At 43.8% G+C, this 144,179-nt stretch overlaps 3 protein-coding genes and 1 pseudogene across 3 annotated transcripts; all 4 read left to right on the top strand.

Annotated features, from left to right (window-relative positions):
• The first annotated feature begins 17,619 nt into the window (after positions 1-17,619).
• rtel1 (regulator of telomere elongation helicase 1) lies at positions 17,620-70,537 on the top strand. Its single transcript, XM_041846107.2, has 33 exons — positions 17,620-17,985; positions 18,393-18,591; positions 18,866-18,959; positions 19,060-19,141; positions 19,542-19,602; positions 19,919-19,994; positions 20,656-20,740; positions 21,509-21,574; positions 30,031-30,184; positions 30,449-30,487; positions 31,016-31,088; positions 33,394-33,491; positions 33,793-33,848; positions 34,243-34,326; positions 34,445-34,526; positions 39,317-39,449; positions 39,712-39,825; positions 41,434-41,474; positions 42,495-42,580; positions 43,169-43,246; positions 43,414-43,491; positions 51,418-51,564; positions 51,820-51,935; positions 53,147-53,270; positions 55,713-55,890; positions 56,338-56,501; positions 57,935-58,030; positions 63,330-63,543; positions 67,349-67,486; positions 68,577-68,735; positions 69,366-69,587; positions 69,769-69,888; positions 70,258-70,537. Exons 1-33 carry the CDS (start codon positions 17,884-17,886, stop codon positions 70,320-70,322), a joined length of 3,624 nt encoding a protein of 1,207 aa, XP_041702041.2. The 5' UTR covers positions 17,620-17,883; the 3' UTR covers positions 70,323-70,537.
• A 2,775-nt stretch (positions 70,538-73,312) lies between these two features.
• LOC121537249 (tumor necrosis factor receptor superfamily member 6B-like) lies at positions 73,313-75,403 on the top strand. The gene is made up of 4 exons (XM_041844930.2): positions 73,313-73,321; positions 73,543-73,942; positions 74,089-74,271; positions 74,431-75,403. The coding sequence occupies exons 1-4, from the start codon at positions 73,313-73,315 to the stop codon at positions 74,703-74,705; spliced, it is 867 nt and encodes a 288-aa protein (XP_041700864.2). The 3' UTR covers positions 74,706-75,403.
• Positions 75,404-79,932: 4,529 nt separating this feature from the next.
• Positions 79,933-85,422, top strand: LOC121538253. Its single transcript, XM_045207153.1, has 10 exons — positions 79,933-80,166; positions 80,272-80,393; positions 80,508-80,814; positions 80,902-80,981; positions 81,255-81,307; positions 82,382-82,418; positions 82,496-82,563; positions 82,684-82,773; positions 82,873-83,186; positions 85,335-85,422. Exons 1-10 carry the CDS (start codon positions 79,935-79,937, stop codon positions 85,337-85,339), a joined length of 1,308 nt encoding a protein of 435 aa, XP_045063088.1. The 5' UTR covers positions 79,933-79,934; the 3' UTR covers positions 85,340-85,422.
• Positions 85,423-141,332: 55,910 nt separating this feature from the next.
• The window catches only part of LOC121537467, a 5,180-nt pseudogene continuing 2,333 nt past the window's right edge, over positions 141,333-144,179 (top strand).

The following is a 144,179-nucleotide window of genomic DNA, read 5'->3' on the forward strand; positions in this document are numbered from 1 at the left end:
GGCCCTAGCCCGAACCATGAAAAACAGCCCCAGACCATTATTCCTCCTCCACCAAATTTTACAGTTGGCACCATGCATTCGGGCAGGTTGCGTTTTCCTTCCATCCGCCAAACCCAGATTCGTCTGTCGGAATGCCAGATGGTGAAGCGTGATTCATCACTCCAGAGAGCGTGTTTCCACTGCTCCAGAGTCCAATGGTGGTGAGCTTAACACTACTACAGCTGATGCTTGGCATTGCGCATGGTGATCTTAGGCTTGTGTGTGGCTGCTCGGCCATGGAAACCCATTTCATGAAGCTCCTGACGAACAGTTTGTGTGCTGACGTTGCTTCAAGAGGCAGTTTGGAACTCTGTAGTGAGTGTTGCAACCGAGGACAGACGATTTTTACGCACTACGTGTTTCAGCACTCAGGGGTCCCATTCTGTGAGCTTGTGTGGCCTACCACTTCGCGGCTGAGCCGTTGTTGCTCCTAGACTTTTTCACTTCACAATAACAGCACTTACAGTTGACCGGGCAGCTCTAGCAGGGCAGAAATTTGACGAACTGACTTGTTGGCAAGGTGGCATCCTATGACGGTGCCACGTTGAAAGTCACTGAGCTCTTCAGTATGGACCATTCCACTGCCAATGTTTGTCTATGGAGATTGCATGGCTTTGTGCTCGTTTTTATACACCTGTCAGCAACGGGTGTGGCTGAAATAGCCGAATCCACTAATTTGTCTATCTATCTATCTATCTATCTATCTATCTATCTATCTATCTATCTATCTATCTATCTATCTATCTATCTATCTATCTATCTATCTATCTATCTATCTATCTATCTATCTATCTATCTATCTATCTATCTATCTATCTATCTATCTATCTATCTATCTATCTATCTATCTATCTATCTATCTATCTATCTATCTATCTATCTATAAAAACAGTACCAATCAAAAGTTTAGACACACCTACTCATTCAAGGGTTTTTCTTTATTTTTACTAATTTTTACATTGTAGAATAATATTGAAGACATCAAAACTATGAAATAACACATATGGAATCATGTAGTAACCAAACAAGTATTAAACAAACAAAATATGTTTTATATTAGAGATTCTTCAAATAGCCACCATTTGCCTTGATGACAGCATTGCACACTCTTGGCATTCTCTCAACCAGCTTCACCTGGAATGCTTTTCCAACAGTCTTGAAGGGGTTCCTACATATGCTGAGCACTCTATGGCTGCTTTTCCTTCACTCTGCCATCTGACTCATCCCAAACCATCTCAGTTGGGTTGAGGTCGGGGGATTGTGGAGGCCAGGTCATCTGATGCAGCATTCCATCAATCTCCTTTTTGGTAAAATAGCGCTTACACAGCCTGGAGGTGTATTGGGTCATTGTCCTGTTGAAAAACAAATAATAGTCCCACTAAGCCCAAACCAGATGGAATGGCGTATCGCTGCAGAATGCTGTGGTAGACATGCTGGTTAAGTGTGCCTTGAGTTCTAAATAAATCACAGACAGTGTCACCAGCAAAGCACCCCCACACCATAACACCTCCTCCTCCACGCTTTATGGTGGGAACTACACATGCAGAGATCATCCGTTCACCCACACCTCATCTCACAAAGACACGGCGGTTGGAACCAAAAATCTCTAATTTGAACTCAAGACCAAAGGACACATTTCCACCGGTCTAATGTCCATTGCTCGTGTTTCTTGGCCCAAGCAGGTCTCTTCTTCTTATTGGTGTCCTTTAGTAGTGGTTTCTTTGCAGCAATTCGACCATGAAGGCCTGATTCACAAAGTCCCCTCTGAACAGTTGATGTTGAGATGTGTCTGTTACTTGAACTCTTTGAAGAAGAAAGATGGCGGTCTGCGCCCGTGCATTGATTATCGATCACTGAACAAGGAGACGATTAGATTTAGTTATCCTCTCCCCCCCTCATTCCTTCAGTGATTGAGTCAATGCATGGGGCACGCTTCTTCACTAAGCTAGATCTCAGGAGTGCATACAACCTGGTGCGTGTTCGGGGGGGGGATGAGTGGAAGACAGCGTTCAGCACAACCACGGGGCATTATGAATACCTGGTGATACCCTACGGTTTGATGAATGCTCCATCTGTCTTCCAGTCCTTTGTAAACGAGGTGTTTCGGGACATGCTTGGTCGCGGTGTGGTGGTCTACATCGATGACATCCTGGTGTATTCCGCTACTCGCGCCGAGCATGTGTCCCTGGTTCGCAAAGTGCTGGCCCGACTGTTGGAAAATGACCTTTATGCCAACGGAGCAGAACTACGACGTTGGTGATCGGGAGCTGTTGGCTGTTGTCCGAGTTTTGACCGTGTGGAGGCCGTTCAAAGTCCTGAGGAGAATCAACAAGGTCACGTATAGGTTATTACTTCCCCCTGATTACCATATTAACCCCTCGTTTCATGTGTCTCTCCTCAGGCCAGTGGTGGTTGGTCCGCCCCAGGAGTCTGAGGTGCGGTAGGTTCCTCCACCTCCTCTGGACATCGAGGGGGCCCCGGCGTACTCTGTCCGCTCCATCCTGGATTCGAGGTGTCGGGTGGGGGGCCTTCAGTACCTCATGGAGTGGGAGGGGTACGGTCCGGAAAAACGGTGCTGGGTCCCGGTGAGGGATATCCTCGATCCTTCCCTGTTGCGGGATTTCCACCGTCGCCATCCGGCTCGCCCTGCTCCGCGTCCTCCTGGCCGTCCCCGAGGCCTGGGTCGGCGCGCTGCTGGAGCTGCGCGTCAAGGGGGGAGGGGTACTGTCACGACTTCGGCCGAGGCTGCCTCCCCTCCTTGTTCGGGCAGGCTTCGGCGTTCGGCGTCACCGGCTTACTAACCACTGCCGCCCCAATCATCATCACATTTGTCTTGTCTTGTCAATCACACACACCTGGTCCTAATCCCCTCATTAGTCTGTGTATAAGTGTTCCCTCTGCCCCCTTGTCCTTGTGGGTGATTGTTATTTGTGAGAGTAGGGTAGCTCGGTGGAGCTACTCGTAACATTGTGTTGCCAGGGTAGATTTTCCCCTGTGCCTATGTATTATTGGATATTCGTTACAGTGTATTTGCCAGGGATGATAGTTTCCCCTGTGCCTGTTTTGTTGATCGCTATTTGAGCGCATTTGTGTGTCTACGAAGGAATAAACTCTGTATTCGGTGATTACCCTCCTGCGCCTGACTCCTTTCCATCACACTCATCACACTCATGAAGCTGGATGAGAGAATGCCAAGATTGTGCAAAGCTGTCTTCAAGGCAAAGGGTGGCTATTTGAAGAAACTCAAATTTAAAATATGTGTTGATTTGTTTAACACTTTTTTGGTTACTACATGATTCCATATGTGTTATTTCATAGTTTTGATGTCTTCACTATGAAAAATAAAGAAAGACCCTTGAATGAGTAGGTGTGTCCAAACTTTTGACTGGTAGTGTACATATATGGATACCCAATTTCCCAAAACCAATTACACTCCAAAATATTTTAATGCAATGGGGGAATATATATATATTTTGGAGGGTAATTGGTTTTGGGAAATGGGGTATCCAGTCATTTGAAATATCTGCTCTGAATTGTAGAGGTGCTCTCACATCTCCCAATGCAAAACTGCACATCCCTTCTATCTGAGTCAGGTGGAATTTCAGGCAGTCATTCTAATGCTTTATGAACACAGATACCTATATATTATGCATACTCTAGATTCAACATACAATTTAAAGCAGGTTGAGGGTCCACAAAGCATAATCATTTCTGCACTCTTCTCTCCTTATTTCTGCAGTTTATCCCCTAGAAAAGTGATAATAGCTTTCACCCTGGAGGGCACTAGAGCTAAAACACCCATTCTTCTACTGAGAAAATGTGTGATACACCATTTATCAAAATGCATAGATTGAATCAATTACAGAAATAGGCCTGTGTTCATCTATGAAAAATGGACGATTCCATGTTTTTATTCATTTTGTGCCTGGGGGGGATATAATAGTATTATGGGATTCCTCTGCATGGAAGCTGGATCAAGTCCTAAAGTCCACCAAAAAGGCCAGAAGAAAAGCATAGGCCTGTGCTTTGACACATCTTTTGCTGTCCTTTACAAAGACTACATGTCATGCCCTATAGCCTACAGTCCCTTGCATTACAGTGAGTTGTTCTATATCGTGGGTAGTTGCAATGGTATACAATGAAATGCTTGTTGTATGTCAAACCTATATGCTTTTTACATTTTAGTCATTTAGCAGACGCTCTTATCCAGAGCGACTTAAAGTTAGTGAGTGCATACATTTTCATACTGGCCCCCCGTGGGAAACGAACCCACAACCCTGGCGTTGCAAGCTCCATGCTCTACCAACTGAGCTACAGGGGACTTTGTTTGGGCTATTGACAATACATGACCATATGAGTGGGATTAATATGTGGCTCACAGACCATTAACTGGAAACCGAACTGTACAGTTTGTGTTTCATCTGCATTACTGCTCAGTATTCTTGGCCAGTAATGCAGATGAAACACATACTGTAAATTACTATTGATTCCTTGCCTCACATGTACCCCTGCATTTTTACATGGGTAATAACGCATGAAACATCAACTCAATATCTTGTAAATCCAACACACTTACTCTATGAAAGGAAAGGAAAGGGGGATACCTAGTCAGTTGTACAACTGAATGCATTCAACTGAAATGTGTCTTTCGCATTTAACCCAACCCCTCTGAATCAGAGAGGTGAAAGAGGTGCGGGGGGCTGCCTTAATCGACATCCACGTCATCGGTATCCGGGTAACAGTGGGTTAACTGCCTTGCTCAGGCGCAGAACGACAGATTCTTGAGCATTTCACCATTTTAATATGATGCAAGCAGCAATCACATTGGGATTATAATATAAGCAAAGGCATATTGGGTACATAAATGGGCATGTGTTGGCTCTCTGGCATTTGCAATATGATTGAGAAGCTGGGATTGGAGGATCCATGAGGGATAAGAGCAGCTCACTGTGGCCACTAACAGGGCACATCAATCATGTTCACTGGGGGAAATCCTCCCTCTAACATCAACACTGATGGATGGAACCAATGATATCAGACATATACTGTACACAAACAGTTTCACATGGTATACAGTACCAGTCAAAAGTTTGGACACACCTACTAATTCAAGGGTTTTTCTTTATTTTTTTACTATTTTCTACATTGTAGAATAATAGTGAAAACCAAAAAGTGTTAAACAAATATAAATATATTTTATGTTTGAGATTCTTCAAATAGCCACCCCTTGCCTTGATGACAGCTTTGCACACTCTTAGCATTCTCTCAACCAGCTTCATGAGGTAGTCACCTGGAATGCATTTCAATTAACAGGTGTGCCTTGTTAAAAGTTAATTTGTGGAATTTATTTCCTTTTTAATGTGTTTGAGCCAATCAGTTGTGTTTTGACAAGGTAGGGGGGGTATACAGAAGATAGCCCTATTTGGTAAAAGACCAAGTCTATTTTATGGCAAGAACAGCGCTAAGACATGAAGGTCAGTCAATACGGAACATTTCAAGAACTTTGAAAGTTTCTTCAAGTGCAGTCGCAAAAACCATCAAGCGCCATGATAAAACTGGCTCTCATGAGGACCGCAACCAGGAATGGAAGACCCAGAGTTACCTCTGCTGCAGAGGATAAGTTCATTAGAGTTACCAGCCTCAGAAATTGCAGCCCAAATAAATGCTTCAGAGTTCAAGTAACAGACACATCTCAACATCAACTGTTCAGAGGGGACTGTGTGAATCAGGCCTTCATGGTCGAATTGCTACAAAGAAACCACTACTAAAGGACACCAATAATAATAAGAGACCTGCTTGGGCCAAGAAACACGAGCAATGGACATTAGACCGGTGGAAAGGTGTCCTTTGTTTCCAACCGCTGTGTCTTTGTGAGACGCAGTGTGGGTAAACGGATGATCTCTGCATGTTTAGTTCCCACCATAAAGCCTGGAGGAGGAAGTGTTATGGTGTGGGGGTGCTTTGCTGGTGACACTGTCTGTGATTTATTTAGAATTCAAGGCACACTTAACCAGCATGGCTACCACAGCATTCTACAGCGATACGCCATCTGGTTTGGGTTTAGTGGGACTATCATTTGTTTTTCAACAGGACAATGACCCAACACACCTCCAGGCGGTGTAAGGGCTATTTTATCAAGAAGGAGAGTGATGGAGTGCTGCATCAGATGACCTGGCCTCCACAATCCTCTGACCTCAACCCAATTGAGATAGTTTGGGATGAGTCTGTAAGGTTCTGTATTTATGTTCTTAGTCAACCTTGTGTTCTTGAACATAGCCCTGTTTCTTTGTGTTCTTGAACGTAGCCCTGTCTTTCAGCAGATCATTTTATTGATCACCAGCTAGTACAAGAGCTTGACATTGATCTAACACCTGTCACCCCTCCCTTAAGGATTAACACCCTGGATGGGCAGCCATTGGGCTCGGGCTTCATTACGCACCTGACACAGAGCATCACCCTCCAGATTGGAGTCTTCTACACCGAAACCATTCAACTCATGGAACTCTTATCCCCCAAACAGCCACTCATCCTCGGACACCCCTGGCTTTGTCCTCACGACCCTGCCATCTCGTGGCGACAAGGTGAACTACTGTCCTGGTCGTCTACCAGTTGTCTCAGCCTACCCTGCAGAGCCACCACCACTGAGGACTCTGCCTCTGCAGTGCCACCCACCATACCATCTGAATACGCCCAGTACAGCAATGTCTTCAGCAAAATCAAGGCCTCCACTCTGCCACTCTGCCACCACATCGCCCAGGGGACTGTGCTATTGACTTACTCCCTGGAGTGTCCCCACCGAAGGGCCGTGTTTACCCCCTATCTATCCCGGAAAATGAGGCAATGGAGAACTACATTGATGAAGCACTCAAACGGTTTCATTCGTCCTTCTTCCCCGGCTGCGTCCAGCTTCTTCTTCGTTGGAAAAATGGACGGTGGTCTCAGTCCATGTGTTGATTACCGTTCCCTGAATGACGTCACGGTCAAGAACCGTTTCCCTCTTCCTCTGATCCCAGCGACCCTTGAACAAGTGGGCCGCGCCAACATCTATACAAAACTCGACCTGCGACGTGCACGAGGACACTACGAATACCTGGTCATGCCCTACGGCCTCACTAATGCCCCTGCCGTCTCCCAATCCTTTATGAACTAGGTTTTCCAGGATATGATCAACCGCTTTCTCATCGTCTACATTGATGACATCCTGATTTACTCCCACTCCCTGAAGGAACACATACAGCATGTACAAAAGGTTCTTCAGTGGTTCCTTGACCATAACCTTCATGTGAAGACTGAAAAGAGCACCTTCCATGTAACCTCTGTAAACTTCCTCGGTTTCGTACGGACACCTGGAGGGGTCAGCATGGATGAGAACAAAGTTACCGCCATCAGTAACTGGGCCAAACCCACCACCGTTAATGAACTCTAACGTTTCATTGGGTTCTCCAACTTCTATCACCGGTTCATTCGGAATTTCAGTTCTACTGCCGCTCCCCTCACTGCCCTTACCAGCCAAAAGACCCGGACCCTTCAATGGACTGATACCGCCCTTACTGCTTTCAACAACTTGAAACGCCTCTTCACCTCAGCTCCTGTCCTTCGCCAACCTGATCCGACCCTTCCTTTCACCCTAGAGGTGGATGCCTCCGAAGTAGGTGTAGGAGCCATACTCTCTCAGCGGGTGGGAACACCTCCAAAATCACATCCCTGTGCCTTCTTCTCCAGAAAGTTATCCTCCGCTGAGAGGAATTATGATGTGGGGAACAGAGAACTCCTCACCATCAAGCAGGCCCTCGAGGAGTGGCGCCACTGGTTGGAGGGCACACAACATCCATTTCTCGTCCTAACAGATCATCGTAATCTGGAATATATCAGAGGGGCCAAGAGGTTAACTCCAGACAAGCCATCTGGGCTCTCTTCTTCACATGCTTCCATTTTCATGTTACTTACATCCCTGGAAAGAAAAATGTAAAAGCTGATGCTCTCTCCCACCAGTTTGACCTTCCGACCAGTAACTCAGACCCTACACCCATTCTTCCTTCCTCTTGCGTTATGGGACCAGTACAGTGGGAGGTTCACTTTGCAATACAAGAAGCCCTAACCTCAGACCCGTCTCCTCCTAAGACACCAGCTGGGAAGAGTTACGTACCAGCAGCTGTTAGACCCCAACTGATGCAATGGTGTCACACGTCCTTGGGGTCAGGACATCCGGGCATTACACAAACCACCGAACTGCTAGCCCATAAATTCAGGTGGTCCTCACTGGCATCCGACATAAGGGATCACGTACTTTCCTGTCCAGTCTGTGCCCAAACCAAAAGCCCTCGTCATCTCCCTTTCGGTAAGCTTCAACCTTTGCCAATCCCTCACAGACCCTGGTCCCACATAGCTGTTGACTTCATCACAGACCTTCCTGATTACTCTGGTAACACATAGTAGACCGTTTTTCCAAAAAATGTGTCATCTGGTTCCTCTTCCTCATTTACCTAATGCCATGGAATTGGCTGAGTGTATGTTCCAGCAGGTGTTCTGTCTGTATGGGATTCCGGAGGACATTGTCTCTGACCGCGGGCCCGATTTTGTCTCCCGACTGGGGATCACCCTCAGCCTCTCCTCCGGGTACCATCCCCAGACCAACGGGCAGACGGCACGCCTGAACCAAGAAATAGGGAAGTACCTCCCAGCACTGCTGCTGACTGGGAAGGTTATGGGCCTGAAGACCGGTCCTGGGTCCCCGACAAGGACATCCTCGACCCAGAGATGATTCAGGCATTCCACCGTAACCGTCTGGATCGTCCCGCTCCCCGACCTCTGGGTCGACCCCTGAACAGACCCTCTGGACATTAGCCTCGATGCAGAACGTCGGGTCAGTCCACGACCTTGTCGAACCAGCCTGCCGGACCTTGCCCCCGAGGTAGGCGGCCACCTCTGCTCCCCCGCCCGCTCGCTCGCTCCACCCTCCGGTGCCGTTGGGTCGTCAGGAGCCTCCCTTGGGGGGGAGGGTGTACTGTAAGGTTCTGTATATATTTTCTGTTTCTTTGTGTTCTTGAACGTAGCCCTGTCTTCCATTTTTGTTAATTGATTTCACCTGTGTTAGTTACTCACCTGGTCTCATCAGCTCCTTATTTAGTTCAGGTCATTCTGTTTGTGCCTTGTGAGGTATTGTTCGTTTTGACTCTACTAAGCCTTTTCCTAGCTCGTTTGTGAGAACCGGTTAGTCTTCAGTGTCACGATCGTCGTAATGAACAGACCAAGGCGCAGCGTGATGAACAAACATGTTAGACTTTATTATCTTTAGTGATAATAGAACACAATCAACAAAACAAGAAACGACTCGTGAAGTCCACGGTAACAATGACCGAACACGGAACAAGAACCCACAAACACAAAGGGAAAATAGACAGTATAAATATGGCTCCCAATCAGAGACAACCAACGACAGCTGACACTCGTTGCCTCTGATTGGGAGTCACTCTAGCCAACATAGAAATAAACACAACAGAATTACCAACATAGAAATAAACACATAGAATGAACACACCCTGGCTCAACATATAGAGTCCCAGAGCCAGGGTGTGACATTCAGTCCTAGTTTTTATTCACCTGCCTGTTTGCCTACCTGTGTATGACCATTGCCTGCCTGTGACCACGATTCCTGCCTTCTGCGAAGGCAAAATAAACACCTGCTCTGTGCGTGAATCTACACCTTTTTCTCCCTGAGTATTCATTACAGAGTCGGACTGCAGAGTGAAGGAAAAGCAGCCAACAAGTGCTCAGCATATGTAGGAACTCCTTCAAGACTGTTGGGAAAGCATTCCAGGTGAAGCTGGTTGAGAGAATGCCAAGAGTGTGCAAAGCTGTCATCAAGGCAAACAGTGGCTATTTGAAGAATCTCAAATATAAAATATATTTTGATTTGTTTAACACTTTTGTTTACTACATGATTCCATATCTGTTATTTCATAGTTTTGATGTCTTCACTATTATTCTACAATGTAAAAAAAATTGTAAAAATAAAGAAAACCCTTCAATGAGTAGGTGTGTCCAAACTTTTGACTGGTAGTGTACATAGGCAAACTGTACATGTAGGGATTCCTTAGCAATACATTGTTTCAGTTTAGTGGGTCAGGTTTAGCTCTGGTCCAGGGCGTTTGTGCGTGTTCCTCCACTCGTAGTGGAGGAATGTGCTCCACTCGTAGTGGAGGAATGTGCTCCACTCGTAGTGGAGGAACGTGCACTAACGTGGAGGAACGTGCACAAACGACTGGAGCAGAGCTAGGTCAGGTTGTGCTCTTCTAGCTTGTTGCACCTTGGAGCTCGAAGATGTGCTCTGTCATTTTGGGATAAAAACACACACAACAGTGTTAAGCAAGAATGTCTGGAGCAAGAATTGTTGATATGAGTTTTGTTGTTGTGGTCGATTCAATCTTGAACTGGAATCTCCTTCTGGATACTGATTGCAGGGCATGGCAAAGCTTTCTGTCTGTGAAAGAAAATATCCATGAATTTCATGAAAATGTCTATTGTATTTATATGAAAAGTGTCGTTCCAAAAGCTATATCCACCAATTTTTCACATTTGTGTTTTTTCATCAGAAATGATTGCTTATGGGTACTTTCATGTGTGTGTAAAATATTACTGTTATAGATTTTTTATTAATAGATTTCAGATGTGTATTAAAATGGGTTTTGTTGCAAAAACGCTATTTATCCATTGTTTAGCTGGAATGGAATGTTCATGTCCTGTATATTTGACTGTGATATGTGGTTGATGAATTGACAAACTGTAGGTCGCTCTGGATAAGAGCATCTGATTAAAATGTGAAACGTTAATATTTTACATACAGATCTATAGTGCTGTATTGATAATTCATTTGTACAGTTCTTTATTAAAAATGTAGGCTAATTATTTTTCACAGTTCACTGTGTAAAACTTAGCAGTACTACTTATTTCTCTCAGTGAGGTGGATATATAGCGTTTTGCAACAAAACATGATTATTTGTCTCTCAGAAATGAAACCACCAAGTGATAGATTAAAAACAAATACATCTATGCCATTGAACAACCCAATAACTGTATACAGTTGAAGTCTGAAGTTTACATACATCTTAGCCAAATACATTTAAACTCAGTTTGTCACAATTCCTGACATTTAATCCTAGTAAAAAGTCCCTGTCTTAGGTCAGTTAGGATCACCACTTTATTTTAAGAATGTGAAATGGCAGAATAGTAGTAGAGAGAATTATTTATTTCAGCTTTTAATTTTTTCATCACATGCCCAGTGGGTCAGAAGTTTACATACACTAAATTAGTATTTGGTAGCATTGCCTTTAAATTGTTTAACTTGGGTCAAATGTTTTGGGTAGCCTTCCACAAGCTTCCCACAATAAGTTGGGTGAATTTTGGCCCATTCCTCCTGACAGAGCTGGTGTAACTGAGTCAGGTTTATAGGCCTCCTTGCTCGCACATGCTCTTTCAGATCTTTCCACAAATGTTCTATAGAATTGAGGTCAGGGCTTTGTGATGGCCACTCCAATACCTTTACTTTGTTGTCCTTAAGCCATTTTGCCACAACTTTGGAAGAATGCTTGGGGTCATTGTCCATTTGGAAGACCCATTTGCGACCAAGCTTTAACTTCCTGACTGATGTCTTGAGATGTTGCTTCAATATATCCACATGATTTTCCTTCCTCATGATGCCATCTATTTTGTGAAGTGCACCAGTCCTTCCTGCAGCAAAGCACCCCCACAGCATGATGCTGCCACCCCCGTGCTTCACGGTTGGGATGGTGTTCTTCGGCTTGCAAGTCTTCCCCTTTTTCCTCCAAACATAACAATGGTCATTATGGCCAAACAGTTCTATTTTTGTTTCATCAGACCAGAGGATATTTCTCCAAAAAGTACGATCTTTGTCCCCATGTGCAGTTGCAAACTGTAGTCTGGATTTTTTATGGCGGTTTTGGAGCAGTGGCTTCTTCCTTGCTGCGCGGCCTTTCAGGTTATGTTGATATAGGACTCGTTTTACTGTGGATAGAGATACTTTTGTACCTGTTTCCTCCAGCATCTTCACAAAGTCCTTTGCTGTTGTTCTGGGATTGATTTGCACCAAAGTACGTTAATCTCTAGGAGACAGAACGCGTCTCCTTCCTGAGCGGTATGACGGCTGCGTGGTCCCATGGTGTTTATACTTGCGTAATATTGTTTGTACAGATGAACATGGTACCTTCAGGCATTTGGAAATTGCTCACAATCCTTTTTCTGAGGTCTTGGCTGATTTCTTTTGATTTTCTCATGATGTTAAGCAAAGAGGCACTGAGTTTGAAGGTCGGCCTTGAAATACATCCACAGGTACACCTCCAATTGACTCAAATGATGTCAGTTAGCCTATCAGAAGCTTCTAAAGCCATGACATCATTTTCTGGAATTTTCCAAGCTGTTTAAAGGCACCGTCAACTTAGTGTATGTAAACTTCTGACCCACTGGAATTGTGAGACAGTGAATTATAAGTGAAATAATCTGTCTGTAAACAATTGTTGGAAAAATTACTTGTGTCATGCACAAAGTAGATGTCCTAACCGACTTGCCAAAACTATAGTTTGTTAACAAGGAATTTGTGGAGTTTTAATGACTCCAACCTGAGTGTATGTAAACTTCCGACTTCAACTGTATATGAACCCCATGCCTTATCTTGTATTGAGGTGAACATCCAAGTGTCTTGTTTTCATTAAATAAACATATTCTTTTTCTAATTACCTACTTCTGGCTGGCTTTTTTAGATCGACTTTTACAACGAATACATTATGTCTAATTAAGCAAAAAGGACTAGTGGTAGATGGCCAATATACCACGGCTTATGCATGACGCAACACATAATGTCTGGATGCAGCCATTAGCCGTGGTATATTGGCCATATACCACAAACCCCGGAGGTGCCTTATTGCTATTATAAACTGGTTACCAATGTAATTAGAACAATAAAAGTATTGTTTTGTCATACCCGTGGTATAACACAGCTTCAGTGGCGACCCGTCATTCAGGGCAGGTGGGGCAAAGTGTTTTTTTTGGGGGGGGGTGTTGCTTGTTTTGCATTTTATTTGAGCATTAATACATGTCACATATCAGCTTGCAAACAATGTAAAAAATAAATAAAATAAAAACATTCCTTGAGTTAATAAAGCCCCCATACAAACATGGTCTCTTTTTTGCTTTCTTGATTAAGGCAGCTCCAAAATTCTGGTGTTTCAGCCTAGCTCAGTGCTTTCTGTGGTGGTGGGGCAGCCAGCGGAAAATACGAAGGGTAGGAGTTGGTAATGTTCTCTAGTTGCGCCGTGATTGGCTCAGTGTTCTGTAACTTATGGGGACAGTACGTCACTGCCAAATCTAAGGGTAGAGCTCGAAAATTCAAGCCCCTTGGGTGCTGACATAGAGTTACATTAGAAGTGCCCATCCAAGAAGGCTCAAGGTCATTGGCCACAGATAAAATGACGTCAAATCACGTTATATCTACAGTAGCTTTGATTGGACTGATCATGTCAACATCATACTTTCAAAATCTTAGCTAGCAGTCATCATCATGAATCAAGTCGACAATCTACTAGCAAATCATTTTTAATCCTTGTCATATGAAGAGAAATAATGAAGATAAATTATAGATAAAACGTATCGGTTGTCACGATCGTCGTATACAGATGAGGACCAAGGCGCAGCGTTGCAGACGAACATACTCTTTATTTATGATACACGATCAAAAACAACAAAACGATAACGTGACAGTCAATGGTCAAACACACACCAACACAAACAAGATCCCACAACCACTGTGGGCAAACAGCCTGTTTAAATGTGGTTCCCAATCAGAGACAACCAGCCACAGCTGACACTCGTTGCCTCTGATTGAGAACCACACTGGCCAACATAGAAATGAAATACATAGATCTACACACCCTGGCTCAACATAACAGTGTCCCCAGAGCCAGGGGCGTGACAGTACCCCCTAAAGGCGCGGACTCCGACCGCGCCAACTAAATTCCACAGGGGAGGGACCGGGTGGGCACTCCGCCTTGGCGGCGGATCCGGCTCGGGCCTGATCCCCACTCCCTCTCCAACCCCCCAAAGTACCCCTGGTCCGGTCTGGCCCCGCTGGCCGGAGCTGGACAGCACACTGATGGAGCGGACTGCTCTAGCTCCGCGTACAGCGTCTGACCGGTGCGGACCAGGCACCAGTGGAACAGGCACGGGCCGTGCCGGACTGACGACGCACACCACTGGCTTGGTGTGAGGAGCAGGAGCGGGCCGAACCGGGCTGGCGACGCGCACCATTGGCTTGGTGCGGGAAGCAGGAGCGGGCCGGACCGGGCTGACGATGCGCACCCCTGGCTTAGTGCGTGGAGCAGCAACGGGCCGGACCGGGCTGACGATACGCACCCCTGGCTTGGTGCGTGGAGCAGGAACGGGCTGAACCGGGCTGACGACTTGCACCCCTGGCTTGGTGCGAATGGCAGGAACAGGCCGGACCGGGCTGGCGAAGCGCACCATAGGCTTGGTGCGGGGAGCAGGAACAGGCCGGGCCGGGCTGGCGAAGCGCACCATAGGCTTGGTGCGGGGAGCAGGAACAGGCCGGGCCGAGCTGGCGACGCGCACCGTAGGCTTGGTGCGAGTGGCAGGAACAGGCCGGGCTGGGCTGGCGACGCGCACCGTAGGCTTGGTGCGAGTGGCAGGAACAGGCCGGACCGTACTGGGGACACACACCACTGGCCCTACACCGGGATCTGGAACGGGCCGGACCGGACTCGTAACACACCCCAGTACCTCTCGCCGTGCCTCTACACCTTCCTTCCCCTCTTCGACCAGTGGCCCCCGTAACCTGGCGGCCTCCTCTGCCAACCCGCTGGGCTGCTCTGTCGCGGTCTCCTGCTGCCCCGTCGTCCACGGCGTTAGCACCCCCCTAAAAATGTTATGGGCTTCACTCCTACCCGTGGACCAGGTCTCCATACTTTTTGCCAGCCTTTCGCCCTTCTGCTTCCACGTCAAGCCCCTCTCCTCCTCACATGGCTTGACCCAGTCGAGGAGGCGAAGGAGATCCGCTAGAGATCTCTCAGGCGATGGCTCCTGGACTTGCTGCTTGGTCCAGTCTTGGTGGGATCTTCTGTCACGATCGTCGTATACAGATGAGGACCAAGGCGCAGCGTTGCAGACGAACATACTCTTTATTTATGATACACGATCAAAAACAACAAAACGATAACGTGACAGTCAATGGTCAAACACACACCAACACGAACAAGATCCCACAACCACTGTGGGCAAACAGCCTGTTTAAATGTGGTTCCCAATCAGAGACAACCAGCCACAGCTGACACTCGTTGCCTCTGATTGAGAACCACACTGGCCAACATAGAAATGAAATACATAGATCTACACACCCTGGCTCAACATAAAAGTGTCCCCAGAGCCAGGGCGTGACATCGGTGCTCATCGGCCATTGGACATAAACATTACACAACAAGTTGGAAATCGCAAATTCAACAATGAGTGGTTTGGAAGGAATCAGTGGCTATCTGCAAGCATTGCAAAGCAATCACTAGCCTGCTATTCAGTGGAGTGGGTGTGTGGTCCCAAATCTCGGTTTAAGGGTCTCTTTTCCAAGCTTAAAATTATTTATGCCGTGCTCAAAACAACTGTTAACTCAGAACTGGAAAATCTGACTTCAGTGAGTTCAAGACAACTGGGAACTCAGGAAAAAACGAGCTCCAACTGCGAAAATACGTTTTAAACCGTCATCCAACTCTGAATTGTAAGTCGGGAACTCGGGCCTCTTTCTAGAGCTATGACCTGAAGATCACTGACATCATCATAATTCGACCTTGTTTTTTCCCCCGAGTTCCCAGTTGTCTTGAAAGCACCATATATCCAGAGAATGCCAGACTTTGATGACAAAGTTTGATGACAACATTTGCCCAAGAAGGACCGCCGCGCCACCTTCCTGTTCAAGTGAGCACAGCACAACAAGGTGAGTCCAAAAATGTCTTGTATGCTGCTGCATAAATGATGTAATATGCCAGGGAGATATGTAAACTGTAGCTAAGAAAGTAATACTAAGTGTATGTAGTGTTGTAAGCTGTTGGTAGTCCATGTGCCTCACCCTAATAATTTGGTATATTTTCCGCTCTTAATTTCGCCTACTGTTCTGACTTGGTGGTGCACATGTAGCCTATAGCCTGCATTAGAGAAATGTAATCATCGAATATTGTAAGAGCTTACATTGTCTGCTTATATGCCCCCTTTATTTATCCTACGGTTCTGGCTTGGTGTACAGGGAGAACACTGTAAGAACGGCCCATGTTCTGAATTCTGTCGCTGTACTTTTCAAAAGTGCTGAACAAATAGTTATTTTGACTACTGTAGTGTCGAGTAAATGTTGCTAGTCATTGCTGCTAACAAAGGAGTCCGCTCATACTGAACCTTGATCATACGTTTTATTCATATCACAAGATTTCAGCATAAGTGTACAGGTGTCCAGATCACCCGGAGAGCAGTGGTTCCCAAATTGTAATGTCTGCTCTAACCTCTTCTTCGTTTAAACCCAGTATATATAATCTTCCCCAAAATATGGGTGGCTCCCTCTACTGTCCAATCCCCTGTCTACAACACACAGACTTCTCTGTCCCATCCGGGGTGTCACACTAAAACAATTCCCTCTGACACTAAATAAACATCCTCTCAGGTTCCACTGAAAAACATTAACAAAGTCATAATCTTAATACACTACACTACGCCCGTCCTAGCTCGCTCATTAATGTCTTAATCAAAATTACGGATTCCCTCTTAAATGACCTTGATGTCACCTTATGCCATAGTTTGTACATCTCAATTGTCAGTAGAAACCACATTTGTTTAAGCAAGTCAGCCATATCAACTATCTATTTTTTAAAGGCAGTAAATGAGGCTGAATGAACTGTTTAGCTGCCAGACAAGGCTCCGCTGATAGCCAGGTGTAGCAGTGGTAAGGTGTTGGGACTGCTGTTGGTACTCTGCTATTAGGACAGCTTCATGTAAGCCCTAACAGTTTGTGGGCACCGTTTGCCACCGTTATAGTGCAATTAATGTATTGTTTAGTGTTGTGTAGTGGTTTTGCTGGCATGTATCCCCATGTTTTTGCTTTTTTGCCCCACCAACATTTACATGCTAAAATCGCCACTGCACGGCTTTCAGATAATCAGCATTAAGGGTTCGAACCACCCGGTTTGTAAGGGGCTTTTTATCATTTCTGGGTGCTCTGCTAATTTACAAGAGAGAGCATACCTCCTAGTATGTCTGTCTGTCTCTGTGTGTGGTTGTGTAGTCTACACTTCTGTATGTGCGCGCACAATGCCTTTGATTTCATATTAATGACACTGCCGGACAATGTCACAGACATTCTGATGTGAATAAAGACTATAAGCATTGGCCTGTATACAATTTGACTTCAAGCAAACACATCAACAGTTTGGGTACATAATAATCTAATGTCCATCGAGTTAGTAGATGCTCGCAAAATAGAGGAGCCTATCAAGAGGCAGCAAAGAGCCATGCCTTTGCTTGGAATCTTTGCGCATGTGTGAAAGCAGAGAGCTCGCGCCAAGCATGAAAGTAGAACCGCACTAACTGTCTTTCATTCCCATGAATTGAATTCGGAGAGATACATCAGCCAAGGAGCTCCATACATGTTTAGTTATGTTTCAAGTGTTGACCAGTTCTTGACAGCCAGTACGTGTTAGGTTGCTTTAGCTAGAGAGCCAGCCAACTGTTGTAGTTGGCTAATCTGCTAACGTAGCCAGCTAGCAAACTGCGCGAGCCTGCTGAAAAACGATGCCTCCACTGACTTTGAAAGGGATAACTGTGGATTTCCCTTTCACCCCATACGAATGTCAGAAGGATTATATGAGCAAGGTGATTGAGTGTCTACAAAACGTAAGTGTGCTTTATGGGCCTTCAAACATGACTATCTTGCTATCAAAGTTAGCATGCTGTCTAGGAAGTTTCTTTTTTGTGAAATGTCATTGGCTGTCGGGTCAGATTGACAGATGAGGAGGTGGGTTTAAGATGGGGTCAGTACTTGTAAAAATACATCATCATTTTGGAGTCAACATGCTCAGACAAATACATTAGCTAGCTATCAACATCAATTAATACAAAATAAATAATAATACGATTATATATTTTTTGGGTCTAACGCAAACAACCTAGCGACAGTGGAAATATAAATTCTTAATCCCCATGTATGGACAGTGGCTACAAACCAACACAGATTCTCAGCAGTGCAAGGGGAACGCTATTGAAACTTTTTGATTGAACACATTTTAATAAATCTATTTCAGAAGGTAAATGGTGTTCTGGAGAGTCCGACAGGCACGGGTAAAACCCTATGCCTGCTGTGTGCCACCCTTGCCTGGAGGGACTACTTCAAAGACACCATCTCTGCCAGGAAGATAGCAGAGAAGATGGGAGGAGCAGAGCTTTTCCCCAACACACCATTGGCATCGTGGGGGACTGCTGCAACAGATGGAGACACAACAAGTATGGGCACCACACACCTGGCATCTTCTGTTCTGGAATGAAAATTGGCTAATCTATCATATAACTGCCATCGCGAAGTTGCTGATTGCAAAATATGCAGTCCAGTTCACATAGTTTGTATCAGTATTGATCTGATGTTGTTTTCTTAAAACACGTTTTATACATAATACATTTTGGGTTTTTTAGTAGATCACCATGCTTTTATATTTACACCTGTATGTTAATACTTTTTGAATACTTTTTATGATATTGTTGTCCCTTTTTTCCCTTGTAGCTTATTATACTGATATTCCAAAGATCATCTATGCATCCAGGACACATTCTCAGCTGACCCAGGTCATTAATGAGTTAAAGAACACTTCCTACAGGTAAGCTCATTCTTATTAATCATACAAGACTCACACCCATGTGTACATTGTAATTATCGTCAGTGTTAAAATGGTGGTGGTGTTGTTTTCTGACTTTCAGGCCCAAGGTGTGCGTGTTAGGATCCAGGGAGCAGCTTTGTATTAACCCGGAGGTGATGCGTCAGGAGAGCAACCACCTTAAGGTACAGAAGGGATTTAATAAAGTATGAGAGGTGAGCACAGCTTGTGATGAATCAACCGTATTAGGATGGACAGTAGAGGTGCAGTAAGCTTCTGTCAACGTGCAATTGGTAGATGTCAAGTCAGAATGTGTGAGAGGCATCAAATGAGTTTGTGTTCTGTCTTTACCAAATCAGTCTATACCCTGTTCTAATCACTTTCCTGAATCCATATGTTTTGCTTCTACAATACATGATTTACAGTTTTAAATCTTTATGGTATAAATAACACATTCTGTCCTTTACAACTTATTTTTATCCCATCTCTAAGCACCATAAATATACATGTTAGACATTATTTTTGTGATTTCACAGCCTCAGTTGATGTATCCTGAATCTGATTGACATGGTATTCTCTTCCCAGGTTCACATGTGTAGGCAAAAGATATCCACCAGGTCGTGCGTCTTCTACAACAATGTTGAAGGTATGTGTGTAAAGAGATTGAGCGAGGATGGCTCATACCACAGAATTAAATAGAACACTAATATAATATATTACACTAGTAATATCTGTATCTTTATGCCTGAAACTGTCTTTAAGCAGTGGCTTTTATTATCCTCTATGATTGAGGACATTGACAAAATCTAGTCAAAACAAAGTTCATAAGCCATTGTGTTCAGCTGCCTCATACTTTATTTTTTCTTCCCCAAGATAGTAATTGTCATTGACCAATAGTTTAATTATTTAAAATGCCTGCAATTAAATGTGAAATATAATCTTTGATTTTCTTCCATCTCCAGAGAAGAGCATGGATAAAGACCTGGTGAACTCCATTCTGGATGTTGAAGATCTGGTGAAAGCTGGCAACAAGCAAAGGTCTGAAATCTCCCATTCCACCCCTTCTTCCAAACCCCTAGCTTTACCAGCTTCGCTACAAACAGATACCATTAGTCTTGTTTGTGGAGGGCATATTGGAATATTAATGTCTCTGGAGCATTGGAGCTGCAAATGCTGTTTCAGGGGATGCCGGTTGCCAGATATGAAGGCTTTGAGTTATAGCTGGAGCCATCAGTTACAGTATGGCAGCCCACTGGATTCCCTCTGAAATGCCACCCACACTGGCAACTAATAGAAACCTGGGAAACAGGAGGATGCATAATGTTTTAAAATTAATTTGTCTTGCAATTCAGATAGGCAGGGGGTGTAAGGACTAGAGGCAACCTTTTGGATGTAGCCATATGGGAGATGTAATTATTCACTCAACTACAGTTGTTGCCGGGGAGGTTTAGTTTGAGACTATTGTGTTTTACAAGATCGTCAATTATTTTCATACTTATTAATGAAGATTGACTGTGCCTATCACCTTCTATCCAAACCACACTGAACTCATCTGTTTTTTCTCTCCGCCGTACTCTTTCATCACGCAACCATTTACTTATTTCTGGAGAGGTCTTTTAATATCCCTTTTGTGGAAATGTATTGGTTTACTGGAGCATCCCTTTTGTTTCTTTGTCTCACAGTTGCCTTGTTTCCCTAGGGTCTGCCCATACTACCTCTCACGCTCCTTGAAACAGCAGGCAGAAATCATATTCATGCCTTACAACTACCTCCTGGACCCAAAGGTGAGCCAAGGTTTCCTCTGTGATTCTGAGAATGCGGAGGCCACATATTTATTAGTGCACACCGTAGCAAAATGTTTTGCACCAAGCACAAAAACAAAGGTTTCTTATTGGATAAGTTAAGGTATTCTCTCCCTCAAGTCTGTTTGGTGCCAAGTGAATACGACCCTGATGCGTGAGGATGCACAATAATTTCTCCCCAAAAATGGTCTTGACCGTTCTTGAGCTTTATAGTACTAGCAAGTCATTTAGTGAATCAAACGAGAATTCACAGAGCATACAGTATATCCAATGCTACCAAGTAAGATTTGTTGACTAATCAGTTGACTGGTCCCTCATGGCTTTGTTGAATCAAATTTAACTGCTCATTATGATGTATTATTGTTGAATCACACTAAAGAGATGTGTGGCTCTTTTCTCTCTCTGCAAAGTTATGATGCAATATTTTAGATTTTAGTTTCACCCAGTTGCTTAATAGTACTACAAATGTAGGCTTTGGAGAAACTGCTGTGTCATGCCAGCCTTGAAAGGGTCTGTAAGTCCTGCTTTTACGTACTTGGTCCATCTTACTTACAGCACAATAGTTTTTCATGTGCTAGCCATTAAACCCCTGTCAGGCTTATTTTAGACTGCTATATCAGCATGTTTTAGTCACAACATAGATGCAAATAGAATACGTATTGGCTTTATAAATCTTGTAAAGGAGATTTTCACAATAAAATGTTGCTCTTATCACAATTAATTAGACATTTGTTCCTCATTGCTTGACAGAGTCGCAGGGCGCACAACATTGAGTTGAAAGGGGCAGTGGTCATTTTCGACGAAGCGCATAACGTGGTAAGTTGGACAACAGGTCTCCTTGGTTTATTCATGAGCAATCTTTTTATTGTATCTTTATTTAACTAGGCAAGTCAGTTAAGAACAAGTTCTTATTTACAATGACAGCCTACACCGGCCAACGCTGGGTCAATTGTGGGCCGCCCTATGGGACTCCCAACCATGGCCGGATTGTGATTCAGCCTGGAATCGAACCAGGGTCTGTAGTGATGCCTCTAGCACTGAGATGCAGTGCCTTAGACCGCTGCGCCACTCGGGAGCCCTGGAGGTCATTGATAATTGATGATCACCCTCCTTCACCCACCACCCTTTTGAAACATCTAATAAGTTCCACAACGATATAAAGCATTCAGCCTCTCCTAAAGGAAAAGTCGATTATCCAAAACACTTTTTTGGCTAAATGCCTTCATCGGGGCACAATAGGAAGATACATTTTGTATAAGAGGATGTTGATGGGGTACATTGCAAAGTGTGTACACAGTTCTGAAAAAATATAAGTAATACTGTTAGACACAAAAAATACCACCAACACATTTCATCAATATACACTCCTCTACGTATTTATTTGGAAAGTAAAGCTACATCTTTTAATTTGTCTCTATACTCCAGCATAATGGATTTGAGATCAAATGTTTCACATGAGGCGACAGTACAGAATGTCACCTTTTATCTGAGGGTATTTTAATACATATGTTTTACCCAAGTTTTACCCCTTCAGGGTCATGTTCAATAAAGCACACTGTAGCAAAACATGAAATTCAAAATAATTCTTACTGGACAATTTCAGGTAGTACCTTGTCATTTCACTACCTTTTCCACCCTACTGAACAACAGTGGCTTGCAAAAGTATTCACCCCCCTTGGCATTTTTCCTATTTTGTTGCCTTACAACCTGGAATTAAAAGGGATTTTTTTGGAGTTTTGTATAATTTTTTACACAACATGCCTGCCACTTTGAAGATGCAAAACATGTTTTATTGTGAAACAAACAAGAAATAAGATTTAAAAAACAGAACTAGAGCGAGCATAACTATTCACCCCCCCCAAGTCAATACTTTGTAGAGCCAACTTTTGCAGCAATTACAGCTGCAAGTCTCTTGGTGTGTCTCCATAAGCTTGGCACATCTAGCCACTGGGATTTTTTCCCATTCTTCAAGGCAAAACTGCTCCAGCTCCTTCAAGTTGGATGGGTTCCGCTGGTGTACAGCAATCTTTAAGTCATACCACAGATTCTCAATTGGATTGAGGTCTGGGCTTTGACTAGGCCATTCCAAGACATTAAATGTTTCCCCTTAAACCACTCGAGTGTTGCTTTAGTAGTGTGCTTAGGGTCATTGTCCTGCTGGAAGGTGAACCTCCGTCCCAGTCTCAAATCTCTGGAAGACTGAAACAGGTTTCCCTCAATAATTTCCCGGTATTTAGCGTCATCCATCATTTCTTCAATTCTGACCAGTTTCCCAGTCCCTGATGATGAAAAACATCCCCACAGCATGACGATGCCACCACCATGCTTCACTGTGGGGATGGTGTTCTCGGGGTGATGAGAGGTGTTGGGTTTGCGCCAGACATAGCATTTTCCTTGATGGCCAAAAAGCTCAATTCTAGTCTCATTTGACCATAGTACCTTCTTCCATATGTTTGGGGAGTCTCCCACATGCCTTTTGGCGAACACCAACCGTGTTTGCTTATTTTTTTTTCTTTAAGAAATTGCTTTTTTCTGGCCACTCTTCTGTAAAGCCCAGCTCTGTGGAGTGTACGGCTTGAAGTGGTCCTATGGACAGATACTCCAATCTCCGCTGTGGAGCTTTGCAGCTCCTTCATGGTTATCTTTGGTCTCTTTGTTGCCTCTCTGATTAATGCCCTCCTTGCCTGGTCTGTGCGTTTTGGTGGGCGGCCCTCTCTTGGCAGGTTTGTTGTAGTGCCATATTCTTTACATTTTTTAATAATGGATTTAATGGTGCTCTGTGGGATGTTCAAAGTTTCTGATAATTTTTTATAACCCAACCCTGATCTGTACTTCTCCACAACTTTGTCCCTGACCTGTTTGGAGAGCTCCTTGGTCTTCATGGTGCCACTTGCTTGGTGGTGCCCCTTGCTTAGTGGTGTTGCAGACACTGGGGCCTTTCAGAACAGGTGTGTGTATATATACTGAGATCATGTGACACTTAGATTGCACACAGGTGGACTTTATTTAACTAATTATGTAACTTCTGAAGGTAATTGGTTGCACCAGATCTTATTTAGGGGCTTCATAGCAAAGGGGATGAATACATATGCACGCACCACTTTTCCGTTATTTATTTTGTATACTTTTTTGAAACAAGTAATTTTTTTTATTTCACTTCACCAATTTGGACTATTTTGTGTGTGTCCATTACATGAAATCCAAATAAAAATCAATTTAAATTACAGGTTGTAATGCAACAAAATAGGAAAAACGCCAAGGGGGATGAATACTTTTGCAAGGCACTGTATCCTGGTATATCCTATTAAAGCCCCTCCAGCCAGATCCAGTGTGGCAGCCTTCCGTGAGAGAGCCTGAGAACAACCTGCTCTCCTCTGGGTGTTATGCAATCTGGCCACTGCCTGATCACACACACACCGCACTGCAGTCAGTGTTCCCTCCCTGCCTGCCTTTTTAGACGGCAACCAGATCGGAGTGGGGGACGGAATAGAACATGGGGAGGCGAGGTGCGAGTCACGCAAGGCTGCTGCCGCCCAGCCTCCTGGCACTAATACGAGCCCCTGACTTTGCAATAATAACCCAGGAGTCATATGCTCCAAAACCGACTCCTCATGGCTACCAAGAACAAACGTCGCACAGCACTATAACATTGTGGAACGTGGCAGAAAGAAATGTCATGAATAGAGTTCTTATGATTCCTTATTCTACATGTCAGTCAGAGAAGCATATTTGTTATGCATAGTACATTTGATTTGTTTTGATTTATTTTACCCTCTTTTTTTTTTTTTTTCTCACCAATTTCGATCTTGCCTCATCGCTGCAACTCCCCAACGGGCTCGGGAGGCGAAGGTCAAGTCATGCGTCCTCCGAAACATGACCCGCCAAACCGCGCTTCTTAACACCCGCCTGCTTAACCCGGAAGCCAGCCGCACCAATGTGTCGGAGGAAACACTGTTCACCTGACGACATAGGTCAGCCTGAATGCGCCCGACCCGCCACAAGGAGTCGCTAGAGCGCGATGAGCCAAGTAAAGCCCCCCGGCCAAACCCTCCCCTAACCCGGACGACGCTGGGCCAATTGTGCGCCGCCCTATGGGGCTCCCGATCACGACCGGTTGTGATACAGCCCGGGATCGAACCTGGGTCTGCGCTACTCGGGAGGCCCAACATAGTACATTTCTATCCACAATGTTTGCCTACTGAACGTGGCCCTGATTTGGCTTCTCCCCTGTGAGGAAAAACTTCCATTATCATCATTATGAGTCAGCAGTAGTTTCCTTCAGGGGATTGCAGTGAGGCGTAGCACTCTTCACACTGTTGGCTTTCCTTTACAACTATTGTTTATGACTGTGTGGAGAGAGTAGAGCTATATGTATTTCAGTAAGGCATCAGCGACAGTAGCTGTAGTCTGTTTTTGTGAAACTAAAGAGCAGCCATTAAATGATTGTCAGACAGAAACTGCACAGCACGAGCATGACTAAGCCAAATGATGGAGATCTGCATCTGCATCCATCGTGTGTCTACACTGCCAACCCTAATCCCCCCAAGCCCCAACTTCAATAAAAAATTTATAGGAAGGAAGAAAAAACAACAACCAACCAAGTTGATTTATTTCTTATATCTCCATTTTCATTTAAGGCACACATTGTTTGCTTTCAGTGGCAGCCTCCTGTCTCTCTCTGTATCCTCCTCCAACCCCACCGCCCCATCCAGGAGTTTGAAGTAATTACTACTTTGAGAACAATCTGGAAGGCTGCCAAGTGGCTGGCTGTTGTCTCTTCAGCTTCCCTCCAACTCTGATGGGCTACTGCAGTACTATACAGCGCATTCGGAAAGTATTCTGAATGGCCCCGTGTAGCTCAGTTGGTAGAGCATGGTGCTTGCAACGCCAGGGTTGTGGGTTCGTTTCCCACGGGGGGCCAGTATGAAAAATGTATGCACTCACTAACTGTAAGTCGCTCTGGATAAGAGCGTCTGCTAAATGACTAAAATGTAAATGTATTCGGACCCCTTTTTCCACATTTTGTTACGTTACAGCTTTATTCTAAAATGGATTAAATAAAACCATTTTCCTCATCAATCAACACACAATAACCCATAATGACAAAGCGAAACCAATTTGTAAATCTTTTTTTTGTTGCCAATTTATAAAAAAAAAAAACGGATACCTTATTTCGGTAAGTATTCAGACCCTTTGCTATGAGCCTCGAAATTGAGTTAAGGTGCATCCTGTTTCCATTGATCATCCTTGATGTTTCTACAACTTGATTGGAGTCCACCTGTGTTAAATTCAATTGATTGGACATGATTTCGAAAGGCACACACCTGTCTATATACGGTCCCACAGTTGACAGTGCATGTCAGAGCAAAAACCAAGCCATGACGTCAAAGGAATTGTCCGTAGAGCTTCGAGACAGGATTGTGTCGAGGCACAGATCTGGGGAAGGGTACCAAAAAATGTCTGTAGCATTGAAGGTCCCCAAGAACACAGTGGCCTCCATCAGTCCTAAAACTAGAGCTGGCCGCCCAGCCAAACTGAGCAATCTGGAGAGAATGGCCTTGGTCAGGGAGGTGACCAAGAGCCCGATGGTCACTCTGACAGAGCTCCAGAGTTCCTCTTTGGAGATGGGATAACCTTCCAGAAGGACAACCATCTCTGCAGCACTCCACCAATCAGGCCTTTATGGTAGAGTGGCCAGACGGAAGCCACTCCTCAGTAAAAGGCACATGACAGCCCGTTTGGAGTTTGCCAAAAGGCACCTAAAGAACTCTCAGACCATGAGAAACAAGATTCTCTGGTCTGATGAAACCAAGATTGAACTCTTTGGCTTGAATGCTAAGCGTCACGTCTGGAGGAGACTTGGCACCATCCCTACGGTGAAGCATGGTGGTGGCAGCATTATGCTGTGGGGATGTTTTTCAGTGGCAGGGACTGGGAGACTAGTCAGGATCAAGGGATAGACGAACAGAGCAAAGTACCGAGAGATCCTTGATGAAAACCTGCTCCAGAGCGCTCAGGATTTCAGACTGGGGCGAAGGTTCACCTTCCAACAGGACAACGACCCTAAGCACACAGCCAAGACAATGCAGGAGTGGCTTCGGGACCATTCTTTGAATGTCCTTGAGTGGCCCAGCCAGAGCCCGGACTTGAACCCGATCGAACATCTCTGGAGAGACCTGAAAATAGCTGTGCAGCGATGTTCCCCATCCAACCTGACGGAGCTTAAGAGGATTTGCAGAGAAGAATGGGAGAAACACTCAAAATACAGGTGTTCCAAGCTTGTAGCGTCATACCCAAGAAGACTCGAGGCTGTAATCGCTGCCAAAGGTGCTTCAACAAAGTACTGAGTAAAGGGTATGAAAACTTATGTAAATGTGAGATTTCAGTTTTTTATTTGTAATACATTTGCAAAAATTTCTAAAAACCTGTTTTTGCTTTGCCATTATGGGGTATTGTGTGTAGATTGATGAGGGGGAAAAAACAAGTTAATCCGTTTTAGAATAAGGCTGATACGTAACAAAATGTGAATAAAAGTCAAGGGGTCTGAATACTTTCCGATTGCACTGTATGCACTACATTACCAAAAGTATGTGGACACCTGCTCGTCGAACATCTCATTCCAAAATCATGGGCATTAATAAGGAGTTGGTCCCCCCTTTGCTGCTATAATAGCCTCCACTCTTCTGGCAAGGCTTTCCACTAGATGTTGGAACATTGCTGCGGGGACTTGCTTTCATTCAGCCACGGGCAATAATGAGGTCAGGCACTGATGTTTGGCGATTAGGCCTGGCTCACATTTGGCGTTCCAATTCATCCGAAAGGTGTTCGATGGGGTTGAGGTCAGGGCTCTGTGCAGGCCAGTCAAGTTCCTCCCCACCGATCTCTACAAATCATTTCTGTATGGACCTCGCTTTTTGCACAGGGGCATTTATCATGCTGAAATAGGAAAGGGCCTTCCCCAAACTGTTGCCATACGGTCCCGTTCTGTGACCTTGTGTGGCCTACTACTTCGAGGCTGTGCCGTTGTTGCTCCTAGACGGTTCCACTTCACAATAACAGCACTTACAGTTGACCAGGGCAGCTCTAGCAGGGCAGAAAGTTGACGAACTGACTTGTTGGAAAGGAGGCATCCCATGACTGTGGCACGTTGAAAGTCACTGAGCTTTTCAGTAAGGCCATTCTACTGCCAATGTTTGTCTATATAGATTGCATGGCTGTGTGCTCGATTTTATACACCTGTCAGCAACGGGTGTGGCTGAAATAGCTGGATCCACAAATTTGAAAGGGTGTCCACATACTTTTGTGTACCGTATTTTCCGCACTATAAGGCGCAGCAGCTAAATTGAATGATATTGAATGATGTGTACATATATAAGCCGCACTGGACTATAAGCCGCAGGTGTTTTAATGTTTAATTACCATATGTAAGGGTTCGTGCACAGAGGGGATTGTCGGGAAAGAGATGGCTGCTTGAGGAAGCTCCCATTTATTAACATTTCAACAAACAAGTTGCATATTTGCATAACGTATTCAAGTGTTACCATTTAGTGCAATAGTAGCTACAGAACATATACTGTGCTGTGTAAACTGTACTGTATCACACAGCGTTTCAGACACACAAACTTTTCAACTTTCAAACTTAAACGGTGCGCTCCCAGCGCACATACCGGCAGTGATCTACAGCAGTGGTTTTCAACCAGTGGTCCTTGAGGGAGTGCTAGGGGTTCCCCAGCAAAATTAGTTAATAGCGTCACAATCATTTAACCACTTAACTTTGGTTATTTTTGAAAAACCTTGAAAAAGTGTGCACATCTTTGAATATGTATCTACATTATAGCCTACAGTAGTACCATAACAAAAAACAAAGCTTACAGCGCTTGACGAGGCAATATCAATGGCTAAATTAAATGTGTTTTTTTGAAAGTGCAAAATAAAGTGCCTGTAACACGACAGTAAGCGCGTAAGCCTAAAGTTGCAGCAACACGGCTGCTTAAAATATACGGTAATCAGCCTACCAGAAAAGTCATTAATCCTCGTCTTCATCTTTTAGGCTAAGGTGCAGTACACGGCTGTAACCAGAAAAGTCAAGTCATTAATCCTCATCTCCGTCTTCTTCCTGCGTACTAAAACCACCAAAGTCCTCATCTTCAGTGTTGGAAACGAACAGGCTCAGGGTGGCTTCGTCAGCCACTCTCCTCTCTCCTTCATTGTCGCTCTCAAAACCAACGAACTCCTCTTCGTCACTGTCGGAATCGAACAGCCTCTGAAGGGCCTCAGCTGTGGCGGCGTTCTCCTCTTCATCACGCAGCAGTCCAGCCTTTCGGAACCCGTTAATGATCGTGGATGTTTTGACAGCCATATTGACTGCCTTTAACTTAAAAGCTGCATCATATGCATTTCTACGTTTGTTTTCCATAATGAGGGTTTGTGCATGAAAACTTCCTTTGCACAAACTGTCTCACTCTCGTAATGTCTGTCGGTCTTGCTCTCGTTCTGTCTCTCGTTCTGTCTCTCGTACCACTCTCGGTTCCACTTTTACTTTTGCGCGCTCTCACTCTTTTCCGGCCTCCAGCTTTTCCTGCTGGAGCCCGCCGCTTAAAGGTGGGGGGCGCGGATCGGTCATAGAGCCCATAGAGTTAAAGTTGGTGGACTGTAACCTGTAAAATCCATAGATTTAGGAGGTCTTCTAGTGGCCGTTAGCTGTAAAAATCCATAGATTAGCCGCACCGTTATATAAGCCGCAGGGTCGAAAAATGGGAAAAAAGGCGCGGCTTATAGTCCGAAAATTACGGTATATATAGTGTATCATACATGAGCATGGCATCATGACATGTACTGAAGAAGCACTTCCCTGGGAGGCTGGCTGGCAGTATACAACAAGGCAGTATACAAGCTTCTCTGTATAGGTAGAGGTTGCTGAGCAGTTTGTGGTCCACTGCAGAAAAGGCTCACCGACACCCTGATATATGCCTCCATAAGAAAGGTTTGAGTATGGCGGATTATGGTTCCTCCATTACCAGGTAGTACCAGACAATTTTTCGGGTCTTTAGCACTTTGTGCAAAACTCATGAACAGGAAAATATCCATTAGGCACTAAACGGAAGAAAACTGACAGAAACAGTGATGGACTACCTGGATGATTCGAATACAAAGTGCTCCTTTTCGTTTTCTGTTCGCAAAACATATGAAACTGTTTCCGTTGCGTACCCTTATGAACACGAACTACTGTAAATATTGCCTCTGAGTGCTCTGACCACTGAAAATGCCCACAGGAGAAGATGTGTGAGGAGTCCACATCCTTTGACCTCACACCCTACGACCTGGCATCAGCCATCGATGCTGTGGACAAGCTGCTAGCGGAGCAGGCCAGAGACGCCGGGAGAGGAGACGTCTCGGAGGACTTCAATATGGAATCCATAAACGGGGGTCAGAATAATAGTTCTACATTATTGTCCACACAATTTGGAAACTCATTGTAAGGACAAACATTCATGATTTCCAAGCCATTTCCCTCCCCCGTGTCGTATTCATATGCAGAAATGTTTGAAGTAGTGTCCTCCTGGTTCCATTGTTTGAGAGGCCTATGAATTGTTTTGTTATGACGAAATGTTGACTACATTGTTGAATTTGAAACGGAAACGGTTTTTTTCTTTATTTGAAAGTGCCACCTTTTAACGACTTTCATTCCAGGTTTGAAATTGGACATAACCACCATTGCTAAAATAAAACGTAAGTTATTTTATCTTAATGTTTGTCATGCAACCCTCATACACTCCTATCTTTAAAGGGGCAATCAGCAGTTGTTACATCCATTTTTGGACTTATAAATTAATGATATGCACCCATTGATTCATGAAGAATTTTACTTATAAATGCCTCATGAGCTTAGTTCAACTGTCGTACCCATCAGAACCCAAAATATAAGCTTGTTTTATGTCGATGTTTGTAATCGAAACATTTCAACAAACACTATATAGCTTCAACACATGGTTAAAATTATAACTTTGATATGGATGGTCAGTCCTTGCATCCATAGCTCTATGAATTTGAGAGTGCTTAAATTTCTCCAGCCCAATCCCTCAGCATTTTACCAAACCAGGGCAGGGAGCCTGCTTTGTTGTTGTTTCTACTGCTGATTGCCACGTTAAGAAGCATGGGATTTCACCAATGAATGCGTCTGATGGTTTAAATGTGTAATCTCTTAGAGATTGCACTGCACAACTCTTTAACTCCCTTCTTACATAAATGGTTTTGCAGAGATACTTCTGGATCTGGAGGCGGCCATTGATTCCTACGACGTGCCGGAGAAGGGGATCACCAAACCTGGGAGGTGTGTTCTTCTGGGTTTTACAGAGGGTATACTTGATATTAATATTGAGATGTTTTTGCTTATGGCTGTCATCACCACCCAAAAGAGAATTAAGGATAAAGTCAGTGCATTTATTTTGGAACTCCCCTCATAGCACCATGCAGGCATGCAAGCATTTCAAAAGCTCTTGACAGGCTATGCATTTGTTTACTGCTGTCATCCCCAAAGGTAATGAAGGATAAAGCACATTTACACTTCATGCACATTAGTGTATTTTTTGTAATGCCCTTCAAAGCACCATGCTTGCATTTACAGTGCCTTCAGAAAGTATTCACACCCCTTCACTTTTTCCACATTTTGTTGTGTTACAGCCTGAATTTAAAATTGATTAAATTGAGATGTTGTGTCACTGGCCTACACCCCATAATGTCAAAGTGGAATTATGTTTAAAAGTTAAAGCTGAAATGTCTTGAGTCAATAAGTATTCAACCCCTTTGTTATGGCAAGCCTAAATACAGTGCATTCGGAAAGTATTCCGACCCCTTGACTTTTTCCACATTTTGTTACGTTACAGCATTATTCTAAAATTGATGAGGAAATGTTTTATTTAATCCATCTACCCACAATACCCCATAATGACAAAGTGAAAACAGGTTTTTATAAATTTTTGCGAACGTATAAAAAACAGATACCTTATTTACATAAGTATTCAGACCCTTTGCTATGAGACTCGAAATTGAGCTCCGGTGCATCCTGTTTCCATTGATCATCCTTGAGATGTTTCTACAACTTCATTGGAGTCCACCTGTGGTAAATTCAAATGATTGGACATGATTTGGAAAGGCACACAGAGTAGAGGGTCTGAATACTTATGTAAATGTAATATTTCAGTTTTATTTTTTATATATGTGCTAAAATGTCTAAACCTGTTTTGGCTTTGTCATTATGAGGTATTGTGTGTAGATTGAGGGATAAAAACTATTTAATCCGTTTTAGAATAAGGCTGTAACGTAACAAAGTGGAAAAAGTCAAGTGGTCTGAATACTTTCCCAATGCACTGAACAATTATCTGTAAGTTCCCTCAGTCGAGCAGTGAATTTCAAACATAGATTCAACCACATGCCTCTCAAAGAAGGGCACCTATTGGTAGATGGGTAAAAAAAAAAGCAGACATTGAATATCCCTTTTGAGCATGGTGAAGTTATTAATTACACTTTGGATGTTGTATTAATACACCCAGTCACTACAAAGATACAGGCGTCCTTCATAACTAATTTGCCGGAATGAAGGAAACTACTCAGTGATTTCACCATGAGCCAATGGTGACTTTAAAACAGTTACTGATTTTAATGGCTGTGATAGGACAAAACTAAGGATGGATCAACAACATTGTAGATACTCCACAATACTAACCTAAATAACAGATTGAAAATAACTAAGCCTGTACAGAATGTTCTAAAACATGCATCCTGTTTACAATAAGGCACTAAAGTAAAACTGCAAATGTGGCAAAGAAATGAACTTCATGTCCTGAATACAAAGCGTAATGTTTGGGGCAAATCCAACACAACTCATAACTGAGTACCCCTCTTCATATTTCCAAGCATGGTGGTGGCTGCATCATGTTATAGGTATGCTTGTCATCGGCAATGACTAAGTCGGGTTTTTTAAAATAAACTAAATAGACTAAGCGCAGGCAAAATCCTAGAGGAAGACCTGGTTCAGTGTCCTTTCCAACAGACACTGGGAGATATTCACCTTTTCAGGAGCACTAAAACCTAAAACACAAGGCCAAATATACACTGGAGTTGCTTACCAAGACGACATTGAATGTTCCTGAGTGGCCTAGTTACAGTTTTGACTTAAATCTGCTTGAAAATCTATGGCAAGACTTGAAAATGGCTGTCTAGCAATTATCAACAACCAACTTGACAGAGCTTGATGAATATTTTAAAGAAATTGCAAATATTGTACAATCCAGTTGTGCAAAGCTCTTAGACTTACCCAGAAAGACTCCCAGCTGTAATCTCTGTCAAAGGTGATTCTGACATGTATTGACTCAAGTGTGTGAATACTTATGTAAATGGATATTTCTGTATTTCTTTTTCAATAGATTTGCAAACATTTCTTAAAACATGTTTTCACTTTGTCATTATGGGTTATTGGGTGTAGATGGGTGAGGGGATTTTTTTATTTTTTTTATCCATATAGAATTCAGGCTGTAACACAACAAAATGTGGAATAAGTCAAGGGGTATGAATACTTTCTGAAGGCACTGTATAAAGCACTCATCCACATTTTGTACACTTTAAAACATCCCTCTCAGCTTCATCTACGAGTTGTTCCAGAAGGCTCACCTCACATTCGACACAAAGACGCCCATCTTTGAAGCCCTGGAGCAGATCACTGGATATCTGGCTGGAAGTGAGTCTGTCTATTCATATGGCTCCCCCTTTATTCAGCCATTCTTGATGTGATATCAAATTCAAATCTACAATTTTGAAAGCTCATTCAATGAAAATTAAAATTTCTAAAACATTATTGAGCTACTGTATGTCCGCTTGTCTCAAGTCCTGAGTCATTGTCGTATTAGGATTCAAGTTACGCTTTCCATTATTTGCTTTTCACTGCCTTTTCTAGTACCTTACATTGTCATTCGAATGCTGACTGTCTGAACATAGTATCATCGCCATCACTAACTATCTGTGTTTATTTATTTTAACAGAACCAGGCATATTCATGAACACAACTGGATTACAGAAATTGGCAGATATAATTCAGGTTTGGTGCACTTTTAAAGCATTATTTTTCCCTTAAAAATACTTAATGTATGTATTTTTAATAACATTTGTATACTAAATGTGCAGATGTAACAACAATACATTGGAATTGAAAGATGTTGAGCACTTCTCAGACCTATTGATTTTCAGAGGGTTTCCTGTCCTACAGATGGGAAAGAGGGAAAAAAAGAAACATGATCAGGAGAAGAAAGAAAGAAGAAGGGGATGATAGAGAGGAATTAGATAAGGGAGATGTGATTGAAATTAAGCAAAATCACTGCATTAGATCAGGAACAATGTCCTTGTTTTAAAAATATATCAATTTATGTCCAATGTGCAATACTGTGTCATGTATTTTCTTATCTTTCTCTTCTTTTCATATTTTCTCTCACTAGCTGGTGTTCTGCGTTGATACACAAGAGGGCAACAAATGTGCAAACATGCCGCCCAACATGCAATCCACCACCACTAAATTTAAGGTGTGTAATAGGCACTGGAGTCACTACCACATCTGTATCTGGAAATACCAATGTCAATCAGAATTGTACATTTGAACCATGGTTTTAATACTGTTTTGGCACATGTCCACTGTCACAGGTCCATATCCATAAAGACACCAGCCATCATAAGAAAAAACAAAATACTGACGTGTGGTCTTCATCTTCCTCCAAAAAACAAGGTAACAGTCCGTGTCAGTCTTTCATTTGAGGACTCTGTTGTAACTGTAGTGACTTGTGTCAAAATCAAAACTTCTATAGCCATTTCAAACCGGGGACGGGTTACCACGTGATTTCCAAAGAAAGGTTACTCGCTTGACATTTTACATTTGTCATTTAGCAGACGCTGTTATCCAGAGCGAGTAGTAAGTGCATACATTTTCATACTTAGCGAATACAGCTAGCTAGTTTAGCCTACTCAAACACCTGGCTCAGAGAGGGATGCTATGTTAGCTAGCTGGCTATGGCTATGCAAAACTGGAACTCTTCCAAGTCAAGCGAAGTTTTTGGTTTTCTTAATTTATTGCCACTGGGGCCCGCCGGTATAAATGCTAAACTGTTTGCTGACTGTACACTGTACTGCATGATTGTAGCGGGTTTACTAATGCGTCAGTTCTATTAGCTATGTTGACTATGACGTTAGCTAGCTAATATGGTGACAACGATGTAGGCTGTGTGTAGCGGTTATGATATGAAGGTTTGGCTTGGAAAGGTTTTTTCGCCTGGTCACAGACAGCTGATGTGTTGTGCACTGAAGTCCACAAGCGAAGGGAAAAGGTTACAATGAGAAGGAATTACAACGAGCAAAGTGATCATGCTCTTTGCTATCAAAGTGAACTTGTCTTTGCGTGTGATCAGGGGTGTATTCATTCCACTGATTCTGTAGAAAAACTTTTCTTAAATGGAAGCAAACGGAACGAAACTGCAATAAACATAACTTAATTTTTCCAATAGAAACTCTAATGATTGGACTAATGATTACACCCTAGATCAGCTAGATGCAGGCAAGAGTGTGCAAGGCAGTATTGAATGTGTCAGTCTGTCAACTTGATTACTCACATTTCTCTGGACCTGTGCACCTACGTTGTAAACTTTCATTCATAGGCTAGGTTGTAGCAACCTCATGATGGGTATAGGGAAAATTCAAGTATCATGTAGTAGCCCAAACCTATCGACATTACATTGAGCTGGGTGAATGGAATATGAATGACAGTCATCCAATATGCTGTAATAGAAATAAGGCCATGCTCATAAAAAAACACAATTATCGTCATCCCTCATCTGAAACGGCACTGACCACCACAGGTAGATATTGTTTTTATAATAAAGGACATTTCTTCAAACATAAAGGTAAGTATTTTCATATACATATCCTTTTTTCTTCACAAAATAATAAACATAGGCTTTTTCATAAATGGATCCAACAGTAACTCTATGAACACAGATCTCAAGTTGCCTAGACAAATGGGTTAATACTCCCTAGGAGTACAGTATATACAGTACCTTCGGAAAGTATTCAGACCCCTTGACTTATTCCACATTTGGATACGTTAAAGCCTTATTCTAAAATTGATTAAATAAATAAAAATCCTCAGCAATCTACACACAATACCCCATAATGACAAAACGAAAACAGGTATTTAGAAATGTTTGCAAATAAATAAAAAACAGAAATACCTTATGTATTCAGACCCTTTGCTATGAGACTCGAAATTGAGCTGTCCCACTGGCTATCATAAGTTCAATGCACCCATTTGTAAGTCGCTCTGGATAAGAGCGTCTGCTAAATGATGTAAATGTTGTTCAATGAACCATAAACAATTAATGAACATGCACCTGTGGAACGGTCGTTGAGACACTAACAGCTTACAGACGGTAGGCAATTAAGGTCACAGTTATGAAAACTTAGGACACTAAAGAGGCCTTTCTACTGACTATGAAAAACACCAAAAGAAAGATACCCAGGGTCCCTGCTCATCTGCGTGAACGTGCCTTAGGCATGCTGCAAGGAGGCATGAGGACTGCAGATGTGGCCAGGGCAATAAATTGCAATGTCCGTACTGTGAGACGCCTAAGACAGCACTACAGGGAGACAGGACGGACAGCTGATCATCCTCGCAGTGTCAGACCATGTGTAACAACACCTGCACAGGATCGGTACATCCGAACATCACACCTATGGGACAGGTACAGGATGGCAACAACTACTGCCCGAGTTACACCAGGAACGCACAATCCCTCCATCAGTGCTCAGACTGTCCGCAATAGGCTGAGAGAGGCTGGACTGAGGGCTTGTAGGCCTGTTGTAAGGCAGATCCTCACCAGACATCACCGGCAACAACGTCGCCTATGGGCACAAACCCACCGTCGCTGGACCAGACAGGACTGGCAAAAAGTTCTCTTCACTGACGAGTCGCGGTTTTGTCTCACCAGGGGTGATGGTCGAATTCGCTCATCCTGACCTGACCCTCCAGCATGACAATGCCACCAGCCATACTGCTCGTTCTGTGGGTGATTTCCTGCAAGACAGGAATGTCAGTGTTCTGCCATGGCCAGCGAAGAGGCCGGATCTCAATCCCATTGAGCACGTCTGGGACCTGTTGGATCGGAGGGTGAGGGCTAGGGCCATTCCCCCCCAGAAATGTCCAGGAACTTGCAGGTGCCTTGGTGAAAGAGAGGGGTAACATCTCACAGCAAGAACTGGCAAATCTGGTGCAGTCCATGAGGAGGAGATGCACTGCAGTACTTAATGCAGCTGGTGGCCACACCAGATACTGACTGTTACTTTTGATTTTGACCCCCACTTTGTTCAGGGACACATTATTCAATTTCTGTTAGTCACATGTCTGTGGAACTTGTTCAGTTTATGTCTGTTGTTGAATCTTGTTATGTTCACACAAATATTTACACATGTTAAGTTTGCTGAAAATAAACGCAGTTGACAGTGAGAGGACGTTTCTTTTTTTGCTGAGTTTATTAACATAATGCAAGAGTAGGCCTTTAATCAATGTAGATTGTAGACGGAGCAGAGAGTGCCAAAATCTGCGCAAAATGTCAGATAACCTTTCTCTCGCTCACCTCTCCAATGTCGGATGATCATGGGCCTTTTGCAGCAGACAATCCTTTGTCTGGCTTGTTTTAAAGCTTAATTTCCCATTTTGTCCCAATCCTCACTTTATTTGAATGTGACTTGTTGGTCTAAGCATATCTTTCATGATCAACTTTCAAATGAATCTAGGAGGCCAGTAACAGAGTTCTTTCTCAGAACGTTATGTTTGTGAATAGCCTAAATAAAAACATGATATGGTAATAATGAGAGAGAGAACCAACAATTGCAAGATAGAAAAATCAAATGGGAAGTTTAAACAAACCTTATAAGTTTCTGGCCTCCACCTGACCAAAGCTTTAGGAAAAAAAAGTTGTGTGCCGCAGGAAAATCCTTGCTAACCAAACAGCCAATAATATAGGCCTACACTAAATACAAATTTAATTCAGTAACATTTGCAGTAAACGTTACTTGTACAAGTTAAACTTCTAAACAGATATGTATATGATTGTGGAAGTGTTTATTCAAATCCTTGAATTGCGCAACGGGCTTTACATAAGCTCCCACAGTAGTACTTTTGATAACGGGGAACAAAAAATTAATGTTGCCTATAAAAATAATATCCCACATTTGGATAGGCTACAAATTAAGCTAATTAGCTCTCCCAAGAAGACTGCCCAGTGATGTCTTCTATGGTGAACAAGCGCACTCAATCTCAGTTTAAATTGTCCGAAATCACCATTGAAAGGGTCTCGTATCACACAACGTTTGGTTCCAAATCACCATTCAGTTATCGGTACCACATATCACCATATGATTGGTTCATATTTATTTATTTGCACACAAGAAAATACAATATTGGTAAGATGATTTCCACATTATAGTCTGAATAGACTTTAATTGGTGTTTTGTGCATGACACAGGCTGCATTACAGTTTGTTTATAGCATTGCTAGGCAACGCAATGACCTGCTTTCCCCTGTCCCAGGTAAAAAAATAAATAGCTCATACAATCGTGTAGCAACGATGTTTAGACAGGGCAATGGGATGATGTGTCGTTCCAGACATTGCCCAACCCTAGAAGGCACTGTATCTAATGGAAACATGTTGTTTCATGAGTGTGTTTTAAGCATTGAGATCTCATTCTGTATTCACAAAGTGTGTCAGTGTAGGAGTGCTGATTTTAGTATCAGTTTGGCCTTTTAGATCATAATGAATAAGATGATATGGACAGGGGGACCTGGGGCTGTATGTACCAAGCGTCTCAGTGATCAGCACTCCTGCTCTGAGATGATTTGTGAATAAAGGCATTTGTCTTGCAGGTTGAGATTGAGATCCCGGTACATTATATAGCTTTATGCACTGAGTTTGAGCTACGTCAAATAGCAGTCCACTGCTCTCCTCGTTGAAGAAAATCTGAATAAATCGGTCACTTGCTTGGCCATTCTCCAACCAAAATAATCTGTTGTTTGCAGGCAACCAAGTTAGACAGATTTATGGACATCTGCGCTCATGTTTGCGAGTGGCGCAGTGGTCTAAGGCACTGCATTGCAGTGCTAGCTGTGCCACTAGAGATCCTGGTTCGAATCCAGGCTCTGTCGTAGCCGGCCGCGACCGGGAGACCCATGGGGCGGCGCACAATTGGCCCAGGGTAAGGGAGGGAATGGCCGGCAGGGATGTAACTCAGTTGGTTGAGCATGGCGTTTGCAACGCCAGGGTTGTGGGTTCGATTCCCACGGGGGGCCAGTATGATTTTTTTAAATAATGTATGCACTCACTAACTGTAAGTCGCTCTGGATAAGAGCGTCTGCTAAATGACTAAAATGTAAATGTTTGGACCGAGTTCCCAGGTTGAATGATGTACCATGGTGTTTTATGATTTTGGGTAACCATTGTTGATGTAATGTTTTCTGGTGGTGTATTCCAGGAAATGTTCTGAGTTACTGGTGCTTCTCGCCTGGATTCAGCATGCAGGAGCTGGTGAGACAGGGCGTGCGCAGCATCATCCTTACCAGCGGTACACTCGCCCCTCTGTCCTCGTTCACGTCCGAAATGCAAATGTGAGTGTGTGTCATCGTCTCCGACTGTGAGTCATCTGTCAACCACACACACACAGAGGGGAAAAAGCTACAACATGAAATTAGCCATAAACTTTGTTCATCACCTAAAGTGCTGGTGTAAAAGGTGTGATGTCATTCACATGTTGGTCATATAGCGGACTTGTCCAGACCATATAGAGACAGTTCTGTTTTTGGTGTTTTCTACTGACTGGGGTTTCCTTTTTTGGGTTTCACTTCTTCTCCTGACCTCTTGCCCCCACAGTCCCTTTCCAGTATGCCTGGAGAACCCCCATGTGATTCAGCATGATCAGATCTTTGTCAGCATAATCGACCGCGGTCCAGACAGCGTGCAGCTCAGTTCAGCGTTTGACCGCAGGTGGGCACCTCCACCGCTGTGACTACCCTCTCTGGGGTGATATACAGTGCCTTCGGAAAGTATTCAGACCCCTTGACTTTTTCCACATTTCATTACATTACAGCCTTATTCTAAAATTGATTAAATTGTTTTTTCCCCTCATCAATCTACACACAATACCCCATAATGACAAAGCAAAAACAGGTTTATTACATTTACATAAGTATTCAGACCCTTTACTCAGTACTTTGTTGAAGCCCCATTACAGCATCAAGTATTCTTGGGTATGACATTACAAGCTTGGCACACCTGTATTTGGGGAGCTTCTCTTATTCTTCTCTGCAGATCCACTCAAGCTCTTTCAGGTTGGATGGGGAGTGTCACTGCACAGCTATTTTCAGGTCTCTCCAGAGATGTTCGATCGGGTTCAAGTCCGGGCTCTGGCTGGGCCACTCAAGGACATTCAGAGACTTGTCCCGAAGCCACTCCTGCGTGGTCTTGGCTGTGTGCTTAGGGTTGTTGTCCTGTTGGAAGGCGAACCTTCATCCCAGTCGGAGGTCCTGAGCGCTCTGCAGCAGGTTTTCATCAAGGATCTCGCTGTACTTTGCTCCGTTCATCTTTGCCTCGATCCTGACTAGTCTCCCAGTCGCTGCCGCTGAAAAACATCCCCACGGCATGATGCTGCCACCACCATGCTTCACCGTAGGGATGGTTCCAGGTTTCCTCCAGACGTGACACTTGGCATTCAGGCCAAAGAGTTCAATCTTGGTTTCATCAGACCAGAGAATCTTGTTTCTCATGGTCTGAGAGTCCTTTAGGTGCCTTTTGGCAAACTCTAAGCGGGCTGTCATGTGCATTTTACTGAGGAGTGGCTTCCGTCTGGCCACTCTACCATAAAGGCCTGATTGGTGGAGTGCTGCAGAGATGGTTGTCCTTATGGAAGGTTCTCTCATCTCGACAGAGGAACTCTAGAGCTCTGTCAGAGTGACCATCGGGTTCTTGGTCACCTCCCTGACCAAGGCCCTTCTCCCCCGAATGCTCAGTTTGGCCGGGCGGCCAGCTCTAGGAAGAGTCGTGGTGGTTCCAAACTTCTTCCATTTAAGAATGATGGAGGCCACTGTGTTCTTGGGGACCTTCAATGCTGCAGAAATATTTTGGGACCCTTCCCCAGATCTGTGCCTCGACACAATCCTGTCTTGGAGCTCTACAGACAATCCCTTTGACCTCATCTGTGTTCCTTTCCAAATCATGTCCAATCAATTGAATTTACCACAGGTGTACTCCAATCAAGTTGTAGAAACATCTCAAGGATAATCAATGGAAACAGGATCCACCTGAGCTCAATTTCGAGTCTCATAGCAAAGGGTCTCAATACTTATGTAAATAAGGTATTTCCGGTTTTTAAATTTTAATACATTTGCAACAATTCTGAAAACCTGTATTCGCTTTGTCATTATGGGGTATTGTGTGTAGATTGCAGAGGATTTTTATTTATTTAATTCATTTTTTTTAATAAGGCTGTAATAAAATGTGGAAAATTTCAAGGGGTCTGAATACTTTCCGAAGGCACTGTATATATGATTATATAATTTTAGCTTAATTAACACAAATTCACTATTTGTTTCAAAGGTTTGTCCCTGAAAACATGGCATCTTTAGGGAACACTGTTGGTAAGACAAACATATCCTACAAATTAATGTGTCGTTCTTGAATTGCGGTGGCATTTGTGTCCCTTGCCTATGCAACCATGAAAAACACTGTTAAGTGACAAATAGTTACACATCATACATGTTTTTGTTTTGTTTATATTGCAATGTTTATCAATGATAAAACATAATGCAAGTCCTTTTTATACTGCAAAACGTTATATAACTCCTGAGTGGCGCAGTGGTCTAAGGCACTGCATCGCAGTGCTAGCTGTGCCACTAGAGATCCTGGTTCGAGTCCAGGCTCTGTCGCAGCCGGCTGCGACCGGGAGACCCATGGGCGGCGCACAATTGGTCCAGCGTCGTCCAAGGTAGGGGAGGGTTTGGCCGGCAGGGATGTGGGTTCGTTTCCCACAGGGGGCCAGTATAAAAAAATAAATAATAAAAACATGTATGCATTCACTAACTGTAAGTCGCTCTGGATAAGAGCGTCTGCTAAATGACTAAAATGTAAATGTAAAATGTAAATATATGCATTGTTTAAAGTACTTAGGGTAAGCAAATTGACTTGTCCCAGTATTGAGATGTTTTGGTGATTTAGAGATATCCATCTGTTATTTTCAATGGTCCAAAGTGAACAAAAGTATTTAATAGATTAATAAAAATTTTTTTTAGAACTTGTATAATGTGTGTCTCTAAGTTTCATGTCATTGGTGTAAATGCCTTGAAAATCACTCTACAGAGATATACAAAGACCTTGAGCATTACCTCCAGTGGCAAATTGTTATCGGGGAGGGGTATATTAAAGGGATACTTCGGAATTTTGGCAACGATGCCCTTTTATCTACTTCCCCAGAGTCAGATGAACTCGTGGATACCATTTGTATGTCTCTGTGTCCAGTATGAAGGAAGTTAAAGGTAGTTGCACTAGACTTCCAGCCATTGCTCTAATGCTAGATAGCATTGGCTCGAGAAACATACTGGACACAACCCATTCTACTAAATTACCTTAACTGTCATTATTTCACCTTTTTCTTTCTGCAGTGAATCTGGGCCGCGTGGTCCCTCACGGTTTGCTGGTGTTCTTCCCCTCTTACCCCGTGATGGACAAGACGCTGGAGTTCTGGAGGGTGAGTGCAGCTCAGGGATCCCCCAGGAAAGAGGCTGTCACCATTTGAACGCCCTCCATTCAGCAACTTATTAGAAATTCCACCCATACGTTGATAATTGCCCTTTTTTTTCTTCTATGAAAGTACTTTTCAGGTTAGGATTTGAATATCAATCCATTTCCTGCTGCGAATGAGTTTGTATTGAATTGACCCCAGGCCTGATGTAGAGGTAGCCTTGTATCCATACAGTATGTGCTGAAGCCGACTCTACACTTCTGTGGTTACCAGCACATGGCAACAGTTGTTTGCTTCAGCCCATACTGCGTGGATGCAAGGTGTCTGTAGGGCAAGGTCTTTTATATTACGAAGGTCTGGACAATGACATCACAGTAATGCAGAAATTCAATCCTGGAGCAGGCATGGGACCAGATCCAAAGCAGTGTATGTTGCCTAGACGGCGGAAGACAAGCGGTGTGATAAATCATAATTTAAAGACCTTATAGGTGTAGGGGATCCTCCTGCTTCATTACAGTAATGCTGAGCCTGTGATGAGTCCTCTGGTCTTACCTAATATAATAACATGCTCTTCTATGCCTGCTTTGTCCCCAGGCAAACGGGCATGCCGACCGCATTGAAAACATAAAGCCCATGTTTGTGGAGCCTAGGGGAAAGGGGACGTTCACGGAGGTCAGTGCTACAGACAGTCCCACGCTAAACGCTGCATGTACTCTGTCACTACCTGCAGTTGCGTGACAGAGTTGCAGTAAATGACAGTCATCATGGAAATGTTTCTCCTGTGCTATCTTTAGTACAGCAAAGCTAACTTAACCCACACCCATTTCCCTTTTGTCTAGATAATTGATGGTTATTATGACAAAGTCAATGACTCGAATTCTAAAGGGGGCAGCTTCTTTGCGGTCTGTCGTGGAAAGGTAAGACCTGCTTGTTTGTCATGGTCAGTCTGACTTCCCCATATCCCTGCCTAAGGTACTTCCTCTGCTCTGATGGCTTTATAGCACTTACTGGTTCAGATAGTCGCCCACTCACATACTATCCTCCAAAACATACTTTAAATCACTTCTACTAAAAGGTTACTGCTTACGCTCCATGACCTAACGTCGTCATGTTAGGGAAACATAGCATGCTACCTGATTTGTAATGTCAACACAGCATTTCCTGATTTGGTAAAGCAGAATGTCACCAGCCCTCATTGGAAAAACCAGCACACTTTATTATACGAGACCAAATTCACAAATTTGACAGTCGCCTTCTGGGAATGCTATAAAGTCAAAGTTATTGGCGGAGTTAGCAAGTTGGCTGTCTGAAGTATTACAATCTAAATTTGCTTTTTAATCTGTCTGTCTGCATATTTCAAGACATGCCATATAAGGGTGCAGCAGTGGTGTGCATTCATGGATGTCAAGGGAAGCCAGGCTTCCCCCAAAGAACTTCCAAGAAAAAGAAGCATAAATTATTTGATCTTTCATCTCTCTGTGTTTCATAACTTTCCTTCAATTCGCAAGAGGCTGAATGTATCTCACAGGAGAAAGCATCCGAGCGAGCGAAACAGTGCCCCTCTGTCTCAGTATGTGTAGCCCATCTATCTGATCCTGTCTGGTCAAAAAGAGTAGGATATTGTTGCTGCGATTGAATGCAAGGGAAGCCAGCGAGCATTTGGCCTCCCTTGATATTTAAAAAAATCCAATAATAGCCAATCAGCGTTAAGCTAAACTAACCGAGCTCAACTGTGAATGCTCCTGGCACACCCAAAAAAAAGTTTAAAGGGAAGCCAGTTTGGATTTGGCTTCACACCAATCACATCACAACAATAACCAAACGTCATTGACAGAAAAATAGTTGTCGTCAATTGTTGTATTGTTGACCTCTGGTGGTTAGCTAGCTATCTAAAATGGACTCTTTCCTAAATTAGTCCTGGATGGAGATAGGGATTTGGACTTTACTTAATTCTCCGTACTGGCCAATCAATGATTTATAACGGCGATTCTGATCCAACCATAAATTCATACATTGGGCCCTTGCCTGAGAGGACGGAAGTTCAATATGTAGCTTGATGTAGTAGGCTAATGTTAACTAGCTGGCTAATTGTTGCCCCTGAAAGGAAGTTAGGCTAGCGAGCAACAATTTAAGCTAGGTAGCCTAGGACAACAAAAACAAGAGTGTAGGCTACTGTATGACTGATTCATAGACCGTTTCGGTTCTGTTTTTTTTTTACTTGCAAGCACGCACACACACATAAATCAGTAGCATGGACAGCCACATCACACACTGAACAAAAATATAAACGCAACATGTAAAGTGTTGGTCTCATGTTTCATGAGCTGAAATAAAAGATCCCAGAAATGTTCCATATGCACAAAAAGCTTATTTCTAAAAAAATGTGTACACACGTTTGTTTACATTCCTGTTTGTGAGCATTTCTGCTTTGCCAAGATAATCCATCCACCTGACCGGTGTGGCATATCAAGAAGCTGATTAAACAGCTTGATCATTACACAGGTGCACCTTGTGGTGGGGACAATAAAAGACCACTCTAAAATATGCAGTTTTCTCACACAACACTATGCCACAGATATCTAAAGTTTTGAGGGAGCGTGCAATTGGCATGCTTACTGCAAGAATGTCCACCAGAGCTGTTGTCAGAGAATATAATGTTAATTTCTCTACCATAAGCTGCCTCCAACGTCATTCAACCGGCTTCACAACCGCAGACTACGTGTAATCACGCCAGCCCAGGGCCTCCACATCCGGCTTCTTCACCTGTGGGATCGTCTGAGACCAGCCACCAGGACAGCTGATGAAACTGTGGGTTTGCACAACCAAATAATTTCTGCACAAACTGTCAGAAACCATCTCAGGGAAGCTCATCTGCGCGCTTGTCATCCTCACCAGGTTCTTGACCCTACTACAGTTCGGCGTCGTAACCGACTTCAGTGGACAAATGCTCACCTTCGATGGCCACTGGCACGCTGGAGAAGTGTGCTCTTCACGGAAAAGCCCTGTTCCAACTGTACCGGGCAGATGGCAGACAGCGTGTATGGCGTCGTGTGGGCGAGTGGTTTGCTGATGTCAACGTTCTGAACAGTGCCCCATGTTGGCGGTGGGGTTATGTTTTTGGCAGGCATAAGCTACGGACAATGAACACAATTGCATTTTATCAATGGCAATTTTAATGCACAGCGATACCGTGACGAGATCCTGAGGCCTATTGTTGTGCCATTCATCCGCTGCCATCACCTCATGTTTCAGCATGATAATGCACGGCCCCATGTCGCAAGGATCTGTACACAATTCCTGGAAGCTTAAAATGTCCCAGTTCTTCCATGGCCTGCATACTCACCACCCATTGAGCATCTTTGGGATGCTCTGGATCTACGTCTACGACAGCGTGTTCCAGTTCCCGCCAATATCCAGCAACTTCGCACAGCCATTGAAGAGGAGTGGGACAATATTCCACAGGCCACAATCAACTGTCTGATCAACTCAATGAGAAGGAGATGTGTCGCACCGTGTGAGGCAAATGGTGGTCACACCAGATACTGACTGGTTTTCTGTTCCACGCCCCTTCCTTATTTTTAAGGTATCTGTGACCAACAGATGCATATCTGTATTCCCAGTCATGTAAAATCCATAGATTAGGGTCTAATGAATTTATTTCAATTGACTGATTTCCTTATATGAACTGTAACACTCAGTAAAATCTTTAAAATTGTTGCGTGCTGTGTTTATATTTTTGTTAGGTATTGGACTAAATAGTTTTTTGATATCTTTTAGTCGTGGTCAAAAGTTTTGAGAATGACACAAATACTAATTTTCACAAAGTCTGCTGCCTCAGTTTTGATGATGGAAATGTGCATATACTCCAGAATGTCATGCAATTAATTGCAAAGTCCCTCTGTGCCATGAAAATGAACTTAATCCCCAAAAAACATTTCCACTGCATTTCAGCCCTGCCACAAAAGGACCAGCTGCCATCATGTCAGTGATTCTCTCGTTAACACAGGTGAGAGTGATGACGAGGACAAGGCTGGAGATCACTCTCATGCTGATTTGAGTTAGAATAACAGACTGGAAGCTTTAAAAGGAGGGTGGTGCTTGAAATCATTGTTCTTCCTCTGTTAACCATGGTTACCTGCAAGGAAACACGTGCTGTCAGCATTGCTTTGCACAAAAAGGGCTTCACAGGCAAGGATATTGCTGCTAGTAAGATTGCACCTAAATCAACCATTTATCGGATCATCAAGAACTTCAAGGAGAGAGGTTCAATTGTTGTGAAGAAGGCGCCAAAGTCCAGCAAGCGCCAGGACCGTCTCCTAAAGTTGATTCAGCTGCGGGATCGGGGCACCACCAGTGCAGAGCTTGCTCAGGATTGGCAGCAGGCAGGTGTGAGTGCATCTGCACGCACAGTGAGGCGAAGACTTTTGGAGGATGTCCTGGTGTCAAGAAGGGCAGCAAAGAAGCCACTTCTCTCCAGGAAAAACATCAGGGACAGACTGATATTCTGCAAAAGGTACAGGGATTGGACTGCTGAGGACTGAGGTAAAGTCATTTTCTCTGATGAATCCCCTTTCCGATTGTTTGGGGTATCCGGAAAACACCTTGTCCGGAGAAGACAAGGTGAGCACTACCATCAGTCCTGTGTCATGCCAACAGTAAAGCATCCTGAGACCATTAATGTGTGGTGTTGCTTCTCAGCCAAGGGAGTGGGCTCACTCACAATTTTGCCTAAGAACACAGCCATGAATAAAGAATGGTACCAACACATCCTCCGAGAGCAACTTCTCCCAACCATCCAAGAACAGTTTGGTGACGACCAATGCTTTTTCCAGCATGATGGAGCACTTTGCCATAAGGCAAAAGTGATAACTAAGTGGCCCGGGGAACAAAACATCGACATTTTGGGTCCATGGCCAGGAAACTCCCCAGACCTTAATCCCATTGAGAACTTGTGGTCAATCCTCAAGAGGCAGGTGGACAAACAAAAACCCACAAATTCTGACAAACTCCAAGCATTGATTATGCAAGAATGGGCTGCCATCAGTCAGGATGTGGCCCAGAAGTTAATTGACAGCATGCCAGGGCGGATTGCAGAGGTCTTGAAAAAGAAGGGTCAACACTGCAAATATTGACTTTGCATAAACGTAATGTAATTGTCAATAAAAGCCTTTGACACTTATGGAATGCTTGTAATTATACTTCAGTACCATAGTAACATCTGACAAAAATATCTCATAACACTGAAGCAGCGAACTTTGTGAAGACCAATACTTGTCATTCTCAAAACTTTTGACCACGACTGTATTAGACTAAGCATAGGTGATTTGATGATGTTGAAATGTTAAAGCTGGAACAGTGGAGGCAGCTCCTGTTTTCTTGCGACTTGCGGTAACTCTCCGTGGTTCTAAATCAATAGTTGTTTAGTGGTCTGAAAATGTCGGAAACATTAACTTGCTTGACAATGCTGTAGGTCATGTAACTGTTTGTTATATGCAATATGCTTTGTGGACTTCACCGGACAGATGTTGCTCTCCGGTTTTGTGATGAAACACAGGTGTGTTTTAATTTTTTCTGCCACTGTGTCTTCTTATTGTCTCGGCCTTAAGCCTATATATCACGGTGGCAAGGCATATGAACTAACAGGTTATAGCGCAAACAACACAATTATCACACAGGTTGTAATATGGCTATTTTTTCCTGGCTTGGCTTCCCCAGTGATTTTACCCACGCACCGCTCTGGGGTAAAGTGAGATACCTGACGGGTTGGACGATACTGTTCTCGTCAATTATTTATAAAAAATGTATACTTAAACTGGAAATCAACCAATCCTCCATCGTTAAGGTAATGGAAAAATCATATGTTTCATTATGTAAATATTGAAAGAACGTGGGCGATGGAGAGGAACAAAGTGATGCAATTTGAGGATGTAGCGGAGAGTAGTGCAGTCACTGGAGATGCAGTGGATATAAAAAGTCTACACACCCCTGTTAAAATGTCAGGTTTTTGTGATGTAAAAGAATGAGACAAATATAAATCATGTCAGAACTTTTCCCACCTTTTTAATGTGACCTATAACGTGAACAATTCAATTGAAAAACAAACTGAAATCTTTGAGGGGGAAAAATAAAAAAACTCACAATAACCTGGTTGCATAAGTGTGCACACCCTTAAACTAATACTTTGTTGAAGCACCTTTTGATTTTATTACAGCACTCAGTCTTTTTGGGTAGGAGTCTATTAGCATGGCACATCTTGACGTGGCAATATTTGCCCACTCTTCTTTGCAAAAGCGCTCCAAATCTGTCAGATTGCGAGGACATCTCCTGTGCACAGCCCTCTTTTGATCACCCCAGAGATGTTAAATTGGATTCAGGTCTGGGCTCTGGCTGGGCCATTCCAAAACGTTAATCTTCTTCTGGTGAAGCTTTTGTGGATTTGGATGTGTGCTTTGGGTCGTTGTCGTGCTGAAAGGTGAACTTCCTCTTCGTCTTCAGCTTTCTAATGGACACCTGAAGGTTTTGTGCCAAAATGGCCTGGTATATGGAACGGTTCAGAATTCCCTCCACCCTGACTAAGGGCCCGGTTCCAGCTGAAGAAAAACAGCCCCAAAGCATGATGCTGCCACCACCATGCTTCACTGTGGGTATGGTGTTCTTTGGGTGATGTGCAGTGTTGTTTTTGCGCCAAACATACCTTTTGGAATTAAGGCCAAAAAGTTTAACCTTGGTTTCATCAGACCATAACACATTTTCCCACGTGATTTTGGGGGACTTGATGATTTGTTTTTGCAAACTTCAGCCAGGCTTGGATGTTTTTCTTTGTAAGAAAAGGCTTCCGTCTTGCCATCGTACCCCATAGCCCATTTATATGAAGAATATGGGAGATTGTTGTCACATGTAGCACACAGCCAGTACTTGCGAGAAATTCCTGCAGTTCCTTTAATGTTGCTGTAGGCCTCTTGGAAGCCTCCCTGACCAGTTTTCTTCTCGTCTTTTCATAAATTTTGGAAGGACGTCCAGTTCTTGGTAATGTCTCTGTTGTGCCATATTTTCTCCACTTGATGATGACTGTCTTCACTGTGTGCCATGGTATATGTAATGCTTTGGAAATTATTTTGTACCCTTCTCCTGACTGATATCTTTCAACAATGAGATCCCTCTGATGCTTTGGAAGCTCTCTGCGGACCATGGCTTTTGCTCTAAGAAAATGTCAGGAAAATCCTACTAGAACAGTTGAACTTTATTTGTGATTAACCAGTCACTTTAAATGATGGCAGGTGTGTAATGACTTCTATTTAACATGAGTTTGAATGTGATTGGTTAATTCTGAACACAGCCACATCCCCAGTTATAAGAGGGTGTGCACACTTATGCAACAGATATCCTTGCCAGTTTGTTTTTCAATTGAATTGTTCACATTATAGGTCACATTAACAGTGGAAAAAGTTCTGACGTGATCTATCTTTGTCTCATTATTTGACATCACAAAAACCTGGCATTTAAACAGGGGTGTGTATACATTTTATATCCACTGTAGGTGTGAGAACAGGTCTCTGGGCAGGTATGATGTCATTGATGTTTGTGCGTCTGTATGTTGTCCTTTGTATGTGTATGTTTGTATTGCGTAAAGAAAATCAGGAAAAACCAGTACAAATGCCTCAGTTTTTCTTGGCATTGCTCATACCTAGAATGACAGCATTGTTTGAGAACCGTTTCCCAGCATGGAAAAAAAGCTGCTGTTCTGTTATTATGATTGCTTTATTAAAACAAATAATGTACTTACATTTGTTCCTGGAGTGTGTCCCGTCGTAATCATTTCATCGGATAATCTACTTTTTGTGGACAGCAACCTTATAAAAAATATTGTTTAAGCCTTTTGACATAAATATCTTATAGCAAATTTGGGGGGTACCGCTGACCGGGACTTGAACCCGTGTCCAGCGACTGTCAACCCAACACCTTAGCTGGCACGCCAAGAGATCCGAACCGCTTGGCGAGGTCACTAGGTGTTTGGTTAAGGACGCTACACTACCCCTTCCTTCGTGAATGCGTGTCCGCACACCTCTCTATACCAAGTCCCTGAGGTGCACATGGCCCTCTGTTGGCCTCACGGGTGCCATCCCACTTCTGACACCAATGTAGGAAATTCTGGGTTAGCCCCGACCAGGACACAAACCCGCAGAAATAATGCGGTGCGACTCGAGTTTCGCAATCAGCTGGAAGACGTTGTCCCCTTTTTGTTCAGTCTCAGTGGAGGGAGGGTGCTGCATTCTACATCCTCCTCTGAGACTGACCATTTAGATTCAGGCACCGTCAGTCCAGTAAAAATAAAAAGCTAATTATTTCAAATTGTTGATTTATGCTCACTCAACTGTGCCTCACAAGTAATACAACAACTGATCTATTACTGGTGTGATCATACCTCAAGTTTTGAAATATTATTTTGAAATGGTCTGAGAAGAACAACATTGGCAGGGCAATTCAAGCATATCCAATATGCAGTAATAATGTATTGGGCTTATAACTTACTGCACAAACCTCATTGCTCCAGAACTGTTTTTAAAAGGTTGATGATTCATAGGCTTACGTTTTTTAAGACATGTTTAAAATTAAAAAAATCTGAGCGGTAGATCTCGGCTTGTATTTTGACTCAGAAAGCGATATTGACCACTGCCTTAGCCGTCACGCCAAAATATCTAAACCTCTTGACGAGGTCGCTAAGTGTTGGGTGATGGTCGCTGCAATATTTTGACAATGCATAGAGACGTCACTCTGAATTGATCTTAAGCCCATACAGTGGTATTTTCCGTGTGCCTTGATTGGTTTCCTTGTCCCTCTGCCAGGCCAGCGAGGGGCTGGATTTTGCTGACACGTACGGCCGAGGGGTCATCATCACTGGCCTCCCGTTCCCGCCCCGCATGGACCCCCGGGTCATTCTGAAGATGCAGTACCTGGACGAGATGTGCAGGAAGAAGACCTCTGGGGTGCAGGTAAGGAGGAAGCCCCTTCGCTGGTCCTCTGACTGACGGTCTATTACAGGATTTATTAGGGCTTCACTGATGGGTGCCCTTACGGAAGTGAGGTTCATGTAAATTGTCAATTCACTTTTTTTTTTTTACTAAAAACAAAACATATACTTTAAAACAATTTTTTTTGCGAAGATCTTCATGCACTAACAAGTTGGACTACTTGTTAATATGTGTGTTTCTCTGCTTGCCTTTCCGTGTGTGTGTCTGTCTGTGTAGTACCTGTCAGGGCAGAACTGGTATAGACAGCAGGCGTCCAGGGCGGTGAACCAAGCTATCGGCAGAGTCATTCGCCACCGTGATGACTACGGGGCTATCTTCTTGTGCGACCACAGGTCAGTATTGTATGCTGGTTATTTCAGGTTATCAGTGGTGTATGCTGGTCATTTCAGGTTATCAGTGGTGTATGCTGGTCATTTCAGGTTATCATCAGTGGTGAATGCCCATCATCTTATGGTTCCAGTCATAGGCCCCTAAATGGCAGGTAATACAAGAAGGAAAACAAGTAGGCAGCCAGTACGATGCAGAAAACTTTAGTGAACTGTTTACAGTTAATATATATACAACAAATACTTATAAGTAGGAGCAGACCAGCATATAGTCTTCTTCAGGCAGTGTTGGGGATGGAACATGACGTGTCTTTAGAAATAGAGGTAGACATTGAAAACATGACATGACAGGGACAAACTATATTGTTCTATAGGATTCTAGTCATCATCCTTTGCCTGATAACTCAAATGTGCAAGTCATCACTTGTCATCACCTGCTATTATGTGGAAAAAGGTAACATCAGCTATCCCACAATGTGTATGTATGGGTAGGTAGTTATTGTTTCAATAGAGTCACTCATGCCCTTCTCTATTCAATATTGATACGAAATTGAACTTCTGTTTACATTGTCAAGCTGTTCTGTTGTAAGGGTGGATTATTCGATCTAGTGTCACGTGTCTCTGTCAATACGGTCAGACAGATTGTTACACAATTTGAGTTTTGGTAACACTTTCTAAAAACAGTCAGTAATAAACCATGTATAAGGCATTTACAGTTTGCTCACCATTTCTCCCACATTTGTAAATGTTAGTAAGCTAGTTATTCACACATTATAAACAACTTTTTTAATTATTTATGAATGATTCATGAGATCATTAAAAATATGTTTAATATGTCCTTTTAAACCATTTACTAATCATTAGTTCAGTGTTTTTGAGGTCCCTAATATAAAGTCAGGGCTATCTAGGCTATACTTTATAAATACTTTATAAATGTTTTGAGTGACCAGTAATTTCTCACAAAAAGATGGACATTGGTAGACATTCCAGCAGTACTTGATGCTCTTTAAGGTGTCAAAATGGCCTAAATCATATCAATGGTAAAATAATAAGCAGTAGCTTACCATCATTTTCAAATGTGGGAGTAATGAGTAATAAATGGTGAACAAACTGTTTGTAAATGCCTTATAAATGATTTATTACTGAACGTTATTATAGTGTTACCAGAGTTTTTCCTATCATGCAACTCTATAGTGTCCGTTCGCTATTTCCTCCAGGTTCAAAAGCACAGACGCACGTGCCCAGCTACCCTCGTGGGTGAGGCCCTACGTGCGCACTTACGACAACTTTGGGAATGTGGTCCGTGACGTGGCCCAGTTCTTCAGAGTTGCACAGAAACTTGTAAGTGGGTCAAGCAGAAGAGTACATCTTGAGTGACTTTGACTGCTTATAGTGAACCATTAAATTATACATTTGGAATGTACTGTAATAATAACCCTTAAAGGAAAGGTACACCCATTTTGAATGTTACATTGTTTTTGTGCATCTCTGAGTGATGTTTTATTGATTCGCTAGGTCATTTCATGTTTTCATGTGTATCTGAGTTATTGGCGTTCAAGCAGCAGCACTGTGATAAAGTCGTTCTCAGTACACTGGAAGTTAATAGGAATACGACTTTTAGATCGCGAAAACGTCTATCAGACGTCAGATTTCATAACTGGCCGATGTCATAACTTGGGAGGATGTCGTTTCTCGAATGAGCTATTGATCATATTTTTGCGATATTCCTACCTCGAAATGTGTAATTTAACGGAGGATCTAGCACATTTTTCCTATTTGTCTGCCTCTAGTCCAGGGTGCATTGCATGGTGCCGTTGCCAGATATATTATAGAAAGGAGATAGGAATCCAATGAATGAAGGCAAGTGCATTCGGAAAGTATTCAGACCCCTTGACTTTTTCCACATTTTGTTACATTACAGCCTTATTCTAAAATGGGTTTTTTTTAAATTACAAAATCAATCTACACACAATACCTCATAATTACAGAGCAAAAACTGGTTTTTAGACATTTTTGCAAATGTATTAAAAATAAAAACCTGAAATAACATTTACATAAGTATTCAGACCCTTTACTCAGTACCTTTGGCAGATATTATTGTCTTGAGTCTTCTTGGGTATGACGCTACAAGCTTGGCACACCTGTATTTGGGGAGTTTCTCCCATTCTTCTCTGCAGATCCTCTCAAGCTCTTTCAGGTTGGATGGGGAGTGTCACTGCACAGCTATTGTCACGTCTCTCCAGAGATGTTTGATCGGGTTCAAGTCCAGGCTCTGGCTGGGCCACTCAAGGACATTCAGAGACTTGTCCCAAAGCCACTCCTGCGTTGTCTTGGCTGTGTGCTTAGGGTCATTGTCCTGTTGGAAGGTGAACCTTCGCCCCAGTCTGAGGTCCTGAGTGCTCTGAAGCAGATTTTCATCAAGGATCTCTCTGTAATTTGCTCCGTTCATCTTTCCCTCGATCCTGACTAGTCTCCCAGTCCCTGCCACTGAAAAACATCCCCACAACATGATGCTGCCGCCACCATGCTTCACCGTATGCATGGTGCCAGGTTTCCTCCAGACATGATGCTTGGCATTCAGGCCAAAGAGTTCAATCTTGGTTTCATCAGACCAGAGAATATTGTTTTCCATGGTCTTAGAGTCATTTCGGTGCCTTTTGGCAAACTCTAAGCGGGCTGTCATGAGCCTTTTACTGAGGAGTGGCTCCCGTCTGGCCACTCTACCATAAAAGGCCTGATTGGTGGAGTGCTGCAGAGATGGTTGTCCTTCTGGAAGGTTCTCCCATCTCCACAGAGGAACTCTGGAGCTCTGTCAGAGTGACCATCGGGTTCTTGGTCACCTCCCTGACCAAGGCCCTTTCCCCCGATTGCTCAGGTGTGCCAGACGGCCAGCTCTAGGAAGAGTCTAGGTGTTTCCAAACTTATTCCATTTAAGAATGATGGAGGCCACTGTGTTCTTGGGACCTTCAATGCTGCAGACATTTTGGGGTATCCTTCCCCAGATCTGTGCCTTGACACAATCCTGTCTCGGAGCTCTACGGACAATTCCTTCGACCTCATGGCTTGGTTTTTACTCTAACATGTACTGTCAACTGTGTATAGACAGGTGTGTTCCTTTCCAAATCATGTCCAATCAATTGAATTTACCACAGGTGGACTCCAATCAAGTTGTACAAACATCTCAAGGATCATCAATGGAAACAGGATGCACCTGAGCTCAATTTCGAGTCTCATAGCAAAGGGTCTCAATACTTATGTAAATAAGGTATTTCTAATTTCTAAAAACCTGTTTTCACTTCGTCATTACGGGGTATTGTGTGTAGATTGAGGGAAACAAGTAATTTAATCAATTTCAGAATAAGGCTATTACGTAACAAAATGTTGAAAAAGTCAAGGGGTCTGAATACTTTCCAAATGCACTGTATATTATTATTTTAGAAGAAATAGGGAATTATTTAAGAAATGTGCAAGGCTGCCAATACATTTGGCCAGAACTGTACATCTTTCCTCAGAACTGTAGCCTACAACTCTCCTCAGAACTGTAATGTACATTTTTCGTCGGAACTGTAGCCTACAGCTTTCCTCAGAACAGTCGATCTCTCTCGATTACACTGCGGATATTGTCAATGGGTGATTTAGAGATGCACAACTGGGGATGAATCTGTTAAATGCCTCCATTTTGTTTTGTAGTTTCACTGCAGACGTGAGATATAATTTTTGTCGAATTCTGATCTCAATCTTGACCTCTGAACTCTCTGACCTCTGACTGTTCTAATGTCCCAGAGGCCTCCTCCAGAGAAGAAGCCTGCAAAGGGGAGCTGTGGTGGGGCGGTACACTCGGCAGATGCCCAGTATGCCAGCGCCAGACCCTGCCACTCCCAGGGCTCCACCCAGAGAGGTTTCGCCCTGAAGGCAAAAATACTGGACTCCCACGTGCCCAGTCTGAAAAGGCGACGGCTGAGTGAGTATCTACACCGCACATGCAGTGGCACCAATGCATGGTTTGAGTGAAAGTTTTAGTTACATAACAATATTTCTCCTTTTGCTTCTCATCAGTTCCCTATGTCATGTGCAGACCTGGGTCAAATACCTGTTAAATACTATTTGAGATGTGCTTGACTTAATTTGAAGTTTGCACTTTTGGGACTATTCTATTGGTTCCATTGTACTGGGTGGGCAAACTAAATCAAGCACAGCTGTAATATATGAAAGTCATTTTTTGTTTAACCAGGTAGTCTCATTGAGATTATACAAAATCTATTTTTCAGGAGAGACCTGAGCCATTTGCCACAGGTCTGGTCATGTTTGTGTGTCTGGAAGTGACTCGTCTTATCACCTGTCTTGTCATCTGTCTCATCACCTCTTTTCACTTGTCTCATCAACTGTCTCCGTCTGTTTCTGGTCTCAGATGAGCATGTAGGCAGTGAGGGGAATGGCATGGCCAGGCTGTGCATCGAGTACGAAACGGAGATGGAGTCGAGCCGAAGGAGGCCGGCCGGCCTGCTGGACGCCCTGGAGCACAGCGACAGCCGCTATGGAGATGAAGACGAGGTCCTAGCGGGCGAGGATAGGGTACACTTGGCTTTACTACAGAAACCTGTGTCTGAACAGATGAGTTGGAGAAAGGTGTTCCCTTATTCCCGTAAAAATAATATCACGGAAAGTTCTACTGAACACATCTGGTCTGGTTAAACAGATGCAGTAGGAGAAATGCATTTTACACTGCTTTGATGCAACTGCCAATATCGTTTTACCTCTGTCGCTAGACAAAGTTCGATACACGTCAACATAAACTTACCGGGAAGTCACTACAGTGAATGATGACAGTTTCACCAATGATTGTCTACACTATTGACTGCTGTTGGCTAACTTACGGCCAAATAATTAATGTAATTGACAATAGAGGCGATTTCCCAGACACAGATCATTTAGGGAAACCGTCCCTAAGTGATGAAATAAGGAGTCTGATTGGGAAAGGCTAGGAATCCACAGCATTGAGCAAAAACATGTTTCAGCTGATTAAATATGAGCAAGCATATTAGCTAGAGCTTAAATTACCATAGAAATGTTCTCAATCTATTTCTATTACTCCTCTCATCCAGTTGTCTACAAAATACTTCTACTATCTTTCATTGATTTTATTAGTTGTTTTAAATTAACATTATTAAATCAAACAGATTAAATCAAATATCATTCCATACTTGTAATCAATGAAAATGTAACATAATGCTATTGTTTCCCTTATTGCTAGCTAGTATGTGGCGCTTGCTAGGCACTACGTACAGTTTCCAGTAATCCACTCACTAAGATTTTTTAATGACATAGTCATTTTGTATCAGCACAACCAAAATGTGACACATTTAAAACTACAGATTCACCACACCAGTGGTTGAGCACATTTTATAATGTCCAATTGTTTACTCAGACTTCCCTCTTTCTCTCTGCCATTTTTTCTAAATGCCATGTCCCACTTAACGCTGAGCAAACGAACAAGGGATGTGTGTTTATGGTCCGAACAAAATGCTCTCTTTTTCCAGTTCCCAAAAGCCATGTGGAGGCGGTGGTTGTCTCAACACACATTTAGTCAGTCAGGAAATAAATACTAGATACCTGCAAGCTTAGGCTAGTTATTGGATGTGATAACACTATGTTTGAAGTTAGTCAGTCAAGTAATATAGGCTCTGTTCCTTCCAATATCATAGCATATATCCTGGCTGCTCTTTCACTCAATAGTTTCCTGAAATATTGTAAAATGTCCTTGGTCACGATTGAGCAATCAATAGACCATAATGAGAATAATATAATCCGCTCATGTAAGGTGCTGTTTTTACTGTCCAGGGATGCTATGAGCTAAGGTTGTGTAAGGTAAAGGCTGTTTACAGCAGATTTAGGAGGACCATAGGTGATCATAGCAAAAGTGTATGTTTTTTTGTATAAATGTAGTACTGAATAAAACTGCTGATGATGTTAACAACATTGTCTGATAATGGTTCCATTCCCTTTAGGCTAATCGCTTATCCACGCTGTCTCTTCAATACGACAAGCGCGTGGATGACGAATTGCGTGGTGGAAAACGAAAAATCAAAGTGGTCCAAGAACGGGTATGTGAAATACTGTATGTCTAAACACAACTGCTGTTAAAAGCCCTATAGCGCACTAAGTTTGAGGCCTGTGCGCAACTCATCCTCACGCTTCCCCCAACACTTGCAGGTTGGTCACAGAGGAATGATGGCACAAACAATTGTTCCAGAAATACCTTATAAGGCTAACGCTAAGACTAGCCCCCAGCTCCATACCACAGTCACAAGAGCCTCTCACTCCATTATGTGTCATCCGCATTGTTGATCCGTAACATCATTGGCACAAGGAAGTTTGTGGAACAAAATAAACTCAGCAAAAAAAGAAACATCCTCTCACTGTCAACTGTGTTTATTTTCAGCAAAGTTAACGTGTAAATATTTGTATGAACATAACAAGATTCAACAACTGAGACAAAAACTGAACAAGTTCCACAGACGTGACTAACAGAAATTGAATAATGTGTCCCTGAACAAAGGGGGGGGGGTCAAAATCAAAAGTAACAGTCAGTATCTGGTGTGGCCACCAGCTGCATTAAGTACTGCAGTGCATCTCCTCCTCATGGACTGCACCAGATTTGCCAGTTCTTGCTGTGAGATGTTACCCCACTCTTCCACCAAGGCACCTGCAAGTTCCTGGACATTTCTGGGGGGAATGGCCCTAGCCCTCACCCTCCGATCCAACAGGTCCCAGACGTGCTCAATGGGATTGAGATACGGGCTCTTCGCTGGCCATGGCAGAACACTGACATTCCTGTCTTGCAGGAAATCACGCACAGAACGAGCAGTATGGCTGGTGGCTTTGTCATGCTGGAGGGTCATGTCAGGGTGAGTCTACAGGAAGGGTACCACATGAGGGAGGAGGATGTCTTCCCTGTTACACACAGTGTTGAGATTGCCTGCAATGACAACAAGCTCAGTCCGATGATGCTGTGACACACCGCCCCAGACTATGATGGACCCTCCACCTCCAAATCGATCCCGCTCCAGTGTACAGGCCTCGGTGTAACGCTCATTCCTTTGACGATAAACGCGAATCCGACCATCCCCCCTGGTGAGACAAAACCGCGACTCGTCAGTGAAGAGCACTTTTTGCCAGTCCTGTCTGGTCCAGCGACGGTGGGTTTGTGCCCAGCGACGAGCGATGGTGGGTTTGTGCCCATAGGCGACGTTGTTGCCGGTGGTGTCTGGTGAGGACCTGCCTTACAACAGGCCTACAAGCCCTCAGTCCAGCCTCTCTCAGCCTATTGCGGACAGTCTGAGCACTGATGGAGGGATTGTGCGTTCCTGGTGTAACTCGGGCAGTTGTTGTTGCCATCCTGTACCTGTCCCACAGGTGTGATGTTCGGATGTACCGATCCTGTGCAGGTGTTACACGTGGTCTGCCAATGCGAGGACGATCAGCTGTCCGTCCTGTCTCCCTGTAGCGCTGTCTTAGGCGTCTCACAGTACGGACATTGCAATTTATTGCCCTGGCCACATCTGCAGTCCTCATGCCTCTTTGCAGCATGCCTAAGACACGTTTCACGCAGATGAGCAGAGACCCTGGGCATCTTTCTTTTGGTGTTTTTCAGAGTCAGTAGAAAGGCCTTTTAGTGTCCTAAGTTTTCTTAACTGTGACCTTAATTGCCTACCGTCTGTAAGCTGTTAGTGTCTAAACGATCGTTCCACAGGTGCATGTTCATTAATTGTTATGGTTCATTGAACAAGCATGGGAAACAGTGTTAAAACCCTTTACAATGAAGGTCTGTGAAGTTATTTTGATTTTTACGAATTATCTTTGAAAGACGGTCCTGAAAAAGGGATGTTTCTTTTTTTGCTGAGTTTACATTGAACAGGAGCTCCATTATTTATTCTGGCATGGAAGTTTCTGTGTGTGATACTGACTCACAGAAAATCGTGCTTGACCTAATGTTGATACTTGTCTGTTTGGCCAACCGTGAACATACTCATGGTTTGTATTAATATTACCTAGGTACAATGAAATGGCACTGTTATGTTGCAGTTGCAGAAATTAACTTTTGACACAATAGAAGTTTTGAAAATTCATTGAGACTCATTCAAATTGATTTGGTTTGAGCAAATATACTACCGTAAAACTTTAATAGTCTGGGCGTTTTTATTTGCTTCAATAACTGAACACAACCGGGCCTTATTAGCATCAGGCTTCTATTTGAGCCAGGCGTCTCTTTCCAACAGTAGTGCGCCATCTGACTGAAAACACAATGCGCTCGAGGAATTTGTCAAGCCAGCCTGCACTAGCAGCGAATTTTATCACTGCTAGCTTGAATTTGATATTTTCTTTTTGGTGGCGCAATGGTTAGCAACAATGACAGAATAAACTAAATAAATTATGGACATGACCATGGGAATATCAGAGCGGTGTCCATTGTAACCTCAAACAATTTGTTTAGACCCAGCAGTTATTTGAAACAGGCATTTATTTGCTGAAATGTGTGCCGATGCCCAGCTATTAAAAGAGTGTAATTTAAGTTTTACGGTAAGTTGTAGGTTTATTTCATACTATGGTGAATCAATCCTGTGTTATAGTAGGGTGGTTCTTGAATTGGTGGCATTGATTTGGGCATGGCATTTGGGCAACAATTTACTTCATTTTCAATTTTATTTAATTTGGTTAGATCTTTACTATTCTAAATCAACTAATATGGCAGCTTAAATACTTTAAATAATTTGTACCATTGTGATAACATTGTGCCACCACTAGGAGTAGTAACACCAATTACACATTTTAGGTCATTGAGGATTTTCTTAAATGGAGGCCACAGATGCTAAAATCTACGGTTAAAAACATTTACTAAAGTGATATGATTAATCCTTTTGCTCACAATGTAATTAGCCTTCATTTAAATTGAGTAACACCAATGACACTTTGTATTTAGACACACCAGATTATCAATGCATTCCTCATATTTATGACATACTAAAAGGGTAATAATTGTCTTTAATATAGACCCTTCCCCCTATAACAGTTTGCTATTGGAGAGAATGCTCAAGGTTCCTGTATGTCTTAGTAATGACTGAATTTCAAGGCGGTAACACCAATGACATAAAACTAATTACATAAAACCAATTTGTCACGAAAATGCACTGACAGAGGAAAAAGTTTGTTGACACAGGCTTGATTGAACTACACTGAACAAAAATATAAACGCAACACGTAAAGTGTTGGTCCCATGTTTCATGAGCTGAAATTAAAGATCCCATATGCACAAAAAGCAAATGTCTGTAGAATTCTGTGCAAACATTTGTTGCATCCCCGTTAGAGCGCATTTCTTCTTTGCCAAGAAGGTGTGGCATATCAAGAAGCTTCTTAAACAGCATGATCATTACACAGGTGCTACTTGTGGTGGGGACAATAAAAGGCCACTCTAAAATGTGCAGTTTTGTCACACAACGCAATGCCACAGATGTCTCAAATTTTGAGGGAGCGTGCAATTGGCATGCTGACAGCAGGAGTGTCCACCAGAGCTGTTGCCAGATAATTTAATGTTAATTTCTCTACCATAAACCGCCTCCAACAAAGTTTTAAAGAATTTGGCAGTAAGTCCAACCGGTATTGCTTCGTGTGGGCGAGTGGTTTGCTGAACAGAGTGCCCCATGGTGGGGTTTTGGTATGGGCAGGCATAAGCTATGGACAACAAACAATTGTATTTTATCGATGGCTATTTGAATGCACAGAGATACCGTGACGAGATCCTGAGGCCCATTGTCGTGCCATTCATCGCCGCCATCACCTCATGTTTCAACATGATAATGCACAGCCTCATGTCACAAGGATCTGAACACTATTCCTGGAAGCTGAAAATGTCCCATTTTCTTCCATGGCCTGCATACTCACCAGACATGTCACCCATTGAGCATGTTTGCGATGCTCTGGATCGACGTGTATGACAGCATGTTCCAGTTCCCACCAATATCAAGCAACTTCGCACAGCCATTGAAGAGGAGTGGGACAACATTCCACAGGCCACAATCAACAGCCTGATCAACTCTATGCAAAGGAGATGAGTCATGCTGCATGAGGCAAATGGTGGTCACACCAGATACGGACTGGTTTTCTGATCCATGCCCCTAGTTTTTTTTAAAGGTATCTGTGACCAACAGATGCATATCTGTATTCCCAATCATGTTAAATCCATAGATTTAGGGCCTAATGAATTTATTTCAATGGGTGGATTTCCTTATGTGAACTGTAACTCAGTCAAATTTTTGAAATTGTTGCATGTTGCATTTATATTTTTGTTCAGTATATTTTATGCAGTAAAAGTACGGTGATTGGTTAAAATTGTGTGACTTCGCATAATATGCTGGGAATTGTTGATTTGCAAAAAGTGTTAGAATCGCGAAATCCTGGAGGGACTGCAAAGTATGGAGTAGATTTGGCGCTCTTTTGTCCCCTCGTTTTGAATATTTTCCACAATAGACTCCCCAGTGATTACCTCGCACAATTCCAAGCAATCTCCCTTCCACTTCGTTCACGCCCTCTCAAACAACTCTCACTCAAATGTCATGTGCATGTTATGGAGTGGAACTGTAAGCGTGGAGGCCTGATTTGGTGGAGTGCTGCAGAGACAGTTGTCCTTCTGGAAGGTTCTCCCATCTCCACAGAGGAACTCTGGAGCTCTGTCAGTGACCATCGGGTTCTTGGTCACCTCCCTGACCAAGGCCCTTCTCCCCCGATTGCTCAGTTTGGCCGGGCGGCCAGCTCTAGGAAGAGTCATGGTGGTTCCAAACTTCTTCCATTTAAGAATGATGGAGGCCACTGCGTTCTTGGGGACCTTCAATGCTGCAGAAATTTTTTGGTACCGTTCCCCAGATCTGTGCCTCGACACAATCCTGTCTCGGAGCTCTACGGACATTTTCTTCGACCTCATGACTTGATTATTTCTCTGACATGCACTGTCAGACCTTATATACTGTGGGACCTTATATAGACAGGTGTGTGCCTTTCCAAATCATGTCCAATCAATTCAATTTACCACAGGTGGACTCCAATCAAGTTGTACAAACTTCTCAAGGATGATCAATGGAAACAGGATGCACCTGAGCTCAATTTCGAGTCTCATAGCAAAGGGTCTTAATACTTATGTAAATAAGGTATTTCTGTTTTTTATTTTTAATACATTTGTAAAGAATTTGTAAAAACCTGTTTTTGCTTTGTCGTTATGGGGTATTGTGTGTAGATTGCTGAGGATTTTTTTTTCAAATATTTACAGTGAAATACCCTTGCATCTGTCATGGCTAGACACACTAGGATGTATGACACACTAACACACCATTTCTCCCTTTCCACCTTTCAAAGAAAATCCCCCTGGCTCCTGATGTGTCAGAAGAGGGCAAAGCGGGAAAAGCCAAGTCGTTCCTGGCAGAAATGAAAAAGTCGCTGAGTCAGGTTAATTTCCAGCGAATCATGGCGGCCCTGCAGACGTACAAACGGACGGATGACCTTGATGAACTGCTTGCCGAGGCAGCAGACCTCTTCACTGGGGACGCCAACACCCACAACCTGCTCCGAGGTGTGTGTATGTGTGCTTGTGGGTTCAGCTTGTATAGTAATGGGTCTCGGCCTTGTGTGTTCAATGCTGGGCTCACCTGAGTCATCAGGTCACTCTCACTCAGCTAGAGAAAATGGAACCTGCTCAATGGTACATTCTAATGTTAAACATTTGCTGCATGTGCCTGAAGTGTGTGTGTGTTTGTGCGTGTACAGCCTGTCCAGGAGTGGGGGAGGGCATGAATTAATCGTAGGGAAAAACTAAATAGCAGTCATCCCAGTCACTTCCCTTGAAGTCGCACCCCTCTTGTATACATTGACCCCGCATGATAACGATGGCTGTCATTTAGGCTTGTCCAATCTAGAGTTCTCATCGGACCTGAAAATTCGAGCCCGGTCTTGCCCAAGCCAGCTCGGTCCGACATCACAGAAATGTAATGAGTACAACAACCCCCCCCAAAAAAAGAAAAGTTTTCTAGAAAACAGTATATTGATTTAAACTGGTGTTGAGAACAATGTGGCGGAATTGGGAGGGAGCGAAGTGAGAAGATGAGGAAACAGCCCTTGTCATAGAAAAGCAAAGAGAGCTGAAAACTCAGAGAATATTGGGATAAAGTTGGCTAATGCAATTGAAGTGTGTTATTTTGCTCTTGACTCGCGTATAGGCTATAATAGCCTTATATAATCTATCCACTATCGAGCTGTTAGTGCGTCTTGTTTTATGTCTTAAGTAATTTAGCCTACTTCAATATACAGTCTCTCAATCAATCATTCATGAATTTCATTACACAGCATACAAGTCATTTATGCCTTTAAAGCTGAAATTCTTAATGGTGAAACTGCCACGTCCGTTTCCAATATTACAACAACATAGAAGTTACTGCAAACAACAGACAGTCTTTTTCCCTTGGACATCATTGCACACGCAATTTGGAATATGGACTGCAATTTCACCTCTACTCTGTCAACAACAACAAAAACAATAACGGCCATGACGCTGTTTGCCCCTATTGCGGATTTCATCTTTAAATACAACAAGCATTTTATTTTGAAAATTAAATAATAAAGGGAGCCTTGATTAAACAATAAGTACATAACTATTTTCTGCCAAACAACCATTTGAATATTCCCTCAAAAGCCCTGTGTTTTGAATGCATGGTTTATTCCGAAATAACTGCATCAAGCCTATGCCTGATTAGGAAAACATTTTGATCAATTATGGCTCTACTTTAGATAGTTTGCAAGGTCCAGCAAGGCACATTAGCAGGGCAGTCATAGGGAGTATTTTGTTAGGATGTGTCAGCGTTAACAGATGCCATTGGAATTATGTGTGTCTCCTGATTCTGAGACGCACTGCCTGTTGTGGTCTTGTGGATCATTTTCCTGAGTGCAGCCTCTTTGAATCGCAATTCGAAACTTTTCAATCGTCAGAAAAATACATTTCATCATGGCCACAAATTTCTCTGGCCCAGCCAATATTGGAATCCTGGCGCCGCTAGTGGCTGCTGCTGAGAGACCGCAGTAGGTGCGAAGACACGTATACTTTTTTTCCCCTTCTCAAACACAGCGTGGCAAGGCCGAAACCGCCTGGCCCGAATCAATTCTACGAATTTAAGGTCGGCCTGGTATAAGACCATCGGGTTCGGGCTGAGAATGAAAACAGTAGCCCAACCATGAGCCAGTCCTGTGTGAAGGTCAAAATATTGTATTAATGACATTCCCTGGATCTGTATTGTCTACTGTTTTTGGTCATCATTGTCAGTTTTAAATGACAACTTCAAGAGAATTACATTAATCAGCATTACGACTGCAACAGGAATTTGAAATCTTTGTCTCAAGAGAATCCGTTAGAAACCGGGCGTTTTAAAGCAGTCATCATAGCCAGTCATGGCCAGCACACCATTAAATGTACAGTGGGGGAAAAAAGTATTTAGTCAGCCACCAATTGTGCAAGTTCTCCCACTTAAAAAGATGAGAGAGGCCTGTAATTTATCATAAGTACACGTCAACTATGACAGACAAATTGAGAAAAAAAAATCCTGAAAATCACATTGTAGGATTTTTAATGAATTTATTTGCAAATTATGGTGGAAAATAAGTATTTGGTCACCTACAAACAAGCAAGATTTCTGGCTTTCACAGACCTGTAACTTCTTCTTTAAGAGGCTCCTCTGTCCTCTACTCGTTACCTGTATTAATGGCACCTGTTTGAACTTGTTATCAGTATAAAAGACACCTGTCCACAACCTCAAACAGTCACACTCCAAACTCCACTATGGCCAAGACCAAAGAGCTGTCAAAGGACACCAGAAACAAAATTGTAGACCTGCACCAGGCTGGGAAGACTGAATCTGCAATAGGTAAGCAGCTTGGTTTGAAGAAATCAACTGTGTGAGCAATTATTAGGAAATGGAAGACATACAAGACCACTGATAATCTCCCTCGATCTGGGGCTCCACGCAAGATCTCACCCCGTGGGGTCAAAATGATCACAAGAACGGTGAGCAAAAATCCCAGAACCACACGGGGGGACCTAGTGAATGACCTGCAGAGAGCTGGGACCAAAGTAACAAAGCCTACCATCAGTAACACACTACGCCGCCAGGGACTCAAATCCTGCAGTTCCAGACGTGTCCCCCTGCTTAAGCCAGTACATGTCCAGGCCCGTCTAATGTTTGCTAGAGTGCATTTGGATGATCCAGAAGAGGATTGGGAGAATGTCATATGGTCAGATGAAACCAAAATAGAACTTTTTGGTAAAAACTCAACTCGTCGTGTTTGGAGGACAAAGAATGCTGAGTTGCATCCAAAGAACACCATACCTACTGTGAAGCATGGGGGTGGAAACATCATGCTTTGGGGCTGTTTTTCTGCAAAGGGACCAGGACGACTGATCCGTGTAAAGGAAAGAATGAATGGGGCCATGTATCGTGAGATTTTGCGTGAAAACCTCCTTCCATCAGCAAGGGCATTGAAGATGAAACGTGGCTGGGTCTTTCAGCATGACAATGATCCCAAACACACCGCCCGGGCAACGAAGGAGTGGCTTCGTAAGAAGCATTTCAAGGTCGTGGAGTGGCCTAGCCAGTCTCCAGATCTCAACCCCATAGAAAATCTTTGGAGGGAGTTGAAAGTCCGTGTTGCCCAGCGACAGCCCCAAAACATCACTGCTCTAGAGGAGATCTGTATGGAGGAATGCGCCAAAATACCAGCAACAGTGTGTGAAAACCTTATGAAGACTTACAGAAAACGTTTGACCTGTGTCATTGCCAACAAAGGGTATATAACAAAGTATTGAGAAACTTTTGTTATTGACCAAATACTTATTTTCCACCATTTGCAAATAAATTCATTAAAAATCCTACAATGTGATTTTCTGGAGAAAAAAAATCTCATTTTGTCTGTCATAGTTGACGTGTACCAATGATGAAAATTACAGGCCTCATCTTTTTAAGTGGGAGAACTTGCACAATTGGTGTCTGACTAAATACATTTTTTCCCCACTGTAGCTAGGTGGTTTCAAAGATCATTCCACGTAGCATGAGTAATGCAGTTTATGATATTTTGTCATTTATTCAGGAAAAAGGAAGTTAGTTACACAAGTTCTCTTTTGTGGTGAGTCATGAATTAAGTCACATGTACTGAAACATTACACAAACTTTGGGGTAGTGCAGATCTTCTCTTCTTAACTGTGTAAACTATGAACTGTAAATTGTGTAAACTATGAACTGGCAAACTGCAGTATTGTATTCCTATTTTTAGGAAATGTAACAATTTTCAAGTTAGACATGCATTGGGGTTTGACCTCAAACCTTACTGTATTTCAGGATTCTACCAGTTCATACGACCCCACCACAAAAAGAGATTTGATGAGAAATGCATGGAGCTGACTGGCCAGGGCTGTGGATACAAACCCGATCACTCACTATCCAAGGAGGAGAAAGAAATGCTGATGCAAAACGGGGGTATGCAATCAATTCTTAGTTCCTTACACTGACCACTAGGATGCATTTAGTAACACTGTATTTTCATTTTACATTTTTACATTTTAGTCATTTAGCAGACGCTCTTATCCAGAGCGACTTACAGTTAGTGAATAAAAATTTTTTTTATACTGGCCCCCCGTGGGAATCGAACCCACAACCCTGGCGTTGCAAACGCCATGCTCTATCAACTGAGCTCCAGACATGTCAAGAAACTGGGTTGAGTGTGACTGTTAATGTGATGCATTAGTAATTTCACATTTGAGCAAGGATAACTTTGGGCACGAAGATGACAAACACCCACTGTCTTGTCCAGTTCATGAATCCTGAATCATTACATTCTGACTAGCCTAATCAGGGCCGGCCCTATCCTTTTGGGCAAAACATTGTAGTGGCCCCCCCTCTTCACGACAGCAAGAAAATGTACGTTTTAAAGTTAATTTCCTGCAATTATACACATTTTGCCATGGGGAGTAGAGAAAATGTTGCAATTTTAAAGCAAGCTTTCTGCAATTCTACACATTTTGCCATGGGGTGGGGGAGAAGTTTAGCAATTCTATAAAAATTGTCATGCAATTCTACTAATTTTACCATGGGGCAGAGAGAGAAAATGTACAGTTTTAAAGCTAATTTCCTGCAGTTCTACACAATTGACCAAGACTTATGACATGTTAATGATAGGCCTATTTAAATGAGTCACTAACAAAATCAAAAGGGGCCCCCTGGAGGTCAGTATTCGGCCATGATTTAGATAGCTGGCTAGACTTTACCAATCTAAAAATTGTTAGATGACATGGCTAATTGAGTGACTGTCTGTGACTGACATAACAAGAGAAAAACTGCTGACGCACAACCAAATTTAGAAATTGCACCTTGTGTATTCTACTATGCTAAACTCTCTCCCGGGGGCCCTAAGCGACCACTTATGTCACTTATACCTGGAGCCGGCCCTGAGCCTAATTGTTCGACTATTATGACCATCGTTGCAGTTAGGCTTCAAAAATGCAACTGAGTGTTTTTGTATTTCACCCCCAGAACAACCCAGTAACCTAGATTTGTGTTTGTTTTAAAGCCAAGTCAGGAAAGCTGACTGGTGTTGCTGTCACTTCTGACTCAAGCTCTTCCTGCAGTCAGCTCAACACCAGTCTGCTGCTTAATAAAGGAGGCCATCACCTTGGAAATCACAGATTGACTACAGAGGAGCATTTGCCAAAGAATCAAGTGCTTACAGGTACTGCTGGATACCTGGAGTGTATTCAGTAAGATGGAACGTTCTCAACGTTGCAGATAGAAATGTTAGAAATAAAGCTGACACAATTCCCTACGTTTCATCTGCACAACAGACTGTTCTACATAATATATTTATATCTGAATGTGCCATAAAGTTGCGCCTTCCTGAACAGGCCTAGTTGAAGATTATATATTTATTGGGGGGGCTGAGTCTTTAATCCTTGAATCTTTGGGTTTTAACCAAGGATTCCCCTCTTACATTCAGCCACTCACTCAGTTCATACAGTTACACAGGAATTGTTTACTAGCTTCAGCATAGACACCTTTCAGGCACATCTCCCCACAACGTTGTTCAAACGTTAGCCATGACAGATGTGGTGTTATTTCAGGGTGAAAACTTGGTTGGTGAAAGATTGGAAGGATATCGTTACAATGTTTCGCCAACCAAGTTTACACCGTGAAATACCACCTCATCTGTCATGGCTATGCATGAGCATGACACACTGATAGAGCATGATAGAGATATGAGAGGCCACATTCACGCACATACAAACGTTGGCATGCTTTTCTTTACTGGTTTGGCCAAATCCTGAAAGAATTGAACGTGTTTGTCTTGTTCTGTGCTCACCAGTTGATCCTAAATGCAAAGACCAAGCACCAGTCCAATCTGCTCAGAAGAGTCAAATCTACGCCAGCTTCATCGCAGATGTGAAAAAATCCATTGGACTTGAGAAGTCCAACCAACTGTTCTCAGCTATTCAGAGCTATAAGAAGACAGACAACTATGAAAGCCTGGTGGACACAGTAGTGAGTTTGTTAACTGAGAAAAACGAAGACTTTAACCTCCTTAGCAGTAAGTTCGTACCAAATGTATTGTATTTGAGTTGAGCGTCTTGGCAAGCACGGTTCTTTGTATTCTCACTTAAATCTGAAATTCAATTAAGTGAAATTGTGACATTTGAAGATCCATTGATGAACATGAACTATGGTACGGTATGGATGCATATTATATTTGTCATCCTTTGTGTCCCTAGCATTTGCCCTGTTCATCCGGCTTCACCATAAGAAACAGTACAAAGAGATGCTGGACGCCTTGATAGGTGACTCCACAGGCTCAAGTGCTTCCTCTGGGATTTCAGGCCAACTAACGCAAGGTGAAGGGACATTTCGCAAGTGCCTTCAAGAGAGAATAACTTGTAACAATTCAATAGAAGTCCTTGTATTGTCAGCACTATTGTAACTATTACAGCGAGCATAAAGCCTATAGACGTAATTATTGAACCAAGGAAACCTTCTCCCATTATTCTGTTTAACAGGCATTGTTAATTAACACAATTTGGGAGTGTTGAAAACAGCTGGTTTGCAATAATGACCATTTTGATTTAATAATGTAGTAATGGGATCAAATGTAATTTAACAACTTTAGAGTTTAAAAATATATAAGCCTATAAAAGATATGAATACATTAACATAATTTTACAATGTGTCAACCATTTTTCAATTCACTTTTGGGTCTCTTTCAGTTTCAATGCCTGGGAAAGCACAAAGCAAGATCTCGTCTTTCTTTCCCAGCAGCCAAAGGAAATGAAAGCTGTTGGAAGTGGAGCTTCCCTAAAAAGAATCTTCCTACTCTGATGCTGCTCGCTTTGGAGCCTTTTTATTGTATGGAAATGATGGCAAAAAGTGAGGGTTTTGTGGTGTTACTATTGTAAACTAATATCAGTTGTAATAAATGTATGCAGATTATGGTAATATTTTCCCAATGTATTTTAACTTTTTTTATTAAACAAATGTTTAATGCGATTGTTTCTTTTTTATTTATTATATCATGTAAGATATTGATCAAAATATTAGGTTGTTATTTACCTCACATCGTTGTTTTCTTATCAGAAAGGTGTTGATGGGTGCCAAGAGCTGCTTTGTCAACCTCATTATAAATAATCAACTGAAATCATGCAGGTAGTTTAGTGGTTAAGAGCGTTGTGCCAGTAACCGAAAGGTCGCTGGTTCTAATCCCCGAGCCGACTAGGTGAAAAATGTGTCGATGTGCCCTTGAGCAAGGCACTTAACCCTAATTGCTCCTGTAAGTTGCTCTGGATAAGAGCATCTGCTAAATGACTAAAATGTAAATGTTAGAGACAAGTAGTGAACTGTTAAAATAACTGTTAGACACAATACTCTCTCAAAGTAAACACTACTTGTTCACTTGTCTTCACGGATTTGAAAGGAAATGACTTGTATGTGAAAACTCCATCTAGCCCTACCCATGCCAACACCAATTTTCTTTGTGGGGAATAGTGAACGAGTGAAAGCGTACATCAGGATGGAGAAATGATTAGCATGCAAACATAACCTATGGTCTTGAATCTACCAGGCATATGTTACATTTCGTATGGTATGTATTAATTTGTGGATGCCCATCATCCATTTTGTATGATATGTATGAATAACAATTAGTACTATATGTTACGTTTTTGCAAAACGTACGATATGTTACGAATCTGCTAAACATATGTTACAAATTGTAATGTGGCTAAAGTTAGCTAGCTGGCTAGAGGTTAGGGGAAGGGTTAGCTAAAACGGTTAGGGGAAGGATTAGCTAACGTTCTAAGGAGTTGAAAAGTAGCTAAAAAGTAGTTGAAATGTTGCTAGATGCAAAAGTTGTCTGTGATGAGATTTGAACACAAAACCTTTGGGTTGCTAGACATTTGCTTTATAGACCTGACCAACAACCCTTATTTTGTTTTTGCCTTCAGTAACCTGTCTTATTTAACCATACCAAACGTAACATATACTAATTTGAGTGTCCCGGATGTACAGTGGGGAAAAAAAGTATTTAGTCAGCCACGAATTGTGCAAGTTCTCCCACTTAAAAAGATGAGGCCTGTAATTTTCATCATAGGTACACGTCAACTATGACAGACAAATTGAGGGAAAAAAATCCAGAAAATCACATTGTAGGATTTTTTATGAATTTATTAGCAAATTATGGTGGAAAATAAGTATTTGGTCACCTACAAACAAGCAAGATTTCTGGCTCTCACAGACCTGTAACTTCTTTAAGAGGCTCCTCTGTCCTCCACTCGTTACCTTGTTATCAGTATAAAAGACACCTGTCCACAACCTCAAACAGTCACACTCCAAACTCCACTATGGCCAAGACCAAAGAGCTGTCAAAGGACACCAGAAACAAAAGTGTAAACCTGCACCAGGCTGGGAAGACTGAATCTGCAATAGGTACGCAGCTTGGTTTGAAGAAATCAACTGTGGGAGCAATTATTAGGAAATGGAAGCCATACAAGACCACTGATAATCTCCCTCGATCTGGGGCTCCACGCAAGATCTCACCCCGTGGGGTCAAAATGATCACAAGAACGGTGAGCAAAAATCCCAGAACCACACGGGGGGACCTAGTGAATGACCTGCAGAGAGCTGGGACCAAAGTAACAAAGCCTACCATCAGTAACACACTACGCCGCCAGGGACTCAAATCCTGCAGTGCCAGACGTGTCCCCCTGCTTAAGCCAGTACATGTCCAGGCCCGTCTGAAGTTTGCTAGAGTGCATTTGGATGATCCAGAAGAGGATTGGGAGAATGTCATATGGTCAGATGAAACCAAAATAGAACTTTTTGGTAAAAACTCAACTCGTCGTGTTTGGAGGACAAAGAATGCTGAGTTGCATCCAAAGAACACCATACCTACTGTGAAGCATGGGGGTGGAAACATCATGCTTTGGGGCTGTTTTTCTGCAAAGGGACCAGGACGACTGATCCGTGTAAAGGAAAGAATGAATGGGGCCAGGTATCGTGAGATTTTGAGTGAAAACCTCCTTCCATCAGCAAGGGCATTGAAGATGAAACGTGGCTGGGTCTTTCAGCATGACAATGATCCCAAACACACCGCCCGGGCAACGAAGGAGTGGCTTCGTAAGAAGCATTTCAAGGTCCTGGAGTGGCCTAGCCAGTCTCCAGATCTCAACCCCATAGAAAATCTTTGGAGGGAGTTGAAAGTCCGTGTTGCCCAGCGACAGCCCCAAAACATCACTGCTCTAGAGGAGATCTGCATGGAGGAATGGGCCAAAATACCAGCAACAGTGTGTGAAAACCTTGTGAAGACTTACAGAAAACGTTTGACCTGTGTCATTGCCAACAAAGGGTATGTAACAAAGTATTGAGAAACTTTTGTTATTGACCAAATACTTATTTTCCACCATAATTTGCAAATAAATTCATTAAAAATCCTACAATGTGATTTTCTGGATATTTTTTTCTCAATTTGTCTGTCATAGTTGACGTGTACCTATGATGGAAATTACAGGCCTCTCTCATCTTTTTAAGTGGGAGAACTTGCACAATTGGTGTCTGTCTAAATACTTTTTTCCCCCACTGTATGTTTACTATGTTATGTCTACTTTATGAGACCAGGCTGCACCACCATTAAATACCAAAGCCAAGACTGATGGATGGACCAAGGCATTGGAAAGGGCTTCCCCGAGTATTAGTCATCAGAAGTAGGCTCTATAAATTCTAACGACGTTGAACATGTTAACATCAGTTGCTAGCTGACTAGAGGGAAAAATGCATCCGGTGAGTATTATTTCTCTGCTGAAATATAGCGGGCTCTTCGGTGCCTATAGGAAATAAATGGATATTAGGCTATAGCGTAGGCTAGGCTATTATTTAACTATTGAAGCTGAATGCCTCATGAAGTAGTTATTTGATGGAGTTGGACAGTCATATTGAGAGACGTAGCCTACACAAAAGTTATGATTGATTCTAAATTATAACATGACTCTTTCTTCCAATAGCTGACAAATTGTTTTCTGCCTCTCGTGGTATTTGCGCTCTGTGGCGGCAGCGTGACAGAGCCAGGTCCACACACACCGACATACATCTGGAGAGATGACGCGACAGGGGATTCCCTTACATGCGACAAATGCGCTCCTGGAACATACTTACTGAAGCATTGCACAAAGGACCGCAAGAGCGACTGCGGACCGTGTCCAAAGTCCCACTACACAGAGATCTGGAACTACATCGAACGGTGTCAATACTGCAATCGTTTTTGCACGGCTAATGAGATTGAAAGCGTACCGTGCACCCAACTGCACAACCGACAGTGCGAGTGCAAGGACGGGTTTTACATGAGACATGGGTCATGTTCAAGGCACAGAAGGTGTCCGCCCGGTGAAGGGGTCATCTCCAGTGGTAGGCTAAGTGATAATATAATGTTTGGCTACCCTTCATAATGAATACGCCTTTTCCACTGCCATGTTTCCAGTTGGCTCTGCAAACCACTGCAATCTGTTTACAGATGAAATACAACATGTACGAACAATATCCTTATTTTCCAGGAACAGCACACACTGATGTGAAGTGTGAACCTTGCCCAGGGGGCTTCTTCTCTGCAGAGTCCTCCAGTAGGAAAACCTGTCAGAAATTTTCTGTGTGTGCCCCAGGTTATACCACTATACCCGGCAATGACATGAATGATGTTTACTGCGCAGAATGTACGAATGGTTCAAGAACACATGAAGGTGAGAATATTTTGTCCATGCTGTTTAGTCTTTTGTAGGCACATATGGAAAAACATTTATTAATGATAATTGTGTAATATCTTCTAACCTACCAAAACTGAAAATGAAAAGCCTTACTGTGCATCTCCTTTTCTCTTTCTCACTCTTTCAACCACTCAGATGAAGCTATCTGTGATGGGGAGTTGATGGAATTCCTGGCACTGCAGATCCTCTCACCAAGAAAGGAAAAAAGACTGGTGGCTGTGCTCAGGAGGAGTGCGGGGAAAACCACAACCAAAGATGCAACTGTCCTAGACCTCCTCAAATCTATTAAGAGCAAACCTAGCAAACCTAGCAAACCTTTTGCTATTCAAATGCTTGCTATCCTGAACACAGACAGGTTGCTCCATTTAAGAACTAAAGTCAACAAATGGTTTCCTCATATGACTTTATAGGACTAATATATCATCACATATTGTAAACGTGTAAAAATAGATTTAATTTCTTACTGGTAAGGGACACCCAAGTGTGCGCACCCATTTCTTTTAAAATACTAAAATAATTACAGGGTAGCCTACTCTACTGACAAACGGATCAATAAAAACAATGTTGCCTGATCTATATAATCGGCCTACGAAAAGGGGAGACACAAATACAATATGACGTCCATCTAACCTGGAGGATGAAATTACAATGCGATTTGGAGCGTATACCACCCGGTTTCCAGTCAATTCGCAAATTTGTCATGCGGCTGACACGCAGAAATGTTAAGTAGGGGTGTAATAGCCTATTGTGATAGGCTCGCGTTTTACCGGTACGGTGTACCACCACTATTTATTTTGCCTGGACCCCGTACTGGACCGTACTGCCTTAGTTTCAAGTTTCTAGTTTTTAATGTCACATCCACAATACAGTGAAATGCCTTTCTTGCAAACTCAAAACCCAACAATGCAATAATCAATAACAATGTATTACTAGACAAAAGCACACGAGAAATAATAATAAGAAATACACAATCAAGTAAGTAAGTAAGTAAGCATACTATATACAGGAAATATTTAAAAAGTCAGTTCCAATACCATATTAACATGCAGGGATAGTGGAGTGATGAAGGTAGATATGTATAGGTGTAAGGTGATTAGACAACAGGATATAAGATAAACAGAGTAGCAGCAGCTTGTGGGTGTGCAGGTGTGTAGAGTCAGTATAAATGTATGTGCATATTATGTGTGAGTGAACAAATGATGGAGTGAGTGTGTGTGTGTGTGTGTTGGAGTTGTGTTGTTGTTTGTTGTGTGTTTGTGTTGTTTGTTCACTCACACATAATATGCACATACATTTATACTGACTCTACACACCCACAAGCTGCTGCTACTCTGTTTATCTTATATCCTGTTGTCTAATCACCTTACACCTATACATGTGGTCCTCTGTAGCTCAGCTGGTAGAGCACGGCGCTTGTAACGCCAAGGTAGTGGGTTCGATCCCCGGGACCACCCATACACAAAAAAATGTATGCACGCATGACTGTAAGTCGCTTTGGATAAAAGCGTCTGCTAAATGGCATATTATTTTGTATTTATTATTTTTGGAGTGACAGTGTGTGTGAGTGTGTAGGGCCCTGTGATAAAAGGTAAATAAAGATACAAGGTAAACTCGGTCCATGTAGCTATTTTGTTAGCTATTTATCAGTCGTATTGCTTGGGGGTAGAAGCTGTTCAAGAGCCTGTTGGTGTCAGACTTGATACACTGGAGAAAATAGTATATGGCTTGGGTGGTTGGGGTCTTTGACGATTTTCTGGGCCTTCTTTTCACACCGCCTGATATAGAGGTCCTGGATGGCAGGGAGCTCGGCCCCAGTGATGTACTGGGCTGTCCCCACAACCCTCTGTAGCGACCATGCGATCGAGGGTGGTGCTATTGCCATACCAAACAGTGATGCAGCCAGTCAATATGCTCTCAATGGTGCAGCTGTAGAACCTTTTCAGGATTTGAGGGTCCATGCCAAACTTTTTCAACCTCCTGATGGGGAAGAGGCACTGTTGCGCCTTCTCCAAGACTGTGTGTGTGTTTGGACCCTTTTAAGTCTTTAGTGATTTGGACACCGAGGAACTTGAAGCTGTCTATCTGCTCCACTGCTGCCCCGTCGATGTGGATGGGGGCGTCCTCACTACGATTAGCTCCTTGGTCCTGCTGACGTTGAGGGAGAGGTTGTTGCTCCAGCACCACACTGCCAGGTTACTGACCTCCTCCCTGTAGGCTCTCATCGTCGCCGGTGATCAGGCCTTACTTTCATCCATGATTGTAAAATTTAATATATTTTTTATATATAGGCCTATCTCACATAGTACAGATATATTTTCCCAGTACTTGCTGTTGTGTGGTCTGCCTTTTTCAGAAATGTGTCAAATGTGTAAAAGTTTCAAGAACGACCTATTGTGAAACTGTCCTTTTAAATAAATAAACATCATACCTACGTTTACCTCCCTGTGTGTAATCAAAGTGCATTGAACTCTGTAGGTGTTGGTTTTACATCTGAAGGTCATGCTGCACTTCAAATGGCAATGCATGTCACTGATACTTTCAAAAATAACCCTCCAGTCCCTAAGCCACCTCTGACTAAGCCCCATCCTTGCTTCATAAAAACCTATACAGACCAGGTGGGCCTCATGTAGAAAACCATCATGAGCACAGATTTGATCGTAAATTGTGTGTATGACGAACTCCACAGCAACAATGTGATTCATAAATCTTCAACTTGACATGGAAATATGCATTTTACAAAGATTTCACATGAAATGTTTTAATTTATAAATAAAACATGCTTATTTGTAGCTAGGGTTGCAAAGCTACCAATAATTTACCAAAGTTGCTGGAATCTTCTGTAATTTATAGGTAATTTATGGCAATCTATGGTAACTTTGGTAATTTACACTTGAATAACTTTTAGAACATGTATTCATATACAGTGCCTTCAGAAAGTATTCACACCCCTTGACTTTTTCCACATTTTGTTGTGTTACAGCTTGAATTTAAAATGGATTAACTTTAGATTTTGTGCCACTGATCTACACACAATACCCCACAATGTCAAAGTTGAACTTCAACCCCTTTGTTATGGCAAGCCTAAATATGTCTAAAAGTACAATTCTGCATAACAAGTCACATAATAAGTTGCATGGACTCACTCTTTGTGCAATAATAGTGTTTAACATCATTTTTGAATGATTAACCCATCTCTGTATCCCACACGTACAATTATCTGTAATGTCCCTCAGTCGAGTAGTGAATTTCAAGCACAGATTAAACCACAAAGACCAGGGAGGTTTTCAAATGCCTTGCAAAGAAAGGCATATATTGGTAGATGGGTGAAAATAAAAAAAAGCAGACACTGAATATTCCTTTGAGCAAGTTATTAAATATGTTTTGGATGGTGTATCAATACAGCCAGTCACTACAAAGATATATATATATATCCTCCTAACTCAGTTGCCAGAGAGGAAGGAAACTGCTCAGGGATTTCACCATGAGGCCAATGGTGATTTTAAAACAGTTACAGAGGTTAATGGCTGTGATAGGAGAAAACTGAGGATGGATCAATAACATTGTAGTTACTCCACAATACTAACCTAATTGACAGAATGAAAAGAAGGAAGTCTGTACGGAATAAAAATATTCCAAAACATGCATCATCCTGATTGCAATAAGGCACTAAAGTAATACTGCAACAAAAATTGGCAAAAAAAATGTACATTTTGTCTTGAATTTGTTTAGGACAAATCCAACACATCACTGAGTACCACCCTTCATATTTTCAAGCATGGTGGTGGCTGCATCATGTTATGGATATGCTCGTCATCGGCAAGGACTAGGGATTTTTTTATTTATAAGAAGAAACGGAATAGAGCTAAGCACATGCAAAAAGCTAGAGGAAAACCTGGCTCAGTCTGCTTTCCAACAGACACTGGGAGACAAATTCACCTTTCAGCAGGACAATAACCTAAAACTCAAGGCCACTGGAGTTGCTTACCAAGATGACATTGAATGTTCCTGAGTGGCCTAGTTAGCAATGATCAACAACCAACTTGACAGAGTTTGAAGAGTTTTAAAAATAATAATGGGCAAATATTGTCCAATTCAGGTGTGCAAAGCTCTTAGACACTTACCCAAAAGGACTCACAGCTGTAATCGCTGCCGAAGGTGATTATATAACATGCATTGACTCAGGGGGTTCAATACATATCTAATCAAGATATATGAGTGTTTTATTTTTCATTAATCATATGGTTCTAGAGAAAATAGTCTAATTAATGAAAAAAGGATCTAATCAACAATTACTTTAAATTAACTTTCCAACTCTTACAACTATTTACTTTTTTCACAACTGCCACCAGTTTGGCACCAAAACATTTACAACAAAGACATATTGACATATTAAAATAAACAAAAGTATATTTCATGCTGAAACCCTCATATTAAACACCAATGGTATTCACTAAGTTGATGGTTTATATTTAGGATGATGTTTTACAGCTTTGTCATTACATTTTATATTTTAAAATCATCTTATGTGATTATTTTATATAAAATATTTTACATGCGATAAGGCCACACAGAGGGCCAGAGATAATTACAGACACCTGGGGCGGCAGGTAGCCTAGCGGTTAGGTAGGCGAGCCAGCGACAGGAGGTTTGCCAGTTTGAATTTTGGGTCCAATGGGGAAAATCTGGTGGGAAGTGAGCTGGTAACCGGAGGGTTGCTGGTATCAAATCTTAGATGCCATTGCCTGCTGTGTGGCCTTGAGCAAGGCAGTTAACCCCCCACAACAACAGCTCTCCGGGAGCCCAGTGTGGCAGCCCCCTGTGGCAGCCCCCTGCACCTCTCCAAAACCTGTATATGTATGTGTGTCTTTCGGAGGGGTTGGGTTAAAAGCGGAAGTGAAATTTTGGTTGAACCTTGTGTGCAATTGACCAATAAAGTTATCTTAATCTCTTAACCTGTGATAATCTGAAGTATCCACAAAGGCCACTAGAAGGCCAAAAATCTAAATTTCCATTAATATAGCCTCCCTTTGCAACCCTATTTGTGACTAACACAACTTTATTCATGGGTGAAGACATTATATAAAGCAAAATTCTATGCAGAAATTTGATATAAAAAATAGCATTTTATAAATGATGCCCCAGGTACTCCATCTAGGACTTTGCCACCTGGCATTGAAATGCACATTTAACTACATAACTAACATCAACATGGTCTCTATGCATTACGTTAGCCACTGCTACTAAAAATCAACACAAGCCTATAAGTAGTAGGTCAAATGCACTGACGCCTCAAACACAAATTTCTATGAATTTCAATCCACATGCATGACTGCCAAACATCTCAATCTTACGGTGGCCGGGAAGTGCAAAGCAACATTACAAAGAATGAAACACTTTTACAAAGCTCGAGACAAATTTACATTTTGGAAAACAAATTTACATTTTGGAAAACAAATTTACATTTTATAAAACAAATTAACATTTTATAAAACAAATTTACATTTTAGAAAACAAATTTACATTTTAGAAAACAAATTAACAAGACGCAAAACACTTTTACCAGTCCCGAAACAAATTTACAAATGACAGATTCGTCACGGAAAGGGAATGTACCATATACCGGAAGTGACACGGAAGTGATGAGCGTGGTCTTTTCGTGTTGTTGTTGTGGCGTCAAAGAAGTTTATGGTGACCGCCCGAACATGGACTGCGGCCGAGGGATGTTTTGCCCGTTTTGTGGCAAACACATGAACAGCTTAACGCGGTTTTGCTTTACGTGTGGTCGGTGTTTGGAGTTTTTAAAGGACGCGGACAAGACGGAAACATTGGAAACACAGGGGACGTCTCGACAGCCGGACAGTGCTATGCAAAGTAAGTTTAGCAAAACCAAAACGCTAGCTATCTAAGGACAGTAACGCTAATGATTTTTTGAGCGGCTTCTAACTTTCTGTTTCGGAACTCTGTCCATTTCTGCAGAACAACCATGCCCATCATACAAACAGTTCATGGAGTACAGAAGCTCGAAATCAAAAGAACGACAGTCTTTTAACTATGGGCCAAAAGGAAGATATAGGCCTAAAGAAAGAAAACACGTCCAGGTAAGGTGTACTGACCGTCCTATACAATTTTGCAATGCTCTATATGTATTTGTGTGTTTGTGTATATTTATTTTACCTATGTATACATTAATTATATCTTTGTTATTTTACTAGATAAACGTAGGATTGCTGGTGCCAAGTGGAACTGATTTAAAACCTCTAAGAGGGAAAACACTACAGTTATTTACAGACCCAGAGGTAGCAGCACCTGATCTACTGAAACAAGCTGTCCAGAAAATGACAACATTTAACAAGGACATGCACGAAGGACCTTATGTCCTTTTGTATCCAGACTGCTCAGAGGTGGTTCATGTGCCTGGGTCAGAAAGGCCATTCAAATTGGCAGAATATAAAAAGGAAATAGGAAAGGCATATTCCAGGATCACTTTTTTCATTTGCCTAGAAAAACACTATAAAAGAGGTTAGTGGATCTCATGATTCAATATTTTTACATATTTAGATACTCTGCTGGAGGATAGATAATGGTTGTTTGAATTATTTTTTTCAGTGGATGATACCTCAGACTCTGATTCTGAAATTGTCATCACAACAAGGAGCACAGCTGAACTCAATCGTGCTGACACTTTGGTACATCAGTTATTTCTCTTTTTTAAAATGTTTATGTATGTTTGTATTTATTCATTTTCATATAATTTATTAATTAGATGTACATTGGATTTTAAGCATAAAATCAATGTCCTGGTCAATATTTTAGTGGAAAAGGCTTGTTTTGATTATTTTGCAGTAACTATTATACAGTAACACAGACAACCATTCAGCATTGATATATACTGTATGTGGTAATGGAAAAATAATGGAACCTGTTGAAAGTTGTTGATCATTTTATCCGTTTCCTCTCAGGTTTTTGAACCACAAAATCGAAGTACTCCCAAACACAAGCTGGACGATGAAAGGTAGGTGTTGCACACTTGGACACAAAGGAATTTTCACACGTGCAATAATAATTCATATTTTGTTGGGCTACAGTGCTTTCACTACCAGGTAAAGTGCAATTTCACCTTTTTTTATTTAACTCACAAAACTGATAAAACTACTAGCAGATATTTCACTACTTATTCACATACACATTATACATACATTTATATTGCTGCACATAAGCTCAACGTTGCTACATGCTATCAGCTGTTTCTGTAACTGACTGCGGTGCCCCTCGCTCCCTACCTAAAGGACCCACAGCTGCCTGTGTGAGCAGAGCTTTACAGAATAAACCCACTGAAATACAGTTGCTCTTGCAGTTGAATAAACAAAAATTAACCAAACCATTAAAAAAAACACGTGAGAATGAAGTGGGGGGTATCCACTGTCCATTCATATGTCCCACATCACTGTCGATCCTGCATAGGTACTATAGGCCTTTACTGAAGTGGCACGGTCATCCAGAACCAACTTAAAGAACTCCAACACGTTTCGGCATCTAGCCTTTGTCAGGGAGTCAAATAGATGTAATGAGAGACACTGGGTTTTTTCTAGTGGTAATCCACCAATAGGAAACATGGGACACATCCATATACATAATGTTTACATGATTTGACTATTGTAGGCCTGAAGGACACCTACTGGTTTTAAGATGTCTACAACACCTACTCTAGCCCAGAACACCTTGGACACTAGAAAAGACCCATTGTCTCTCATTTCATCTGTTTGACTCGCTGACGAAGGCTAGATGCAAAAACGCATTAAACTTATTTTAAATTGGTTCTGTATGGCTTGGCCACTTGCAATACAAGCATTTTAATAGTTAAAAAATAGTAGTTTGAGCTTTCTTTTATTTTATACCTTTTCCATTAAAAAAGAAACTCAAACTAACTCAGATTTGAGTCCAGGAAGCGCTCCTATCCACATGTTCTCAAAATAATCTTTTTTTTAAATACATCTTTCTGTTCCCTCTACTACTACATGCTACTCAAAGCTACATTATAGCCTTTATCATGGAGCTAATCATTTTAATATGTTTTATCATGTTTCAGAGATGCACCAGGACAATCAACAATTCAGCCTGGACAGGTAATAAGGCAGAGTGTGGCAGCATGACATTTCTTGCTTTCAGTGTTGTTGTTTCAGACATTTTAATCTTTTTTCAGATAGTAATATCTGATGCTGAGGATCTGGATCCACCGGAAGCAAATCCAGAAAAAATGTCTTGCTACAGGTAAGTAAAAAAAAAGAAAAGATAATGACTGACATAATTTAAATGTATTGAACTGATTACATGGGGAAGACATTTTTGTTTGTAAGATGTTTTAACATGGAAATGGCAATTTCCCAACAGTAAATACACAGACCTGTATTCACCAAATGTTGAGCAGGAGGACGAAGAGCCGGTTGCTGTCAATGTGAAGAATTTCCAACACACAGCAATGTAATATGCTTTTGACTATAGCACTCCAGTTTTTTCACTGTACAATAGTTCTTGTATATCTGGAATATCCACAAATGAATTAACTTTTTGTCATTACAGGGAGGAGACGGACATTGCATTACCTGACATCGTAGCAAACCTGTCTCTTCCTATTGATCATAAAAAAGTCAGCCGGTTTAACATCTCAAGGGCTAATGTTTGGGATGGGGCAGTCAGAGGTTTCAAGCGTACAACATATTCTGAAACCTGTGACATGCTGGTGAAATTTACTGATGATACTGGTGTTCTGGAAGAGGGAATTGACACTGGTGGTCCAAGACGAGAGTTTTTAACTCTACTGATGAAATACCTAAAAGACCGGCCCATTTTTGATGGACCAGAAGGACATCGGTTCTTGGTCTACAATGCAAAGGGTATGCATATTGGTTGGATGTGTACTATAGGCTACTAATGGTTGGTTAATGCTCATTGACCATATACAGTGGGGAAAAAAAGTATTTAGTCAGCCACCAATTGTGCAAGTTCTCCCACTTAAAAAGATGAGAGAGGCCTGTAATTTTCATCATAGGTACACGTCAACAATGACAGACAAATTTAGGAAAAAAATTCCAGAAAATCACATTGTAGGATTTTTAATGAATTTATTTGCAAATTATGGTGGAAAATAAGTATTTGGTCACCTACAAACAAGCAAGATTTCTGGCTCTCACAGACCTGTAACTTCTTCTTTAAGAGGCTCCTCTGTCCTCCACTCGTTACCTGTATTAATGGCACCTGTTTGAACTTGTTATCAGTATAAAAGACACCTGTCCACAACCTCAAACAGTCACACTCCAAACTCCACTATGGCCAAGACCAAAGAGCTGTCAAAGGACACCAGAAACAAAATTGTAGACCTGCACCAGGCTGGGAAGACTGAATCTGCAATAGGTAAGCAGCTTGGTTTGAAGAAATCAACTGTGGGAGCAATTATTAGGAAATGGAAGACATACAAGACCACTGATAATCTCCCTCGATCTGGGGCTCCATACAAGATCTCACCCCGTGGGGTCAAAATGATCACAAGAACGGTGAGCAAAAATCCCAGAAACACACGGGGGGACCTAGTGAATGAGCTGCAGAGAGCTGGGACCAAAGTAACAAAGCCTACCATCAGTAACACACTACGCCGCCAGGGACTCAAATCATGCAGTGCCAGACGTGTCCCCCTGCTTAAGCCAGTACATGTCCAGCCCCGTCTGAAGTTTGCTAGAGTGCATTTGGATGATCCAGAAGAGGATTGGGAGAATGTGATATGGTCAGATGACTTTTTGGTAAAAACTCAACTCGTCGTGTTTGGAGGACAAAGAATGCTGAGTTGCATCCAAAGAACACCATACCTACTGTGAAGCATGGGGGTGGAAACATCATGCTTTGGGGCTGTTTTTCTGCAAAGGGACCAGGACGACTGATCCGTGTAAAGGAAAGAATGAATGGGGCCATGTATCGTGAGATTTTGAGTGAAAACCTCCTTCCATCAGCAAGGGCATTGAAGATGAAACGTGGCTGGGTCTTTCAGCATGACAATGATCCCAAACACACCGCCCGGGCAACGAAGGAGTGGCTTCGTAAGAAGCATTTCAAGGTCCTGGAGTGGCCTAGCCAGTCTCCAGATCTCAACCCCATAGAAAATCTTTGGAGGGGAGTTGAAAGTCTGTGTTGCCCAGCGACAGCCCCCAAAACATCACTGCTCTAGAGGAGATCTGCATGGAGGAATGGGCCAAAATACCAGCAACAGTGTGTGAAAACCTTGTGAAGACTTACAGAAAACGTTTGACCTGTGTCATTGCCAACAAAGGGTATATAACAAAGTATTGAGAAACTTTTGTTATTGACCAAATACTTATTTTCCACCATAATTTGCAAATAAATTCATTAAAAATCCTACAATGTGATTTTCTGGATTTTTTTTCCTCATTTTGTCTGTCATAGTTGACGTGTACCTATGATGAAAATTACAGGCCTCTCTCATCTTTTTAAGTGGGAGAACTTGCACAATTGGTGGCTGACTAAATACTTTTTTTCCCCACTGTATATCACATGACATATGCTTGCATATTACAGTATATACAGTAATGCATTGTTTTAATTTTGCAATATGAATTCATTCACAGCTGTTAGGGAGGATGAATACTACTTGGCAGGAAATATGATTGCTGTGTCAGTTGTGCATGGAGGTCCAGGACCCCATTTCCTGTCAGAAGATCTTGTACATTATCTTGCAGGCCAGCCTTCATTCAAAGCAACAAATAATTTAATAACTGATGAAGAAATAGGGAAAGCTTTGCAAGAGGTGAGAATAGCATAAGGGTATGGTAGGGCAGAGTTTTTCATACTTACTGCAGTGTTTTTGAGACAATGTTTACTTCCTATATCACATGCGGAATATATTTAATTAATTTATTAGTTTTTGATAGTGTAAGATTACACCTTGCTATGTACGTTATTTAAAAAATAGGCAAGGAGATACAGTGCATACAGTTATTGACTGGGGTGTTTTTGCCCATTTTCATGTCTTTCAGATTGAGAATGCTGCTTCATTGGATGCTCTGCAAGAATGTATGATGAGACACAGCACAATGTTACAGACAGCAGGTTGTCTGAGACATGTGGCTACTGTGGAAGAAAAGAAAGAAATCGTGTCAGACTACCTCCAATGGTATATCATTGACCGCAACTCATCTGTAATTGACAGGTAATATGATATTTGTAGTGATGAGATTTTTATTTATTTATGTATGAATTTTTTGTTTGAAATGCCTCATGGTCCCCATCTTTGGTTTATGCAAGTATGTATATCTGTTATCAATTTGTCCTTAATCAGAATTTGTACCTTAGTGTATTTCAACGGATATGTGATGTCACTTCATTCTGTGTCAAACTACAGTGCCTTCATTAAGTCTGCACACCTTTATAGATTCAATTTAAAATATATTTAAATCCTTTTCCTCATCAATCTACACACAATACATCATAATGACAAAGCAAAAACAGAAATTAGATCTTAGGTTTCTCCTCCTGACTAACTCTTCCATAGAGGAAAATCAGTCCAGTTACCCCTTAAAGTGATCCATCCACCTCTGCTGCACATCTGGCAGCAGAGTGATGGTTTGAGGCTCACTTTACCCATCAAACCCTTGATGACTTGCTGCTGTTTATCCAACCACCTGCTCCATACTGTAGCAGTTCATTTACATATGGATCTATTTCTGCCCTCAGTTCTCATAGAGATCCTGACATGCAGAGAGGTTTTAGTATCTCTTGTAAATGTCCCTGAAAATCAGATATAAAGAGTGTGGTGATGTTGTGTGTAAAGCCTGTAGCTTCATACACGAGGAATCCAGGCTGGAATTACTTCCAAAGGTGCTTCAACAGTGTCCTGAGAAAATGGTTAATTAACTTGTGCGAATGTGATATTCCAGTTTTAAATTTTTATTAAATTTGCTACAATTTCTAAAAACTTGTTTTTGCTTTGTCATTATGATGTATTGTGTGTAGGCTGATGAGGAAAAATATTAATATTACTCTTTTAAATTGAATCTATAACGAAACAAAGTTGTGAAAAAGTGCAATGGGTGTGTAGACTTTCTGAAGGCATCGTGTGAGTGCTCAAGCCACCCATCCGTCTGTGTCATTCCAGTCTTTTGTTTCTGTGTGTTATACTTACAGTTTGTAACAATTAACGTTTAATGTGCAATGCAAAAATAGGGTTTTTGAAATCAATTTTCAACAATGTTAAGGTGGATAGTAATTGTAGAGAAGAGAATATTTAATAGTTTTCTTTAGATAATTTTAAATTCAATTGGCACTACACAGCAGTGAAACAATGTTTGTGTTCACTCTGTAGATTCAGAGATGGTCTTTCAACCCTGGAGTTTTTGACTGCACTACAGCAACACCCTACTTTGCTGGCCCCTGTCATGTGCCACTCTGAAAGGCGACTCACTGCTTTTGAACTTGAGAGACTCTTCAAACCTGACCTCAGTCCTTCGGGGAGTAATCGAAGACTTAAATAAAGTCAAACCATGGCCTACTGGGCAGACTATCTCCTTGATTGTGAAGGTTTGTTAGTTTGTTTTTTATAACTAGTTAAGAAAACACATGGCAGTGATGTATCTGAATTGTTTTTCTTTGCAGAAGGCCAGGCTGCTGTGTCTGTGGAAGATGTTTTGATGTTTGCTACTGGGCTGTGTCACGGTTTCGGCCGAGGCTGCCTCTCTCCCTTGTTCGGGCAGGTTTCGGCGTTCGTCGTCTCCGGAATTCTAGCTGCCACCGTTGCATGTTCCATGTTTCCTGTTTGATTAGTTTTGTCTGTTAGCCACACCTGTCTTGTGTTATGTCTCATTAAGCACCCTATTTAGTTTCCTTGTTGTTAGTGTAGTGTTGTGTGTAATTGTTTCGTGTCAGGTGTTTGGGCGTTACCCGTGTTTCGGTACGCCAGTTACGATTTATCTTCCTCCTCGGTTGAGGAGAGTTTTTGCGCCCTGTGTTTGTGCGCTCGTGTTTGACGCCTGTGTGCGTCTGTTGGCCTCTGGCCGTGTTTGGATTATTTTGCACTCGCTAGTAAAGTCTTGTTGGACTGTACATCTGCTTCTGCGCCTGATTCCACACCTCACCATTTCTAACACCGTGACAGAATTACACACCCTTTGACATGGAATCAGCAGGAGCCGAAGCAGCCCCGACGAGACTGGAGGTCCAGGTTCGGGAACAACAGGACCAGATACAGCAGATGGGGACCGCCCTGCAGGAGGTGATCACCACGCTCCGAGGCTGGGGAGCGCCTCCACCACCTCCCTCCCTGCCAGCACCATCGGCCAGTCCGCCCATTCCAGCGCCAGAACCCCGAGGAATCCGACTCTCTCTCCCGAGGGCCTACGACGGAACCGCGGCTGGGTGTCAGGGATTCCTCCTCCAGGTGGAGCTGTACCTGGCCACCGTACACCCGGCACCCTCGGGGCATGAGAGCGTGTCCGCCTGATCTCCTGCCTGTCCGGGGAAGGCGTTGGAATGGGCCAACGCGGAGTGGAGGAAGATCGACGCCGAGACTATCACCTACAACGAGTTCTCCCGCCGCTTCAAGGCGGTGTTTGACTCATCCCCCGGAGGGGAAAGCGGCGGGGAGCGTCTGGTCTTCCTCCGGCAGGGGAGGAGGAGTGCCCAAGAATTCGCTCTCGAATTCCGTGACTCTAGCGGCAGATGCAGGGTGGAATGAGCGGGCCCTCGTCGATCTATACAGATGTAGCCTACGAGAGGACGTCCGTCGGGAGCTGGCTTGTAGGGACACCAGTCTCTCTTTCGACCAGCTGGTCGACATGTCCATCAGGCTGGATAACCTATTGGCCACCCGCGGACGTCCTGAGAGGGGTCCGTCCATTTCACCCTCCAGCGCCTCCGAGCCGTGTCCTATGGAGCTCGGGGCGCTGGCGCTAGAGAGAGGAGGAGTCGGTTGGTTAGGGGGTCCATCCACTGCACCAACTGTGGTCGGGGAGGACACACCGCGGCTAGGTGCTGGGGATGGCCTCCTAGGGAGGATGACGACAGGTCCCGCACTGGGGATTCCCTCCAGGTGAGTAGGCGCCCCACTCACCCAGAGCTCACTGTTGCCCATTTTTGGATGCCTGTGCGTTTTCCACAGGTAGCACCTCATTCCCAGCATAAGGCGCTGGTAGATTCATGCGCGGCTGGGAATTTTATTGATAGAAAGTTTTGTTTAGCGTTAGGGATTCCCCTTATTCCTGTTGATGTTCCTTTCCCCGTTCATGCCCTAGATAGTCGTCCGTTGGGTACGGGCTTAATCAGGGAGGTCACGGCGCCACTTAGGATGTGTGCACAGGGGGATCATCAGGAGATGATTCAGCTGTTCCTGATTGACTCTCCTGCGTATCCGGTGGTGCTGGGCATGCCCTGGTTGAGTACCCATAACCCAGCTATTTCGTGGCAGGAGAGGGCTCTGATGGAGTGGTCTGCTCAGTGTGTGGGTAGATGTTTGGGCGTTTCCGTAGGGGCTACCTCGGTGGAGAGTCCAAACCAGGTGCCCGCATTGCACGTTCCCCCTGAGTATGGGGATTTGGCTATTGCGTTTAGTAAGGCGAGGGCGACGCGGTTGCCACCCCATAGGCAGGGAGATTGTGCGATAGACCTCCAGGCAGGAGCTGCGCTCCCACGGAGCCATGTGTATCCTCTGTCTCAGGAGGAGAAGAAAGCTATGGAGATTTACATAGACGAATCTCTGAGACAAGGATACATACGGCCTTCCACTTCCCCTGCGTCCTCGAGTTTCTTTTTTGTGAAGAAAAAGGATGGTGGTTTGCGCCCGTGCATCGATTACCGTGGTCTCAATCAGATTACGGTGAAGTACAGTTATCCACTCCCGCTGATTGCGACCATGACTGAGTCGTTGCATGGGGCGCGATTCTTCACTAAATTAGATCTCCGGAGCGCGTACAACTTGGTGCGCATCAGGGAGGGTGATGAATGGAAGACAGCCTTTAGTACCACCTCGGGCCATTACGAGTATCTGGTCATGCCATACGGGTTGATGAACGCTCCGTCAGTTTTCCAATCATTCGTGGATGAGATCTTCAGGGACATGCAGGGGCAGGGGGTGGTTGTGTACATTGATGACATTCTCGTGTACTCGCCTACCCGTGTCGAGCATGTGGCCCTGGTGCGTAGAGTGTTGCGGAGGCTGGTGGAGCACGACCTGTATGTGAAGGCAGAGAAGTGTCTGTTTTTCCAGGAGTCGGTCTCCTTTTTGGGTTATCAGTTGTCTGCGTCAGGGGTGAAGATGGAGGTAGACCGGGTGTCGGCCGTGCGTAATTGGCAAACACCAACCACTGTGAAGGAGGTGCAGCAGTTTTTGGGGTTTGCAAATTACTACAGGAGGTTTATCCGGGGTTTTGGACAGGTGGCAGCTCCCATCACGTCTCTTTTGAAGGGGGTCCGGTGCGTCTGCAGTGGTCGGCCGAGGCGGACAGGGCGTTTGGGAGGCTGAAGGACCTGTTTACCTCGGCCCCGGTGCTGGCGCATCCGGATCCCTCTTTGCCGTTCCAGGTAGAGGTGGACGCGTCAGAGGCCGGTTTAGGAGCCGTGCTTTCACAACGGTCTGGCGCGCCACCTAAACTCCGCCCCTGTGCTTTTTATTCTAAGAAGCTCAGTCCGGCGGAGCGGAACTATGACGTAGGGGACAGGGAGCTGTTAGCCGTGGTACAGGCTCTAAAGGTGTGGAGGCACTGGCTTGAGGGGGCTCAACACCCTTTCCTCATTTTGACGGACCACCGTAACCTGGAGTACATCCGGGCGGCGAGGAGGCTGAACCCTCGCCAGGCAAGATGGAGTATGTTCTTGACCAGGTTCACTTTTAAGATCACGTACATCCCTGGGTCACAGAATGGTAAGGCAGATGCGCTGTCTCGGCGGTATGACACGGAGGAGAGGTCCGTGGAGCCCACTCCCATACTGCCTGAGTCGTGTCTGGTGGCACCGGTAGTGTGGGAGGTCGATGCTGAACTCGAGCGGGCGTTACGCACCGACCCTAGTCCACCACAGTGCCCGGAGGGTCGGAAGTACGTTCCGCTCGAGGTTCGGGATCGATTGATCTATTGGGCTCACACGTCACCCTCCTCTGGACATCCGGGTATCGGCCGGACAGTGCACTGTCTTAGTGCCAAGTACTGGTGGCCCACGTTGGCAAGGGATGTGAGGGTTTATGTTTCCTCCTGCTCGGTGTGCGCCCAGTGTAAGGCGCCTAGACATCTGCCTAGGGGTAAGTTGCTACCCCTGCCCGTTCCACAACGACCATGGTCCCACCTCTCTGTGGACTTTATAACAGACCTTCCCCTCTCCCAAGGGAATACTACCATCCTGGTCGTTGTGGACCGGTTCTCTAAGGCCTGTCGTTTGCTCCCCATGCCGGGTCTTCCTACTGCCCTACAAACTGCCGAGGCACTGTTCACCCATGTGTTCCGGCACTACGGGGTACCCGAGGACGTTGTGGCTGATCGGGGTCCCCAATTCACCTCCAGAGTCTGGAGAGCGTTTATGGAGCGGTTGGGGGTCTCGGTGAGCCTCACCTCGGGGTACCACCGGAGAGTAATGGGCAGGTGGAACGCGTAAACCAGGATGTGGGTAGGTTTCTCAGAACATACTGCCAGGACCGGCCGGAGGAGTGGTCAAGGTGACGTTCCCTGGGCCGAGATGGCCCAGAATTCCCTACGCCATTCCTCCACTAACCTAACTCCATTTCAATGTGTGTTAGGTTACCAGCCGGTTCTGGCACCCTGGCAGCAGAGCCAGATCGAGGCTCCTGCGGTGGATGAGTGGGCGCGGCGCTCGGAGGAGACTTGGAACGCTGCACACGTCCACCTGCAGCGGGCCCTCCGACGTCAGAAGGCGAGCGCTGATCTCCACCGCAGTGAGGGACCGGTGTACGCACCTGGTGATCGAGTCTGGCTCTCTACCAGAAACCTGCCCCTCCGCCTGCCCTGTCGGAAACTGGGTCGGCGGTTTGTAGGGCCATTTAAAGTCCTGAGAAGGTTGAACGAGGTATGTTATAGATTACAGCTACCTGTGGAGTATAAGTGTATTAACCCCTCGTTCCATGTGTCCCCTTCTCAGGCCGGTGGTAGCAGGCCCGCTCCAAGAAAATGAGATAGGGGAGACTCCCCCGCCCCATTGGACATCGAGGGGCACCGGCGTACTCCGTGAGGTCCATCTTGGATTCGAGACGTCGGATGGGGGGTCTCCAGTATCTAGTGGAGTGGGAGGGGTACGGTCCGGAGGAGCGGTGCTGGGTGCCGAGGAGAGACATTTTGGACCCGTCGCTCCTGACGGAATTCCATCGGGGGTATCCGACGCGCCCTGCTCCACGTCCTCCGGGTCGTCCCCGAGGCCGGAGTCGGGCGCACGTCTGGAGCCGCGCGTCAGGGGGGTACTGTCACGGTTTCGGCCGAGGCTGCCTCTCTCCCTTGTTCGGGCAGGTTTCGGCGTTCGTCGTCTCCGAATTCTAGCTGCCACCGTTGCATGTTCCATGTTTCCTGTTTGATTAGTTTTGTCTGTTAGCCACACCTGTCTTGTGTTATGTCTCATTAAGCACCCTATTTAGTTTCCTTGTTGTTAGTGTAGTGTTGTGTGTAATTGTTTCGTGTCAGGTGTTTGGGCGTTACCCGTGTTTCGGTACGCCAGTTACGATTTATCTTCCTCCTCGGTTGAGGAGAGTTTTTGCGCCCTGTGTTTGTGCGCTCGTGTTTGACGCCTGTGTGCGTCTGTTGGCCTCTGGCCGTGTTTGGATTATTTTGCACTCGCTAGTAAAGTCTTGTTGGACTGTACATCTGCTTCTGCGCCTGATTCCACACCTCACCATTTCTAACACCGTGACAGGCTGTCTTCACTTCCCCCATCTGGCTTGGAACCACTGCCTCATATAGAGTTCCTGGAGGACTCTGCGTTCCCAATGGCAAATACATGTTCAAACTCCTTGAGATTACCACTCCTAGACTCATACACTTTGTTTAAGTCACAAATGGACTTTGGAATTCAAAATAGTCCAGGATTCGGCTGTTTCTAAGCTATATGATGGATGACCCCTAGAGTTAAGACTCTGAAAAAGTTATTGTTGTTAAAGGTTAGGGTTGGGCATCATTTAGATTTTAACGATTCTGATTCCAATTCCGATTCTTCCTTTTGATTCCGGTTCTTATCGATTCTCGATTCCGATTCTTTGAGTGGTGGAGTTGAAACGGGTCACATGCTTATTTCACAAAAAAGTTTTATTTTGATTCAAAGGTGGGTTGCAGTTTGACGGGGCTTTTTCAATGTAAAATAAAGCCACACTAGAGCACCGCTTACTGTGCTCCATGGCTGCAACACAACAAGCACCTGGCCGCTACAGAAACCAAAACTTGCGCATGTTAAATTTGGAACCCATGATCAGATTTGAAACCCAATCCTCCAAAACGATTCCAATAAAGAAACAATTCCGATGGAATCGTAATTTTTTAAACTATTCCAAGTAGGAATTGGTTCTTGATGCCCAACCCTATTAAAGGTACACTTTTTAAAGTGCAGTTGCCAAAGTTGTTTTTATAATGTTACTGTATGTGAGCATGTTCTTTTCTCACAGTAAACATTTTGAAAATGTTTTAGATCCATTACTCTCAATACTACAAAAGTGTAATAAATACTGATTACTATTTTTGATTAATTTACTTCACACTTAAAAACAATTAAGCTTTGGGTGACAGATTCATAAATATTGTGTTCAGACAGACAGCAGTATTCCACCACTACAAAAAACCCTCCCTTTTTGATCATTTCATAGCTGAGCCATTTCTTTTAGTTTCATGTACAGTTCGGATGCAGACTCCCAGTTGTCTGGCTTCTGTAACTGATTGTGTTCCATGGCAAAGTCCAAGTACTCCTGCATGTTTGGGTCCCCACAAGGAGTCATTGACAGGCTAGCCTCAGGAAGGGCATCCAGTTTAGCTTGTTCACTTTGAAATCCGCAGTCTCTGGAGCCAAACCTATGTTAAATAGAATACATAATTGCATTTATTTTCATTTAAGCTAAAACGTTACATTAATGCTTTTATCTGTTTATTATCACCAATGTATCACCTGTGTGGTAAGTAGTAGAGTTCATTGGGCACTCCTCCTGGACATGCTGCTGTTCTGGAAGGGCGAATCCTGTGGCTGTTCCACAGTCTCACACACTCATCCAAGTCCTTCTGAATAACATCACCAAAGCAATATCTCAATAGGCATTGATGCTCATGACTCCCGTTGAAGTATCCGGCATCTCTAAGGTCGGCAAATAACTCCATCCAGAACTGAGACCTATAGAAATGGATACAAATGTTTAGTTATACTATAAATAATAAAGGTTAGTTATAATGAAATGTATGGTCTGTGCATCTTTTGGTCATTCGATTTTCTTTTCAGGAACAGCTACTTTTCCTGACGGGCAGGATTTGCTTTACAAATTTGTATTGATAATTATTGTGCTCGTTTTTCATTAATCGTTCCTGAGAAGAAAATCGAATGACCAAAAGATGCAATGACCCTTTATGAAGACAACTCACCTTCCCTTTCTAAATATAGACCACCAGGACTCAATACGCTGGTTATTTATAGATGAGCCGTACATGTGGCTGGACGCTCCAGAGTAGTAGTCACTGTGATGGTGGCGTAGGGTACATTGAATTGCAGCCATTATGCCGTTCTCAGTGCCGCAATCAGTCCTCAGTCTCATGGGGATGACACCGAGGTTTCACACACATGACATGAAATAGTGAGCAATCACTGTTGGGTTATTATTTGTTGGTCCACATTGAAGCCACAATACTTTACGTGAAAATCCATCTATGCATCCCGAAATGGCCAAACTGAATGGCTTAAGTTTGTCATAACCATCTGCGTGCCACATATAGTTAGGTCCCATTGAGTAGTTGTCCAGGTCCACGAAGTTCAAATCTGATGGCGTTACTCACGGCGTTTGGCGAGGAATAATCATTTCTGCGGTACAACCCGGCTTCGTTCAGTTTACTTTTAAGAGTCCTCAAGCTGATGTTTACACCGTGTAGACTTGACATCATGTCCACGATTACAGCGTACGAGTGACCCTCGTTAAAATATTGAACGCAATGATGCAGTATGTCTGGTGTTTCCGTCTGGTCCGCGTCCTTTAAAAACTCCAAACACCGACCACACGTAAAGCAAAACCGCGTTAAGCTGTTCATGTGTTTGCCACAAAACGGGCAAAACATCCCTCGGCCGCAGTCCATGTTCGGGCGGTCACCATAAACTTCTTTGACGCCACAACAACAACACGAAAAGACCACGCTCATCACTTCCGTGTCACTTCCGGTATATGGTACATTCCCTTTCCGTGACGAATCTGTCATTTGTAAATTTGTTTCGGGACTGGTAAAAGTGTTTTGCGTCTTGTTAATTTGTTTTCTAAAATGTAAATTTGTTTTCTAAAATGTAAATTTGTTTTATAAAATGTTAATTTGTTTTATAAAATGTAAATTTGTTTTCCAAAATGTAAATTTGTTTTCCAAAATGTAAATTTGTCTCGAGCTTTGTAAAAGTGTTTCATTCTTTGTAATGTTGCTTTGCACTTCCCGGCCACCGTACAATCTAATGTTAAAATAACATCAAATAGCCACTGCTAATGCTAAGAATCAACAGTAGACCTATTAGCAGTAGGACAAATACACTGCAGCCTCCAACTCAAATTTCTCAATCTAGGGATAATCCTTTCCTAGTGGCATGTACTGGCTTGTACTGGCATGTACAGGCTTCCCGTTACGACGTCGACCACGAAGATTCCATCTGCTAGCCCCGGCCCGCTAGCACACGCTAGCCGTGGCCTCTTGCTCGCTAGTGCTTTAGCAGCCCCCGAACTACCTCCGAACTATCCTATTGCTGTTCACCGGACCTTATGGTAACTCAGCTATACAGCTGATGTCTGCTGGACTGTTCCTTTTACGGTACTGCATCCTGTTTATGTTTAGCCTCAGCCCAAACTGTGTCGTCATTACCAGCTGTTGTCTTAGCTCTCTCAAATTACACCTGTGATTGCTTTATGCCTCTCTCCCTTGTCAATATGGTTAGCTTATTGTTGTTTCAGTTATTTCTAATTGTACTATTTCACTGTAGATCCCCCAGCCCAGCTAAACCTGCCTTAGATAGCTCCTTTGTCCCACCCCCCATACACGCGGAGACCGACTCAATTGGTGCCTCCAGTGATGCTATCTCTTTCATTGTTACCCAACACTTAGGTTTACCTCCACTTTACTCATATCCTTCCATATCCTTGTCTGTACATAATGCCCTGAATCTTTTCTACATGCCCGGAAATCTGCCCCCTTTATTCTATGTACCCAACGCACTAGAAGACCAGTTCTTAAAGCCTTTAGCCGTATCCTTATTCTAGTCCTCCTCTGTTCCTCCGGTGATGTAGAGGCTAACCCAGGCCCTGCACCCCACAGTATCACTCCTACTCCCCAGGCGCCATCATTTGCTGACTTCTGTAATCGCAAAAGTCTTGGTTTCTTGCATGTAAATATCAGAAGTCTACTTCCTAAGTTTGAGTTATTCACTGCGTTAGCACACTCCGCCAACCCTGATGTTCTAGCAGTGTCTGAATCCTGTCTGAAATTTCCATCCCCAACTACAACATTTTCCGTCTAGATAGAACTGCCAAAGGGGGTGGAGTTGCAATCTACTGTAGAGATAACCTGCAGAGCTCTATCATACTATCCAGGTCTGTGCCCAAACAGTTTGAGCTTCTACTTCTAAAAATCCACCTTTCCAGAAATAAGTCTCTCACTATTGCCGCTTGTTACAGACCCCCCTCAGCCCCCAGCTGTGCCCTGGACACCATATGTGAATTGATTTCCCCCATTTATCCTCAGAGTTCGTACTGCTTGGTGACCTAAATTGGGATATGCTTAACACCCCGGCCATCCTACAATCCAAACTAGATGCCCTCAATCTCACACAAATGATCAACGAACCTACCAGGTACAACCCTAAATCCGTAAACATGGGTACCCTCATAGATATCATCCTGACTAACTTACCCTCTAAATACACCTCCGCTGTCTTCAACAAGGATCTCAGCGATCACTGCCTTATTGCCTGCGTCCGTAACGGGTCCGCGGTCAAACGACCACCCCTCATCACTGTCAAACGCTCCCTAAAACACTTTAGCGAGCAGGCCTTCCTAATTGACCTGGCCCAGGTATCCTGGATGGATATAGATCTCATTCCGTCAGTAGAGGATGCCTGGTTGTTCTTTAAAAGTAATTTCCTCTCAATCTTAAATAAACATGCCCCATTCAAAAAATACAGAACTAAGAACAGATATAGCCCCTGGTTCTCCTCAGACTTGACTGCCCTTGACCAGCACAAAAACATCCTGTGGCGTACTGCATTAGCATCAAATAGCCCCCGCGATATGCAACTTTTCAGGGAAGTTAGGAACCAATATACACAAGCAGTCAGGAAAGCAAAGGCTAACTTTTTCAAACAGAAATTTGCATCCTGTAGCACTAACTCCAAAAAGTTTTGGGACACTGTAAAGTCCATGGAGAATAAGAGCACTTCCTCCCAGCTGCCCACTGCACTGAGGCTAGGAAACACTATCACCACCGATAAATCTACAATAATCGAGAATTTCAACAAGCATTTTGCTACGGCTGGCCATGCTTTCCACCTGGCTACCACTACCCCTGCCACCAACTCTGCACCCTCCGCTGCAACTTGCCCATGCCCCCCCCGCTTCTCCTTCACACAAATTCAGACAGCTGATGTTCTGAAAGACCTGCAAAATCTGGACCCCTACAAATCAGCTGGGCTAGACAATCTGGACCCTTTCTTTCTAAAACTAGCCGCCGAAATTGTCGCAACCCCTATTACTAGCCTGTTCAACCTCTCTTTCGTAACGTCTGAGATCCCCAGAGATTGGAAAGCTGCCGCGGTCATCCCCCTCTTCAAAGGGGGTGACACTCTAGATCCAAACTGTTACAGACCTATGTCCATCCTGCCCTGCCTTTCGAAAGTATTTGAAAGCCAAGTTAACAAACAGATCACCGACCATTTCGAATCCCACCTTACCTTCTCCGCTATGCAATCCGGTTTCCGAGCTGGTCATGTGTGCACTTCAGCCACGCTCAAGGTCCTAAACGATATTATAACCGCGATCGATAATAGACAGTACTGTGCAGCCGTCTTCATCGACCTGGCCAAGGCTTTCGACTCTGTCAACCACCACATTCTTATTGGCAGACTAAATAGCCTTGGTTTCTCAAATGACTGCCTCGCCTGGTTCACCAACTACTTCTCAGATAGAGTTCAATGTGTCAAATCGGAGGGCCTGTTGTCTGGACCTATGGCAGTCTCTATGGGGGTGCCACAGGGTTCAATTCTTGGGCCGACTCTTTTCTCTGTGTATATCAATGATGTCGCTCTTGCTGCTGGTGACTCTCAGATCCACCTCTACGCAGACGACACCATTTTGTATACATCTGGCCATTCATTGGACACTGTGTTAACAAACCTCCAAACGAGCTTCAATGCCATACAACACTCCTTCAGTAGCCTCCAACTGCTCTTAAACACTAGTAAAACTAAATGCATGCTCTTCAATCGAACGCTGCTGGCACCCGCCCACCCGACTAGAATCACCACTCTCGACGGGTCTGACCTAGAGTATGTGGACAACTACAAATACATAGGTGTCTGGTTAGACTGTAAACTCTCCTTCCAGACTCACATTAAGAATCTCCAATCCAAAGTTAAATCTAGAATCGGCTTCCTATTTCGCAACAAAGCCTCCTTCACTCATGCTGCCAAACATGCCCTCGTAAAACGGACTATCCTACTGATCCTTGACTTCGGCGATGTCATTTACAAAATAGCCTCCAACACTCTACTCAGCAAATTGGATGTAGTCTATCACAGTGCCATCCGTTTTGTCTCCAAAGCCCCATACACTACACACCACTGTGACCTGTACGCTCTTGTTGGCTGGTCCTCACTACATGTTCGTCGTCAAACCCACTGGCTCCAGGCCATCTATAAATCACTGCTAGGCAAATCCCCGCCTTATCTTAGCTCATTGGTCACCATAGCAGCACCCACCCGTAGTCTGCGCTCCAGCAGGTATATCTCACTGGCCATTCCCAAAGCCAACACCTCCTTTGGCCGCCATTCCTTCCAGTTCTCTGCTGCCAATGACTGGAACGAATTGCAAAAATCTCTGAAGCTAGAGACTCTTATCTCCCTCACTAACTTTAAGCATCAGTTGTCAGAGCACCTTACCGATCACTGCACCTGTACACAGCCCATCTGAAATTAGCCCACCCAACTACCTCATCCCTATATTGTTATTTATTTTGCTCTTTTGCACCCCAGTATCTCTATTTGCACATAATCTCTTGCACATCTAGCATTCCAGTGTTAATACTAATTGTAATTATTTTGCACTATAGCCTATTTATTGCCTTACCTCCATAACTTGCTACATTTGCACACACTGTATATATATTTTCTGTTGTATTTTTTTGACTTTATGTTTTTTACCCCATATGTAACTCTGTGTTGTTGTTTTTATCGCACTGCTTTGCTTTATCTTGGCCAGGTCGCAGTTGTAAATGAGAACTTGTTCTCAACTGGCTTACCTGGTTCAATAAAGGTTAATCAAAAAATTAAATTAAATACTGACTGGTCTAGTAACTGTTGGTATTTACACAACTATGTTGAAACTGACTCACCTAGCAAAAATGTATCCTGGTCCCTATGGTATTTATTATTCAATATTCATGCAGTGTGTTCTTAACAAGAATGGTATCCCCAACTCTTATGCTGATTGCTCAGTGGATGGATGGCCTTTTCATGTGTTTTCTCAAATGTCAGTAGCCTTTTATAGTAAATGCATGACCTATGACAGTGAAAAAGACTGTGAGCATCAAAATGAATCAAACACACACCCACAGCCTATAATCATCTCAATTATACCTTTGACGTAACTACAAACGTCAATGTCTACTTTCATTATTATGTCATTATATTAAAGCAAGATTGTAATTTTCCAAGAAAATGTTCTTACACAAGATGGTAATTTTCCAGAAAGTTTTTCATACACTATTCAAAACTGTTGAAACCATAAGGAACATCCAAGGCAACAGCAACTATGAGTTTTTCCGGGGTTGTGTAAAATAGTGGAGAATAGAAGGACCAATTATTGTATTCACGGAACCAGTATTATGATCCCACTGGGCAAAAACTGGTTGAATCAACGTTGTTTTCAAGTCATTTCAACCAAAAAATTCAATGTGATGACGTTGAATCAACGTGGAAAACTGATTGGATTAGCAAAAAGTCATCAATGTAAGGAATTTCATATATTTTTCACCTAACTTTTAACCTAAATCCAATTACATGGTGAAATGTGTTGTTGATTTCACGTTGAATTCCCGTTAGTTGACAACTCAACCAAATGTAAATCATAACTAGACGTTGAACTGACGTCTGTGCCCAGTGGGATAACATTTTCAATCATTTATGGGGTTTTCGCAGCAGTGTTTTCTTGCTATTCTGGTAAATGGTGTACATTCTTTCCCAGAAATCCAGCATGTTCCTTGACATATTAAAGTGCTTTATTTGTAAGTTTATGGTTTATTTTGTTAATGGTGTGTAATACCTTGCTAAAACGATTAGTTACCGGAGTGTAACTCCAGTTCTATGAGTGGAGCGGAGCCCCATAGGGGAGCTCTGCTCCTAGTGGTTTACCCTCTGCCCTAAGGCAGCAACAGCCTGAGACAAAATTATGCACACACCTGCAGCCAATAGGAGCACAGGTGTCCCTATAAGAGGGGATGCCTCCCCTCAATCAGCCTCCCAGGATATTTATCTTCAGCGAGACTAGAGAGGGTCGGCAGGGCCTTAAGTCCTATGGGGCTCCGCTCCACTCATAGAACTGGAGTTACACTCCGGTAACTAATCGTTCTATATCGTGGAGCTCCGCCCCATAGGGGAGCTCTGCTCCTAGTGGTTTAAGGCGGAGCGTAGCGCTCCAAAATGTACTCCCTGCCGAGCCTAACACTTCCCATTAAAAAATGAAAAGGTCAGGCCTAGCAATGGCTGCAACCAATTCCCGCAGTACTGCAACTAAGAACCCATACGGGCGTCACAATATACAGCGTCATCGGTTAAAGACCCGCCCCACCTAGTCCAATGGCAATGCCAATGACTAGTGGGCAGATCACCAGAATAGAAGCCATACTACTCTGTACTAGCAGATAGATGTGCCTCAATATCCTGTGAAAACACTACCGACCACTAATGGAATGACACCAAGTGTCACTCTACATTGTGTATACGGTAGACCGCCTCACTCAATCAATGGAATCCCAGAGATTAGTGGGCAGGAACAAAACACGAGTCATACTAAACTGAACAAGCAGATAGATGACCTCACATTCTGTCAAATCAATACATGCCTCTACTGTACTGAACCTGTCAGTCAGGAGTCATGCCACAAGATATGCTTTCCTATCCAAAGCGGACCTGATGGAGACCTGTGTCCATCGTCCTGCTTTTTCCTCTCTTTCTAGCTCAAGATTCCCCTTCAGCTATGCTGAGTACAAATCGAGCCAAAGAGATAGAAAGCCTATCTATCAAAAAAACATGTTTTCCTAACCGAAGCGGACCTGATGGAAACCTGTGTCCATAGTCCTGCTTTTTCCTCTCTTCTTGGCTCAAAATCTCCTTTCAGCTATGCTGAGTACAGACCGAGCCAAAGAGTTAGAAAACATATCTATCAAAAACACGTCTTCCTAACCAAAGCGGACCTGATGGAAACCTGTGTCCACAGTCCTGCTTTTCCTCTCTTTTGTTGCTCAAGATCTCCCTTCAGCCACGCTGAGTACAGATCGAGCCAAAGAGTTAGAAGACATATCTAAGAGATAGAAACTGATAAATGGAGACGGTGTCGACCATGACGCTGCTCTACAAATATCCTCTACCCCTGTTCCTCTGAAAAGGGCAGTAGAAGCTGCTGCTCCACGAGTGGAGTGAGCTCTGATACCCTGAGGCAATTGTCGCCCCGCTGCCTCGTAAGCTGTCTCAATGCCTTCACAAAGCCAATGAGACAATCGCTGTTTTGAAAGTGGTCTACCTAATGCAGCCGCACCGTGACACACAAACAGCTGAGGCGATGACCTAATCGCTGCTGTGCGCTCAACGTAACACGCCAAAGCGCGCACTGGGCACAGACAATGAAGCTTTTCCTCACTCCTCTCCTTATGAGGAGGGGGAGAAAAAGCCCACAACTCCACCGTCTGTGATCTATATGCACTGCTAATAACCTTCGGCACAAACGCCGGGTTAGGACGTAACACCGCTCTGCTCAGATCGCCATTAATGGCAAGGCAGTCGGGTCTCGTCGACAGAGCACACAAATCACTGACACGCTTAGCGGTAGTCAAAGCGAGCAACAGTGCCGTCTTGATAGACAGCATCTTGAGGGGTATTTGATTCAATGGCTCGAACGGCGACTTGCATAGCGCTTCGAGTACCAAAGCCAAATCCCACTGGGGCAGTGTGGCTCTAGGCATTGGCCTAAGCCGCCGCGTTCCCAATAAGAAATGTTTCACCAAAGGGTGGCTGAACACGTTCGTTCCGCCAAAACCCTCATGACCAGCTGAAATCGCTGCTGCAAACACTCTAATGGTGGCGGGCGCTTTCTGCTTATCAAACATAAACTGCAGAAAAGAGAGCACACTCTCAACCTGACAGTTCATGGGGTCCACACCTTGTGTGTCACACCATCGTGAAAAAACGTTCCATCTGCTGTTATACATCCTAGAAGTTGTCAAAGTTGCGTCAATTCAAATCTGGTATTAGGAACAAAAGAGGTCAACACGACTTCTAAGATATACTAGTTATTTTAATTAATGCAAAAACCTTCAATGGTAAATATGATGTTTCGTTTATACGGGCTCTTTGAAATACCCCGCAGGGCACTTCAGAGAACTAATCCATTGTTTCAGATTGTTGCTCAAATACTCTGACAGAGAGAGTTTCCCACCTCTCTGCTGGCCAATTAGAGTAGAGACTTGAGCGTGGTTTAGACTTACTCAGCCTATCCGTTGGCGCACAGGCTAGTCGCCCGCCTCTTAGCGCATCCCTGTTTCCAGGCATACGTTCATCATAACAACCTGTCATAGTGAGAAGAGCCAGCTCCCTTAGACACCATTCCTACGTCCAAGGAAGATTCACAGATCACAAAGAACCAATATAGTCTAGCATTTGGAGACACAAATCCTTACCTCATTTTACCCCCTAAAACAGCTCTTCACATCAATCACAGCTTGCCAGGTGTCACAACCTACATTAGCCCAGTCAAGAATGCATTCTTTCTAAGTTAGTCATCCCATCAATTATAAAAATAAATCTCTCACAAAGTGGAACCGGCTAGTGCACCCTGTATGGTTCTGATCACTGCATCAGATAACCCACGGCGCCTCAACCTGTCCCATTCAGGAACCAAGCCTTCAGTGGTTGGCCGATTATGGGCAACTGCCCTATCGAGCCTCCCGCCTGGGTCAACGCGTCCCGTCGATGTGGAATTGGCCAAGGTGGCGCAATCAACATCTGACTAATCTCCGCAAACCACGGAGCCCCTGGTCGATCGGGGGCTATCAATATTATCGACAGCCCTCCTGATCTCACCCTGGCTAGCAGTGGGAGAATGCAAGACAGCGGAGGGAATGCGTACAGAAGAACTTTCAGCCACGGGTAGTGCGCGAATGCGTCTCTTCCCAGTGGTGGTTCGTCCTGTTCCCTCAGGGAGAACCATAGGGGACATTGCGCGTTCACGCGTGACGCGAATAGATCCACCTCGGCTCTCCCGAACTGTTCCCAAATTTGGAGAACAATGTCCGGATGCAGACACCACTCGTCGTCTCGAGGACCCCCTCTTGACATGAGGTCTGCCCCTACGTTCAAGTAGCCCGGAATGTGTGCTGCTCTCAACGAGCGAAGGTGCTTGTGAGCCCACAGCCACAATTCCTCTGCCGCCCGGTGGAGAACAGGAGACCTGACTCCTCCCTGGCGATTTATGTGAGCTACTGTGGTCCGGTTGTCTGACCAGACCAGCACATCGCGACCCCGAAGGGTAGACGCGAAGTGGGTCAGAACCAGTCGAACCGTTTCCAACTCCAAGAGGTTTATGTGACGACTCGATTGAGGCCACACACCTCCTATCGCTTGAGTCTGACATGTCCCTCCCCATCCAGTCAGAGAGGCATCTGTAAACACTGGAATGTAGGATGACACCTTGCCCATCGGGACTCCGTGCGTGAGAACGCTCGGATTCCTCCAATAGTCCAGGTCTGCTCTTAGCGAGAGAGGAACCACCACCAACCGATGACGTTGACGCACTGGGTCTAGTCTTAGTTGGGCGAACCATCGCTGTATTCTGCGCATGTGCAGAAGTCCCAGCGGAACCACAGAGTGGGCTGACGACATGAGACCCAAAAGTGACATGATCGACAGCGCCGTCACCGTGTGATTCGGACGACACCTCCTCAGGGCTAGCAACAATGCTACCCTTCGAGGGTCCGAAATTCGAGCCCTCATCATTACAGTGTCTAGCTGTAACCCCAGGTAGACAATCTGATGACTGGGCCAGGGCGCGCTCTTTTTCCAATTCACAGCGAACCCCAGACGTGTGAGATGAATCACTGTCTGTGTCGTGTGAGTGAACGCCAGCTCTGCTGACGGGGCGAGAACCAGCAGGTCGTCTAGGTAGGCTAATAGCCGTATCCCCTGACGACGCAACGGTTCCAATGCCGCCTCCACACATTTGGAAAACGTTTGAGGTGCCAGGGCGTACCCGAATGGCATCCTCGTGAACTCGTACGCCACCCCTTGAAAGGCGAACCGCAGATTGTATCGGCACATGGAAGTACGCGTCCTTTAGGTCTATGCTTGTACAAAAGTCTCCTTTCTGGACACATTCCAGTAGACGTTTTGTCGTCAGCATTCGGAAGGGCCGTTTGGTTATGCTCTCGTTGAGAATGCGTAAATCCAAAATCGGCCTCACTCCCCCCGTCTTTTTGGGCACTAGGAAATAAGGCGAATATAGCCCCTTGTTCCTTTGCTCCCGGGGAACTACTGTGACCGCCTCCTTCGCCAAAAGTTCCGTAATCTCTGACATCAGAGCGGCCACTTTGTCTGGCGTTTTCATCACCGTCTCCACCACTCCCCTGAACGGGGGTGGGGTTCGATGGAATTGGAGGGCATAACCCTTCTGCAACGTCTGTTCTAGCCAGCGTGAGAGGGTACAGCTTCGCTGCCACTGCCAGCAATGCAGAGAAAGCGGGCGCGCACGAAGCTGTGGTGCATCCAGTAGGAAGGACCTGTATTCCTCTATGGCCCTCGCCGCCGCTATTCCCCAGCACTGGGTTGGTGGAATAGCCCAAGGCGGGCCCCCCTCGAAAGGGAGAGGAAACATCAGCACGTTCTGAGAGAATCGGAGGCCTTGATACGTTAGTTACTTCTGTAACTGCAGTATTCCGGCCCTCCGTGAACGTAGCACGGGCTTGAGCTGCACTGACTGAGGTATTAACCTGAGACAGAGCGCCTTCCCCGGATAGCAATTGCGTCATCATGCCATTGTCTGACCGAGACTGCTGTTTGCTATGAGAGTCGTCCACTACAGTACTCATCAGAGTCTGGAAAGTGTGGTCTCTAACTGGTACCACAAGGTGGCGCCACGATACCTCTTTTTCACTAGTCTCATGAGATTGCTCAACTGCACACTCTAGGTGTGGTGAGCTGAACTCAGAGTAGTGGGTATTGTTACGTTCTGAATTAACCGGGGGCGCCAATACATTGGTTACACCTGTAACTCTAGTATTTCGGCCCTCCGTGAATGTCGCACGGGTCTGAACTGCGCTGGCTGAGGCATTAGCCTGAAGCAAGGCATCATTCCCAGCTAGCGGCTGCGTCTTCATGTCATACTTAGACTGAGACAGCTGCCTGCTATATGAGACCTTTACTACAGAGCTCCTAGGAGTCTGTAGTGTAAGATCTTTATCAAGTGAGCTAAGGCTACGCCTTGCTGCCCTTTTCTCCTTCCTCTCCTGTGTGTGTTCAACTACGCACCTTCGGTGGGTTGAGCTACACTCAGGATGGTGGGAGAAAATCATGGGGCGTGAAGTACTCTGAACGTTTTGCAACGTGTCATGGAAAAGGGGCTCTTTTGTGACAATGTCAGTGGGAGCCAACTCTTTATTCACACAACAAACATTTCCCTCCATGCCCTGAACAATAGGGTGGGGGGGAACAGTGGGCTCTGTCGCGTCCAGCGCCGAGCCGTCATCCGTCCTCTCCCCCTCGTCCCGTCATTGGCGCCGTCTTTTCTGGCTGACCTTCTGGTGTTGCCAGGACGGTTTCATGACGACCTCCCTCGCCGGCGGAATCGTCGCAACCACTGCCGTCGCTGGGGGGGCCGAGCCCGCTCGCCTGCTGTCAGTGGTCGGCGTCTGTCGCCTGGCCCGTCGCCTCCCTGTAGATCTACTGGGGGCGTTAGAGGGTGGTGGGTTAGCTGGTGCCTGGCTAGACTTCCTTGCCAACGGCAGGTGTTTAGCTAGGTGCTTCCTCTCCTCATCAAGCTTAGCGAATCGCTCCGTCGCCTCTTTAACGGCGACCCCAAAGAGGCCCTCGCTAGAGAGGGGAGCGTTCAGCAGCGAGGCTCTGTCCGTCTCCTTCATGGCCGTCATAGACAGCCAGAGGTGACGTTCCATTACCACCGAAGTGGCCATGGACCGGCCTGCGCATATCGCTGACGCCTGTGTCAGGTGAAGAATAGCGCCAGAAATCCTGGACGCCTCTTCAACCTCCTCGCTGGTCAACTCAGACCTTCCCGTTGTTAGACGGGATAGGGAGGCCGCGAGGAGAGCAATGTTGTTAGCTGCTGACACAGCTTGGGCTCCCAGCGTAAAGGACTTCTCAGCCAGCTGTGCTGTGAGTCTGTCCTTTTGTGCTGGCAAGGTGGCTTTCTTGGAGGCCGCCCAGAGACTCGAACCCGGCACTAGATACGCCGCCATGGCGCTCTCGAGCCTAGGGATTCCCTTGGCAGCCCACTCATGTCCAGCCACTCTCGTGAATGGGGAGTACACCCTGGCCGGCGAAGGCGCCGCCAGGGGAGCTTCCCACGAGCCCTCGACATACTTCCCGAGAGAAGGCATAGCAGGAGCCAGTGGCTCAGCTGCCTTTCTCGTCGAGAGTAAGGGCCGCCCTCCATCATATCAACCTCCACGGGGGGGGGGGAAGAGGGGGCAGCGCTATCTCTAGTCGCTTAGCGGCTCTCTCAATGAGTCCGGGGAAGTCCGAACGCAGAGAGGCCGCTGCGAAGGACAGGGCTACTGACGTGTCAGAGCCCATGTCGTCCTCGCACAAGGAGCCATAAGACCTCTCACTCCCCAAAGGGAAGGGGGTCTTGAAGGTCTGCGTCAGAGGGTCGGATTGTTCCATTGGAACATCCATCTCTGCGTCTCTCTCCTTGTCATCCCCTGAGTCAGCGCTGTCCGACGACGCCTCTGAAGCAGAGGCGAGAAGAGACAGCACATCCTCTAGGGGGATATCCTCCCTAAAAAACGCCCAACGCTGCTTCCTCACCTTCATAGGAAGGAGGGCGCAGGAGGCGCAATTAGGGGGATTGCCGGTCCCGTCCTTGGCATGCTGCGGCCCCAAACACACGAAACAGAGGTCGTGGGGGTCCGCAGACGCCATGGAGGTGCATCGGCACTGAGCCCTGAAAAGGGCTTTTGGGGGTGGAAAATCTCCCGGGGTGCTCATTCTAGAAGACGTCGATGGCTGGCTCATCGACGGCGATTTCTTCCTGAGTCTTCTTCGTCTCTTCTTGGCTTCTTCAGTCTAGTCGTCCAGTCGCTGAAGATAAAGGGAGGCTGATTGAGGGGAGGCATCCCCTCTTATAGGGACACCTGTGCTCCTATTGGCTGCAGGTGTGTGCATAATTTTGTCTCAGGCGGTTGCTGCCTTAGGGCAGAGGGTAAACCACTAGGAGCAGAGCTCCCCTATGGGGCGGAGCTCCACGATATAGAACCAAGTATAGAGTTTATTTGTTATAATTCATTGGTATTAGATTTAAAAGGTGATCGAATAGCTCCTGATTTGTAATGTCATTAATGCATGTCTTTTGAAGCAATGTTTTAAAAAAATGTACAAGTGAATAGGTTGGTTTACTTTTAAGTTTAAGTTTCCCACGTATCTCGTTAAAGTTTTGACCAATGAGGTAACTTGTTAAGTTGTGGCCAATGGGAGAGTGGACTGGTTGCTGGGAAAGAAAAGAGAGGGAAAGGTTGAAAGAAGGGAGAGGAGAGACGTTAGTGGGGTTGGTGAAGGAAAAAACGACCAAAGGAAACGATAAAAAGAGAACAAAACCATACCTACAGAGTTTTTTTAAAGGGAAATCCTGATTTTATTTCTATAAGAGAGTGTTTATTATTTCGTTAAGAAAGACCTAGTAGAGACTGAAGCTGCCGTCGCATTGTGGAGACATTCGACATCCTAGAGGTTAGCCTAGCATCGTGCAAGACTTGGAGAGAATTGCTTGTGACGATCAACGAGTTCGGGTTTCCAACGGATGTCTGTTGCTGCTACCGAGTACTGGCTGCATTGATAGCTGTGTTCGCTGTGGATCTTGTGAGGACACCTGCACGGAACTACTATATTTTGCTGAGGCATTATCTACAAGTAGTGAGTAACTACAAATGTGGGGTGGACTTCGGGACTTTATGTATGTCGTCATTTTTTTTTATGAGCTCCAACGCGCGCCCAGGGTTTAAGCAAGCTTGCAAATAATTTGGACATGGTTTGTGGAAAAATCATTGGGGTTTATAATTTTTATTTCTTTTGATGTGATACATTGAACATTTGATTAATATAGATCTTGAACCTTATGTCTGTTGTATTGGTGGAGTCATTTACTGTTTCAGTTTCATTTAATGCATGGGAAAGCATATCCTTATAATAATAACCAAGTCTATAATCATTCTATCTGAAGTTAATACCCTATTTGTCATTCACCCTAGCAAGTTTACAATAGGGATTCTTATTGGAGATGTCCTTCTCACCTAATACCCCATGCTGTTCAGATATTCTAAATAAGGTAATATTGTGAGAGTCAAATTCGAGCCTGGTGAGAGGGTTACATTTTTGGGGGCTCGCCCGGGATCTTGGTTATTGTTGATGGGATATTTTTGACTCCCCATTTGACAATTTTGAATTGAAATTTTGGATTTTCTTCTGACATTGCTGTATAGGCATAAACCTACAACATGCATGTTGAAGAGATTGTTACCTGGTGTAGAGAGAAACAGCTAGCTACTAATCGTGCAGTTGTCCTCAGCAGTGTTACAGATGATGTGTCTGATGAGGTTCTGCTGGAAACGCTGACTTATGTTAAGGCTTTTGGTAAAATTAGACTGCGTGGTTGTTGTTCTTATTCAGCTGGTAAAAAGCAGTTTGTTTTGGTAGAGATATCAAACAACCTTAACGAAATAGCTGTGCCAAGTGTTGTTGGGATACCTGGAGAGTTGTGTCCCTGGCCTGTACATGTAGTTTCACAAGTCACATCTCCAGTTGAGAGAGAGGGTGAAGATTTCCAGGCAAAGCTATTATCCTTTCTGAAATATGAAGGGAAGACGGTGGCTGATGTTAAAGGCCTGGTAAGTCCCTCTGGTGCTGACCTCAACGCTGAACTGGTTACTGCCATAAGTTCACTGGTAGAAAAATGCAACAATGTGCCATCTGAGACTCAGAGTTACCGTAACCTACGTATGTTCTCAGGTGTGAAGCCCACTCCTAGTGGAGAGGAAGAGTATGACGCATGGGCTGAGCAAACCACCCATTTTCTAGAGGAATGGCAGTGCACCGACAATGTGAAAAAACAGAGAATAATAGAAAGTCTTAAAGGGCCTGCTGCTGACATTGTGAGGTTCTTTAGGACCGGAAACCCCCATGCTACAGTGATCGAATACATGAAGGCTCTAGAAACCGCATTCGGTACCACCGAAAGTGCACCTGATCTCATGGTAAGGTTCAGAAACACATTCCAGAGTGAAGGAGAGAAGCTTTCAGCTTACCTGTTGAGACTTGACAAATTGCTGCACACTGTATATCGAAAAGGAGGCATTGAGCTGTCAGAGATGAATCGCACACGCATTGGCCAAGTAGTGAGAGGTGCATCCTCACATGACATGGTTGCGCTTCGTATTCGCATGACCTATAAGCTGCGTGATCCACCAACCTTTACTGAGCTGATGCAGGAAGTAAGGGAGGAGGAGGACATGATTCAAGACAGGAACACAACGAAGATTGTTGTGAAGTCATCAGCTGTTGCTCCTGTTGCTACAGTTTGTGAAGAAGCTAATACTGAGATAGAAGTGCTGAGAAAAGAGCTAAAAGGTTTGAAAATTGAAATGACATGTCTCATGTCTGCTAACATCACAGCAGCTCACTCTGACACACAAAGGTCAGATGTTGCATTTAAAAGCAAAAAGAAAAGGGTAAATCCATCACAAGAACAGACACAGGCCGACAGAAACCCTGGAGTGTTCTGTTATAGATGTGGAGAAGATGGCCATTTCAAGAGAAACTGTGAAGGTGAAGAGAACTTGAGGAAAGTCAACACACGCCTGATCAAACAAAAACGGTCTATGGGAAACTACAGAGGGACCCAGTAAAGGAGCGGCCTGACGTCCCGGTGAAGATACGTTCCACAAAGTGCCACAAGTATGAAGACATGAAAGACATGCTACCTACAGGTTTAGTTGGCCCAAGTTCTGTCGTTTCTGTACAGATTGAAGGTGTCTATGCTCAAGCTTTACTAGATAGTGGTTCTCAGATTACTCTACTTTACAGATCCTTTTATGACAAGTACCTGACACATTTCCCATTGATTCCTATAGGAAACTTAGAGATATGGGGCCTTAGCTCTGAGCAGTATCCATATGATGGCTATTTGTCGCTCAAGCTTGAGTTCTCGGGATCGGTTGTGGGCGTAGCAGAGACCATTGAAGCACTTGTGTTGGTATGTCCAGATCCGGCCATGAAAGGTGACGTGTCTATTCTGGTCGGCACAAATACGTCTGTAGTGAAGAGACTTATGACTGCTTGCAGAGAAAAGGAAGGTGAAGGTTTCCTTAGCACACTACAAGTTCATCCTGCTATCAAGGAGGCATATGAGAGGATGAGAGAAAGCTCAACTGATGATGATGAGAAGAGAGGAACGGTCTGGTTCGCACAGACAAAACCTGTCACCCTGCCACCTGGTGGGCAGGCGAGAGTTACTGGAATTCCAAAGTTTCCTGGGATACCTTCTACTCAAACCCTTCTGGTAGAGAGGCCTGAAGAACCCCGGTTCCCTGAAGAACTACTAGTGAGGCCTGAAATCCAGACGGTTGCAGTTGTGTCGTCTAGAAGAATCACCCTTACTGTCAGGAATGTCTCGACAAAGGAGATCACTCTGAAACGAGGTATGCCTATTGCTCATCTGTTTCCTGTAGATATTGCTCCCTGGGTTTCCATTGAAAAGAGAGCAGGATTCATCTGAGAAGTTGACGTCTTCTTCATTAAACTTTGGAGATTCTCCAGTGCCTGAGGGATGGAAGAAGAGGTTATGTGAAAAGATGATGGAACGGAAAGAAGTGTTCTCAACACATGAGTTTGATGTGGGTTGTTCAAAGAGTACTCATCACACCATCAGAGTTACTGAAGACAAACCGTTTAGGGAGAGATCTCGCCGCTTGGCTCCAGCTGATGTTGAAGATGTAAGGAAGCATCTAAATAACTTGAAAAGTTCTGGGATCATATCTGAGTCGAGAAGCCCCTATGCATCTCCTATTGTGGTGGTGAGGAAAAAGAATGGCACCATACGCATGTGTGTTGATTACAGGACCCTCAACAAGCGCACTGTTCCCGACCAGTACACAGTCCCACGTGTGGAGGATGCTCTGACATGTTTGAGTGGGAGCAAATGGTTCAGTGTGTTAGATCTCCGAAGCAGATACTATCAAATCCCAATGGGTGACACAGATAAAGAGAAGACTGCATTTATCTGTCCAGTTGGATTTTACCAATTTGAGAGGATGCCACAGGGTGTGACCGGAGCACCTGCAACATTTCAACGTGTCATGGAACAGACAGTTGGAGACATGAATCTACTCGACGTTCTTGTTTACCTTGACGACTTAATCGTGTTTGGAAGGACGCTGGAAGAACACGAGCAGAGGTTGCTCAAGGTGTTGGACCGCTTGAAAAGTGAAGGCCTAAAACTGTCCCTTGACAAGTGTCAGTTTTGCCGCACATCTGTCAACTATGTTGGACATATCATATCCCAGAATGGAGTGGCCACAGACCCATCAAAAATTGAAGCTGTCACCAAGTGGCCAAGGCCTGAAACTGTGACTGCTCTGCGTTCTTTCCTAGGATTCTGTGGATATTACAGGAGATTTGTGAAAGACTACTCTAAAGTGAGTTACCCCCTGAATCAGCTCTTATGTGGATATCTTCCCGCAGGCAAGAAAGGGAGAAAGTCCAAGGAAGAGGTGAAAGCCTACCTCAACAACTCAGAACCATTTGAATCAAGGTGGAATGAGAAGTGTGAATTGGCATTCGAGACATTAAAGGAAAGCCTCACAAAAGCTCCTGTGGTGGCTTTTGCTGATCCTCAGTTGCCATACGTTCTACATGTAGATGCTAGCCGCGAAGGGTTAGGTGGAGTACTGTACCAAGATCAAGGTGAGGGTCTGCGTCCTGTGGCATGTGTGAGTCGAAGCCTGACCGCTTCTGAACGCAACTACCCAGCTCACAAGTTAGAGTTTCTTGCGTTGAAGTGGGCCGTGGTTGATAAACTACATGATTACCTGTATGGGGTCAAGTTCGAGGTTAGAACAGACAACAACCCATTGACATATGTCCTCACGTCCGCAAAACTGGATGCCACTGGTCATCGTTGGCTGGCTGCGTTGTCTACCTATGACTTTAGTCTCAAGTACAGGCCAGGCAGGCAGAACATAGATGCCGATGCTTTATCTCGCCGCCCTCATCAGCAATATGCAGTGGAACAAGATTGGAGAGACATTCCTGCATCCGGTGTTAGAGCCATGTGCCAGATGTCTAATGTTGTTAGAATAACTCCTGGATCATCTCATAGTAGAGTGATTGATCAGTTGGGAGCCTCTATGCATGCTGTGCCTCAAGCATACTGTAACCTGAGCATGCTGAAGTCTAACATGCCCAGATTGAGCACTATGGAACTTTCTGCATCACAACAAGAAGATCCTTGCTTAGGAGAGATGTGGGTTGCTCTTAATAAACATGATATCACCAGGGTGACCAAGACAAAACATCCACTCATCTCTTTGCTCCTGAGAGAGTGGGAGAAGCTAAAGATGGAAGATGGAGTTATGTACAGGATCACACATCTGCCAAACAAGACTCGTCGTGCTCAGTTACTTCTTCCAGAGAAGTTCAGAACTATGGTTCTCACGTCACTGCACGATGACTCAGGTCATTTAGGATTTGACAAGACATATGGACTTGTCAGAGACCGGTTCTACTGGCCATGCATGAAGATGGAAGTAGAAGAGTACTGTAAGTCCTGTGCTCGCTGTGTACAGAGGAAAACACTTCCAAAGATAGTTGCTCCGCTTGGTCATATGCAAAGTGATGGACCTATGGACCTTGTGTGCATGGATTTCCTGTCCATTGAGCCTGACTCCAGTAACACAGCGAATGTTCTTGTCATTACGGATCATTACACAAGATACGCTCAAGCTTTTCCTACGAAGGATCAGAAAGCATCCACGGTCGCCAAGGTATTGTGGGAGAGGTACTTCATCCATTATGGTCTGCCCAAGAGGATGCATAGTGATCAAGGTAGAGATTTTGAAAGTCGACTCATCCATGAGCTACTGAATATGCTTGGAGTGGAGAAGTCAAGGACAACACCATATCATCCTCAGGGAGATCCGCAACCCGAGAGATTCAACCGAACCTTGTTGAACATGCTTGGAACTCTTGATCCTACACGAAAGAACAAATGGAGTCAGTATGTTGGGCATCTAGTGCACTCGTATAACTGTAGTCGGAATGAAGCGACTGGCTATTCGCCATATTTTTTTATGTTTGGACGTGAAGCTAGATTCCCTGTTGATATTTGTTTTGGAGTCTCGAGTGATAGCTCTTCAGAGAGAACTTACCTCAAGTATGTATCTGATATGAATAAACAGTTACAAGCTACTTACAAACTTGCTGAGAGCACTGCTGGAAAGCAAAACCAAGAAAACAAACAGCGATATGATAAGAAGATCCGCTACAAGCAACTTATGCCTGGAGACAGAGTCCTCATACGGAATCTAGGACTGCAAGGAAAACATAAGCTGGCAGATCGCTGGGCCTCTACGCCATATGTGGTGGAAAGTCAGATGTCAAACTTACCTGTGTTTCGTTTGAAGCCTGAAATTGGAGATGGACCCATTAAGATTCTTCATCGAAATCACCTGCTACCACTGGGGCAGAAAGTGCGCATAGAACCTGTGGTTAACATAGAACCAACACCTGGTAGAAGGACCCTGCAAAGAAGGAGGAAGAGAAAGGGACATGAAAAGTTGCCTGGAAACTGTACTCCTCGGAATGATGAGAAAGTTGAAGAGGTTGAGAATCCAGAAGATGAGAAGGATTTTGACTCAGAAGATGAGGACATCGGAGTATGGTATGAAGTGCCAAATACAAACTGTATAAGCCGAGAAGTGGAAGAGATGTCGGAACCATTTAGCTTGGACTTAGACATAGTTTGGAATCAAATGACAGGGGAACCTGAAAGAGCAGACGAAGTTCTGGAAGTAAAAGAGTCCAGTCAAGAAGCTGAGGTTGCAACTGGAGTTGAAGTAGATGATAATGAGGCATCTAACTCAGTTGAAGAGATTACAGAAGAGGAACGAGAAGTTCAGGGAGAAGTGGAAACTTCTGAGGAAATGGAAGGACCAGGGATAAGAAGATCTCAGAGAGTAAAGAAAGCGCCTGTATTACTTACCTATGATAAACCTGGAGTTCCAAGTATAGCCCCAGTTGTCAGATATTGTTCCACATTGTTCCACATTGTATCTCATTTTCAATTATCTAACAAGTTTTGTCTCAGCTGTAGGTTGTAGTTAAGAGTTGACACATTTACTTGTCATTACATTTCACTTATGTTTACAAGTCATGAGGACATGCCTATTTTGGTGGGGGGAGAGTGTAATACCTTGCTAAAACCAAGTATAGAGTTTATTTGTTATAATTCATTGGTATTAGATTTAAAAGGTGATCGAATAGCTCCTGATTTGTAATGTCATTAATGCATATCTTTTGAAGCAATGTTTTTAAAAAATGTACAAGTGAATAGGTTGGTTTACTTTTAAGTTTAAGTTTCCCACGTATCTCGTTAAAGTTTTGACCAATGAGGTAACTTGTTAAGTTGTGGCCAATGGGAGAGTGGACTGGTTGCTGGGAAAGAAAAGAGAGGGAAAGGTTGAAAGAAGGGAGAGGAGAGACGTTAGTGTGGTTGGTGAAGGAAAAAACGACCAAAGGAAACGATAAAGAGAGAACAAAACCATACCTACAGAGTTTTTTAAAGGAAAATCCTGATTTTATTTCTATAAGAGAGTGTTTATTATTTCGTTAAGAAAGACCTAGTAGAGACTGAAGCTGCCGTCGCATTGTGGAGACATTCGACATCCTAGAGGTTAGCCTAGCATCGTGCAAGACTTGGAGAGAATTGCTTGTGACGATCAACGAGTTCAGGTTTCCAACGGATGTCTGTTGCTGCTACCGAGTACTGGCTGCATTGATAGCTGTGTTCGCTGTGGATCTTGTGAGGACACCTGCACGGAACTACTATATTTTGCTGAGGCATTATCTACAAGTAGTGAGTAACTACAAATGTGGGGTGGACTTCGGGACTTTATGTATGTCGTCATTTTTTTTATGAGCTCCAACGCGCGCCCAGGGTTTAAGCAAGCTTGCAAATAATTTGGACATGGTTTGTGGAAAAATCATTGGGGTTTATAATTTTTATTTCTTTTGATGTGATACATTGAACATTTGATTAATATAGATCTTGAACCTTATGTCTGTTGTATTGGTGGAGTCATTTACTGTTTCAGTTTCATTTAATGCATGGGAAAGCATATCCTTATAATAATAACCAAGTCTATAATCATTCTATCTGAAGTTTAATACCCTATTTGTCATTCACCCTAGCAAGTTTACAATAGGGATTCTTATTGGAGATGTCCTTCTCACCTAATATCCCATGCTGTTCAGATATTCTAAATAAGGTAATATTGTGAGAGTCAAATTCGAGCCTGGTGAGAGGGTTACAGGTGAATCTGGATCGTAATGGAAGTTATTTCGAAAGTGTACTCATGGTCGGATTGATAGTATTGAAACTGTTGCTAGGGTTGGGACAAAAATGGAATTTGGATCACTAGTAGTTTCCGCTGCTATTCACATAGGCCTACACATCACCAGGCGCAATGCTTTGTCTGCCCACACAAAACCTATTGACCTATTATGTCACTGACAACAGGTACTGCTGCCTTTTAATCGTTGCACGCTATGTGTGGTTATGAAATGAGGTAGGTCTATCATTACATTTTTACATTTACATTTTTATCATTTAGCAGACGCTCTTATCCAGAGCGACTTACAGTTGGTGAATGCATAAATGTTTTTTTTGTTTTTTTCATACTGGCCCCCCGTGGGAAACGAACCCACATCCCTGCCGGCCAAACCCTCCCCTACCTTGGACGACGCTGGACCAATTGTGCGCCGCCCATGGGTCTCCCTGTCACGGCTGGTTGCGACTATCCTCACAATACACAAAAGTCTTAACCCATACAGTGACACCAACAGCGATTCCTCTTTCAATCGACTCCTACAGTATTTCAGAAGCACAGATTCTATTCTTACGATATATATAGTCTATTGATATACAAGAGTCATTGTAAGAGTGATTCACCCACTGTAAATGTCACGACTTTCTCCAAAGCTGCCTCCTCTCCTTGCTCGGGCAGGCTTCAGCGTTCGTCATCACCGGCCTTCTAGCCATCTCATCATTCCATTTGTTTCGTCTTGTTTTTATACACACCTGGTTCATATCCTCATCAGTCCATGTATACGTATTCCCTCTGCCCCCATGTCTTTGTGTGTGATTGGTTCATGTGGAGGTGTCGATAGCTCGGTGGAGCTTTATGTACTGAATCGCCAGGATATTCACCTGTGTGTTTTGTTTTTCTCCAGTGCGCCATTATACCGCACTGTAGTTGTTTTACGCATAACTGCGAACCGCTGTATTGGCCGAATAAACCATTTATTCTGTGATTTTACACCTCCTGTTCTCAATTAATCATTGACGATCATGTAAATAAATGTATTGATGCATCCCTCATCAAGGGGGATTAATCCCTGCTCTCACGCTCTGTGATGAATCATGAATGTATTCTAAGAGTGGCGGACCTTCATCCTACATACAGAATATGGGGATATGCTCATTGGCAAGCAGCCTTGACTTTATCATCTTTAACTCTGTCATACAGTATTGCCTCCATCATGTGGGTAGTGTGTATTGTTCTAGGTTGTTTTTCCATGAGACCATGGGAAAGTCCATACTGTACTGATAAAGATTTTTGATTGTCTTCATGAACTGCCTGCTATGTTGATTTGTTCCACTGTTAGTTAAAGTTTTAAAGTTTTGGTGTCTTTTTTCAGCTAGTTTTTTCTTGTTCTTGATATCATGTCTTGTTTTGAGTTGTTTTGACTGATGTCACATCTATGCTTATATGGATCAAATTCAATAGCTAACTAACCGACTGTAACAATATATTTGAGAGACAACAAGTGCTCATTGTGCTAATTTATTTGTTTTCAATAAACATTGGAGACAAAATACAGTTTACATGTTGTCAACAATCTAAGCCAACCCCGTCTGTTTAGCCCCATAGTTGCGCACGCGTCAGTGTTGTTGCTAAACAACCAACCCGTCTATAATCTTTATACAGTTATCAATGCTGGTTTATACAATGGGTGGATCTAATCCAGAATGCTGATAGGTTAAAACCGCATTCCAGCCGGTGTCTATTTCACAAATTACCACCGGTTGAAATGCCTATTTACTCTGTTCCATCTGACTGTGCAATCCACTGTCTCATCAGCCCAGCCAGGCAATTTATAAACATGATCTCCACTATAAAAAGCATCTAGACATTATCTCACATTTCTTTTAGATTAACATTTCGTTTTCAACAGCATATATTTGTATAAACATTGCTGTCTGTCTCTCTGACATTTGCAACATTGTTTCAATATTCAAATTCAATCTCCAGCTGTCCAATAGTAATGAACGTGTCGGGAGTTGGGACGAGACAGACAGGCAGGCAGCTTTTCTCAGCCAGTCGAAATCATGAATCAGCTGGCATCAATTTTATAGATATATACAAAGAAATGTCAATAGAAAACAGGTAAAACTAAATGAAATGCAGCTAGTTTGCTTTCTTTCCAGCTTCAGTTTGAAGTGATTGCGTTAGCTGTGTTGTTGGCTAGCTCCTCTGAACAACAGTGTCCTAACGAGAGAGCACATTTTCTATGCCAGGCGAAATCGCATATCATTAGCTCATTGTTATGGATGGATCCAAATAATTGTCACTAGAAAACAGCTTAAACAAACGCAAATGCAGCTACTTTGCTGTTATTCTGGCTGCACTGTTTGATTTGTGTCGAGACTATATCTTGTGGAAGGATTAAATAGTATGAATAAAGTAATCAAAATAACGTTTTTTTATGAAAATATGTCACTTATTATTTAAATATGTTGGTAAGCCGTTGTATGAAAGTGATAATGCCCTCGAAGTGGGTGTTTTGAAGATATATTGGTGAAGGGCCGGCAAAATGCTTCTGTTTCTTCTTCTTCTTCTTCTTCTTCTTCTTCTGTGGATTTTATGTGGCGGTTGGCAACCAACTTTAAGGTGCATTACCGCCACCAACTGGACTGGAGTGTGGACCAGAGACGGTGAAGGTCTAAATCCTAACCAATAATCTTGTCTCCCTAAGGAAATGAAATACATAATTAAATACTACATCCCCTGATGATTTCCCCAGCAGTTCACTTAATCCTGGCTCTTCAATCCCATTACACCTCAAATCTAATAACAATCGCTGTCTTTCCCTCACATATTCCTCACACTGAAATAGAACAGGTTCCACTGTCTCCATCTCCTCCTGACAACAATCACAACTCCCAGTTGGATGTTTCAGAACCAATTTCAATGTACTATTGAGCCTTGTATGTCGCAGCCTCAGCCTTGTGACTACACTTTCCTCTCTTCTCTCTTCTCTCTCAGCCTGAGGACCTCCCTGCCCCCACATTTTCATGGATCTTATACAGGTGTCTTCCCTTTCTCTTGCTATTTGTTTTTAACCACTGTTCTTACTAACCCCTTGGCTTCTGCTTTACTGATTGACAATTCCACTTCAACATTAGGATGTTTAAAAGCCTGCTTGGTGATAACATCCACCTCCTCATTCCCCTCTACTCCCACATGAGCTGGTACCCAAAGGAACATCACAAATACAAATAACCCCATCTCTTTCACCCTATACAAGCACTGCAAAATCATACAATACATCCTGTCTGCTCTGAGACACAAATATATTTAAGCTCATCAGTGCTGCACAGGAGTCAGAGCAGATGACAACTCTATCTGGCCTCACCACCTCCACCACTCTGCAGCCAATAGTATGCCCAACAACTCCCATTGTGTAAACAGATAAATGATCCGTTGCTCTTTTCATCACTGCCACCTTAAAACAACTCAGGAACACTAAAAGCTGCACCTGTCCTCCCTGTTTTAGGGTCCTTAGATCCATCTGTGAACATTCAAGAAAGCATGGTATTGTGTTCTTAAATGTTGACTAACAACTGAATCTACTCCTTCCTCAACATATCTTACCCTCTCAAGCAACCCTAGATCTATCACTGGTTGAGGGGGAAACCAAGGTGGGATAGCAGGAAGAACCACAGAGGGGCTAAACTCCCTCCCAAACAACCCCATCTCTCTCGCAATGCCATTGCCTATCCACCCAAAGCTTGTATTAAGATTTTGTTCATGTTCCCAGCACTCTAGGATCACCTTTTTTTGTAGGATGTGTAACCTTACAGTGAGGGAAAAAAGTATTTGATCCCCTGCTGATTTTGTATGTTTGCCCACTGACAAAGACATGATCAGTCTATAATTTTAATGGTAGGTTTATTTGAACAGTGAGAGACAGAATAACAACAAAAAAATCCAAAAAAAGCATGTCAAAATTGTTTAACATTGATTTGCATTTTAATTAAGGGAAATAAGCATTTGACCCGTCTGCAAAACATGACTTAGTACTTGGTGGCAAAACCCTTGTTGGCAATCACAGAGGTCAGACATTTCTTGTAGTTGGCCACCAGGTTTGCACACATCTCAGGAGGGATTTTGTCCCACTCCTCTTTGCAGATCTTCTCCAAGTCATTAAGGTTTCGAGGCTGACGTTTGGCAACTCGAACCTTCAGCTCCCTCCACAGATTTTCTATGGGATTAAGGTCTGGAGACTGGCTAGGCCACTCCAGGACCTTAATGTGCTTCTTCTTGAGCCACTCCTTTGTTGCCTTGGCCATGTGTTTTGGGTCATTGTCATGCTGGAATACCCATCCACGACCCATTTTCAATGCCCTGGCTGAGGGAAGGAGGTTCTCACCCAAGATTTGATGGTACATTGCCCCGTCCATCGTCCCTTTGATGCGGTGAAGTTGTCCTGTCCCCTTAGCAGAAAAACACCCCCAAAGCATAATGTTTCCACCTCCATGTTTGACGGTGGGGATGGTGTTCTTGGGGTCATAGGCAGCATTCCTCCTCCTCCAAACACGGCGAGTTGAGTTGATGCCAAAGAGCTAGCTTTTGGTCTCATCTGACCACAACACTTTCACCCAGTTCTCCTCTGAATCATTCAGATGTTCATTGGCAAACTTCAGACGGCCCTGTATATGTGCTTTCCTGAGCAGGGGGACCTTGCGGGTGCTGCAGGATTTCAGTCCTTCACGGCGTAGTGTGTTACCAATTGTTTTCTTGGTGACTATGGTCCCAGCTGCCTTGAGATCATTGACAAGATCCTCCCGTGTAGTTCTGGGCTGATTCCTCACCGTTCTCATGATCATTGCAACTCCACGAGGTGAGATATTGCATGGAGCCCCAGGCCGAGGGAGATTGACAGTTATTTTGTGTTTCTTCCATTTGCGAATAATCGCACCAACTGTTGTCACCTTCTCACCAAGCTGGTTGGCGATGGTCTTGTAGCCCATTCCAGCCTTGTGTAGGTCTACAATCTTGTCCCTGACATCATTGGAGAGCTCTTTGGTCTTGGCCATGGTGGAGAGTTTGGAATCTGATTGATTGATTGCTTCTGTGGACAGGTGTCTTTTATACAGGTAACAAACTGAGATTAGGAGCACTCCCTTTAAGAGTGTGCTCCTAATCTCAGCCCGTTACCTGTATAAAAGACACCTGGGAGCCAGAAATCTTTTTGATTGAGAGGGGGTCAAATACTTATTTCCCTCATTAAAATGCAAATCAATTTATAACATTTTTGATATGCGTTTTTGTGGATTTTTTTGTTGTTATTTTGTCTCTCACTGTTCAAATAAACCTACCATTAAAATTATAGACTGATAATTTCTTTGTCAGTGGGCAAACGTACAAAATCAGCAGGGGATCAAATACTTTTTTCCCTCACTGTATGTCCTTGTAGAATTACCCAATATGTCATGGCTAGCTGTTGTCTTCTTAACTTTAATGGCATCTCTCCCAACTCTACCTACATCACTGCAACCGGTGAGGTCCTGAGTGCTCCACAACATATTCTTAGGGCTTGGGCCTGGATTACATCTAGCTTTTTTAAAGATGTCTGAGCTGCTGATCCATATTCTATACTTCCATAATTCAGTGATGACCTTAACAGCGCTATATATATATATATATATATATATATATATATATAATTTTCAATGCCATTCTATCTGCCCCCCACTCCATTCCTGACAAGCAACGCATCATATTCAATATCTTCTGTCCTTTGACAACTACTGTATTAATATGCTCCACCCATGTCATTCAAGTGTCAAACCAGACCCCCAGGAACCTAAACCCTCCCACCCTCTCCAGATTACAAGTACATTTCCTCCCCAACCTTCCTTCTAGAAAAAGACACAGTCTGTGCAAACACGGGCTTCTCGGGCATTATCACTTAAATAATAATGTGTTGATCTACATCATGACAGCAAATACCTTCACCATTCCCCACTCAATGGACTTCTGGACCAGGATATCTCAGTCATTGTAGGGATAGGGCATGTCAACTTCCAAACTTCTCTATCATGTATTTTATTGTGGATCGACATTGACAAATTTCCCTTCTAATTCCATAGACTAAATTGTCCTGCACGGGGGAAAAACCATGAGACTATTGATTAATGACAGCTAAGTAGTAGGTTACCTTTGGCGAAGACGCCTTTCCTAATGTTTTCATGAAGGCCAAAACTGAAATAATTTGTATTTTACATGATAAAGAATGTAATTTGTTTCTGTGTAATGGCATAACATAGTCTTGACACTAGAGGGCGGACACAGACAGTGAGCTAGAGATATCTAACAAGCCATTCTATAGACATTCCTTTCACAATGGTGCGTTTTCTTGTTTCATACATTAAATATAGATATGATAAATAACAGTAATGTCCAACATGTGTGACCCTGTCCAGTGTCCACCACACCTGCATCCTGTAATCAGATAATATGTGTCCACATTCAGTGACATAATGTGTCTGGTCAGGTGTATGCAGCATCTGAAACATATTAAGCATTTAGACCTGAGTTGAAGTTGGTGAAATGTACTTCCCCCTCATGAGGGACAGTTGGAAAGCCAATCTCTGACTGTACCATTTATGTCAGACAAATCATAGAAACTGTACTCCATGTCTCCATCTAATGAGACAAAGAAAGCATCACACAGTCTGAGATACTACTTTTTAGTCCTTTTTCTTACAGTCAAACATTTTCTCATGGTTGATTGATCACACACATTAGTTACACTTTTCCATTATGTTACAGAAGTTTTGAAAGAGGTCAAGATTGTTTAATATACAGCCTTCATCTTCATGAAAATGGATGTAAGAAATTAGCTAAAGAAAAATGAAAGACAATGTATTCTTAGCCTATGCAAAATACATATTGATCCTTTCAACCAAATCTTCTTAATTCTTCTTCCATAATGATACTTTCGAAGACTTACATTTTGTGATGATGCAGAGTGTTGATCTTTGAGTCAGTTACATTTAGTAGCTGATTGTAGGCAGTGGAAGTGGAAACCAGATTGTAGTTTATGGTGCCTTTAGCTTGCATGATTTACACAGCCTCTTTGAATATCTTCTTGTTGATAATGTCTCTGCGTCTCACAAAGACACGGTGGTTGGAACCAAAAATCTCAAATTTGGACTCATCAGACCAAAGGACAGATTTCCACCGGTCTAATGTCCATTGCTTGTGTTTCTTGGCCCAAGCACGTCTCTTCTTATTGGTGTCCTTTAGTAGTGGCTTCTTTGCAGCAATTCGACGATGAAGGCCTGATTCACACAGTCTCCTCTGAACAGTTGATGTTGAGATGTGTCTGTTACTTGAACTCTGTGAAGCATTTATTTGGGCTGCAATTTCTGAGGCTGGTAACTCTAATGAACTTATCCTCTGCAGCAGAGGTAACTCTGGGGATTCCTTTCCTGTGGTGGTCCTCCTGAGAGCCAGTTTCATCATAGCGCTTGATGGTTTTTGCGACTGCATTTGAGAAACCTTCAAAGTTCTTGAAATGTTCCATATCGACTGACCTTCATGTCTTAAAGTAATGATGGACTGTCGTTTCTTTTTGCTTATTTGAGCTGTTCTTGCCATAATATGGACTATTACCAAATAGGGCTATCTTCTGTATACCCCCTACCTTGTTACAACTCAACTGATTGGCTCAAACGCCAAGGCATTACAAATGAATTTATAAGAAAAAAGAAGGCACACCTGTTAATTGAAATGCATTCCAGGTGACTACCTCATAAAGCTGGTTGAGAGAATGCCAAGAGTGTGCAAAGCTGTCATCAAGACAAAGGGTGGCTATTTGAAGAATCTGAAATATAAAATATATTTTGATTTGTTTAACACTTTTTTGGTTACTACATTATTCCATATGTGTTAATAATATAGTTTTGATGTCTTCACTACTATTCTACAATGTAGAAAATAGTAAGAATTAAGAAAAACCCTTGAATGAGTAGGTGTGTCCAAACTTTTGACTGGTACTGTATATATATTTGCAAGAAAATATATGGAGGATTGGAAGTGATGCAGACAATTACATTGACGGAAGCTACAATCTATCTGCAATATTAAAGCTGATCTACCCCCTAAAAAAATTACAATAAAATAAAAATAAACTTCCCCAACCCTAACCTTAACCCTTTAACGTAACCTTAACCATTAGCCACAGCAAGTTAGAATTCGTAACATATTTTGCACATTTGTAACATATTGTACATTTTCAAAATTCGTAACATATTGAATGTTTTTCTAATTTGTAACATATCATACCAATTAGTAACATATCATACCCAATGGATGACGGACATTCACAAATGAATACATACCATACGAAACGTAACATTTCATACTAAATGGAGTGTCCTGTTTTTACGTAAAGAATAATACGAAATACTCTGAGACCAGGTTGCATTGGTGGGGTGTTTTGGGGATAGTGGTATATATATATATATATATATATATATATATATATATATATATATATATATATATATATATATATATATATATATATATATATATATATAGGGTTAGATTACCCCCCCATTTCTATTTTTTGTGACCAAAATGTGCAATCTGCACTCCAACCTGCGAAGGGCAGTAATACGCAGCACAGCGTCTAGTCTGCCGGAAAGCCAGAAGAAGAAGAAGCAGAAGAAGAACAACAACAACAACACGTAACGTACATTTCCGTCTTGTAAATTCGTTGTAGAAGGATCAGTTCCGACAGAGATTCCCACTTGGAAAATAAATTATCAGAGAAAGTATAAAGATGTGATTTTGTAAGTCGCTCTGGATAAGAGCGTCTGCTAAATTATGTAAATGTCAATTTGCTTGCGGACTGTATGTCTTATCTATGCAGCTAGCATAAATTAAGCTATAGGTACCAAAATAACTAGATTATGAGTAAATAAACTAACGTTAGCGGTGTAATTTAGCTAGCTAACACCTACTGGTAAGCATTATTAGTGTTATAGCTAGTTTCTGTCAAAGTCGCGTCAATTCAAATCTGGTATTAGGAACAAAAGAGGTCAACACGACTTCTAAGATATACTAGTTATTTTAATTAATGCAAAAACCTTCAATGGTAAATATGATGTTTCGTATATACGGGCTCTTTGAAATACCTCGCAGGGCACTTCAGAGAACTAAAAACATTGTTTCAGATTGTTGCTCAAATACTCTGACAGAGAGAATTTCCCACCTCTCTGTTGGCCAATCAGAGTAAAGGACTGAGTGTGGTTTAAACTTTACTCAGCCAATCCGTTGGTGCAGGGGTTGGTCCCATCTCCTCGGCGCTCCATTTGTTGCACACTGTAGCCAGGCACAAGTTTATCATAACAACCTGTCATAGTGAGAAGAGCCAGCTCCCTTAGACACCATTCCTATGTCCAAGGAAGGTTCACAGATCACAAAGAACCAGTATATTCCAGTATCTGGAGACACAAATCCCTATCTCCCTTTACCCCCTAAAACAGCTCTTCACATCAATCACAGCTTGCCAGGTGTCACAACCTACATTAGCCCAGTCAAGAATGCATTCTTTCTAAGTTAGTCATCCCATCAATCCAATTATTAGAAAATAGAACCCAACAATCCCTCTTTTGACACCCTCTAGGGTGTCACTCATTAAAATACAATACAAACAAAAATAATCACACTTTTATTAATAGGCCATAATGATACTAAAAAATTAAAACCCTCAGTCCATCTACACCCAACTTGCAAATTGTTACCAGTCATCAAAGAACTTCAAACCATATAACACAGGATTAATAGAACACAAAACATAAAACTATTAACACATAAAACACAAACAGAGAAGTACATTTTGACTCCCTTTTGACACCCTCTAGGGTGTGATTCCAAAAATGTGAAAGGGAAAATGTAAGATTCCCTCTGTTGACACCATTTATGGTGTCACTCCAAATAACAGTTTGAACAGAATACAAACAACCCTGAGTATAACAGGTAGGGAAAATTTATTTCCCCTACACCTAACATGTACTGAGTTGGCTACCAGCCACCCAGGAATCCTTTACCTTCACATCAGGAGGAATAAACAATCACAGTGGTTAGTAAAAACACAAGGTAATAAATGAGCAAAAACTGAAAATAAATGCGTGTATATATTTTACTAGGCAAACCATGGATCATCCAACTTGGTCTCAGAGTCAGTGGCAGAGTCACCCGCAACTTCCTGGGCTGGCAACAACGGCATCACTCCTGACACCCGCACCACTCCTACCACTGACTTCCTGAGACAGGGAATGATACAAGCAGCACAACACATCAACAATAAAAACACAATTACTAGGGTCAGAAATCCAGTAACCACCATAGAAGAATACTTACCGAACCAGTCACTTAACCAGGAGAACAGCCCACCACTCCCCACTCCAGCCATGCTCTTCATTTCTGCTGACAACCTATCCAGGCCAACTAGGGCCTTTGTGAAGCTCCCGTCCGGGCTAGTATTGTTAGGAATAAACGTACAGCATTGTTCCCCAAACATCTTACACACACCCCCTTGGTTAGCAAGCAACATGTCAAGTGCTAGTCTATTTTGCCTAGCCACCCTAGAGGTGGCCTCTAGTTGTTCCGACATTCCAGTCAGGGCAGTGCGTGTGTAGTTAACAAATCGCTGTTGGTTATAATAGATGTAATTTATCCAAGATCACTGTTTAGCAGCATCTATGGCAGGTCCTATGATTGGCAACAAATGCCACAACCCATAATTCCTGTTGAGTGCCTGGAACTGTAATGGTACTCCCACAGGCACCCCCAACAGGTTAGAGTGGATCTCCTCTCCTGCTGACCATGGGGCACTACGTTTCCCCCGCCTCATTCTCTCTCTGTCTGGGGCTAGCTGGGCGATGCCCAAAAGTTGGTCTGAGGAAACATCAATAATGGTCAGAGGTACAATCAAACTGGCTAATGCACACGTGCCCTGCCAGTCCCCCTTTAGAATCGGGGTTAGTTTTCTATTTGGTCCACAGATCCACCACACATCAGCCACCCCTTTTGTCTGGTTTTTACCCTCTACTGGCCAAGTGCTGTTCATAGTTACACTCACAGCACAGTCCCCTGGTGGTAGCCTACCATAGTTAACACCCTTACCTGTTCCAGTAATGCAACTGTAATTACCTCCATAAGCCTGAACTCCTTCAGGTGCCTTTTGTGGGGGAACCTCAGGGAAAATCAAACTTAGGGCTTTGCACAGGGTGGTGTTTGGCAGTGAATGGTAGAACTCTTCCAATATGCACTGCCATCCTTCCCCTTCTCCTAAAGCGAATGGGTGGGTTGCCAACCCAGGTCTTGCATGCCCACAGATAACACAATTCTGCCTGACCAGTGTCCTAGCCGTATACCTCATGTATGCCAACCACATATTTTCTTTCCCTTCATAACCAGTTTCTGTCCCCAATTGGTCGCTGTCCGTTATATCCCTAACATTAATCACCCGAACGGGGTTTGGTACCTTAGTGGATTGAAGCTGAGCTGGTCCTGGAGTGGTGATGTGGTTCAACTGGGCCTGTCTCTCCCAGCTGCAGGTTTGGGTGTGACCACGATGGTGAACACACCCATGGTGTCTGGTCCGGATCGTACTGCTGCTAAGGTGTACACACCTGCGTCTGTAAGTTTAATGTCTTGGATGGTTAGTAGGATTTCATCGCCTTTACATGCACCCCCTTTTGACCCCTGCACACCCCTTATCATTGAAAACCTAGCTGCTTTAGAAGCATCTCCTATTACATATGGATAGCCTCTACGCCATTCCCAGAAGGTGCCAACATTTGTAATCATAAAATCCCAATATGGACACCACTTTCCCTCACACAGATAAGTACCTCTCTTTAACACATGGGGATACATTTTGTTACAGTTTTCCTTCTGGTTCCAATTGCAACCAGTGTCCCCAATTCCACTAGCCCTATTCCTCCATGACCAGATCTTACATGGTTCTAGGGACATCACTTGAGATTCCCCTTCCTGTAAGGTAATGACTATATTATGATACTGACTGGATGTCACTGTTCCCCATAGGGCCAGCCCCGCTAGTAACCATAACATCCTCCCCGTCTGCAGCCAAGTCCTGTTGTACTTGATCTAGAGTTCTTCCTGGAACTATATCTTTGGCACAATGTGTTCTGTGGTACCACACGTCCTTCTTACTCGTGTTTACCCTCAGCGAGTGACTTGATACCTCTTTCACCTGAAAAGGCCCTTCCCACCTTGGCTCCGTCCACTTCCTGGAATGCACCTTCACTCTCACCCAATCTCCTACCAGGATGTCTCTGTTCTCGTCCGTGGTTTCAACAGCAGGAGTGCGCACTTCCACCACCTGTTTAGACAATCTTTCAACAAGAGAAATTAGTGCCTGCATGTAGTCTGTATATCTGATTTTTGCAATATCTAGCCTAGGCATACTAAGATTGTCTGCTGGTGGCCCTGGCATTCTGCGTCCTGTCATAAGCTCATGTGGAGTCAAGTGGGTATCAGACCCAGGTGAATTTCTCATTGACATTAGAGCAAGGGGTAGGGCATCTACCCATTTCAGTTTAGTTCCGGCCATGATTTTGGCCATTTTTCGTTTCAGCGATTGGTTAGCTCTTTCTACGAGTCCCTGCGATTGGGGGTGGTATACTGACCCAAACTTGTGGGTGATTCCTAGGGCCTGCTCTACCTCCCTTAGGTGTTTATTCTTGAAATGGGTACCGTTGTCAGAACGGACCATTCGCGGGACCCCGAACCTTGGAATGAGGTCTCGCCTCAGCCACTTAATCACGGCCTTTGCGTCTTCTCTTGCTGTGGGGATGGCTTCCACCCATCTGGTGAATCTGTCCACCATTACTAACAGGTACCTTTTTTTCCTTCCACTTTGTTGTCCTGTCCCATGTCCGTGTAATCTATGCAAATGTCTTGAAATGGTGCATCAGGTATTGGGAAGCTGCCTATCACTGCTCCAAGTGACACTTTATTGTTGTATTGTTTGCACACTTCACAGCTCTCTGATGTCTCTCTTGCCATGTCCAACATGTGTGGATGCCACCATGCTTTCTCAACTGATTTTGCGACACTTTTCCATCCTCCATGAGCCTTCTCATGCTCTTCCCTTAAGATTGATCTGAGGAGTTTTGCAGGTCCCACTGTTTTTCCTGTGTGAGATCTCCAAATCCCATGATGGTCTTGCCTTGCTCCCTGTCTGCTCCATACGTTCTGTTCGTAAGCGCCTGCTGCTTCTTGCAACTGTCTTACTGTGTCTGTCGTCAACTCCTCCTGTCCTTGAGTGGCTCGTTGCACCATCTGCTGGGCATTGTATCCTCCTGCATCTTTTGCTGCTTGATCAGCCCGATCATTTCCTTCACACACTCTGGTGCTTTCTCTGCTGTGACCTTTGCACTTCATTATTGCCACTCGTTTGGGAAGCTGGATTGCATCAATTAACTTCTGTACTTCAATCTTGTGTTTGATGGGCTCATTTGAGCTGGTCACAAATCCTCTCCTCATCCACTGTGGTCCATCAATGTGTGCAATCCCATGTGCATAGGCAGAGTCTGTGTAGATGTCCACATTCTTTCCTTCACTTAGTTGTAGAGCTCTCCTCAACGCCCTAAGTTCAGCTAGCTGTGCTGAAGCTTCATTGGGACCAAGTTTCTCTGCTTCCATTACTTCATGTCCTCCTTCTGTGTCTTGTTTCACCACTGCATAGGCAGCAGTGTTTCCTTCCTTTGGGTCCTTTGACCTGTAGCAGCATCCATCAGTGAACAGGGTGATTTTGTTCCCCTCCAAGGGTGAGTTTTGCAGGTCCATTCGGACTTTGATCTGTTTGGCTGCTCTATCCTCACAGACATGTGGTTCTCCAAGACCCATACCATCGGTCATATTGGTTGCTGTTGTCACATATGTAATGTGCTTTGCAGTGATGGCCTTTGTTATGCTGGATTTTCTTTTACTGGACAGTGTGAAAAGTTTGGAGCCTATAAAAGCGGTCACCCCATGATCTGTATTGATTTCAAGTGGATGTCTCATCACAATGTGGGCTGTTTTACCTATAGCTTTTGCAATGGCAGCCATGTGTCTGGCACAGTCAGTCTGTCCTGTTTCAATGTTGTCCAGTTTCGCGCTATAGTAGTGTAACACTCTTCTTTCCCCCTTTTGTTTCTGATACAGGATGGAATGTACATAACCATCCTGCTCAGAAACATCCAAACAGAATGGCGTGGTGTAATCGGGTAAGGACAGTGCTTCAGCCTGTGCCAGCGTCTGTTTGAGTTGGATTAAAGCTGCCTCTGCTTCCGGAGTCCACTTAAGGACTGCTGTGAGGTTTCTGTTTCCTGCTTCTCTCAAGATTGCCCTCAGTGGTTCCACTTTAAGACAGTATTCTGGCACGTGCGTTCTGCTATATCCAGTAAGGCCAAGAAATGACAAAAGGTGTTGTACAGTAGTAGGTTTGGGATGTTCCAAGATGGAGGTCCTCTGAGCCACAGACACAGCTTGTCCCTTCCCTGACAGCACTCTTCCCAGGAACTGGACACTTCTCCAACAGCACTGCACTTTCTCTTTCTTTACCTTGTATCCCTTTTTGGCCACCAACAGGAGAAGGGACTTGGTGGCCTGCAAACAAGACTCAGCAGTGGGTGCTGCCAACAGAAGATCATCAACGTATTGGAGTAGTGTCACCCCCTCAGGTAATGTTAGTTCTTCCAAGTGGCTCTTCAGGATAGCGTTGAAGATTCCCCGGGGAATCACGGTAGCCTTGTGGAAGTCGGGAATACGTAAATTGCTGCCCTCTATAGGTAAATGCAAAAAGTGGCTGGGACTCTGGATGTAATGGGATGCAGAAAAATGCATTGGCGAGATCCACTACTGTAAACCAATCTTGGGTGGGTGAAATGTTCTGTAAGGCCAGATATGGGTCTGGTACAGGTCGAACATCTGGTACAGTTACTTCGTTGATTGGTCTGAAGTCCTGCACCATCCTCCATTTCCCAGTGTCACCTTTCTTTACTGGAAGGATGGGTGTATTCCACACAGAACAGGTTGGATATATAACCTGTCCTTTTTGGAGTCCTGATATCATAGGCTCAATTCCCCTCGTCTTCTCTTCACTGAGAGGGTATTGAGATTTGTGAACTGGGATAGTGAGTTCACTTCCTTCTCGAATGGAGACAACCACTGGTTCTACATCAACCAGCCCCACATCTTCAGCACTTGTTGTCCACAGTTCCTCTGGTAGTTGATTGAAAATGTTAGGAGTATCCGGATGATCAGTCATCTCCCTGCCATGGTAACGTGATCTCCTCACAACCTCTGGTTTTGACACATCATCCACATTGAGTTTAATTCTCCATACTTGATTTCCCTCAAGGAATGCGCTTTCCACTTTGTAACAAGAGGTTTTGTTCCACCGTAGGCAACTTGCTGCCTTTACCGCTGGTCCCAGAGATCTTGCCTCATATCCAAATCCCACGAGAAGGGTAACATGCGGCACAGAATCATTAGGAAGAGCAAACCATTTGTCTGGGAGTACCACGTCTCCATCCATGACCATGCAGCTGGTAGCCACTCCTTCTTTGAGTATGTACATATAATTGCTGGTCACAATCGGGCGCCTATCGTCCATTTCCTCCTCCCAGGCTTCATCATATGCTTCATCCAAGTCCCTGGTATAGTTCATTGTCATGTGCGGAGGGTCCTCAGGTGGATAGTATGCATTTAAGGTCTGTATCCAGGCCTTCTATAGTTGGAACTCTCTGCATACTCGGGGAGCATCAGGGCCAGTATCCATGAGCTTCAGCCAGTAAACATATGCTTCCTCCTCATCTTCCTCGTTTAGGTGTGTTCCCACATATAGCATGTGAGGGGGGTCGGAGAGTTTTTTCATGATTACTGGCATGAGATCATCTATGGGCGTGATGGATGCATGTAGACCCTCCTGGTTACAATATATACTACATCCCAGTTTGGAAAGCAGGTCCCTCCCCATGAGCCCCATTGAGCATTCCGGGTTGTATAGAAACTGATGGGTAACCTGTTGGTCATCCCATACAACCTCCAATGGAACTGTGTATGGCTTTCTCATAATAGCCCCAGAAACCCCAGAGAAAGCTTGTGTTTTGGTAGTGAGTTGATATGTTGCTTGTACAGAAGACCATGTACATCCTGTATCAATCAGCATATTATGTTGTCTTCCTCCAATCGAACATGTCACTATCGGCTCTGAACCTGGTGGGAAAGTGTAAATGTTGGTGGTGGGATCCTTATGGGTTTCTGGGCAACTTCATTGGTAATTGTGTTCATCACCCAGCCATGACATGCTGGGCAGGAAGGCAGCGTTAGGCACTGCTGGGTCTTGTTTTCGGTTCTGCTGTTGTGGTGGTTGGTGCTGCTGGACTGGCATTCCTCCTCCTTGCCAGTTTCCCCATCCTTGCTGGTATCTCGGTGCTTGTCTTCTGGACTGTCCCATGTAACCCCTCCCTCTTTGTTGTCCCTGTCTTGGGAGATAACAGTGTCTTGCCAGGTGGCCATGCATCCCACAGTTAAAACACCCTTGGTCAGCGTATCTAGGGGTGTATCCCTGTTGTCGTGGTGGTATATAGGGTTGCTGGTATGCGGGTGCACCATATCCAGGAGGACCAGAAGGTGCCATCATTCCCGTCATTGCCTGTATTACAGCAGTAACTGCAGCAGTAGTATCATTTCCGGGTGCAGGAGTGGTAGGATTAGTTGTTGGGGTACTGGTTACCACCATTTGTTTTCCCGGCTTGTCCTCTGTCAGTTGCTTCTTCAGAACCTTTTTCTGAAGTTGTTTGAGTTCATCCTCTTCCTTTCGCTTACCCTCTCTCCATCGTTCCACATGGTGTTGTGCTATCTCGGTAAATTCCGGAATTGATTTTGCGGTGATTGCCACAACTTTTTCACATTCAGCTCGAGCCTGATCCGGGAGTCCCCCCAAGCAGTTTGTCAGGAAGAGGTGCTTCATGGTGTCTTTTCCTGGTTCTTCATTCCATGCTTGCCTCCAGAGGCACTTAGCCCTCTTCATGTATGCTGGTATGGTTTCATCGTCATTCAATATCAGAGTTCTCATCAGTTCGGGTCTGGCCTGGGTAGGATACTTCCTCCTTATGACATCCCATACGTCACTGCGGTGGGGGTCAAATCTTGTAGCCGACCCCACTTGCCCTCTCAGTCCCCCAGAGGTCATTATCTCTCTGCATTCCTGGTCTCCCATACACCTGTTCATTACAGTAACCATATCACCTATGGTGAGTTCATCCGCTGCTGTGAGACTCTCAAAAGACTTCACCCATCTGTGTCCAGATTCTTCAGGTTGGGGGAGACTGTCCACCAGTGTCTGTATGTCTCTGTGGGACCATGGCTTGTAAACTGAGACCCCCCCTGGGGTCTCCCTCAACGGGTACTGCCCCCCTTTGTGTCCTTCTCTGGACTGGGCCCTGGCTCGGGTATGGTATGCGGGTCCATCATTGTTGTCCCATATGTCTCCATCAAAAGCTCCACATATGAGTTTTTGTTGTTTCCCTCTTTCCTCCTCACTCTCTTCCCCGTCTCTGAGGTCAATACAGTGTCCCCTTACTGGTGAGCGTTCACTTTCACTTCCGTTCTTGTTCGCTTTGAGCTCCATTTTTAACTTTTGCAATTGTGCTTCCTGGTGTCGTACTTCCTCTTTTATCATCTTCAACTCTTCCAGTCGTTCTTCATCTCTCTGTCTCTCAAGTCTCTCCCTCCTTTCCCCTTCTTCAGCATCCTTGTTTTGTTGCCACTCCCCCTGGGCTAGACCACCCATTACGTTTCCTCCAGTTAGGCTCATTCTCTCTTCCTTCTCACTCTCACCGTCAATACTCCCTCCTCCTTCTGTTCCGCATCTGTTCCCCGTCTCTCCCTCAATTCTACTCAGTTCAAACACTCCTTTTTCTAGCGCTCTTGCAGCTTTTAAAAGTACATCCACTTCTCCCCTTCTGTCAGTCATATCGCTCTTTCTGACCCACATTCCTTCTTCCCCCTCATCTGTCCTTTGTTGATAGTGGACTTTTCCCGCTATATCCAGAACCGGAGCCATTGGGTGGTCGTCATATGGTGGTGGCGCTGTTGGTAAGGGTGGGTATAAATGGGTCCTTTCCTTTTGTCCTGTTTTCTCCGCACACAGTTTCTTCAATTTTCCAAGCATTGCTAGGCCAATCCTCTCCTTTAGCTTTGCTTTCTCCATTGCGTCTTTAATTTTGCCACTGCGGGGCTCTCCTTCTTTTTTCCATTCGCCTTCTGCTTTCTGGGTTTTCCGTTTCAACGTCTCCAGTATTCTCCCTGGTTCGCCTTCTACAGGCACTCCATCGGGGGACAGTATATAACCATCGTCTATCCATTCTCTATAGAGTTTTTCTCCTCGCCTGCTCCATTCCTTTCCATCTTTTCCTCCGTTTGTTTCAAGTGTGGATTTTAGAGCCTTCAATATTCTTTCCGCTTCTCCGCTGGTAGTCATGTTTTTTTCGTTTTAATTTGTAATATTCGTCCGCTATTTAGTTATTTGAAGTACATCTATCTATTATTCCCACCTAATCAGTTAAACTCGCCGCCAGGTTATTTCAGCCTTAATTGTTTGAAAGCAGTATTCTTACAGTGCCACACATCAATTGGTAAATTGAACGAATAAACCCAAGTGTTTCAATTATTTAACCAATGGTTGTTACATCAAATTAAACGCCACACATCAATTGGTAAATTGAACGAATAAACCCAAGTGTTTCAATTATTTAACCAATGGTTGATACATCAAATTAAACGCCACACATCAATTGGTAAATTGAACGAATAAACCCAAGTGTTTCAATTATTTAACCAATGGTTGTTACATCAAATTAAACGCCACACATCAATTGGTAAATTGAACGAATAAACCCAAGTGTTTCAATTATTTAACCAATGGTTGATACATCAAATTAAACGCCACACATCAATTGGTAAATTGAACGAATAAACCCAAGTGTTTCAATTATTTAACCAATGGTTGATACATCAAATTAAACGCCACACCATATCACTTCAATTTACTTATTTAAAACCAGTATTATGCTATGTCAAACATCAAATGTTATATTTCAAATATATCAGTTCAAACGTTTTAGTTCAGTCACACTCATTCATCACTTTTCATTTCATGTTTTCGATTGTTACTGACGGGTTATATGGTTTGAGTAACCACAAATCCAACATTTATTCCCAAATTATACCGTTTGGACAGCCACAAACGTCTTTTGTTTCCCAATTCGTTTTCTATCAAGGTATACAGGTTTATCATTCACACTTTCATGCATACGACAACACTCGCACTGTCTAACTTTTTATAGTACCTCCTATGGGTGTCTTTTGTTAACGTTTGCACAATTTAAACCTTATTTCCTAATTGTACTTCTCATTATTTACTGTTTTAAAATATTATTTGTATTCACAGCCAAAAATGGTACACAGTTAAACGTAGTATACAGTTATCACACAGCAAAAATAGTACACAGTTATCGTACTCTGTCACACCCTGGCTCTGGGACTCTATATGTTGAGCCAGGGTGTGTTCTTTCTGTTGTGTTTATTTCTATGTTGGCCAGAGTGACTCCCAATCAGAGGCAACGAGTGTCAGCTGTCGTTGGTTGTCTCTGATTGGGAGCCATATTTAAACTGTCTGTTTTCCCTTTGTGTTTGTGGGTTCTTGTTCCGTGTTGGTCATTGTTACCGTGGACTTCACGAGTCGTTTTGTTGTTTTGTATCGTGTTTGCACTTTAACTAATTAAAGTATGTTCGCTCAACACGCTGCGCCTTGGTCCTCCTCTATTAACGACGATCGTGACAGAAGAACCCACCTTACAAGGACCAAGCAGCGTGTCCAGGGGCAGATCTTGGACTGGACATGGGAGGAAGCGCCGGGAAAGGAGATGGAGAGGTTGGCGTTGGCAAATCGTGGTCCTGGGAGGACATGCTCGGGGGCAAGGGACCTTGGGCTAGGATTAAGGCCCTGGCGAGAGAGGAGCAGCGGCGTCAGCAGTGTCATCGTCGGACGGACGAGAGGCAACCCAAAAAAATTTTTAGGGGGGGGCACACGGCATGGGCGGCTGGGCAGCAGGAGGCTGCCACAGGGCGATTTGGAGAGGAGGCCACCGGGTTAGGGGGGCCAGAAGGCAGGTTGGCGGAGCCTGGATGGAGAGCGGAACCAACTTCCCGTACTCAGGCATGGCAGCATGGGACGGGGCAGGTTCCGCGGTATGCGGAGCGGCGTACTGTGCCACGAGTGGTCCGGCATAGTCCTGTACGTCCTGTGCGAGCACCCCGCACGTGTCGTGCGAAGGGGGGTATGCAGCCAGGACGGAGTGTGCCGGCTCAACGCTCGTGGTCTCCAATGCCTCTCCGCGGTCCCGGATATCCTGCTCCAGTGTCACGTGCTGTTATGCCAGTACAGGTACACAGCCCTGTACGTCCTGTGCGGATGCCTCACACAGAGTGTGTGAGGGTAGGCATTCAGCCAGGACGGGTTGTGGCCGCTCTTCACTCCAGGTCTCCTATCCGTCTCCACAGCCCGGTTCGGCCTGTCCCTGCTCCACGCACCAAGCCTACGGTGTGCGTCGCCAGCCCGGTCCGGCCTGTCCCTGCTCCACGCACCAAGCCTACGGTGTGCGTCGCCAGCCCAGTCCGGCCTGTCCCTGCTCCTCGCACCAATCCTACGGTGTGCGTCGCCAGCCCAGTCCGGCCTGTCCCTGCTCCACGCACCAAGCCTACGGTGTGCGTCGCCAGCCCGGTCCGGCCTGTCCCTACTCCACGCACCAAGCCAGGGGTGCGAGTCGTCAGCCCAGTCCGGCCTGTCCCTGCTCCTCGCACCAAGCCTACGGTGTGCGTCGCCAGCCCAGTCCGGCCTGTCCCTGTTCCACGCACCAAGCCTACGGTGTGCGTCGCCAGCCCGGTCCGGCCGAGCTAACCGCTCCTGCTGCGTCCAGTTCCGCTCCAGCCAGCGGGGCCAGACTGGACCAGGGGCGCTATGGGGGGTTTATTGGAGGGTGGTGGGCAAGGCCGGAGCCAGAACCGCCACCGAGGAGGAATGCCCACCCAGCCCTCCCCTGTTTTGTTCAAGTTGAGGCGCGGTCGCAGTCCGCGCCTTTAGGGGGGGGGGGGGTACTGTCACACCCTGGCTCTGGGACTCTATATGTTGAGCCAGGGTGTGTTCTTTCTGTTGTGTTTATTTCTATGTTGGCCAGAGTGACTCCCAATCAGAGGCAACGAGTGTCAGCTGTCGTTGGTTGTCTCTGATTGGGAGCCATATTTAAACTGTCTGTTTTCCCTTTGTGTTTGTGGGTTCTTGTTCCGTGTTGGTCATTGTTACCGTGGACTTCACGAGTCGTTTTGTTGTTTTGTATCGTGTTTGCACTTTAACTAATTAAAGTATGTTCGCTCAACACGCTGCGCCTTGGTCCTCCTCTATTAACGACGATCGTGACATACTCACTCACAATACACCCCCTAAAACATCCTATCACACAGTCAAATATGTCACACAGTCATAAATGACACACTTATATTCCACACACAATCTATTTGGGCACACAGCCGCGTCTATTTTATTCAAAACACTGTGCTGAACCTAGCCGCAACCCTTAGTTACGGGGACCTTGCCAGTCACCAATATTATCTAAAATTTACCCAACCCAGCCATATCCTTAAAGTTATGGACCTTGCCGGTGTAATTCTTCGAACCTAGCCGTACTGTCGTAGTTACGAACCTTGCCGATAGCAATTACTTAAACCAATTATTCCCTATATCTCCGAACCTTAGCCGTATTGTCGCAATTACGGACCTTGCCGGTAGATGTCAGTATTGTCTCCTGAACCTAGCCGTCTCCCACGGACCTTGCCGGTAGCACAAAATACTCTCTGGTACCATGGTTTTAACATCACATTTACTAAAGGTTTGCATGTCACAATATTGTGCTTATCTACTCATAATAGTTTCATCATTTAGTTCACTTACATCAGACAGTTGTTTCACAAAATTAATTTGAATAAAGCCAATGTGCAGAAGTTTAGTTATTTAACAATAGGTATCTGCTTACCTTTTTAGAAGCCCGGGCAGTTTGTGAAACACACGGTTCGATGAAAGAGGTGACCAAATGTGCCGGACATTACCCAGCGAAGTCCCTTCTACCAGATCACGTCGGAGTGTCACCAATTGTCAAAGTCGTATCAATTCAAATCTGGTATTAGGAACAAAAGAGGTCAACACGACTTCTAAGATATACTAGTTATTTTAATTAATGCAAAAACCTTCAATGGTAAATATGATGTTTCGTATATACGGGCTCTTTGAAATACCTCGCAGGGCACTTCAGAGAACTAAAAACATTGTTTCAGATTGTTGCTCAAATACTCTGACAGAGAAAATTTCCCACCTCTCTGTTGGCCAATCAGAGTAAAGGACTGAGTGTGGTTTAAACTTTACTCAGCCAATCCGTTGGTGCAGGGGTTGGTCCCATCTCCTCGGCGCTCCATTTGTTGCACACTGTAGCCAGGCACAGGTTTATCATAACAACCTGTCATAGTGAGAAGAGCCAGCTCCCTTAGACACCATTCCTATGTCCAAGGAAGGTTCACAGATCACAAAGAACCAGTATATTCCAGTATCTGGAGACACAAATCCCTATCTCCCTTTACCCCCTAAAACAGCTCTTCACATCAATCACAACTTGCCAGGTGTCACAACCTACATTAGCCCAGTCAAGAATGCATTCTTTCTAAGTTAGTCATCCCATCAATCCAATTATTAGAAAATAGAACCCAACATTTCCTAATTTACGATTTGCCATTGACCATTGAACGTGCATATTATAGCTACATAGTTAACGTTAGCTAGATAATGTAACTAGTTAGTTTACCTTAACTAGGCTAATTCATTGAATCCTTCCAGACTTTGTCAGTATCTTTGAATTGCTATGGTAACGTTAACATTAGATGAGATCATGTCATGTTGCTTTTATAGCTAGCTAAACATGATAACTATTCTAGCCATAGCCAACTATCAGTACTAACGTTAGTGGCTGCACATCCTTTATTTTTTATTTTATTTTATTTCACCTTTATTTAACCAGGTAAACCAGTTGAGAACAAGTTCTCATTTACAACTGCGACCTGGCCAAGATAAAGCAAAGCAGTGCGATAAAAACAACAACACAGAGTTACATATGGGGTAAAACAAAACAAAGTCAAAAATACAACAGAAATACATATAATATACAGTGTGCAAATTTAGCAAGTTATGGAGGTAAGGCAATAAAATAGGCTATAGTGCAAAATAATTACAATTAGTATTAACACTGGAATGATAGATGTGCAAGAGATGATGTGCAAATAGAGATACTGGGGTACAAATGAGCAAAATAAATAACAATATAGGGATGAGGTAGTTGGGCGGGCTAATTTCAGATGGGCTGTGTACAGGTGCAGTGATCGGTAAGGTGCTCTGACAACTGATGGTTAAAGTTAGTGAGGGAGATAAGTGTCTCCAGCTTCAGAGATTTTTGCAATTTGTTCCAGTCATTGGCAGCAGAGAACTGGAAGGAATTGCGGCCAAAGGAGGTGTTGGCTTTGGGGATGACCAGTGAGATATACCCGCTGGAGCGCAGACTACGGGTGGGTGTTGCTATGGTGACCAATGAGCTAAGATAAGGCAGGGATTTGCCTAGCAGTGATTTATAGATGGCCTGGAGCCAGTGGGTTTGGCGACGAATATGTAGTGAGGACCAGCCAACAAGAGCGTACAGGTCACAGTGGTGGGTATTATATGGGGCTTTGGAGACAAAACGGATGGCACTGTGATAGACTACATCCAATTTGCTGAGTAGAGTGTTGGAGGCTATTTTGTAAATGACATCGCCGAAGTCAAGGATCGGTAGGATAGTCAGTTTTACGAGGGCATGTTTGGCAGCATGAGTGAAGGAGGCTTTGTTGCGAAATAGGAAACCGATTCTAGATGTAACTTTGGATTGGAGATTCTTAATGTGAGTCTGGAAGGATAGTTTACAGTCTAACCAGACACCTAGATATTTGTAGTTGTCCACATACTCTAGGTCAGACCCGTCGAGAGTAGTGATTCTAGTCGGGTGGGCGGGTGCAAGCAGCGTTCGGTTGAAGAGCATGCATTTAGTTTTACTAGTGTTTAAGAGCAGTTGGAGGCTACTGAAGGAGTGTTGTATGGAATTGAAGCTCGTTTGGAGGTTTGTTAACACAGTGTCCAATGAAGGGCCAGATGTATACAAAATGGTGTCGTCTGCGTAGAGGTGGATCTGAGAGTCACCAGCAGAAAGAGCGACATCATTGATATACACAGAGAAAAGAGTCGGCCCAAGAATTGAACCCTGTGGCACCCCCAGAATCAAACACTCATGTTCCTGACTAGATACACCTACTGTACAGTAGCTAACTTATGTTGAATTTATAAATACACCGTCTGGAACATGAGTGTTTGATTCTGGATGTGGTTACAGGCCGGAATGTTGAATAAAATTATAGCTATTTGAACTTACTCTGCCGATTGTCTGTGGTGTTGGTCCTTCAGCTGCTCGAAATTTGAGACAAAATATTATCCGGAAAGTATTATTTACCCGACTTTTTAGAGCACCGGTACTGATGTTCCAATTTCTGTAACCTGCACAAAACCCTTTTTTTGGAGGTCAATGAGAGAGTAACGAATTTGGTTAACCAAAAAATGAATGATTTATTTGCTACATGAGGTTTATTTGATCTAATAGAAGTTTCGTAATGCTAAAGTTGTTACGAGTGTACTGATATAAGTAGGACAGTTGACATCCCGGCAACTTTGAGAAAAAACACTTTATTTCGGAGTTGTCTCCAGATTACTATGCATATTCATGATGAGCCTAGGAGCATAGCGTCTCTCTCCATTGAAAACAGGCGGTTGACGTCAACAACCCTAATCAAATATTCAAAAAAGGATTACAATAATGAGATCCACCAATCCAAAGAAAGGATAGGCTGGAGCTTGACAGGCCACTGTGCCGCTTTGGGGACAACTACTCCCATTGTTATGTCAGAGAGACATGTATCCTGTAAGTATATCCATCATCTTTGGCATGGTTTTGCATGCGTGTACTTCTGTCTTGTGCACGTGCCATGAGCAAAATACATCTTGATTGCCACACAGACCCGCGTTTTGAAGTCTGTTTAATAATACTTTACTGTGTATTTTCTCTCAAATTTCGACCAGCTGAGGGACCAACACCACAGACAATCGGCAGAGTAAGTTTACATATAATTGTATTAAATACAGGGGACATTTTAGGATTTTCCGATGTAAATCTGTGTGGCGTTGTCTACATAATTTGAAGACATCGCCTCGTTTCGTAACTACTAGCTATGCAAAATGTAAATGATGGGACACATGACACGCACATCTAGTAATTAGCTTTTCTTGTTCCACAGAGACCCTGCTAGCTAGATGTTGACCAGTGGCAGCTGTTCACCCAAGCCAGTATGGACGAAGGAACCCTGGAGTCTGCCATCGCGGCCTACGGCACCCAGTTGCAGCAGGTGGAGATTGCCCTGTTGGCCGGCCTGGACCCGTCGCAGCAGGCCGACCTGCTCAAACTGAAAGTGGACCTCAGTCAGCTGATAGAGCTCACAGAAGCCAGCCTGGTGTCAGTCAAGAAGAGCCGGCTCCTGGCCACCCTCAAAGAGGCCGACGGGCTCCAGTCGCTAGCCACAGGCACACCAGCCAACGACGGCTTGGACAATGAGTCAGAAGTAGCCAACTATACTAGAAGTAGGGGAGGTTTCCGGAAGCAGCTCAGACACGAGAGAGAGGGAGAATGAGAGGGAAGATGAGGGAGAGGTAGAAGCGCTAAGTGGCACCAAAGTGCGGGCACCCTACTGCACCTCTTGGGGGACATTGGAGTACCACAATGCAATGATCGTGGGGACAGAGAGTTGTAAAGGGGATGAGGCCCAGGTGAGGGTGCTGTACGTCCACCCCACACTGAAGTCCATGAAGCCCTGCCCATTCTTCCTGGAGGACAAGTGTCGCTTTGCAGACAACTGCAGGTAGTGTCTATGATCACAACTGTCTTTTTTGGAAGGTTGTGAGGAAAGCAGAACACACGTGGGTTATTCCTCATGAAAAAAAACGAGAAACAAACATGATTTTCAGGAAATCTAATCCAGAGAATGGTCCTTTTGGAGGAAGGATTGGTGACATATTTGTATCTAAAAGCATTTTTGAGAACTAATTAATCAAAGTTGTCATATTTATGACATTTTGGCCTTACCCAGGCCTCCTTTTAGACTCCATATTATAAAGTACCATTCTTTTTTATTCTATCTAATGTCAATCTAAAAATGACTCATATTTTTCCTCAACACTCACTTTGTTTTCCACTTCATTTTAATTACCATAAAACATTTTAGGTGTTAGGAGCTTTCATTCAGTCTTTTGTGTATTCTTTTCAGTTCAATTGGAAGCGCTTTGGATTACTCTCCCCAATGGTATTTTGCCTTGAACTGACTATAAACTGTCCCAGTCAGAACCCTGGTCTGACCCCTGTCGTGTTGTAGGTTCTCCCATGGTGAGGTGGTGTACGTGTCAGAGCTCAGAGCGTTCCTGGAGTTGGACTTCAGTAACCTTCAAGAGGGCTCCTCCTGCATGGCCAGGCAAGACGATGGCATCTGGTACCCGGCCAAAATAACAGGTGGGTCACTGACTTTCCATCATAGCATACCATAACAGCATAACAAGCATTGCTTTTCTCAAACCCATTCAATCTCACCCAATTTACCCACCACTAGAAATGTAGCCTATTGAGTCACGAATTTGTTGGATCATATTGGGTGTCATCTCAATGTTTTGAAGTAGACGAGATCAACAGGTTACCGCTGATAGCTCAGTGGACTGTGTTCCTCTTACCAGCAAGTGATTAAAATGGTCTCCTCTGTCTGTGTAGATATCGACAGTGGCTTCTACACAGTGAAGTTCGACTCAGCCCTGCTGAAGAACGCAGTGTTGGAGGCCGATGGGGTCATCCCACCGCTGAGAGAAGACTATCTGCCCTCTGACTCAGAGGACGATGACATCGGAGAGGGCGAGGCAGCGTTCGCCAGAGGTATGTACCTCTAATTAAACAGTGTGTAGACCCAGCTTTATTTCTGAGGGTTTCAATGTAATGTTATGCAGCCACCTTTGTTGATAAAGACAGAATGTTTTGTGTAGGGATAGAGGATGTTATTGATTGATTCATGACCTGAGTTCGTATAGAGCTGAGATGGTGGGAAGTAAATGACAAATGTTTTTCCTCTTGCGCTAACCACAACAATTAAGGGATAACATGAAACTTACACATTAGCTTGGCTGATTGTTTCTTAGTACACGTGCCCCGGCTGCATGTAGCTAAAGTATTTATTTTGTCTTCTCCTTGACCTGTCAGTTTTGACCCAAGTGGAGGATTGGGCACCGTCAAGTAGTTATTCTGCCTTCGGTGGCTGGGAGGCACACACACGAGGCATAGGCTCCAAGCTCTTGCTCAAAATGGGATATGAATATGGGAAAGGTAAGCACAAGTGATTATTATTCAACAAACATGGAGACAATGCAGATAGTTGCATGCAATAATATACTGTTATACAATGTAATGAAAAATGTAAGTTAAGCTACTCTCGAATCAATGGTAACACAAAGCATATTGCCTTGTTCCAAGGTTGGGGTCAATTCCATTTAAATTCCATTCAATTAAGACATGAAACCAAATTCCAACTCCACATTTTCCCCATTGAAAAGCATTGAAGAGAATTGGAATTTCAGAGTACTTCCTGAATTGTCTGTAATTAAAATGGAATTGACCCCAACCCTGGTAAGTTCACATTCACGCATTCGTTAAGGCCATGTCCCATATGACTCATACACTGAGTATAAAGCAATTTTACTGTGGTAATGTCAAGTTATGACACCCTGAAGTCCACTGTAACACATTGCACAAATGGCCATTGTAGGCTTTCAGTTTAACGGTTTTTCAAGATACAGGCCACAATTTGCTGTTCTCAGCAAGCTCATAGATGCGTCTGTGCCCAACAGGTCTGGGAAAAACATCTGAAGGTCAGGTGGAGCCAGTGCTGGCGGTGGTTCTGCCCAAAGGTAAATCCCTGGACCAGTGTGCCGAGCTCACCGGGAGGAAGACCCAGAGCAAAGTGGCCAAAAACAAAGATGGGCAGCAGTCGAGCCACAAAAAGAGAACCAGAAAGGTCCGGGCATGCAACCCTGGGGGGCGGCACAACGTCTTTGACTTTCTGAAC

Source organism: Coregonus clupeaformis, chromosome 24 (assembly GCF_020615455.1).
Source record: "Coregonus clupeaformis isolate EN_2021a chromosome 24, ASM2061545v1, whole genome shotgun sequence".
Taxonomy (NCBI): domain Eukaryota; kingdom Metazoa; phylum Chordata; class Actinopteri; order Salmoniformes; family Salmonidae; genus Coregonus; species Coregonus clupeaformis.

What these genes read in the sequence shown, in the direction of transcription:
- LOC121537249 (XM_041844930.2), top strand. An exon ending in TGAAGGGGTCATCTCCAGTG is followed by an intron (nt 73,943 to 74,088) that starts GTAGGCTAAGTG and finishes CTTATTTTCCAG; the next exon opens with GAACAGCACACACTGATGTG. An exon ending in TGGTTCAAGAACACATGAAG is followed by an intron (nt 74,272 to 74,430) that starts GTGAGAATATTT and finishes TCAACCACTCAG; the next exon opens with ATGAAGCTATCTGTGATGGG.
- rtel1 (XM_041846107.2), top strand. Translation starts at nt 17,884, where the DNA reads ATGCCTCCACTGACTTTGAAAGGGATAACTGTGGATTTCCCTTTCACC. An exon ending in TCGACGAAGCGCATAACGTG is followed by an intron (nt 21,575 to 30,030) that starts GTAAGTTGGACA and finishes AAATGCCCACAG; the next exon opens with GAGAAGATGTGTGAGGAGTC. An exon ending in ATCTTCCTCCAAAAAACAAG is followed by an intron (nt 34,527 to 39,316) that starts GTAACAGTCCGT and finishes GGTGTATTCCAG; the next exon opens with GAAATGTTCTGAGTTACTGG.
- LOC121538253 (XM_045207153.1), top strand. Translation starts at nt 79,935, where the DNA reads ATGAGCGTGGTCTTTTCGTGTTGTTGTTGTGGCGTCAAAGAAGTTTAT. An exon ending in AGAAAAACACTATAAAAGAG is followed by an intron (nt 80,815 to 80,901) that starts GTTAGTGGATCT and finishes TATTTTTTTCAG; the next exon opens with TGGATGATACCTCAGACTCT. An exon ending in AATTTCCAACACACAGCAAT is followed by an intron (nt 82,774 to 82,872) that starts GTAATATGCTTT and finishes TTGTCATTACAG; the next exon opens with GGAGGAGACGGACATTGCAT.